The sequence below is a fragment of the Thamnophis sirtalis genome, unplaced genomic scaffold (assembly GCF_051295495.1).
Source record: "Thamnophis sirtalis isolate CommonGarterSnake01/CBP01778 unplaced genomic scaffold, rThaSir2_p1.2 scaffold_17, whole genome shotgun sequence".
NCBI classification, from domain to species: Eukaryota; Metazoa; Chordata; class Lepidosauria; order Squamata; family Natricidae; genus Thamnophis; species Thamnophis sirtalis.
In genome coordinates, this window is record NW_028261397.1 from 872,333 (window position 1) to 1,004,515 (window position 132,183).

Sequence of the window (132,183 nt, forward strand, 5' to 3'; positions counted from 1 at the left end):
ACCATTCCACTTATTTATTGACATAATTATAAAATTGATTGACAGGAGAATTGCTCCCCCCCCCTAAAGGGGCTGCTGTTTTTCTCAAAGCAAAGCTTTCCAGGTCTTTGAAAGGCAGGCTGGGTTGAAACGCCATGAAAATACATTTTTCCCTACTGGTTTCTACCCAACAGAAATAAAACCAGATAGGGCAGTATAATTCTTGCTTCATGCTTTGGGCTCTGGAGCAAAGTAATTTTAGAAACTGGCCTCATAAAGAGGCTCTAAATATTTACATACTTATTAAAGCAACGTGTTCGAGTTTTACATCTCTCTGAGACGGTCTGGAGGCTAAATCGTACGATGAACGGTTGGCGGAATTGGGTATGTCTAGTTTAATGAAAAGAAGGACCAGGGGTGATATGATAGCATCTTCCAATATTTGAGGGGTTGCCCCAAAGAAGAGGGAGTCAAACTATTCTCCAAAGCACCTAAGGGCAGAAGAAACAATGGGTGGAAACTAATCAAGGAGAGAAGCAACTTAGAACCGAGGAGAAATTTCCTGACAGTTAGAACAATTAACCAGTGGAACTGCCTGCCTCCAGAGGTTGTAGGTAGCTCCATCACTGGAGGTTTTGAAGAAGAGGTTGGAGCTTTGTCCGAAAGGCTTTAGGGTTTCCTCTTTACAGGGGATTGGACTAGAAGACCTCTGAGGTTATTTTGTTATAGAACTCAATTCTATAACAGATTTGGAAGGGACCTCCGAGGTCTTCTAGTCCAACCCCCTGCTCAAGCAGGAGACCCTTAGGGCCCGTTTCAGACAAAACGGTTCTCCAGTCTCTTCTTAAACTCCTCCAGGGTTGGGAGCACCCACAATGCCTGAGGCAAGATCTTGGGCAGCAACGGGTTGGACTAGAAGACCTCTTAGGTCCCTTCCAGCCCTAGGATTGAATAATTCAACGTCCAGAAGACGGAGCTGAAACGCCCCCTCCACTTCCAAGGTTGTCCTGATCGCCCAGGTGCTTCCTGGCAGCAGGTGCAGTGCAGGGGGCAGTGCCAGGGCACCCCCCCCTCCCTTGGGTCTGACTGCCCCCTACCCAGATCAGCACTTACCCTCTCTGGCCTCTGGTGCTTCCAAGGGCAGCAGCATCGAGTGGGGGCTCCAGAAGGAGGCCCTTTTATAGCCCCCGCGGCTGAGGCAGACTATCTCATCTGCCCTCCTGCTTGGCCCCCCTCCAGCCACCCCCCCCTCCAGGCAGCTGGGAATCTCAAGGGCTCCCAGGTGGGGCTGAGATAAGGCAGCTCCAGGCCAAGGGGGGCTCCCCCCACTTCTCCTTCAGGGTGGGGTGGGTTCAAATTGCCCTCCCCACCCCCAGCTCACCACCCACTCTGCTTGTCTTCCCCTTGGGGGATCCCTCCCCCCTCCCCATTTCTCTCCATGACCCCCACCCACCCCCCAACATCAAAATTTGGTCCAGGCTGGTACGCTTCCTACAAGATGTGATGAAAGATGGATTTTTTTCTTTTGTGTTTCTCTTTAATAAAAACAATAAATTAAAAAAAAAGTGTAGTCAAGGGGCTGAAGTGGAGCTGGGAATGTAAATGGAAGAGGCTTTTTAGGGCCTGAGTTCAAGTCCTCCTTTGGCCACGGGGTTAAGAGCAGAGGGGGCGCAATGGTTAAAATGCAGCATCTACTTCAGCTGACTGTTATCTGCAGTTCAGTGGTTCTAATCTCACCGGCTCAGGGTTGACTCAGCCTTCCATCCTTCCGAGGTGGGTGAAATGAGGACCCGGATTGTTGGGGGCGATATGCTGACTCTGTAAACCGCTTAGAGAGGGCTGAAAGCCCTATGAAGCGGTATATAAGTCTAACTGCTATTGCTATTGCTCTATCCATCCATCCATCCATCCATCCATCCATCCATCCATCCATCCATCCATCCCTCCCTCCCTCCCTCCCTCCCTCCCTCCATCCATCCATCCATCCATCCATCCATCCATCCATCCATCCATCCATCCATCCATCCATCTATCTATCTATCTATCTATCTATCTATCCAAGGTGGCACAGTGGTTAGGGTGCAGTACTGCAGGCTACTTCAGCTGACTGCTAGTTCTGCAGTTCGGCTGTTCAAATCTCACCGGCTCAGGGTTGACTCAGCCTCCCATCCTTCCGAGGTGGGTGAAATGAGGACCCGGATTGTTTTTGGGGGCGATATGCTGACTCTGTAAACCGCTTAGAGAGGGCTGAAAGCCCTATGAAGCGGTATATAAGTCTAACTGCTATTGCTATTGCTATTAAAGAAAAGCCATGACCATTAAGTGCAGCCGAGAGGAAACCAGCACTTTGGCCTCAGTGGACGTGAACAAGGCTGCCTCTGAGCTTAAGCAGAGTGTCTTCTGCAGCACAGCTCTCTCTCCACTTTCATTTCTTGAGCATTTAGGATACTTTTATTTGGCCCAGCCTGGTTAGACGTATAATAGTTTTCTCTCTTTATGCCTCCAGGTGATCCTCAACTTACAACCACTCAATTAGCCACCATTTGCAGATACAACGGCACTGAGAAAGGTGACTTACGACTGTTTCTTTTTCACGCTTACGACCGTTGTAGTAGCCTCGCCTTCCTGCGGGGTCAAAATTCAGACGCTTGGCAAACCGGTTCAGCTTTATGACCGCCGCTGTGTCCCAAGGTCACGTGATCCCCCTTTTCCGACCGTCCGATGAGCAAAGTCAAGGGGGAAACCGGATTCACTTAACAACCGGGTTACTAGCTTATCAACTGCAGTGTTTCATTTAATAACAGTGCCAAGAAAGGTCGTAAATCAGGGCAAAATTCACTCTGCCTTGCTTAGCAAAAGAGGTTTGGGGTTCAATTGCGGTCGTAAGTCGAGGACTGCTTGCAACTCAAGGCAGCCAACATCCCTCCTCCTCCTCCCCCCCCACAACAACCACCCTGTGAGGTGGGTTGGGATGAGAGGGAGGGGCCTGCTGAAAACCAACCAGTTCAGAGAATCAGAATCGAGCTGGACGGGACCTTGAAGGTCTTCTAGTCCAGCCCTCTGCTCAAGCAGGAGACCCTCTGCCATTTCAGAGGGCCGGGGGCCTTTTGATGCCCAGGCCTTGGAGGTGCCCAGGGGAGGAGGGCTGTGGGGTCCTTGGTGCTCTCTGAGCCTGGTTCTTTTCTTGCAGACATTTCATGACCCAACTAAGTAACATCTTCAGTGCTAGAAGGACTTGCACAGAAGAGGAGGAGGAAGGAGGGAGGGAGGAGGAAGGGGAGAAAGAGAAGGAAGGAGGAAGGGGAGGAGGAGGAGGAAGGGGAAAAAGAGGAGGAAGGAGGGAGGAGGAAGAGGAAAAAGAGAAGGGAGAGGGGTTTGCAGAGAGAAGGAGGAGAAAGAGAAGGGAGGAGGAAGGAGAGAAAGAGAAGAGAGTGGGGAGGAGGAGGACTGTGGCATCCTTGGTGATCTCTGAGCCTGGTGGTTTTCCTGCAGACATTTCATGACCCAACTAAGTAACATCTTCAGTGCTGGAAGGACTTACAGAGAAGAAGAGGAGGAAGGAGGGAGGGAGGAGGAAGGGGAGAAAGAGAAGGAAGGAGGAAGGAGGGAGGAGGAAGGGGAGAAAGAGAAGGGAGGGGTTTGCAGAGAGGAGGAGGAGGAAGGGGAGAAAGAGAAGGAAGGAGGGAGGAGGAAGGGGAGAAAGAGAAGGAAGGAGGAAGGAGGGAGGAGGAAGGGGAGAAAGAGAAGGAAGGAGGGAGGAGGGAGGAGGAAGGAGAGAAAGAGAAGGGAGGGGGGAGGAGGAAGGGGAGAAAGAGAAGGAAGGAGGAAGGAGGGAGGAGGAAGGGGAGAAAGAGAAGGAAGGAGGGAGGAGGAAGGGGAGAAAGAGAAGGAAGGAGGAAGGAGGGAGGAGGAAGGGGAGAAAGAGAAGGAAGGAGGAAGGAGGGAGGAGGAAGGAGAGAAAGAGAAGGGAGGGGGGAGGATGAGGAGGACTGTGGCATCCTTGGTGATCTCTGAGCCTGGTGGTTTTCTTCTAGACCTTTCGTGACCCAACTAGGCAACGTCATCAGTGCTAATCTTTTCATTCTGCATGTGTGGCCGGGATGAGCCACACACTGGAAACGGGGCCAGGAGCCGAGCCTCCCGGTGAAGGAAACGTCTTTGGTTTTGTCCATTTGCATTGGGGGGAGTGGGAGGACGGGGGGGGGGGGAACAGTAGGCGGGGCTTCTTAGAGAACTCTGATGGGGAAACAGAGGCAGGTTCCCTGCGATGACTCAGCCCAGGGAGGGCGTCGGTCTGCCTGTCCTGTCCGGTGCTGATAAAGGGAGCCTCCTCCCCTCTGCCCCTCCTGATCAGGGACCCCACCCAGGCAGGGTGGGCCTCGGACTACACAGCCAAGCCTCCACTGCCCCCGGATGCCCCCTGATGCCATTTGCCCCTTTGGGGATCCTAAGGGGAAACGGAGCGCAGGCCCAATCTGCTCACCCGCAGGCAGTCCTCCAGTTAAAACAGTTCCGCTTACTGACTGTTCCAAGTGACAGCGGCACAGAAAAAAAGTGACTTATGACCGTTCTTCACACTTACGGCCGTCGTAGCGCTCCATCACGTGACAAAATTCAGACTGACTCATATTTATGACCGCCGCTGTGTCCTGTGACCTTCTGACAAGCCAAGTCAGTGGGGGAAGCCAGATTCACTTAACGGCCATGGGACTAAGTGAGCCAATGCAGCGCTTCACTTAAGAACCGCGGCAGGAAAAGTCGTAAAATGGGGCAAAGCCCCACTTAGCAAACGTTTCCCTTGGCAACATAAATGTGGGGGGGGGCTCGATTGTGGTCGTATCTCGAGGACTACCTGTTCCTGAATTACGTCTCCCTCTCTGTCTTTGGTTTCACTTCGCACGATCGCCCCCCGCCCGATTCTCCTCAGCTTTGGGGTTCAGCAGGCGCCTGATCTGCCTTGCCCGGCCTTGCCGAGCCCTCCTGAGGCCATCTAGTCCACCCTTGCCTGCCAGGCTTACGTTGCTTGCCCCCCGTGTGTGCCTGTTCGAAGGTCAGTTTGCTGGTCAAGGTTTCCCAGGCGACCATCGTGCAATGCTCTGATTATGTGACTCCCAGTCAGGATTGACCAATTAGGGGCCACGTTAAGATTTGTGGACTTCAACTCCCATAGCAATAGCAATAGCAGTTAGACTTATATACCGCTTCATAGGGCTTTCAGCCCTCTCTAAGCGGTTTACAGAGTCAGCATTTTGCCCCCAACAACAATCCGGGTCCTCATTTCACCCACCTTGGAAGGATGGAAGGCTAAGTCAACCTTGAGCCGGTGAGATTTGAACCGCTGAACTGCTGAACTAGCAGTCAGCTGAAGTAGCCTGCAGTGCTGCGTTTAACCACTGCGCCACCTCGGCTCTATAATCCCCCACTTTCCTGGCTGGAGAATCCTGGGAGTTGAAGTCCACCAGTCTTAACGTTGCCATGGAGAAACACTTTTTGTGCCCTTTTTGGAAGGAGGCAGCCAGGATTGTAACAGTCCCCGTAGTCCTCGACTTACGACCATTCATTTAGTGACCATTCAAAGTTGCAGCACCGAAAAAAGCTTTCTGGTGACCGTTTTTCACACTTACGACGGTCTCAGTATCCCAGGGCCACGTGATTGCCATTGGCAGCCTTCTGACAACTATGGGGGGAAGGCAGATTCATTTTACAACCATATTACTCACTTAACAACCAAAAAGAAATTCACTTAACAATGGTGGCAGGAAAGGTTGTGAAAAATGGGACATAATTTACTTAACAACCGTCCCCCTTTGCAGCAGAAATTTTGGTAGTTGTGAGTCAAGGACCACCTGCACGCCAAATACAATTTGGCGGATGCAAAATTGTCCTGTATCCCAGATGCTACGGCTCGAATCGTATTTAATTTCATGCCGCTAGTCCTGATGGGTTTCAAAAGAACGAAGAACAGCTTTTTAGGTATTTAGACCTTGGTTTGAGGCCCACGTTGGTCTGGTGGTTAAGGCTTCAGGCTAGAAACCAAGAGATGGTGAGTTGGGGACAAAGCCAGCCACATCCCATCAGCCCTAGAAAGGAAACAATGGCAAACATCTTCTATCACCACCAAGGCTCCCCTTCTCAATCTTCGACTGCAGCTAGTCCTCAATGTAGAACCACAATCGAGCCCCAGTTTTTTTTTGTGACGTGCGAGACATTCGTTACCCCCATTTTACAGCCTTTCTTGCCACGGTTGTTAAGTGAATCGCTAGGGTTCTTAAGTTAGTCGTCCGGTCGTTAAGTGAATCTGGCTTTCCCCCTCGATTTTGCTCGTCAAGAAGGTCGCAAAAGGGGAATCGTGGACTCCGGGGACCCTGCAACCGTCCTTAATACGAGCCCTTTGCCAAACTCTGAATTTTGATCATGTGATCACGGGGGAATCCTGCAAAAATTGTAACCTTGTTCAGTGTCATTGTAGCTTCGAGTGGTCGCTAAGTGGACTGTTATAAGTCTAGGACTGCCTGTAATGTCAATCAAGGGTGAGAAATATTTGAATTATCCCTGTATGTGCCACGTAGCAGTTCTGTGCAGGGGTGACCAAAGTTGACAAGTTTAAGACTTGAGGACTTCAACTCCCAGAATTCTCCAGCCGGCAGAGCCGGCTGGAGAATTCTGGGAGTTGAAGTCCTCAAGTCTTAAACTTGTCAACTTTGGTCACCCCTGGTACAGATCAAAGCAGAATATTTTCTAAAATGCTTAAAAAAACACACACACATATATATGTACCCCCTCCCCCAGGTTCTTTCCCTAAATCTGACCAGTACAGGTAGTCCTCAACATGCAACCATTCGTGTTGAAGTTACAACAGCACCGAAACACCATTCCCACGCTCACCGTTCAGATGCTTGGCAACTGGCGTGTACTTCGGACGGTTTACCATCCCGGGGGTCACCTGATCACTTTCTAGCTGGCTTCCGACAAGGAAGGACATTAGGGAAGCCGGATTTGCTCAATGGCCGAATGATTCACTTAACAACGGCATCCAGCTAACACCCCTCTTTCTCTTCTAGGGAAAAAGACCCCAATGAGAAACATCTGGAATGCCAGCTCAGGTGCTGCTTATGTGTTTTGTCCCACCAGCTGCCCACCTCCAAGGCCTCTGGATCACGTTTCTTGGGCTTCTCCATCAGGGGAGGAAGGCAGACCCAGTCAAATGCAGAATAAGAGAGTTGGAAGGGACCTTGGAGGTCTTCTAGTTCAACCCTCTGCTCAGGCTGGAAACCCTACACCGCTTCAGACAAACGGTTGACCACTCTCTTCTTAAAAAGCTCCAGGGTTGGAGCATTCCCAGCTTCTGGAGGCCAGTTGTTCCACTGATTGCTTATAAATTACCTGCCAATCACCTCCACTAGACCGATCAAATCCCACCGATTAGGCCTCCTCCGAATTCCATCCGCCGGCCCGTGTCGGCTGGCGACTACCCGGAGGAGAGCCTTCTCGGTGGCTGCTCCGACCCTCTGGAACGAACTCCCCGTGGAGATTCGAACCTTCACCACCCTCCAGGCCTTCCGCAAAGCCCTTAAAACCTGGCTGTTCCGACAGGCCTGGGGCTAAAGAGCTGTTGCCCCCTTCCTCGAATGGTATGACTGTTGTGTGTTTTTAAATTGTGTATTGTTATGTTCATCTTTTTTATCCCGCTGTCTGTACCTCCTTCCCTGACTTGGATTGTGAGCCACCCTGAGTCCCCTTCGGGGAAAAGGGCGGCATATAAATGTAATCAATCAATCAATCAATCAATCAATCAATCAAGTGGTACTACTACTAATAGGGCTGTTCTTGAACATGGGAATAAAAGAGAATTTGACAACTTTGGGTATTAAAAAGTTTCTTTACCATGTGGAATGGGAAAAAGGAATGATTACCCTTAAGATTAGTTGTTCTGCTTGCTTCCCCTAACTAAAACAAATGAAATAGGATATTGGTACCAATAACCCCCTGTGGGGAGGTAAACGATGAATGTCATGTCTCTGTCTTGGGAGATTGTGTACGAGGCCTACATGACACAGGAAGGCCAGGTATTTGGGGATGATCGATAAGCTGGCTAAGAGTATAAAAGACTGTAAACAACTGCCCTTCGGGGTTCAGGTTTTGCTTGAGCTTTGCGCAAATAAACCTCTCCCTCTGGCAAAGAGCTGGCCTTGTCTCATTTTCTTCTACAGGACCAAGAATGGGAATTCCGTACAGGCAGTCCTCGCTTTACGATTATTCCTTTAGTGACGGTTCAAAGTTGCCACGGGGCTCCCAAAAGTGACTTCGGACCGTTTTATCACAGTTACGACCTGTTGCAGCTTTGCGGTTAGGTGATTAAAATTTGGACCCTTGGCAACTTTTGTTCCTATTGATGACGGTGGCAGCATCTCGGGGGGGGGGGATCATTTCCCCAGCATTCCCTTCGAAAGAGAGAGGATAAGGATAATAATGATTTTATGTATATTTAATAGAGGTCTAGGTGATATAATGTATAATGTTAAGAACGTATTATAATGATATTCTGCTGCTGATAAATAATTTTAATAAGGGAATAATTGAAAACTGGTATATATATATATATATATATATATATACTTAAAGTCACAACCCCTGGTATGCCCAAGTGTGGGAGGAAGGTCACACTTCCACTCTCTGTCATTAGGCTCGTCACAAGAGTCCATCCAGACAGAAACCCAATATTTTTACTGTTGCCTTTGTTATATTTGTGTTTATATTTGTGCTGATAAATAAATATTTATTTATCAGCACAAATATAAACACAAATATAACAAAGGCAACAGTAAAAATATTGGGTTTCTGTCTGGATGGACTCTTGTGACGAGCCTAATGACAGAGAGTGGAAGTGTGACCTTCCTCCCACACTTGGGCATACCAGGGGTTGTGACTTTAAGTATATACCTCCCACCCTGGCTGGCTGATAAAAGGAGTCGTTCTCTGTAGCTCAAATGGTTAACTCCCTGCCTGGGAGGCAATAGAGCACAGGTTCGAATCCCAGTAAGGATATGGCTAGCTGATGAGAGCTAAATAGCTTGAAATAGATCTATACTAGTCTTCCTTTATTTATTTATCAGCACAAATATAAACACAAATATAACAAAGGCAACAGTAAAAATATTGGGTTTCTGTCTGGATGGACTCTTGTGACGAGCCTAATGACAGAGAGTGGAAGTGTGACCTTCCTCCCACACTTGGGCATACCAGGGGTTGTGACTTTAAGTATATACCTCCCACCCTGGCTGGCTGATAAAAGGAGTCGTTCTCTGTAGCTCAAATGGTTAACTCCCTGCCTGGGAGGCAATAGAGCACAGGTTCGAATCCCAGTAAGGATATGGCTAGCTGATGAGAGCTAAATAGCTTGAAATAGATCTATACTAGTCTTCCTTTATTTATTTATCAGCACAAATATAAACATATATATATATATATATATATATATATATATATATATATATATATATATATATATATATATATATATATATATATATATATATATATATATATATATATATATATGTAGTGACGTTTTGTTGAAAAATGAAGGAATAAGACCTCTGTTTGAAAGTATGAAGTACAAGGATAATAATGAACATAAGTATATTTTCTGGGGAAAAATAATACTAATGGTAACTGAACATATACTATACAATGAAAGTGAGGTATTTAGTTATACTAGATGAAAAATCTGAGATGGTAAATATTATTCGAGAATATGGATGTTAAAACACCTGTAACCAAACGACAGGCTGTATGTGATGATTTGTGTGTGTGTGTGTGTGTTTTAATTATTGTTGTGTGTATTAAATATATATATAACAGAGATATACGGTGTGTGTGTGTGTGGGGAAATGTAGTTGGGATGGATTGCCACAGGTAGGGGAATAAGAAATGATACTAAATTATAACCTATTAAATGAAATAATAAATGTATAAGAATGATAAATGTTAAAACACCTGTAACCAAACGACATGCTGTATGTGACGATGGGGTTTTGTGTATGTGTGTGTGTTTTTTTCTTCTTTCTTTTTTGTTTTTGTTTCTCTATTGTTGTGTGTATATGTTGTCTATGTCAGTGTTTCTCAACCTTGGCAACTTGAAGACGTCCGGACTTCAACTCCCAGAATTCCCCAGCCAGCGAATGCTGGCTGGGGAACTCTGGGAGTTGAAGTCCGGACATCTTCAAGTTGACAAGGTTGAGAAACACTGTCCTAACCACTGCTGGGGAATTCTGGGAGTTGAAGTCCGGACATCTTCAAGTTGCCAAGGTTGGGAAACACTGGTCTATGTAACAAAAATAAAAAATCTTTATAAAAAAAAGAAAGAGAGATTGTCCTGATTGACTGCAGCATTCTGGGAGTTGAAGTCCACCAGTTGACAAGGTTGGAAATCCTGATCTAGAGACGGGCCAAAGGAAGGCGCCGGAGACACCAAATTGTTGGAAGTGTGATTACGAATCGGGCACGTACTGCCATATGCGGTGGTCGTGCCAAAAAAACAAAAGAATATTGTCGGAAAATCCAAAAGTGGCCGATAAGAGATAACCGAAGAGGAAATAAGAATTCACACCAGAACTATTTCTTTTGGGAATTATAAACAATAAATAGAACAAGGGGGTAGTTTACTTAATAGTACATATTATTACGGCAGCAAGAAGGGTCTTTGCCCAAAACAGGGAAATCCCACAGGAAGGGGAAATAATTAGGAAAATTCTGACTTGTGCTGAAATGGATAAATTGACGTGGGAATTGAAGAACAAAGACGAATCCGAATATTATTAAGATCTGGGATAAATTTTATCGATGGTTGTGTTGCAGAAAAGACTCAAAACAAGCGATGACTAAGATTTATAGAATGGAGATTAGAATTATGTATGAAAACTGTAATAGTGAAAGTTTATAAGATAAAAACAAAGCAGTATGGTTGAAAATGTGGTATTTTTATATTTTACTTAATAGTACATATTATTACGGCAGCAAGAATCGTCTTTGCCCAAAACAGGGAAATCCCACAGGAAGGGGAAATAATTAGGAAAATTCTGACTTGTGCTGAAATGGATAAATTGACGTGGGAATTGAAGAACAAAGACGAATCCGAATATTATTAAGATCTGGGATAAATTTTATCGATGGTTGTGTTGCAGAAAAGACTCAAAACAAGCGATGACTAAGATTTATAGAATGGAGATTAGAATTATGTATGAAAACTGTAATAGTGAAAGTTTATAAGATAAAAACAAAGCAGTATGGTTGAAAATGTGGTATTTTTATATTTTACTTAATAGTACATATTATTACGGCAGCAAGAATCGTCTTTGCCCAAAACAGGGAAATCCCACAGGAAGGGGAAATAATTAGGAAAATTCTGACTTGTGCTGAAATGGATAAATTGACGTGGGAATTGAAGAACAAAGACGAATCCGAATATTATTAAGATCTGGGACAAATTTTATTGACGGTTGTGTTGCAGAAAAGGAAAGACCCAAAACAAGCGAGGACTAAGATTTATAGAATGGAGATTAGAATTATGTATGAAAACTATAATAGTGAAAGTTTATAAGATAAAAACAAAGCAGTATGGTTGAAAATGTGGTATTTTTATATTTGTTAAATGCGGAACAGATCAAAAGTTAAAAAGCAGGGTGGTTATAATGTGTAACTTCATATCTTGGCATGTACGGCATAGATTTCGCCAGGACAATTACACTGTCCAATGTTTTAGTTTGCACTCAATAAATTTAAAAAGAAAAAAAAAGGCGCTGGGGATTACGACCCCCTGCCAGCTGGCTTGGCACCAAAGCCACAGGATTTGGGGGTGCTGCAGATGGAAGAGGAACAGGGGGGCAGCAGCCTTGAGCCCCACAAGACATGTGGGTCTGCACAGCTGCGCATGCCAGGGCTGGGTGTTCCTTGCCGATCACCCAAGAGAGAGTCAAGGAGCGGGTGGCATCTTTCTGGGCAGTGCCAGGAGGAGAATTACGCCTGTTATCAGTCTCCAGCTGCCACCGGACCTCCTGCCCTGCCCGGGAGGTCCACACCCGCTGCTTCTCCCCAGATAAGGAGCCCAAAACAGACCGGACCCTGCCTTATCAGGAGCTGCACCTGGGATGCCCCACCCCAGTGAGTTGCCCGCCCCCCATGAACAAGAACCGGGGTGTCGCTAGTCCCGGAGGTTATCAGAGGGAGCAGAGACAGACGTCCTTCCACCCCTGCTGGGCCTTCAGGGCCACCGTTGGTCCGAGCACACAACAGCCAGACGGGGGACTTCAACTCCCAGAATTCTGTTGGCAATCATAGAATCAGGAGATTGGAAGGGACCCTGGAGGTCTTCTAGTCCAGTGTTTTTCAACCTTGGGGACTTTAAGTCCTGTGGACTTCAACTCCCAGAATTCCCCAGCCAGCTATGCTGGCTGGGGGATTCTGGGAGTTGAAGTCCATAGGACTTAAAGTCCCCAAGGTTGAAAAACACTGTTCTAGTCCAACCCCCTGCTCAGGCAGGAGACTCTACACACTATTTTATACAAATGGCTGCCCAGTCTCCACAATTGTACCCGCAACTTCTGGTGGCAAGCTGTTCCACTGGTTTAACTATCCTCGCTATTAAGAAATTCCTCCCAGGCTGCTTCTCTTCTTGATTAGTTTACACCCATTGCTTCTTCTGCCATCAGGTGCCTTGGAGAATAGGTGGACCCCCCCCTTCCTCTCCTTTCTGGCAGCCCCTCAAATATTGAACAGAGTAGAATTCTAGAGGAGAGCAGAATAGAAAGAAGAGTTGGAAGGGACCTTGGAGGTCTTCTAGTCCAGCCCCCTACTCAAGCAGGAGATCCTATACCATTCTGGAGAAATCGCTGTCCAATCTCTTCTTAAAAACCTCCAGAGATGGAGCACCCACAACTTCTGGTGGCAAGTAGTTCCACTGGTTAATTGTCCTCACTATTAAGAAAAAATGCTTAATTCCAGGTTGAATCTCTCCTTGGTCAGTTTCCATCCATTCTTCCTTCTCTGGCCTTTGGGTGCCTTGGAGAATAGCTTGACCCCCTTCCTCCACTCTGGGGCAGCCCCTCAAATACTGGAAGATGCTCTCCTGTCTCCCCTGGTCCTTCTCTTCCCTAGACTAGCCAGGCCCAGTTCCTGCAACCGTCCATCGTATGTTTGAGCCTCCAATCATCCCCTCATCATCCTGGTTGCTCTTCTCTGCCCTCTTTCCAGGGTCTCCACATCTTTTAAATATTGTGGTAACCCAAAGTGGACACATTTGTCTCCCAAGTGTGACGTCCACCCATCCTGAAGTTGCCGAGGCAGCATCTCAGAGGGCCTCCAGCGACAGAGAAAGGGCTCTCCAAAATTGGGCATCCACCTGGGGTTCAAAGTCCCAGCAGCCCCAGAGCCGAGGAAGGGGGTCTTGGCCGGCCCTCAGCCCCCCCCCCCCCCCAATCGAGTGAAGACCCGGAGCAGCTTTAGCAAGATCACAACAACTTTATTCTCCATTATAAGTTCACATTTGGCTAAATGAGCATTCCTGGCCAGGCCAGCAGCCATGCGCCACGCTCAAGCGGGGAAGTGGGGTGGTGGTGGTGGGGAGCAGGCAGCTTCTGTGGGGCAGAGGGGCTGGCCAAGGGGGGGGCTGCGGAAGGAGCAGCGGGACTGGGAAAGGCTCGGCTGCCTCCAGAGGCTGAGCAGGCAGCCCTGCAAGGAGGAGAACCTTTAGAAATGGGCTCCAGCCTTCTGGCATCGCCCCCCCCTTGCCCCCCCCCCCAGCACAAGCCCCTGGCAAGGACCCCCATTCACAGCACAGGAGGGGCCACCCTGAGAATCCAGGGAGCCACAATTCCCTCTTGGACTTCACAGCAGACAGGGGGGGGGGGCACAGCTGCCCCCAAATTCCCTCCTCCACAGACAGAAAACCCCTTTCGGTGGGGAGGGGGTGTCAAGCCAGCCAGCCAGTTTGGGCCCTTGGAGGTAGGCAACACCAGGGACAGCTCCCCTCTGTTCTCGGCACGGAGCCCCAACCTTTCCCGGGGGGGGCACGAAGGAGAGAGCCCCCCCCCAAAACAGGGTGTGGGGAAGGGGCCTGCTGTTTGGGGGAGACCACGGGGATTCCTCGGCTCCTGGCACTCTGGGGGGGGGGGTCGACCCACGGGAGCTGCCCGGATGAAAACTCATGCTGGTGAGGGATGGGGCATGGCCTGCAGGGGGTCTTCAGCCCCCCCAGCCAGCCTGCCCTTCCAGGGCTTCCGAGGCACGCGGAGGACGGAGGGGGGTGGCAGCATGCAACGTCTGTGATCCAGACTGTCCGGTCAGGCACTTTCGCGGGGCAGGTGGGCCGAAGGGGAGGCAGTTCCACTGGACACAGGCGAAGCTGCGGACGGCTGGTGAGGGGTGGGCTCTGGGAGGTCAGACACCCCTACACACACACAATTAGGAGGAGGCTGCAGACCGGCTAAAGACCAGGCACAATCTGGGGAGGGGAAGGGGGGACGGGTGAATGCAGGAGCTCAGAGTCTACGCGGCCCACAGTCAAAGCTGTCTGTCGAATCCTGCCCCGGCCCACCACGGCCCCCCTCTCCCGGGCACCAAGGCAGCCCCCTTCCCCACTGGAGGGACAGAGAGGAGACCTCCTGCTGTATACGTGACGGGTGAGGAGGTTAGGCCCATATCTGACCCGCTCGGATTAGGGGAGGGGCTTCTTTCTGGGCCAGCAACAGTCCGTGGGGGGACGGGGGACGGGAGGAGTGTGTGGTGGGTGCAGGCAGTCAAGGCACAAAGTTGGAGGAGGAGGAGGAGGGGAGGGGTTGGCTAGCACGACACAGAGCAGAGAAGCGACCCGGAGACCCCCCCCCACTCTTAGAAATGCAAGGACGTTTGTGGGGAGTGGGGGGCAGCCGTGCTCCTCCCACGATTAAGGCACCCACCGAGAGGGGCTCCCCCCCTCTCCCCTGCCGGATGTCGAGACGACAGTGGGTGGGAAGTGCATCATGGGACGGGAGGTTCTTCTCAACCGGGGGGGAGGCTCAGGCGTGGACTCCGGTGGCCTTCTGGATCAGCGGGATCTGCAGGGGGAGGGGGGAAAGAGGCAGAGGATGCAAACCCCTCCCGGCATCCCCCCCCCAAGTCCCCACCACCACCTCTCGGGACTGAGAGGAGCCCCCCCCCCAATCCTGCATCACATCTGGCAGACCTCCCCGGCCAAAGGGGGTCGGAGTGCGAGGAGGCGCACGCAGCTCCCGGGTGGGGGGGGGGCTTACTTTGGCGAGGTCGACCCCGGTGAGGGCGTGCACAGAGGCCGGGATTTCCGCCAGGAGCCGGTTCACCTCCGAGGTGACCTTGTTGTTATCTCCGCTGAGGATGACGATCTCGCCCACCTTGGCGAGGGGAGCCGAGACCTTGGCCGCGATCTGCGGAGGGAGGGCAGGGGGGGGGAGAGAGAGAGAGTCGGAAAGGGGCCTCGGAGGCCATCTAGCCCAACCCCCTGGACGCCACTCCAGAGGAATGGTTATGCGATCTCTTCTTAGAAACTCCCGGTGTTGGAAGCATTCGCAACAGGGGTGTCCAAAATTTTGGGGGATTTTTAAGACTTATGGACTTCAACTCCCAGAATTCCCCAGCCAGCATTCGCTGGCTGGGGAATTCTGGGAGTTGAAGTCCACAAGTCTTAAAAATCCCCCAAAATTTGGACACCTTTAATTTACAACTTCTGAAGGCAAATTGTTCCACTGATGAATTCTTCTCCCTGTCCGGAAACTGTCCCAAATCCTGCAATTCCTATGATTTTCGTTGCTCTTCTCTGCACTTTTCCCCCAAAAGCTTCCATGTCTTTGTAAACAGAATGACAAGAGCTGGAAGGGACCTCGGAGGTCCTCTAGTCCAACCCCCTGCACAGGCAGGAGAGCGTATATACTGTTTCATACAAACGGCTGTCCGACCTCCACGTCTGAACCCCTTGACTTCTGGTGGCAAGCGGTTCCACTGGTTTAATTGTTTCTAACTGTCAGGAAGGTTGCTCCTCTCCTTGATCGGTTTCCCGCTGCTTCTCTGGGGCTCTGGGGAATAATTTGACCCCCTCTTCTCTGGGGCAGCCCCTCAAATACCGGGATTTGCCACCTCCTTTTTGCTAAGGATGGAGGTGCTCAGCGGCTCCACAGGACAGCTGGGCGGGAGGGGAAGGGAGCCCCCTGCCCTCCGCAGGCCAGGTACTCACGTGGGGCAGGGCGTCCAGGACCAGGGCCATCTTGGCTGCCTCCCCGTACTGCTGGTAGGCCTCCGCCTTGAGCTTCATCTTCTCGGCCTCCGCCTTGCCAATGGCCTCGATCACCAGGGCTTCGGCCTCGCCGATCTTCCGGATCTTCTCCCCTTCGGCCTGGGCGATCAGCACCTGCTTGACCCTTCGGAGAGGAAGAGGCGGGCGCTCGTGAAGGGGGTCCGGGAGTCCCTCAGCCTTCTCGGGCAGGGGGACCTCCAGAGCAGGGGTCTCCAACTTTGGCAAGTTTAAGAGCTGTGGACTTCGATTCCCAGAATTCCTCAGCCAGCAAAGCTTTAAGGCCTGTGGACTCCAATTCCCAGAATTCCTCAGTCAGCAAAGCGTTAAGACTGGTGGACTTCAACTCCCAGAATTCCTCAGCCAGCAAAGCTTTAAGACTGGTGGACTCTAATTCCCAGAATTCCTCAGCCAGCAAAGCTTTAAGGCCTGTGGACTCTAATTCCCAGAATTCCTCAGCCAGCAAAGCTTTAAGACTGGTGGACTCCAATTCCCAGAATTCCTCAGCCAGCAAAGCGTTAAGACTGATGGACTCCAATTCCCAGAATTCCTCAGCCAGCAAAGCTTTAAGACTGGTGGACTCCAATTCCCAGAATTCCTCAGCCAACAAAGCGTTAAGACTGGTGGACTTCAACTCCCAGAATTCCACAGGTCTTAAAGTGGCCACAGTTGGAGACCCCTGCTCTGGAGGGTTGAGCCTTCCAACCTGTGGGCAGGCCTTCCTCGACTTACGACTGCAATTCAGCCCAACGTTTCCGTCGTTACGCGAGATTTATTCAATGAGCTGTGCTTCATTTTACGGCCTTCCGGCCACCCTTAAGGGAATCACTGCAGACGTTCAGCGTCTCGTGCGGCCGTGAAGTGGGCCTGGCTTCCCCCATGGAACGTGCTGGTCGGAAGGGGAAATCAAGTGACCCCGGGGGACACTGCCACCGTTGTAAATACGAGTCAGTTGCTAAGGGCCTGAATTTGGATCGCATGACGCCACGACGGTCGTAAGTGTGAAACACACAGTCCTAAGTCAATTTTTTCAGTGCAGTTGTTTAACTTTGAATGGCCACTAAGCGAAATGTTGTAAGTCGAGGACTACCTGTGAGCGGCTGGGGGGGAGGGGCCTTTCAGAATATCAAAAGGGGTGGGGCTGATCTAATTTTTTCCGGGGTGTGTGTGATGTGGCAGAAGGTGGGCACTGCAGTAGAAGAGACCCCCCCCCCCCATGTAGGTCTCTAACCAAGGACCCCTGTCGTTTGTGCACATGGGGAGATTCAGGAAACCCCCCCAGCCCAGCGCAAGGCCTCCCGTCCTCTGCTCACTTCTCTCCCTCTGCGATCTCCTGCATGCGGTGGGCCTCGGCCTCGGCCGGCAGCCGGATGGTGGCGATGAGCTCCTTGTCCATCCTCAAGATCTCCTTCTCCTCCACGTCGATCTGCCGCCGGCGCTGAACCACCTCGATCTCGATCTCCTCTTGGCGGATCTTCTGCTGCTCCTTGGCGCCCTGCAGCTCGTAGGCCAGCTGAGCCTGGGCCGACTGTCCGGGGGGGGGGAAAGGAGGAGGCGGTCAGAGGAGGCGGGGAACGGCCAACTGTCAAGGCCGCCTCTTTGCCCGGAGCCCTGCAGGCGGAGGTGGGGGGGGGGAGTCCCCCCTCCAACCCAGAGCTTCTGCGGAGGTTTCTCCTTGCCAACCCAGCAGAAGAGGATCGCTTCCTGATTTTCCCACCTGGGGCCATTCTCTCTGCCCCCTTGGCTCCGTCCCCCATCCGAGGCTGGCATAGCTAAAGCACGTGGGGCCCTTGATGGGCTCTCTGTGGTTTTCTAGCAGGCGTTTCATGGCCCAAGTAGGTAACTTCATCAGTGCTAGAAGGGAGGGTTGTGGAGTGGAGGAGAAGAGGAAGGAGTTGGGGGGGGGGGATTAAGAGGAGCAAGGAGGATTATGGGGTCTTTATTGACGTCTTAGTTTGGCTGTCTTTTTGCAGACGTTTCGTGACCCAACTAGGCAACATCATCAGTGCTAGAAGGGAGCGGGGTTTCCTCTATGTTTATATGCAAGTCTCTTCCCCTGCCAAGGGTTGTTTTCCTTTTGGTGGCTCCTTAATTAAGGAAGTGCAGCTAGAGAATTCCTGGAATCCTGGCACTCAGATGAAGCAGCTATTATGAGGCCTATCGAGGCATTTAATTTCACTCAAAGGAAAGAAAAAAGAAAGAAAAAGGAAAAAGAAAGAAAAAGAAAAAGGAAAGAAAAAAGAAAAAAGAAAAAAGAAAGAAAAAGGAAAGAAAAAAGAAAGAAAAAGGAAAAAGAAAGAAAAAAGAAAAAAGAAAGAAAAGAAAAAAGAAAGGAAAAAGAAAGGAAAAGTAAAGAAAAAAGAAAAAGTAAAGAAAAAGTAAAGAAAAAAGAAAGAAAAAGAAAAAGTAAAGAAAAAAGAAAAAAGAAAGAAAAAGTAAAGAAAAAGGAAAGAAAAAAGAAAGAAAAAGGAAAGAAAAAAAGGAAAGAAAAAGGAAAGAAAAAAGGAAAGAAAAAGGAAAGAAAAAAGAAAGAAAAAGGAAAGAAAAAGGAAAGAAAAAAAGAAAGAAAAAAGAAAAAAAGGAAGGAAAAAGGAAAGAAAAAGGAAAGAAAAAAGAAAGAAAAAGGAAAGAAGGAAAGAAAAAGAAAAAGGAAAGAAAAAGGCCAAGATTATCTCCCTGCCAAAGATCAACATCTGGATAAGCAGAGGCTCAAGGAACACGGGAGAAACAAGAAAGCAGCAAATAATCTCCTTCGTCAGGAAATTGAGGGACAAAGAAGCCAAGGGACCTTCTTCCCACCAACCCTGGCAGGGCAAGGGGGGTGACACATCAACAGGCAGCAAACCCCGTGCCCTGCTGGCACTGATGATGTCACCTAGTTGGGTCATGAAACGTCCGAGAGAAAAGCACCCAAATTCTACTCCTTTCTAGCACTGATGATATTACCCAGCTGGGCCACGAAAGGTCTCAAATCAACAGCAGCACCAAGGGCACCACTGTCCTCCCCTCCCTCCTCTCCGCAAACCCCACTTCCTTCCGGCACTGATGGTGTCGCCTAGCTGGGTCATGAAACGCCTGTGAGCAAACCCCCAGAACCCCCCCAGAGGCCAATCCTGAGCTCCAGCTGTCCTCGTCTGCGGGTATCTACGGAGGGCCCCCAGGGCTTCCTGCCACGAGCGTCCCCCGCTTTCCCCTTCCGCAGCTTCTGACCTTAATGTTGATCTCCTGAGTGAAGGCGGCCTTCTGCATTTCAAAGGCCCTCTTGGAGTCGGCCACCTTGGTGTCCGCCATGAACTTCACGTCCAGCATCTCCTTCTTGCACTCGGCCTCCTGCGGCGACAAGAAGCGCACGGCCGCTCAGCGGGGTCCCCCGGGGCCCTCCAGGGAAGAGGAAGGGCCGGCCCAGGGGGCTTCGCTCACTCCACGTACCCGGATGCCGGCATCTCGCTCGGCCTCGGCCACCCCGATATCGGCATCTCGCTGGACCACGGCAATCTGGGTTTTCCCCAGGGAGCTCAGGTAGCTGACTTTATCGTAGACGTCCTGCAAGGGAAAGAAGGGGAGGGGGCGGTCAAGGGTGGCTCTGGGCTGGACCCCCCTCAGAAGGGTGGGAAATGCCTCCTCAGCACGTTCCAGAGTCCCCCTGAATTGGGACTTCAACTCCCAGAATGCCTCCCAGCCACTGTGTATGGAACAATTCCCAGAATCCCTCATCCACCACCGTCTGTGGACTTCAACTCCCAGAAGCCCAATCACCGTGTTTGGACTTCAACTGCCAGAATCCCTCATCCACCATCAGTGGACTTCAACTCCCAGAATCCCTCATCCACCATCAGTGGACTTCAACTCCCAGAAGACCAGTCACCATGTTTGGACTTCAACTCCCAGAATCCCTCATCCACTGTGTTTGGACTTCAACTCCCAGAAGCCCAGTCACCGTGTTTGGACTTCAATTCCCAGAATCCCTCATCCACCATCTGTGGACTTCAACTCCCAGAATCCCTCATCCACTGTGTTTGGACTTCAACTCCCAGAAGCCCAGTCACCGTGTTTGGACTTCAATTCCCAGAATCCCTCACCCACCGTCAGTGGACTTCAACTCCCAGAATCCCTCATCCACCATCAGTGGACTTCAACTCCCAGAATCCCTCATCCACCGTCTGTGGACTTCAACTCCCAGAATTCCTCATCCACCATCAGTGGACTTCAACTCCCAGAATCCCTCATCCACCGTGTTTGGACTTCAACTCCCAGAATCCCTCATCCACCGTCAGTGGACTTCAACTCCCAGAATCCCTCATCCACCATCAGTGGACTTCAACTCCCAGAATCCCTCATCCACCGTCTGTGGACTTCAACTCCCAGAATCCCTCATCCACCATGTTTGGACTTCAACTCCCAGAATCCCTCATCCACCATCAGTGGACTTCAACTCCCAGAATCCCTCATCCACCATGTTTGGACTTCAACTCCCAGAATCCCTCATCCACCGTCTGTGGACTTCAACTCCCAGAATCCCTCATCCACCATCAGTGGACTTCAACTCCCAGAATCCCTCATCCACCGTCTGTGGACTTCAACTCCCAGAATTCCTCATCTACCATCAGTGGACTTCAACTCCCAGAATCCCTCATCCACCGTGTTTGGACTTCAACTCCCAGAATCCCTCATCCACCGTCAGTGGACTTCAACTCCCAGAATCCCTCATCCACCATCAGTGGACTTCAACTCCCAGAATCCCTCATCCACCGTCTGTGGACTTCAACTCCCAGAATCCCTCATCCACCATGTTTGGACTTCAACTCCCAGAATCCCTCATCCACCGTCTGTGGACTTCAACTCCCAGAATCCCTCATCCACCATCAGTGGACTTCAACTCCCAGAATCCCTCATCCACCATGTTTGGACTTCAACTCCCAGAATCCCTCATCCACCGTCTGTGGACTTCAACTCCCAGAATTCCTCATCCACCGTCTGTGGACTTCAACTCCCAGAATCCCTCATCCACCGTCAGTGGACTTCAACTCCCAGAATCCCTCATCCACCGTCTGTGGACTTCAACTCCCAGAAGCCCAGTCACCGTGTTTGGACTTCAACTCCCAGAATCCCTCATCCACCGTATGTCAGGCCCCAAACCAAAAACGAGAGGTGGGGATTCTTCCAAGCTGAGCTCTTTAGCGTCTTCAGACCTCTAGAGAGGGCTGTCCAAAGTTGGGGACTTTAAGACTTGTGGACTTCAACTCCCAGAATTCCCCAGCCAGCCACGATCACGTGACCAATTCTCCATGCCGGCTGGGGAATTCTGGGAGTTGAAGCCCACAAGTCTTTTTTAAACAATTTTTGTTTTTAAACAATGACAAACATAAAAATAAAATAAAATAAAATAAAAAAACCCATCTTCCATTACAAGTTGTAGAAAGTCTGTCAGATGGTTACAGTATTTCAGTGTTTCTCAACCTTGGCAACTTGAAGATGTCCGGACTTCAACTCCCAGAATTCCCCAGCAGTGGTTAGGACAGTGTTTCTCAACCTTGGCAACTTGAAGATGTCCGGACTTCAACTCCCAGAATTCCCCAGCAGTGGTTAGGACAGTGTTTCTCAACCTTGTCAACTTGAAGATGCCCGGACTTCAACTCCTAGAATTCCCCAGCCAGCATTCGCTGGCTGGGGAATTCTGGGAGTTGAAATCCGGACATCTTCAAGTTGCCAAGGTTGAGAAACACTGCAGTATTTCCATGCATCTCTTCCATAGTCACCACCTGCTCTTCATATCAAATCGCATATTTTAAATTCACCTGTATTCATGTATGTCACGATTATTACAGCTCAACCTTAATTTGGCTATAATTGTTTTTACGTCCTTTTATATATAATATTCAAAATCTAGAATAGGATTATAGAACAACATTCCATTAAATCTTCCCGAAATCATCCAGTCACAATACATCTTTATAACATATTTTAGATAAAGCTTTTAAACCTCCTCTCATAATCTCCATGTATTGTTCATATAAAATTTCATATTATCAAACTCATATATCTATATGTATTGTTATCATTATTATTATTTACCTATAGCTATTGTCGCTTCATTTTATACATACTACTAGTAAACTAAATTTAACTTAGTTTTTATTATACATTTTCATTGCATCCAGCAATAGGACGGTCTTATATCTCTTGCCATTTGCAGCATTAATGTTCTAGTTACTTTCTTAATAAATCTTGTATAAAGTTCTCTTGGGAACATGCTGTTCCTTTCATATCTCACAAAAGCTTGAAACCCAACATCTGCTCTTTCCATCAGCTTATCTTTGGTTATCACTAGTGCTTCTCTCAAGATTTCTCTTCTTATCTCCGTCAATTTTTCTCTCTTTTCTTCTTCTGTGCTTTGGAGCCAAGTTTGGACAGCCCTGCTGGATTGAAGCCTCGACTCTCTGGGAGCTATTAGGGAGGAGCAGTCTTCCCCCCTCCTCTTTCTCTCCCCTAGGCTCTCTGGGGGGCTCCCCCTCCCTCCTGCCCAAAGGCTCCCCCCCATCCCCGCGCCTCGTCCCCTCCTACCTTGATAGTGAAGCTGAGGATCTCGATGCCCATCCTGCCCACATCCGGCGCTGCCACTTCCCGCACCAGCTTGGCAAACTGGTCTCGGTCCTGATAGATCTGTTCCACGGTCAGAGTGCCTGCAAGGCCGAGCATTTATTTTATTATTTATTTATTAATAAAATTTATAGGCCGCCCAATCCCGGAGGACTCCGGGCGGCTTACAAAAAAGAAGGAAAGAAGTAATAAAAATAAGAGAAACATGCAGCCACAAAACACACACAGGTGTACAAAAACACACACACTGACAGCCGAGAAGGAGGGAGGGGCGCAACTCCCAAAAGGGACTCCGTTGCCTGGGTTTGCAGGCGGTTACTGACAGTCCTCGACTTACAAGTGTTCACTTAGTGACTGTTCGAAATTACAACAGCACTGAAAAACGTCGGGTGAGAGGTTTTCACACAGGTGATCCCCCTGGAGCATCCCCAGTACGGGTGGTCCTCAACTTACAACAGACTCCTCAAAGTTACAACGGCACTGAAAAACATTGCTGTTTCACACTTGTGGCCGGTGGAGGATTCCCCGTGATCAAAATTTGCAGCTGGCTCCTATTTACAACGGTCGCATTGTCGTGTGTGTGTGTGTGTGTGTGTGTGTGTCAAAAATGGGACACTTGGGTCACGTGGTCAAAAATGGGACATTTGGCAACTTGGCACGTATTTATGACAGCTGCAACTGGCCCCCTTGGCAGCCTTCTGACAAGCAGAATGGGAGAGTGGGAAGGGACCTCGGAGGTCTTCTAGTCCAACCCCCTGCTCAAGCAGGAGACCCTAGATCCATGATGGCGAAGGTTTGGCATGTGTGCCACAGATGGCATGTGGAGCCCTCTCTGTGGGCATGCCAGCTCTCACCCCAGCTCAGCTCCACTGTGCATGTGATTGTGCCTCCCGCCGGCCAGCTGATTTTTCAGGTCTCTGCAGTGCACGCATGTATGGGAGGCGTGGGGAGTGACAGTGCGCCCCCCATGCTCTGTTTTTGCTCTTCAGGGAGGCCCACTAGGCCCAAAATGGGGCATGCGTGGGGGGGTTGTGGGTGAGGGTCGTGCACAGGGGGGAGGGTACACGTGTATGTGTTGTTGTGTGCCCTTTCAGCTCGCAACGACAAAAAGGTTAGCCATCCCTGCCCTCTGCCATTCCGGACAAATGGTTGTCCAGTCTCTTCTTGAGAAGCTTCTGGTGGCAAGTAGTTCCACTGGTTAATTGTCCTCGCTGCTATTTCTCCTTAATTCTACCTTGCTTCTCTCCTTATCTTTCATCCATTGCTTCTCATCTTTCCTCCTAGTGCTCTGGAGCAGTGTTTCTCAACCTTGGCAACTTGAAGATGTCCGGACTTCAACTCCCAGAATTCCCCAGCCAGCGAATGCTGGCTGGGGAATTCTGGGACTTGAAGTCCAGACATCTTCAAGTTGCCAAGGTTGAGAAACACTGCTCTGGAGAATAGGTGGACCCTCCCTCTGCTTTGGGGCAGCCTCTCAACTGTTGGGACGTTATCATGTCTCCCCCCAGGTCCTTCTTTTCAAACTAGACCTACCCAGTTCCTGCAACCGTTCTTCATATGTTTTGATTTCCATGCATTTAATCCTCTTTCTTGCTCTTCTCTGCACTCTTTCTAGAGTCTCCACATCGTTTCTACATCGTGGTGACCAAAACTGGATGCAAATATTCCAAGTATGGCTTTTACCAAGGCCTTGTAAAGTGGTACTAACTCTTCCACGGGATCTTGATTCTCTCCCTCTGTTGATGCAGCCTAGCTGTGTTGGCTTTTTTGGCAGCTGTTGCTGGCTCATATTTAAATATTTGTCAACTAGGACTCCAAGATCCCCGATTCACAGTTATTGCTATTGAGCCAGATATACCACCTATTCTTCTTGGATGAGAAGCTAAATGTTTTCAAGGGGGAAAAAAAACTCCAATCACCTTTTGGAAAAAGCATCTTTGGGGCAAGCATGACCTGGACGGCTGACACATCTTCCATCCTAGGTTCACCTGGCCTCACAAGGCAGAGCAGCCTCAAAGCCAGGAGGGGCGGTTTGGGGTTCAGGTGGAGGGCCCTGCAGGCCATTTGCTGTTTACTGTTTATTAAATTTATAGGCTGCCCAATCCCGAAGGACTCCGGGTGGCTTACAGAAACAAGAATTAAAAAAAAAATTAAAAAGGGATTAAAAAACAAATAAAACACAACAATTTTAAAAGAGACACAACATGCACTCAATCTAAGCGGGGCTGGACCTCAATCCAGAGGTCAACAGCCCCAGGCCTGCTAGAGTAGCCAGGTTTTGGTAGCTTTTCGGAAGGCCATGAGAGTGGGAAGGGTCCGGATCTCTGGGGGTAGCTCGTTCCACAGGGCCGGAGCGGCAACAGAGAAGGCCCTGCTCCGAGGCGTCGCCAGCCGGCATTGTCCAGCTGATGGCACCCGCAGAAGGCCCATCCTGTGTGATCTTATCAGTCTTAGGGAGGTGTGCTGCCAAATACCTCCGCTAGACCGATACGATCGCATAGATTAGGCCTCCTCCGAATTCCATCCGCCGGCCAGTGCCGTCTGGCGACTACCCGGAGGAGAGCCTTCTCTGTGGCTGCTCTGACCCTCTGGAACGAACTCCCCGTGGAGATTCGAACCCTCACCACCCTCCAGGCCTTCCGCAAAGCCCTTAAAACCTGGCTGTTCCGACAGGCCTGGGGCTAAAGAGCTGTTGCCCCCCTCCTCGAATGGTATGACTGTTGTGAGTTTTAAATTATGCATTGTTATGTTTCGTCTTTTTTATTTTTTGTCTGTACCCCCCTTCCCTGATTTGAATTGTGAGCCGCCCTGAGTCCCCTTCGGGGAAAAGGGCGGCATATAAATGTAATAAATCAATCAATCAAGATGGTCTCGTAGATTTATTCCTGACTGCTGTAAGCCATCCCCTGCTCTCCCCCCCCCCCCCGGCCGATACGCACCCAGGATGGACCGGAGGTGTCCCTCCAAGGTCTGCAGAACGACGTTCTTGATGTCCTGCACGTTCTTCCCCAAGAACTGCTCGCAAGCGACGGCCAAGAGCTCCTTGTCGGTCATTATCTTCACCTGCAGGCCGAAGGGAGGCAGCGTGAGAAGGGCCGGCGGCTCAGCCGGAGGTGGTGGACAATTGCTTGGCTTTTAGGAATCCTGGCTCGGCCGGACTGGCTTCCCAAAGGCCGGCCAGAGGAGAGGGGACCCCCTCAGCCAGCCCAGATACCAGGAGGAGGACCCAAGGAGAGGAACAGGCTGCCCTCCAACGTGGGCACAAAAACGGTGAATTCAGACGAAACCTCCTTAGGGACTTGTGTGCTGCTACGTTCAAGTGGGTTCTATTTTAAAGAGAGTCCCCGGGTCCCCCCCACACTCCCCGGCACAAAAGGGGGTGCTTCCAATTAACTAGACCAGTACGGGTGGTCCTCGACTTACAACAGACTGCTCAAAGTTACAACGGCACTGAAGAACACTGCCGTTTCACACTTGTGGCCGGTGGAGGATTCCCCGTGATCAAAATTTGCAGCTGGCTCCTATTTACAACGGTCGCATTGTCCCGTGTGTGTGTGTGTGTGTGTGTGTGTGTGTGTGTGACGTGATCCTCTTTTGCAACCTTCTGACGAGCGAAGTCAATGGGGAAGCCAGACTCACTTAACAAGAGTGGGACTAATCTAAGCACTGCCCTGATTTGCTTAACAACGGTGTCAAGGAAGGCCATGAAATGGGGCAAAATTGTCTTCAACAGCTGTCCCACTTAGCAGTGAAAATTTTGGGCTCAATTGTGGTCGTAAGTCGAGGTCTACCAGTGTTTTTGTCAACCTTATAAACTTTTTAAGATCGGAGGACTTCAACTCCCAGAATTCTCCAGTCAGCAGGCTGGGGAATTCTGGGAGTTGAAGTCCACTTATCTTAAAAAGTTTATAATTGTGAAAAATATTGCTCTATTTGAACCGAGGGATCATTTCTATACTGTCCCCCAAGACCTGTGGCTTCGTATAGATATTAAATCCCTATTTTCTTTTGGCCACTTGACGATGGTTGGACTTCAACTCCCACAATGCTCCAGCTTGCTAGCTTCTCAATTTCCTGCTGGCTGAGGAATTCTGGGAGTTGAAGTCCACTTATCTTGAAAGTTTATAAGTTGAAAAATATTGGTCTATTACTCTATTTGAACTGATGGGCCATTCTACACTGCCCCTCAGATCTGGGGTGCTTGGGCGCCCCCGACATGAGTGACATCAAACTGGCCACGCCCCCCCGGACACCCCCCACCCCATCCGAGGTCAAACACAGCCCTGATGCGGCCCTCAATGAAATTGAGTTTTACGTCCCTGATATAGTGTTAAATCCCTATTTCCTTGGCCACGCGAAGATGGGTGGACTTCATTACCCACAGTGCTCCAGCTGGCTGCTTTCCTGAGCTCCTGCTGGTGGGGAATTCTGGGAGTTGAAGTCCAACCACTTCCAAATGGGCAAAATTGATAGTCCAGGCAAAAATCAGTACCACATTCTATGGTTAAGCCTCTTTTTATGCTTCTCTTCCTCCCATAGTCCTTGCCGGCTGCCTTGGCTTCCTTAATTTAATTTAATTTAATTCAATTTAATTTAAGCAAGGCCTTTTCCCACCCTCTCAATCGTGCCCCCCCTTCCCTATCCCCCACTTTCGGGACCCCGTGATTATTCTGCAAACATAGCAAAGGGGAGATACAGGTAGTCCTTGACTTATAACGGTTTGCTTAGGGACCATTCGGCTCAGAGGTAGGTTGCTCCTGGTTCGGGCGAACCGGTAGTAGCGGGAGGCTCCACCCACGCGCCCAGACGCTTCTACGCATACACAGAAGAATTGTGCGTGCACCAGTAGGAAAAAAAAAATGGAAACCCACCACCCCTGGAAAAAAAGGGGCTTATAACCGTTTGCCCCCCCCCCACTTATGAGCACTGCAGAATCCCCGCTGCAAAATTCAGACCCTTGGCAACAGACTCATATTTATGACAGTCGCAGTTTCCTGAAGCCGCTTTTGCGACCGTCTGACAATCAAAGCCGATGGGGAAATTGGATTCGCTTAACAACCCTGTTACCCAACTTAAGAACCGCAGGCATGAAAGGGTCGTAAAACGGGAGGAAAACTCACTCCACGCCCGTTTTGCTTAGTAACAGAGGTTTTGGCCTCCGCTGTGGTCGTAAGTCGAGGACTACCTGTATTTTGGGATCCAGGCAAGGCAAGGAATCCAGAAGAGGAGGGGCTCGGCTAAAACTGTGCAGGGGTCAGTAAATGGGTCAATTTCCTGCCTTGGGAAGAGGGTTGGGCTAGGTGACCTCCAAGGCCCCTTCCAGCCTTAGTTCACCTTGGTTCAATTCTGAGAGCCAGTGACGAAGATGGGCAGCCTCAGAAACTCAACACATACATGAATTTTGAAGCCGGCCTCTTCAGTTTGACAAGGTTCCCTCCTAAACACAGGCTGCAGGCAGTATTCAACTTATGTCCGTTTTGTTTAGCGCCCGTCAGCAGTGCAAAAACACTGACTTGTGACTGGCCGACGCAGCATCCCCGTGATTCAAATTTGGGCATGGGGCAAACCAGCATTTAACATGATCGCAGCATGCCAGGGGGGTTAGGGGATAGTCAACAAGCAAAATCAATGGAGAATCCGGCCGGATTTAGGACATGGAATAGACAGGGCTAGAAGGGACCTTGGAGGACTTCTAGTCCAGCCCTCCTGCCCATGACAGGAGACTCTACATCAGGGGTCTCCAACCGTGGCCACTTTTAAGCCTTGGGGACTGGAGACTTTTAATGACCCCCATAATCCCTTGTGGAGTGGAGCCTGGGCAACTGGATGAAGCTAGCAGAGAGTTTCATGGCCAGATGCCTTTCCTGTTGCCACTGCGGAGTTTTGTTCAGCAGATATATTCTCTATATCACTCCCGGCACACACTTCCTGGCTGCATGAGGTGCTACACAACCGCAACTGATTGGCTTAACAACCATGTCAGGAAAAGATGGTAAAAACCAGCCATGACTTTCCCTAAACCGCTGTCTTGCCTAGCGAGCTTAATTCTCCTCCCAACCGCGGTCGTAAGTCAAGGACAATCTGTATACACTGAAACCCTAGGAGAGAACAATCAAAGGTGGTTAAATTGGCTAGAAAATCAGGCCCAGGTACATACCACCAGGTACATGTCCAGGGGATGGACCACGGAAGGGCATGGCCTTGGCACTCTTCCAGGATCAAGGATGGAGGCGTGGGGGGGGGAATTTGCAAAAGCCCCCCTCCGATTCCATCAGGCCCGGATAACCCAAAAGGAAACCACTCAAGTGAGAATGCTCTGTACATCTGTCCAGAATCCAGATGTTGTTGCCAGCAGCTGCTATCGAATTGAGGGGAAATTTCCTGACAGTGAGGACAATTAGCCAGTGGAACAGCTTGCCACCAGACATTGCGGGTGCTCCATCACTGGAGGTTTTTAAGAGGAGACTGGATAGAAGTGGTAGAGGTTCTTCTGCTTGAGCAGGGGGCTGGACTAGAAGACCTCCAAGATCCCTTCTAGATCCTGCCCTCCCAAACCTGGTCTGTAACATGAACAGAGGGCAGGTCGGTAGGAAAGACCAGGATTAGCCTAGCTGCCACTAATACAGGTAGTCCTCGATTTACGACCTCTTATTTAGAGACTGTTCGAAATGACAACGGGGAGGGAAAAAAAGTGACTTATGATGAGTTTTTCACACTTAACGGCCATTGCAACGTTCCATAGGTTGATTGTTCTCACTGTCAGAAAGTTCCTCCTTATTTCCAGGTTGAATCTCTCCTTGGTCAGTTTCCATCCATTCTTCCTTCTCTGGCCTTCAGGTGCCTTGGAGAATAGCTTGACCCCCTTCCTCCTCTCTGGGGCAGCCCCTCAAATATCGGAAGATGCTCTCCTGTCTCCCCTGGTCCTTCTCTTCCCTAGACTAGCCAGGCCCGGTTCCTGCAACCGTCCATCGTCTGTTTTAGCTTCCACTCCGCACATCATCCAGGTTGCTCTTCTCTGCCCTCTTTCCAGAGCCTCCACATCTGTTTTATGGTGTGATGACCAAAGCTGGACGCGGGACTCTAGGTGTGGCCTTAATAAGCCTTTATAGAGATTAGTATCTTCCTTGATCTTGATTGAATCCCTCTGTTAATGCAATTTAGGATTGCGGTGGCATTTTTGGCTGCTGCCGCCCACGGCTGGCTCACATTTAAGGGACCGTCCACTAAGACCCCCAGATCCTTCAGAGTTCCTGCTATTAAGCCTGGTTTCACCCAGTTTATATGAGTAGTTCCAGCAGGACTGGGGTGACAGCCGAGGGCTGCTCCCCAGGGCTCGAGATCCAGACTGGGGCCTGGATAGCAGCAGAGATGGTCTCTTTCTATCCCTTAAATCTGTGCCTTAAATCGGGGTTAGCAACTTTTGAGACTTGTGGACTTCAACTCCCAGAATTCCCCAGCCAGCAAGGGGAATTTGATGGATCTCGCATATTCCAGCTTTCAAATCATCTGTTTCCCTAAAAATAAGACCCATTCGGAAAAATAAGCCCTAACGTGATTTTTCAGGATGCTCATAAGCCCCACTGCAAAAATTAAGCCCCAGTTAACTGTCAGTCAGATAGGTGCATTTAGTACCATATTTCCCTGAAAAGAAGGGCTAACTTTTAAGGAAGCCCTAATGCGCCTTTTGGAACAAAAATTTGTAAGATCCGGTCTTATTTCCAGGGAAACACGGGGTGTCAGTCGTGTATGGCAGTGTTTTTCAACCTTGGCAACTTGAAGATGTCCGGACTTCAACTCCCAGAATTCCCCAGCCAGCATTCGCTGGCTGGGGAATTCTGGGAGTTGAAGTCCGGACATCTTCAAGTTGCCAAGGTTGAAAAACACTGGTGTATGGCATAAAGCTACTCATTACTGGTGATATGTTGGCCTTAATACAGGTAGTCCTCAACTTAACAGTTCATTTAGCGACTAGTCAAAGTTACAATGGTACTAAGTAACTTATAAGGGAAGGGGGGGCTCAGGGGCTAAGACTCTGAGCTTGTTGATCAGAAAGGCCGGCATTTCGGCGGTTCAAATCCCGAGGGCCGCGTAACGGAGTGAGCTCCCGTGACTTGTCCCAACTTCTGCCAACCGAGCAGTTCGAAAGCAGGTAAAAAATGCAAGTAGAAAAATAGGAGCCACCTTTGGTGGGAAGGGAACAGCGTTCCGTGCGCCGAGGTGGCACAGTGGTTAGGGTGCAGTACTGCAGGCCACTTCAGCTGACTGCTATCTGCAGTTCAGCGGTTCAAATCTCACCGGCTCAGGGTTGACTCAGCTTTCCATCCTTCCGAGGTGGGTGAAATAAGGACCCAGATTGTTGGGGGCGAGATGCTGACTCTGTAAACCGCTTGGAGAGGGCTGAAAGCCCTATGAAGAGGTATATAAGTCTAACTGCTATGGCTATTGCTTTGGCATTGAGTCATGCCGGCCACATGACCACGGAGACATCTTCGGACAGCGCTGGCTCTTCGCCTTTGAAAGGGAGATGAGCACCGCCCCCTAGAGTCGGGAACGACTAGCACAGATGTCCCAGGGGAACCTTTTACTTTTTTACCTAAGTAACTTATGACCATTTTTCACACTTAACAACCACTGCAGCATCTCCAATGATCACGTGATCAAAATCCAAATGCTTGGCAAATGGCTTGTACTTAGGACGGTTCAGGCAGCGTTCCGGGGTCACGTGATCCGCTTTTGCGACCTTGTGGCCAGCAGTCAATGGGGAAGCCGGATTCATTCAACAACCGTGTGACTCACTTAACAACTGCAATGATTCACTTAACAAGAAGTGGCAAGAAAGGCTGTAAAATAGGACAAAATTCTCTTGCCTCACTTAGCAACAAAAATTGGGCTCAATTGTGGTCGTAAGTTGAGGACTACCTGTATTCTAATTCACAGTTGACATGGTCTAAATATATTCCCATCCCAACCTGTAGTAAATTCTATAATCTCATAGGTGGGTTGTGGGGTTTTTTTGTCTTTATTTCCTACGTATGTTATTATTTGTGAAATGCTACAGAGGTTTTTTTTCCATTTGTGTTTGTTTTGCATATCTGGAGTTCCTTTTTTCTGTCCACTTAGGGCTTCTTTAGCAAAAACACTTTTTTTCCTATTTTTCCCCACGGGGTGCTCAGCATGGATGTAAGCAACCTTTCCAAAGGTACCGTATTTTTCGGAGTATAAGACGCACCAGGATTTTGAAGAGGTAAATTAAAAAAAAAAAGTTTTTGCACTCTGCAAGCCTCGTTTTTTGTGAAAACAGAGCATGCAGAGAGTTTTAGAGGCTTGCAAAGTGCCCCTGGGGGCTGGGGGGGGGATTTTTCGCTCATTTGTACCCTCCCCAGCCCCCAGGAGCACTTTGCAAGCCTCTTAAAACTCTCTGCATGCTCCGTTTTTGCAAAGGGGGCAGGGTTTCAGGAGGCCAAAAATGCTGTATTCAGTGTATAAGACGCACCCTTTGCAACACAAACAGATTCGTATCCTCTCCACCGTCCAGGCCTTCCGCACAGCCCTTAAGAACTGGCTAGCCCGTCAGGCCTGGGGACAAGGATAGGCGCCCCTCCTGAATGATTAATGTATGTTGCTTACTATTTTATTATATGTCTCTATGTCAATGTTTGTATTACCCCTCCCTGATTTTATGTGAGCCGCCCTGAGTCCCCTCAGGGAAAAGGGCGGCCTACAAATGTTAATAAAATCTTAAAAAATCTAAAAAGTTCCACTGATTAATTGTTCTGTCAGGAAATTCCTCCTCAGTTCTAAGTTGCTTCTCTCCTTGATTAGTTTCCACCCATTGCTTCTTGTCCTGCCCTCAGCTGCCTTGGAGAATAGCTTGACTCCCTCTTCTTTGGGGCAGCCCCTGAGATATTGGAAGGCTGCTATCATGTCTCCCTTAGTCCTTCTTTTCATTAATACAATTACAGTACAATACAATACAATAGCAGAGTTGGAAGGGACCTTGGAGGTCTTCTAGTCCAACCCCCTGCCTAGGCAGGAAACCCCTATACCATTTCAGACAAATGGCTATCCAGCATCTTCTTAAAGACTTCCAGTGTTGGGGCATTCACAACTTCTGGAGGCAACTTCTGTTCCACTGAGTAATTGTTCTCACTGTCAGGAAATTCCTCCTCAGTTCTAAGTTGCTTCTCTCCTTGATTAGTTTCCGCCCATTGCTTCTTGTTCTACCCTCAGGTACCTTGGAGAATAGCTTGACTCCCTCTTCTTTGGGGCAGCCCCTGAGATATTGGAAGGCTGCTATCCTGTCTCCCCTGGTCCTTCTTTTCATTAAACTAGACATCCCCAGTTCCTGCAACCGTTCTTCAGATACTTTAGCCTTAACAGAATAAGAGTTGGAAGGGAACTTGGAGGCCTTCTAGTCCAACCCGCTACTCAAGAGGAGACCCTATACCATTTCAGACAATTGACTGTCTAATCCCTTCATAAAAACCTCCATAATTTCTGGAGGGAACTTCTGTCCCAGTGGTTAATTGTTCTCACTGCCAGGAAATCCCTCCTCAGTTCTAAGTTGCTTCTCTCCTTGATTAGTTTCCACCCATTGCTTCTTGTCCTGCCCTCAGGTCCCCTGGAGAATAGCTTGACTCCCTCTTCTTTGGGGCAACCCCTGAGATATTGGAAGACTCCCATCATGTCTCCCCTGGTCCTTCTTTTCATTAAACTAGAGACATCCCCAGTTCCTGCAACCCTTCTTCATATGTTTTAGCCTCCAGTCCCCTAATCCTCTTTGTTGCTCTTCTCTGCACTCTTTCTTTTACAATACAATAGCAGAGTTGGAAGGGACCCTGGAGGTCTTCTAGTCCACCCCGCTGCAAAGGCAGGATACCCTATACCATTCCAGACAAATGGCTATCCAACATCTTCTTAAAGACTTCCAGTGTTGGGGCATTCACAACTTCTGGAGGCAACTTCTGTAACACCGATTAATTGTTCTGTCAGGAAATTCCTCCTCAGTTCTAAGTTGCTTCTCTCCTTGATTAGTTTCCACCCATTGCTTCTTGTTCTGCCCTCAGGTGCTTTGGAGAGTAGCTTGACTCCCTCTTCTTTGTGGCAACCCCTGAGATATTGGAAGACTCCCATCATGTCTCCCCTGGTCCTTCTTTTCATTAAACTAGACCTACCCAATTCCTGCAACCGTTCTTCCTATGTTTGAGCCTCCAGTCCCCTCATCCTCTTTCTTGCTCTTCTCTGCCCTCTTTCCAGAGTCTCCGCATCTTTTCTACATTGAATTGTTTTAAATTTTTGCCAGTTCACATTTTTATTTCTCCCTCTTTGGCATCCGTTCCTGAATGCTTCTATGCCACCCCCTTCTTCGGTATTAATGTAGCTCTTCTCCCTCCGTGAGCTGGCCGTGGGGAGTGGTCCTAGACCCAGGGGCCTTGGGTTAGAGTAGGACGAAAGAGGAGATCCCTTCTTTTAAATAATCCTACAGTAGTTTGGGTTCTATCGCTAGCCCTTCAATTACTGTGGATCTGGCTGAAGGTAGCTGGCTGGGGGATTCTGGGAGTTGAAGTCCACCCCTCTTAAAAGTTGCCAAAGGTGGGAACTGCTGGTCTAATCAAACCCCTGAAAATAAAAAAAAACAGGCATCAAGGAAGTTGCAGACAAAGAGAAATCCCAGCTCCCTGTGGGAAATAGGCCTCATCCCATCAGCCTCTTAGAAGGTCTTCCCAGAGAGGAATTTCCACCTCAGTCCTTCATTTTTAAACATCCCTAGGATTAGGAAGGGACCAACGGTGTGGGCCCAATGCGGTGCACCAGCTAGCACCCCAAAGAGGAAATAAACGGGGCCCATGGTGCCCTCTGAGCCACGCTGTTTTCTTGCAAACGTTTCATGACCCAACTAGGTAATGTCATCAGTGCTAGAAGGGAATGAGGTTTGCTCTCTGTATATATATATACTTGGAGAGAACATTCGCGGCTCCTGGTTGAAGTTGTGGGGTCCTTCATGCTCTCTGGGCTTGGTGGATTCCTTGCGGGCGTTTCATGATTCAACTAGGTGACATTGTCAGGGCTAGAAGGGAGGAAGAGGAGGAGGAAGGAGGAGACGAGAACCATGGAGGGACCTTAGTGCTCTCTGAGCTGGGTGGTTTTCTTACAGACATTCCACGACCCAACCGGGGAACGTCATCAGTGATCGAAGGCAGTGGGTGTGTGGAGTGGAAGAGGAGGAAGTAGAAGAGGAGCAGAAACGTGGAGTCCCTGATGCTTCTCTGAGCTGGGATGTTACCTTGTAGATGTTTCATGACCCAACTAGGTAACGTCATCAGTGCTGGGAGGGAGGGGGGTTTGGGGAGAGGAGGAGGAGGAGGAGGAGGAGGAGGAAGACAGTGGGGTCCTCCGTGCTCTTTGAGCTTCGTTTTCTTCTTGCCGAGGTGAGAGGTGGCGCAGTGGTTAGAGTGCAGTACTGCAGGCCACTTCAGCTGACTGTTATCTACAGTTCAGCAGTTCTAATCTCACCGGCTCAGGGTTGACTCAGCCTTCCATCCTTCTGAGGTGGGTAAAATGAGGACCCAGATTGTTGTTGGGGGCGATATGCTGACTCTGTAAACCGCTTAGAGAGGGCTGAAAGCCCTATGAAGCGGTATATAAGTCTAACTGTTATTGCTATCTATCTATCTATCTATCTATCTATCTATCTATCTATCTATCTATCTATCTATCTATCTATCTATCTATCTATCTATCTATCATCTATCTATCATCTATCTATCTATCATCTATCTATCTATCTAATCTTCTTATCCTATCTATCAGCCATCTGTCTTTCTCTGTCTCTCTACCTATCATCCATCATCTATCTATCTATCTATCTATCTATCTATCTATCTATCTATCTATCTATCTATCTATCTATCTATCTCTAATCTATCAATCATCTATCATCTATCTATCTATCTATTTATCTATCTATCTATCTATCTCTCTATCTCTCTCTCTCTCTCTCTCTCTCTAATCTATCAATCATCTATCATCTATCTATCTATCTATCTATCTATCTATCTATCTATCTATCTATCATCTATCTATCTATCTATCTATCTATCTATCTATCTATCTATCTATCTATCTATCTATCTATCTATCTATCTGGGTGAAATGAGGACCCAGACTGTGGGGGCAATATATGCTGACTCTGTAAACCGCTTAGAGAGGGCTGAAAGCCCTATGAAGCGGTAGATAAGTCTAACTGCTATTGCTATCTATCTATCTATCTATCTATCTATCTATCTATCTATCTATCTATCTATCATCTATCTATCTATCTATCTATCTATCTATCTATCTAATCTTCTTATCCTATCTATCTATCTATCTATCTATCTATCTATCTATCTATCTATCTATCTATCTATCTATCATCTATCTATCTATCTATCTATCTATCTATCTATCTATCTATCTATCTATCTATCTATCTATCTATCTATCTAGATGGAAATGAGGACCCAGACTGTGGGGGCAATATATGCTGACTCTGTAAACCGCTTAGAGAGGGCTGAAAGCCCTATGAAGCGGTAGATAAGTCGAACTGCTATTGCTATTGCAGACATTTCATGACCCAACTAGGCAACATAATCAGTGCTAGAAGGGAGGGTTGTGGAGATGGGGAAGAGGAAGGGAGGGGGGGAGATTAAGAGGAGAGAATTATGGGGTCCTTATTGATGTCTGAGCTTGGTTTTTTCCCCAGATGTTTAATTACCCAACCAGGGAACGTCATCAGTGCCAGAAGCCAGTGGGGTTGACTCTCTATAAAACGAGAGCCCTTTCTTGTAGCACTGATGACGTACCCTAGTTGGGGGATGAAACGTCTGCAAGGAAACCACCAAGCTCAGGGAGCAGCAAGCACCCCACGTTTCATGGGTACAAAATAGGCACCCCAAGTAGCGATGCTGACCAACAGCTCCCGCCTGGGTCCTGACCCAAACGCCACAAACCCCCAACTAAAAGCCAGAGCCGAGGAGAACGTCCGCCTGTGCGACCGGCTCCGGGACCCGTCTCGTAACCCCGCAACGTAGACTCCGCAGCAGGCCGACGCTCTGTGTGACGCGCGGAGGGAAGCGCCCGTTTAGTCACCGCGAATCAGAAGCAGCAGCCGGGCTTCCCAGCCGAAAGGTGTCCGTTGTGCAGCGTGGGCCGGTGGCGAGGGGAGTGAAGGAGCCCCCTCCCCAGCTTTGGCGAAAAGAGGGCCCCCTCCCCCTCCTCCCTCCTGGCCGGCAGGGAGGGGAGGGAGGTTAGAGCAGAGACATGCATTTCCTGAAAAGAGGCGCTGGAGGTACCGTACCTGGGCCACACCTGTGACAGTTAAAGCTACCCCCTCCGCCGTCTCTACGTCCTCGCACCTGGGCTGTAACGTCATTATCTCTAGGGAAATCCTGCCAAGAGATGTAAAAGGTTGGCGCGTTTCCAGGTGCCTGGCCAGCTCTCCCCCTTCTCGGCTGGGGAGGGGGGGGGGCACCTGCTGCGGGGCTCCAAGGTAACGCTGAGGCTTCCCTGACTTTTAGCGGGGTGACCAGGCTGCCCGTCTCCTTCAACCGACCCCCCGCAAAAGGGAGGCTTGTGGGGGAGCAGCTTTCCATTCACGATGGAGATTGGCTGCTGCTGGGGGTGGGAAGTTGGGAGGGGGGGGGTCAGGAAGGTCTGACTTGCAGGCCCCATGGCAGCTTCTCCCCTCTCTGGCAAGGGTTGCTGGGTGGTCCTGAGGTTGAAGGATGGATGGATGGCCTCAAAGGGACCAACAGTTCCTGGTCAGCTTCAACCTTATAGCCAAGACCCAGAGTGGGGTCCTGAAAATCAAGTGGGGGGGGGGGAGAGACCCCGCCGTTTAATAAAGAGAGTAAATGACCCTGTGTGAATCTGCTTGACCTGCTGCCTGATACTGGTTTCCATTCTTCTATCGACCTTGTACGCCTATCGTTGTTAAAAGAGTACGGACTTCAAACTCCCAGAATTCCCTGCGTAGGGTGGGCTTTCCTGGGGAATTCTGGGAATTGAAGGCCTCCCCCCAATCTTCACCTGACTCGGATTGGAGAAGCCCTGCCCTCCATCCAGCGAGGACATCAACGCCATCCTGGTTCTGCCATCTCGGCCAAGCTGGTCTCCAGAACGGACCGGCCAGAGAGATGGCTACGACCGCTGCTTTCGGGGGACGGGACACGACGGCTGTTGTCTTGAGACCAAAACAAACCCTGGTTGGTCTAGGGAAGGGGCTTGCCCTACATTTGCTGGCCCTCCAATCCTTCCCCCGAGCGCAAGCAGCTCGGGCTAAACCAGGGTTATCCGGTTAAATAGCCCAGAGGAGGGGGGGGGTCTTCAACCTTGGCCACTTTAAACCTAGTGGACTTTTAACTCCCAGAATTCCCCAGCCAGCAAAGCTTTAAACCTGGAGGATTCTGGGAGTTGAAGTCCTCCAGGCTTAACGTGGAGAAAGTCCAGAGGAAGCTAAGAATGGATTTGAAGTTTATTTCTTCTTTTGAGGAGGGTAGGGTCTTTTTTATTTTAAGCAGATGACCTTCTTGTGCACCAACCGAGACCAACAGATGTCCCCGGGGCATTTTACAGCCCACAGGCCACCACATCTGGCCCTTTGGCTGCCTTTATTTTGAAAGCAATTATCATTATTATTGTTGTTGTTGGTTATTGTTAATTTGCGCACAGGTAGTCCTCGACTAACGACAGTTCCTTTAGTGACCAAAGCCACGCTGGCATCGGAAAAAGGGTCCCACGGCCGTTTTTCCATCACCCCAGCCCCTCCGGTCGCATCCCCCAAATTCATACGTTTGGAAACTGACTGGTATTTATGACGGTTTGCCATGTCTCGGTGGTCTTGGGGGTCACGTTTGCGACCTTTGGATGAGCCACAGGGAAAACAGATTCCCTTCGCGCGTGGTTCGCTTAGCAACTGCAGGGATTCGCTTAACGACGCTGGCGAGGAAGGCCGTACGAGGGGGGCAAAGCTCACGTAACAGCTGTCCAGCCACAGGGACCCTGTGTGTGCAGTACCCGCATCTTTTATTCTTTGTGTTCGGCGTACACATGTGAGCGCATAACTCCACAACTCCACAGGCTTTCCGTTCTCTGCAACAATGATGTGGCTCCTTGGGGAAAACGGATGGCCCACCCCTGCCACAGGTTGACGGGGGGGTCTCCTGAGCCAAAGAGACTGGCAGGTCAGACGAAACCTGTCCATTTCGGACCTCGTGCAGGGTGGGGCAGTTTCCCCTGGAGGGTTCAGCTGCTGCCCCCAAGACTCCTGTGTCGGGTGGTGTCGTGCCAGGTTTGTGAAGCGAGTGCCAGCCGTGTCCCCCCTCCCCCCGAGACACGGAGCATTGCCCATGCGCCTCTCTGGATTACCATGGAGGGCAACAGCAGGTAGCCAGAGCCAGAAGGGGTGGGTGGGGTGCCAGGAGGGGCCCTTCGGAAGAAAAAGAGGCTGGGGAGCGGGGTGGAGGGGTGGGGGGTCTTCGGCTGCGGTGCTGCTGCTGCTGCTGTGCTGCGTGGGGCAGAGAGAGGCAAGAGGGAGGAAGGTTAGGCAGAGAACGTGGGGAGCGGGAGGATTATTACCTGAGCGACCCCCGTTACGTACAGTGGCACCCCCTCCGACGTCTCAATATTCTCGCAGCGACAGAGGATGGTCATGACTTCCAAAGACAGTCTGAGCAGCGATAAATAAGGGTGGGACACACCAAACACACAAAAGGCGGTTACCAGAGAGCGACAGAGGACCCCCTCGCCGAGAGAAAAGACGGGGCTTTGTGCGTTTTTAGGGGGTGGGGTGGGAGAGGAAAAAATGGGCCTTTCAGGGCAGGGTGTGTTTGTGTGTGTGTGTGGGGGATGCTTGGCTTTGCAGGGTGTGCTACGTTATGGGCCCCAAAGGGGGGGGACATCAGCCCTCTCCAACAGGGTCCAGGCAGAGGGAAGACTCCCCTTGGGGGGTCTTCTGCCCAAGAGGCGGGGTGGGGGGCATGGGGTGCAGAAAGCTCTGAAGGGACCAGGGTTCCTTAGAGCAGTGTTTCTCAACCTTGGCAACTTGAAGATGCCCGGACTTCAACTCCCAGAATTCCCCAGCAGTGGTTAGGACAGTGTTTCTCAACCTTGGCAACTTGAAGATGCCCGGACTTCAACTCCCAGAATTCCCCAGCAGTGGTTAGGACAGTGTTTCTCAACCTTGTCAACTTGAAGATGCCCGGACTTCAACTCCCAGAATTCCCCAGCCAGCATTCGCTGGCTGGGGAATTCTGGGAGTTGAAGTCCGGGCATCTTCAAGTTGACAAGGTTGAGAAACACTGCCTTAGTGGGAGCTCCCCTCCAGAGGCTGATCCAGCTTTGATTCCTCTTCCCGGGCACCCAAACTCTGATGCAACGAATGGACGGAAACTAAGCGAGGAGAGAAGCTACTGGGAAGGAAGGAGTCGTATCCAGACCGCCAGGACAATGACTCCTTAGAACCACAAGTTTGCGGGTGCCCCCAAAACTGGAGGCTTCTAAAAACAGATTGAGCCACCATTTGTCCGAAATGGCGTGAGGGTCACCTGCTCGAGCAGGGGTTGGACTAGAAGACCTTTAAGGTCCCTTAAAGCTGTCATTCGACCACCATATAGCGGCTGTGACCAGGGGGGCATTCGCCCAGGTACGCCTGGTGCGCCAGTTGCGACCCTACCTGAATCGGGAGGCCCTCACAACAGTCACTCGGGCCCTTGTGACCTCTAGGCTGGAATACTGCAACGTGCTCTACATGGGGCTGCCCTTGAGGAGCATCCGGCGACTTCAGCTAGTGCAGAACGCAGCCGCGCGAGTGATTGCGGGTGCACCTCGATTCACCCGCATTACACCTATCCTCCGCGAGCTGCGCTGGCTACCTGTCGATCTCCGGATGCGCTTCAAGGTGCTATTGATCACCCATAAAGCCCTACATGGCAGTGGATCTGGATACTTGAGAGACCGCCTTCTGCCAATTACCTCCCTACGACCTATAAGATCCCATAGATTAGGCCTCCTCCGCATTCCATCGGCCAGCCAGTGTCGGCTGGCAACCACAAGGAGGAGGGCCTTCTCAGCAGTGGCCCCGACCCTTTGGAACGAGCTCCCCGTAGAGATTCGTACCCTCTCCACCGTCCAAGCCTTCCGCATAGCCTTGAAGAACTGGCTCGCCCGTCAGGCCTGGGGATAAGGACTGTTACCCCGCCCGAATGTTGTATGCATGTTGTTTGCTATTTTATTATGTGTTGTAATCTCAATGTTGTATTCCCCCCTCCCTTGGTTTTCTGTGAGCCGCCCTGAGTCCCCTCAGGGAAAAGGGCGGCCTACAAATGCAAATAAAACCTAAACCTAAACCTAAACCTTCCAGCTCTGTTATTCTGTTAATTAATCCGTGGAATGACTTGCTTTCAGAAGTGGAGGTTTTTAAGACTTGGCGAGTTTTTAAGGCTGGTGGGACTTCATGTCCCAGAATTCCCCAGTCAGCTTAAGCTTAGGTGGCTGGGGAATTCTGGGAGTGGAAGTCCAGAAGTCTTTAACATTTACAAAGTTGGACCCTCGTGTTTGATTCCATTCCGGACAAATGGCAATCCAATCCAGCCGAGGTGGTGCAGTGGTTAAATGCAGCACTGCAGGCCACTTCAGCTGACTGCAGTTCAGCAGTTCGGCGGTTCAAATCTCACCGGCTCAAAGGTTGACTCAGCCTTCCATCCTTCCGAGGTGGGTGAAATGAGGACCCGGATTGTTGTTGGGGGCGATATGCTGACTCTGTAAACCGCTTAGAGAGGGCTGGAAGCCCTATGAAGCGGTATATAAGTCTAACTGCTATTGCTATTCTCGAAAACCTCCAGTGATGAAACACCTACCACTTCTGGAGGCAAGTAGTTCCACTGGTTAATTGTTCCAATGAATTTGTTTTGCGTGCAACGGCACAAGCACAATGCCAATGGCCTCTCTGCACAGAGGATGCCCGGGAAAGAAGGAAGGGCCATGGAGGTTCACGCTGGATGGAGTGGTGGCCTCTGGGTCTAATCCCCCCTGCCCATCTCTCCTAGTAGAGCAGAGGGCAGATGCCGCCACCACCACCCTGGGACCTCCAGTCGGGCTCGAAATGGCAGTCCTGGGCAGCGGAAGGGGAGAGAGAGTCCTGCCAAGCAGATGTTGGCAAGGATCTCTGTTCCTTCCTGGAAGGCCAGATGTTGTGTGTCCCCCCCCCCCCCCGGCCCATTCCCTTCCTGCTCTCCCCCCCCTTTTCCGGGCAAAAGAAAGGAGCAGATCCATGCACCCCTTCTTCGTCTGCCCAGGTTCCCCCAGAGCAGGAAGGGGAGGGGCTGCCGTCCCCCTGCTGCAAAAGGGGGCCTGGAAGGGGGGGGGGGCTGCTTGAGAGGAAGGGGCAGCAGGGGCTTGGAAAGGGAGCCCTCCCTGCTCTGCGGGTGTTTTCCAAAGTGCCAAAAGGGAAGCTTTCAGGGGTCCCCCCCCCCTTCCTCCTTGCCCCACCCGCAGTCTTTGGGTCCTCCCCGGGGAAACCCAGAGCCTCGTCTTTTTCTGTGTTAGTAGAAGCAGAAGGGGGAGGAGACCCCCCCCCCAAAAAAATCCCCACGCCATCCCCTGCTGCAAAGCCTGGCCCATCCCCCGGGGTGCTTCACACAGCAAGAAGGACGGCACCATCACAGAAAGGGCAGGTTCAGGGGTTGCACAGAAGACACTCGGGGAGGGAAGGAAGGAAGGAAAGGAGAGGAAGAGGAGGGAGGGAAAGGGAAAACAATGGGAAGGGAGGGAGGCAGAGGATGGGAGAGAGGAAGAAAGACAGGAAGGAAGGAAGGAAAGAAGGAAGGAAGGAGGGAAAGGGAAAACAATGGGAAGGGAGGGAGGCAGAGGATGGGAGAGAGGAAGAAAGACAGGAAGGAAGGAAGGAAGGAAAGAAGGAAGGAAGGAAGGAAGGAAGGAAGGAAGGAGGGAAAGGGAAAACAATGGGAAGGGAGGGAGAGGATGGGAGAGAGGAAGAAAGGAAGGAAGGAAGGAAGGAAGGAAGGAAGGAAGGAAGGAGGGAAAGGGAAAACAATGGGAAGGGAGGGAGGCAGAGGATGGGAGGGAGAAAGAATAGGAGGAGAAAGGAGGAAGGAGGGAGAAAGACAGGAAGGAAGGAGGGAAGGAAGGAGGGAAAGGGAAAACAATGGGAAGGGAGGGGAGGCAGAGGATGGGAGGGAGAAAGAATAGGAGGAGGAAGGAGGAAGGAGGGAGAAAGACAGGAAGGAAGGAAGGAGGGAAAGGGAAAACAATGGGAAGGGGGGGAGGCAGAGGATGGGAGAGAGGGATAGAGGAAGGAAGAAGAGGAGAGGATGGGACAGAGGGATAAAGGATAGAAAAGGAAGAGGAAAGAGGGAGAAAGAAAGGAAGGAAGGAGGGAAAGGGAAAACAATGGGAAGGGGGGGAGGCAGAGGATGGGAGAGAGGGATAGAGGAAGGAAGAAGAGGAGAGGATGGGACAGAGGGATAAAGGATAGAAAAGGAAGAGGAAAGAGGGAGAAAGAAAGGAAGGAAGGAGGGAAAGGGAAAACGATGGGAAGGGAGGGGGTAGAGGATGGGAGAGAGGGAGAAAGGATAGAAGAGGAAGAGGAGGGATGGAGGGAGGGAGGCAGAAGGAAGCAAGCAGCAAGCCTCCCATCTGGGCTGGCCCCAAGCCACTGGATGCCAGCCCATTAGCTGCAGAAGACAATCCTGCCCCATCAGAAGCGCCAAGCGCCCCCTACTGGCTCTGAAGGGCAACACCTTTACAACTCAGAGCAGCCTTGCTCGTGGGTTGCGTGTGGTGTGACAAGACAAAAGGAAAAAAAAAAAAAGGCCAAGGAAAGCTAACTCATCCCTCGGCCTGCACACCTGAGGCACATTTATTTCTGGGGTTAAAAACAAGGGGAAGGTTAGCATTAGTAAAGACAAAAGAAATGGAGAATGAGGAATTGGGAGTTTTTGGGGGGAAATGGTGTTTCCAAGTTCTGGGCGGGGAAAAAAATGCAAAATGCACTCCTTTTGCTCTGAGAATAAAGCAAATTCACCCCAAAACATGCTTTTGTGTTTTTGTGGGGTGTTTTGTAAAAAAAATTTCCAGCCTGGCTGCAACCTGGAGGGTCCTTAAAATTACACGGTTTGGTTTCTTGGGAATAAGTAGCAATTTTTAAAAAAGGTAAGTGGGAAATTGAATTAAGACTTCTAAAATGCGGAATTTCACATTTTAGGAAGAACTCGCCAGCTGCTCTGATCCTGGGACCCGTCAAAGATCATGGATGAAGTTTAAACTCCCGATTTTAAGGAATGGATTCAAGATGAGCGTCCTTGAAAATATTATTTTTTGAAACGCCTGGTCCCTTTTTGAAGGGGACGGGTGGCCTAGAAATGTGGAATATAAACAAATAAATACACAGATCAGAGGTGGCCAAGCTTGGGGGCTTTAAGACCTGTGGACTTCAACTCCCAGAATTCCCCAGCCAGCATGGAGAATTGGTCAACGTGATGATGGCCGGCTGGGGGATTCTGGGTATTGAAGTCCACAGCGTGGAGATATACCGTGTCTGATCTAGATTCCCCCAAGGGGATTATGAAGGCCATTGATTTTTAAATGATCTACATTTAATAATGTTCAGGGGCGAATTAATGCTATATCAATATATGGATTTTTTCTTCTTTTAAATCAGTGTTTCTCAACCTTGGCCACTTGAAGATGTCCGGACTTCAACTCCCAGAATTCCCCAGCAGTGGTTAGGACAGTGTTTCTCAACCTTGTCAACTTGAAGATGTCCGGACTTCAACTCCCAGAGTTCCCCAGCCAGCATTCGCTGGCTGGGGAATTCTGGGAGTTGAAGTCCAGACATCTTCAAGTGGCCAAGGTTGAGAAACACTGATTTAAATTCTTTCCTTCCCTCCAGTATTATTAATATATAATTAATATATATTAATTCCTGTATTATCCCTGATGGAGGATTTATTTTCTTACACTTCACTAAAATGAAATTATACGTAAAACCTCCCGTGTTAATAACGAAGGCCGAAGTCATCCCCATTTATGTTTTATTTTTTATTTATATTCATGTTCATTTATTTGTACATACAGGTAGTCCTTGACTTAGAAACGATTCGTTTAGTGACAGTTTGAAGCTACATGAGCAAAAGGGACCGAGGACCGTTTTTCACGCTTAATGACCGTCGCAGTATCCCCGTGGTCACACGATCAACAGACTCATATTTAGGGCGGTTTGCAGTGTCCCGGGGTCACGTGACCCCCCCTTTTGCCACCTGCTGCCAACAGAAGTCAACGGGAAGGCCAGATTCACTTAACGACCGTGTGACTAACTCAACGACGGCAATGATTCGCTTACCGGCTGCGGCAAGAAGGCCGTCAAACGGGGTGAAACTCGCTCCGTAACGGTCCCCCTTAGCAACGGGGGCTTGTGGCTCGATGCGGCCGTAAGTTGAGGACTACCTGTATTTCATATCTTCCTATCATAGTGACGTTATTGGTTGTTATATCCTGTTGTCATGATACTGGTGTCCAAAGAGCTTCGTTTTTGGGGTGGGCAGAGGAGAAAGGGGGGGAACTGGCTCCCTCTGGTTCGAGGTTCTCAGCGGTCAGCCCCAGGGGGTCACAGGGGGCAGGCATGATAGATTCGGTCCTCCGTGGAGATGCTCCTTCATCCAGCTGGCGGCTTGTCCCAAAAGTGCTTTTTCTGAAGAGGGAATCGGACTTTCTGATTTTCCTTTGGAGGCATTTCGCTTCTTCATCCCAGAAGCTTCTTCAGCTCTGACCGGATTTTTTGGGGGGGGAGGGGGGGGGGAAGGATTGATCTTCATTGCAGACGGCAATGAATTTGCATCCTTTTAGTGGGTCCTTTAAAGACACTTGGAGGTTTCCCTGTGCGTGACCCGTCAAAACCGCGGTCCACTAAAGCGCGCCCGATTAAAGCGCGTACCTGACGTCATCAGCAGCGCGACAAATACGACCGCGGAGAAAAAAGGGCGCGTTAAAAAGCGCTTTTAAGACAAGCCGATTCAAGTTAAGGTAAGGGTTAGGTTTAGGTTTAGGTTAAGGGTTACATTAAGCTTTAGAGTTAGGGTTAGGGTTAGGTTAAGGGTTAGCGTTAGGTTTAGCGTTAGGTTAAGGGTTAGGTATAGAGTTAGGTTTAGGTTTAGGTTAAGGGTTAGGCTTAGGGTTAGGTTTAGGGTTAGGTTTGGGGGGGTTAGGTTTAGATTTACGCGTTAATTTTAAGTTTACCGCTCACAGCGTGCTGTTTTCGTCGTGCTGTGATGACGTCACGTACGCGCTTTCGTCGAGCGCGCTTTAGTCTACCACGGTTTTGTGGTGGAACCTCCCTGTGTCCTGGGGGGGGGTCACCTGAGTGGTGCAGGTGGGGCCGCCTGGCTGCAGGGTGTTCACTGCCTCCAGTCTACAATGCAGCCCCAAGGCGGCTCCCTCCACCCCCATTTGCCCCACTCAGGCCACCCTGAGGACACGGACGAAGCCTCCAAGCGGCCTCAGAGGCTCCCTGGAAAGGAGGAGAAGGACCAGCTGTCTGCAAGGAGCCTCAAGCTTTCCATTACACCCCTCTCCCCAATCGGGTCAGAGCGAATCCGGCTCTCCCCACGGAGTTTGCTTGTCGGAAGCCAGCTGGGAAGGCTACCAATCGCATTCACAAGACCCCCAAGACAGTGCAACCGTCATAAACACAGGCCGGTTGTGAGTGCCCGAATTCTGTTCCTGCGACGATGTAACAGTTGTAAGTGTGAGGATCGGTTGTAGATTATCTTTCTCCGGGGTCTGACTGGGGTAGATTGCAGGGGCGATGAAGACGTATAATTTTATCTCATTTTATGTATTTATTGGTATTTTATCCTATAACCGTGATGGTGAACCTGTAGCATGGGGAGCCATATCTGTCGGCATGCGCGCACCGGGCCAGCTGATTTTCGGCCTTCGGGAGAGCCGGGGGAGGCCGTTTTCACCCTCCCCAGGCGTCAGGAAAGCCTCCAGAGTCTGGGAAGGACGAAAAACGGGCCTAATGGGCCAACTGGAAGTTCGTTTCCAAACACCTGCGGGTCGTGCGCGCATGCACAGGTGGGTGGGGCACATTGCATTGTGGGTATGGGCCACATGGGGGCGCACTATTGCGTGCACGCACACAATTTTCGCATGCGCTTACAAAAAAGGTTTGCCACCAGTGTCTTATACCGATTGTATTTTACCTTATTCTCATTTTAAATTGTTTAGAATTTTATTGGCATTGTGTGTCTGAACCTGTACATTGATATGGCCTATAGGCTAATATATATATCAATACATATATCAATATATATATCAATATATATCAATATATATCAATATATATATCAATATATATCAATATATATATGTGTGTGTGTGTGTGTGTGTTTTTTATTTGTGCTGATAAATAAATAAAGGGAGATCAGCACAAAATAAAAAATAAAATAAAAAAAACCAGAAATATAACAAAGGCAACAGTAAAAATATTGGGTTTCTGTCTGTCTGGACTCTTGTGACGAGCCGAAGGACAGATGATGGAAGCAGTTAGCTTCCTCCCATAATTGGGGCTTACCAGGGGTTGTAAAAAATCTAATATATATATATGTGTGTGTGTGTGTGTGTGTGTGTGTGTGTGTGTGTGTGTGTGTGTACACACACATACACATACACACAGACAAAGTTCTTTCTCCAGGTCTGTTTTAACTTCCAGTGGTCACTAAGTGAATGACGTTAAGTCGAGGACTTGCGTGTGTGTCTCAAACACGGCAATTTAAAAGTTCTGGTGTTTTTGAAGCAGGCAATCGTGACTTTGGGGGGGGATTTTTTTTCCTGTTCCGTCCCCCCCATCCCAGAAAGCAGGAAGTGGACGCTTCCCAGCCCCCAGACCGCCTGCCTTGTCTATGGACAGGGTGGACGTGTGACACCCCCTCCCTCAGACCACCGTGCTGGGCTTGGCCTGGGGATCTGGCCCCCCACTTGCAGACATGCGGAGTCCAGGGTCTGCACGAATGGCTGGGCGAAGCATCTCTGCACCCCCATTTCTGGAGGGTCTTTACAGCTGGGGGAACTCTGAAAGGGTCCTGCCTCTTTCTCTCTCACACACCCCGCGCCCCCCCGCCATCCCATTAAGGGCTCCATCCGTCTGTTCTCTTCCCAGGGTGAAGGCTGGAGGCTGGCCGCCAAGGGAGAAAGCCAAGGGGTGCAGAGGTTGAGGGCGGGTGGGTCCAGCAGGAGCCGAGAGGCACCAGCGTTCTGCCAAGGTGCTCCTCATACTTATAGGACTGCCCCCCCCGCCCTGCCCCCCACATCACAACAAAGGCATGCCACATCTAGGGACAGAGAGAGAGAGAGGGAGAGAGAGGGAGAGAGAGAGGGGAGGGGGTTCCTACCTCTGTGTGTCAGAAATGCACCACCAGGCCCAGGCCCAGCCGCCATAGATGTACTGCTTGTTATCAGAACCACAACAGCCGCCTGCAGGGAAGAGCAGAGAATGGGCAGATGAGGACTCAGAGGAAACATTGATGGGTCTTATTATGCTTACACATAACCCAAAGGCAGAAATAGCAATATAGCAATAGCAGTTAGACTTATATACCGCTTCCTAGGTCCTTCAGCCCTCTCTAAGCGGTTTACAGAGTCAGCATATTTGCCCCCAACAACAATCCGGGTGCTCATTTCACCCACCTCGGAAGGATGGAAGGCTGAGTCAACCTTGAGCCGGTGAGATTTGAACAGACAAACTGCAGATAGCAGTCAGCTGAAGTGGCCTGCAGTACAGCACCCTAACCACTGCGCCCACCTCGGCTCCTTCCTTCCTTCCTTCCTTCCTTCCTTCCTTCCTTCCTTCCTTCCTTCCTTCCTTCCTTCCTTCCTTCCTTCCTTCCTTTGCAATAGCAGTTAGACTTATATACCGCTTCATGGGGCTTTCAGCCCCCTCTAAGCGGTTTACAGAGTCAGCATATCGCCCCCAACAACAATCCGGGTCCTCATTTCACCCACCTCGGAAGGATGGAAGGCTGAGTCATCCTTGAAGCCAGTGAGATTTGAACCGCTGAACTGCAGATAACAGTCAGCTGAAGTAGCCTGCAGTGCTGCATTTAACCACTGCGCCACAAAGCATATACGGCACTCCTTCCTCCTTCTACTTCCCACACAACAACCCTGTGAGGTGGGCTTGTTTTGCTTTCACGGCCGAGGCGGCACTAGAACTCACCATCTCCCTGGCGACTGGCCCAGAGTCCCCTAGGCTTTCATGCTCAAGGCGGGACTAGAACTCCCTACTCGAGCAAACTCTTCGGTGCAAAACATTTCAAGCTTCCTCTCCCAAGGCAATAATTATCTCACGGCGGTATTGCCTTATTATTATTATAAGGATTACAGGAATCAGCACCCCAGCCCCCACCTCAGATCACTCTCTGAGCTTCCAAGGCCTTCCCTTCTGCTCCGCAACCGCTGGGGGCTACTCTGAGTTGGGGGCGCCTTTTGAATTTGGGGGGATGCAGGAAGTGATTTTGCATTCCTAAACTTCCGGTGTGCGTGTTGGACTGTTTTCCGCTGTCCTCCCCAGGTTCCTAGAGAGCCTTGGGAGGGGGGGGAGGTCAGAAAATGGGCTGCTTCCGCCCTCCCCAGGCTCCAAGGAAGCCATGCACGCATGTGCAGGGCTGCGGTGTGTGTGTGTGTGATGCATGCATGCATGCGCAGGGGGCATTAAATTATGGGGGCAGACTCGTAAGCGCATGCGTCAGTGCACACGGGCGTCCTTCTGGCACCCGAGGCACAAACGGTGCGCCATCACTGAACTAAGTCCAAGCGCAGGCTGCCCTTCTTAGCCTTGGCCAATAAGGGGGGTGGTGGACTTCAACTCCCAGAATTCCCAGTTCCCTATTGTGGCTCCCCAGCAGGCTGGCTGGGGAAATCTTGGCAGCTCAAATCTCCACGTTTCTCAAAGCTGACGGAGGAATTCCCAGCAGCCGGAGCAAAAAACCCCTTTCGTACAACACGCATGCGAAATGAAACCAGGCCCCCCACCCCGGCCCCAGGGGGTGGTGCCAGGGCTCAGCCTCTGAGCTCCTTTGCGGCGGAGATGAGAGCATCCGTCCCCACCTCATGCCAGCGTCAGTGGGCTATGCTGGCTGGGGAATGCTGGGGCTTGAAGCCCACCCATCTTCCAGCTCCCAAGATTGAGAACTCTGCCCGAAATCTCACACCTTGTATGTGTCGCCTTATATGGCAGACATGAAGCTGAGCCTTATCAATCAGTCGGTGGGACGGCTTCCCTCCAGGAGTTGTTTTTTAAGGAGAAATTGGATAACTATTTGTGGCATAGAGTCTCCTGATTCTGCAGCGGGTTGGACGCGCGAGCGATTGTGGGTGCACCTCGGTACACCCACGTTACACCTATCCTCCGCGAGCTGCAGTGGCTACCAATCGGTCTCCGGATACGCTTCAAAGTGCTAGTCGTAACTTATAAAGCCCTTCACGGTATTGGACCTGGGAACTTGAGAGACCGCCTGCTGCCAATTACCTTAGCAATAGCAATAGCAATAGCAGTGGACTTATATACCGCTTCATAGGCCTTTCAGGCCTCTCTAAGCGGTTTACAGAGAGTCAGCATATTGCCCCCAACAACAATCCGGGTCCTCATTTTACCCACCTCGGAAGGATGGAAGGCTGAGTCAACCCTGAGCCGGTGAGATTCGAACCGCTGACCTGCAGAACTGCAGTCAACCTGCAGTGCTACATTTCACCACTGCGCCACCTTGGCTCTTTCCCTACCATTCCATCTACCAGCCAATGCCATCTGGCTATTACCCGGGGGAGGGCCTTCTCTGTGGCAGCTCCGGCCCTTTGGAACGAACTCCCCCCAGAGATTCGGACCCTCACCTCTCTCCAGGCCTTCCGGAAAGCCGTCAAAACCTGGCTGTGCCGGCAGGCCTGGGGTCGATGAGTTCCCCTCCCCTCTCGACTGGTATGGCTGTGTGATTTTTGAGTATTTTAATTATGTGTACTGTTGTTTATGTTCCCTTTCCCCTTTGAGTTGTTCGCCGCCCTGAGTCCCTCCTGGAGAAGGGCGGCATACAAATAAACCGAAACTGAAACTGAAACTGAAACTAGAAGGCCTCTGAGGTCCCTTCCAAGCCTCTTTAGATTACAATAGCAATAGCAGTAGACTTATCTACCGCTTCATAGGGCTTTCAGGCCTCTCTAAGCGGTTTACAGAGAGTCAGCATATTGCCCCCAACAATCTGGGTCCTCAATACCATGGAGGTCTTCTAGTCCGGCCCCGTGCTCAAGCAGGAGACCCAACATACTGCACCATTTCAGATAACTTGCTGTCTATTTTCTTCTGAAAAGCCTCCAGTGATGGGAGCACCTACGATTTCTGGCGACGAGCTGTTCCCCTGGTTGATTGTTCTCACTGTTAGGAAGTTTCTCCTTAATTCCAGGTTGCTCCTCTTTTCCTAATTAGTTCCCATCCGTTGCTTCTTGCCTTCTTGTGCTTTGGAGAATAATAATAAGACCCCCCCCCCCTCTTCTTTGGGGCAGCCCCTCAAGTATTGGAATTCTGCTCTCCTGCCACCTCTAGTCCTTCCTTTCTCTAGACTGGCCAAAAACCCAAATCCTGCAATTCGGTTCTTCCTACGTGTGAGTCTCCAGGCCTTTGGTCATCTCGGTGGCTCTTCTCTGAACTTTTTTTCCCAAAGCCTCGACTTCTTTTTTGCAGTATGGTGACCACAACTGGTTGCGGGATTCCAGATGTGGCCTTATAACCTCCACCAGACCGATTAGATCCCACAGATTAGGCCTCCTCCGAATTCCATCCGCCGGCCAGTGTCGACTGGCGACTACTCGGAGGAGAGCCTTCTCTGTGGCTGCTCCGACCCTTTGGAACGAACTCCCTGTGGAGATTCGCACCCTCACCACCCTCCAGGCCTTCCGCAAAGCCCTTAAAACCTGGCTGTTCCGACAGGCCTGGGGCTAAAGAATTATTGCCCCTATCTCGAATGGTATGACTGTTGCGCTTTTTAAATTATGCATTGTTTTGTGTTGTTGTCAAATTGTCTGTATCCCCCTTCCCTTGTTTGAGTTGTGAGCCGCCCTGAGTCCCCCTCGGGGGGAAAAGGGCGGCATACAAATGAAATAAACATTCAACATATAAAACGGTACGGATACCTCAGGTGACTTGGATGGCATCTGTTTATACCAGTGTTTCTCAACCTTGGCAACTTGAAGATGTCCGGACTTCAACTCCCAGAATTCCCTAGCAGTGGTTAGGACAGTGTTTCTCAACCTTGTCAACTTGAAGATGTCCGGACTTCAACTCCCAGAATTCCCTAGCAGTGGTTAGGACAGTGTTTCTCAACCTTGTCAACTTGAAGATGTCCGGACTTCAACTCCCAGAGTTCCCCAGCCAGCATTTGCTGGCTGGGGAATTCTGGGAGTTGAAGTCCGGACATCTTCAAGTTGCCAAGGTTGAGAAACACTGGTTTATACAACCCAAGATCATGCTGGCTTTCTTGGCAGCCGCTGCACCCGGCTGGCTCCTATTCAAGAGGTCGCCCACTAGGACTGCCAGTCGGAGTGACTGTTTCGGAGCCTGATCTGTGGGCTGGGGCCTTTTCCTGCCCAATGTGAAACTTTGCTTTCCTCCACGTTAAAATTCGTTTTGTTGGCTGGGTTTGTTGTCCAAGCTTCTCCGGATGTTTTTGTGGGTCTGTTTCTGTTCTGAAACCCTGATACAGAAAAGCTGCTTTTTGGTGGTTCACTCCCAGCCGGATGGGAGCAAATTGGGGCCAAGTGGTTGCGTTTTGTGTGCTAAGCGGAAGATTGTGTGCTTCACACGCAGAGCCAGAACAGCCCAGGGGGTGGGAGGGGGCTGCTGCCAAGCAGAGTGTCCCTCTGAGGAGCTGGGAGGGGCAGGCGTGGCACGTAGGACGAGTCCGTGGGGGGGGGGCGCCACCCGGGAGGCCGCGCTGGGCGTAATCCGATCGCCACCGCAGTGCGATGGAGCAAGGCAACCAGCCAGTGGAGTTTACTTGATTGAATTAGGCGGCCGCAAAAGATTCAAAAACAAATACATTAAATTTAAAAAGATAAAGAAGGCTCGTCAGCTGGGTTGCTGGCCGGGCTGCTGGAGGGGTAGGGAAGCCCCTTTGAGAGCCCCCTCCTCCCCTGGCAGGATCTTCCCTATTCCAGGGGTAAAGAGGGACCCCCCCCCCCCAGTGCGGCTCCTTGGTTGCAGGAGGGGACACGGCTGATGTCCGTCCTTGTGAGCAAATATGGCCACGCCTGCCACTTTCCCCCACTTATGTCCTCAGCCCTTTATCTATCCGCACACGCTCGTGTTCCCCACCGCCAGGCCCACACGAAGTGGCCAAGGCTGGGAAACGCTGCCCTTCCACCAGGGAAGCTGAATGCAAAATACAGAACCACAAGAGTTGGAGGGGACCTTGGAGGTCTTCTAGTCCAACCCACCACCCAAGCGGGAGACCCTGCGCCATTTCAGACAAGGGACTGTCCCAGGGGTGGGTTCCGGATCCCGTCGCAGCTCGTACGTTGCGCACTGGGCCAGGCGTCCCTAGTCGGGCACACACGCCGTGCACGCATGCACACGCCACCACCCTGCGACACCCAGCTGCTCAGCGGTGGTTGTGCAGGCGCCGCACGCTGTGTGCACATGCGCAGTTGGCCGGTCACATTATAAACAGCCATGGAACGCGGGTGGCGGACCCAACGAGCCACCGTACCGGTACAGTGGCCACTGCTCCCGGCTACTAACGGTATGGCCAGACCGGTCCGTACCGCCCAGAACCCACCACTGGACTGTCCAGTCTCTTCTTAAAAGCCTCCAGTGACGAAGCCCCCACAACCTCTGGTGGCAAGCGGTTCCCCTGGTTAATGGAATGATCTCCCCCGTAGAGATCCGGACCCTCACTACTCTTCCGGCCTTCCGTAAAGCCACTAACACCTGGCTGTTCCGGCAGGCCTGGGGCTGTTGATCAGCATCCAGCCCCATTTTAAGTGTTTATATGTTGTGTATTTTTTAAATGATTATATTTCTATTTTTTTAATTTTGAATTCCCTTGTTTGTCTGTAAGCCGCCCAGAGTCCCCTGGGAGTGGGTGGCATACAAATACCAATAAACTGGAAACTTAATTGTCAGGAAATTTCTCCTCAATTCCAGCTTGCTTCTTGTCCAACCTGTTGCCAATAACCATGATACAGGCAGCCCTCCGGTTACAAGTATTCGCCACCGCACAGAAAACAGTGACTTACGACCGTATTTCATCCTTACGACCGTTGCAAACTCCCCATGGTCACCTGATCAGAATTCGGGTGATTGGCAAGGGGCTCATATTTATGACGGTCGCAGTGTCCCTGAGGAGGGGGGTCACGTGACCTCCTTTATTTAGTCTTAAAGCAAGTCTTAAAGGGCCCCCTGCTTAAGGCAGTGTTTCTCAACCTTGGTAACTTGAAGATGTCTGGACTTCAACTCCCAGAATTCCCCAGCCAGCGAATGCTGGCTGGGGAATTCTGGGAGTTGAAGTCCGGACATCTTCAAGTTGACAAGGTTGAGAAACACTGTCCTAACCACTGCTGGGGAATTCTGGGAGTTGAAGTCCGGACATCTTCAAGTTGCCAAGGTTGAGAAACACTGGCTTAAGGAGCCGAGGGGCTGAAGATCAGGAAGGCTCTGGCTTTGCACAGGCAGCTGGGGAATGCCTCCCCCCACATGGCCCCCCAAGAGAAAAGGGACCTGCCCTTCCCTTTCCAGGCCTTTTAAAGCCACATTAATGTGGCCACCACATTATAAAAAAAAGAGGCAGAGACTTTGAAAAAGTACAAGGAAGATCCACTCAGATAAATCAAAGGCCGGGAGACGAAACCGGTTGCAGGAGTTGAGTCCAGTCTAGACAAAAGGGGGACTGGGGGCAGGGGGGACAGGATAGCAGCCTTCCAGCATTCAAGGGGCTGCCCCAAAGAAGAAGGAGCCAAGCTATTCTCCAAAGCCCCAGAAGGCAGGACAAGAAACCATGGATGGAAGCCAATCAAGGAGAGAAGTCTTAAACCTAGAATTAAGGAGAAACTTCCTGGCCGTCAGAACATTTAACCAGTGGAACAGCTGGCCACCAGAAGTGGCAAGTGCTCCAACACTGGAGATTTTAAAGAAGAGGCTGGGCAGCCATTGGTCTGGAATGGTGAGCCGTGGTGGCGAACCTGTGGCACGCGGAGTGCTCTCTGCGGGAGCATGAGCCATCACCCCAGCTCGGCTCCACTGGGCGCCTCCCATCAGCCAGCTGATTTTCGGGTCTCTGCCACGCATGTGGGAGATGTGCGTGCATGCGTAGGGGGGTGCAGGGGGTTGCATGCGCAGGGGCAGTGCAGGGTATGTGCAATACATGTGCAGGGGATGTCGCATGCATTATGGGTGTGGGCACATGCATGCGCACTGTCGGGCACACAATTTTGGCACACAATGACAAAAAGGTTAGCAATCAATGGTATAGGGTCTTCTGCTTGAGCAGGGGGTTGGACTAGAAGACCTCCAAGGTCCCTTCCAACCCTAGGATTCTATGATTCTGGAAGGGAGGGAGGGAGGATGGAAGGGAGGAAGGAAGGAAAGAAAATGAGAAAGGGACAAAGGAGAGGAAGGGAGGGAGGAAGAAAGGAAGGAAAGAAAATGAGAAAGAGACAAAGGAGAGGAAGGGAGGGAGGAAGAAAGGAAGGAAAGAAAATGAGAAAGAGACAAAGGAGAGGAAGGGAGGGAGGAAGAAAGGAACGAAAGAAAATGAGAAAGAGATAAAGGAGAGGAAGGGAGGGAGGAAGAAAAGAAGGAAAGAAAATGAGAAAGGGACAAAGGAGAGGAAGGGAGGGAGGAAGAAAAGAAGGAAAGAAAAGGAGAAAGGGACAAAGGAGAGGAAGGGAGGGAGGAAGAAAGGAACGAAAGAAAATGAGAAAGAGATAAAGGAGAGGAAGGGAGGGAGGAAGAAAAGAAGGAAAGAAAAGGAGAGAGACAAAGGAGAGGGAGGGGGGAGAAAGGAAGGAAGGAAAGAAAGAAAATGAGAAAGGGACAAAGGAGAGGGAGGGGGGAGAAAGGAAGGAAGGAAGGGCAATGAATGGAAACTAATCAAGGAGAGAAGCAACGTGGAATTAAGGAGAAACTTCCTAACAGTGGTAACAATTAACCAGTGGAACAGCTTGCCACCAGAAGTTGTGGGTGCTCCATTCCTGGATGTCTTTAAGAAGAGACCGAAGAGTCACTTGTCTGGAGTGGTCTAGGGTCTCCTGCTCGAGCAGGGGCTGGACTAGAAGACCTCCAAGGTCCCTCCCAGCTCTCCTCTGATTCCGATGAGGGCCTCCACAATCGGATTGTAGCCAGAGGGCCCTTATAAAGGAAGCAGGTGTTTCAAATAACATTCTGGCCTAACCGGGAAGCCTCCCTGGCCGCAAGATGGGAAAAGAATTGAGGTTGGGAAACACGCAACAGGAAACACACCCAGCCAGCGCAGAGGCCGCCAGGCAGCCCCGCTCCCTTTGTGCACTCTTGGCAAAGCAGCCGCACATTCCACAAATCACAGGCGCCCGAGTTGCGCTTCCCAACGAGGGAGAGAAAGGGAGGGTTACACAACCACCGTTACGGGAAACGGGCCCCAGGCTTCCAAACCCAGTTCGCTCCCGCCAGGCACCTGGCCACATCCTGCTTGCAGGCTGGGTTCCCGCTGGGGGTTTCCAGGAGACAGGCAGTCTTCATTTAGCGACAACGGCACGGGGGGGGGGGAGGGGGGGAAGCAGTCAGAGTTATGACTGGTGCAGCTGCTCCAAGAGATCAAAATTGGGGCGCTCGGCAGTTGTGCAGGGGTAGCCCTCGAGTTACGGCTGCAATCGAGCCCGAAATGTCTGTTGCTAAGTGAGACATTGGTTAAGTGGATTTTCCTCTACTTTATGGCCTTTCTTGCCGCGGTTGTTAAGTTAGTAACACGGCTGTGAAGTGAACGTGGCTTCCGCATTGACTTCGCTTCTCAGAAGGTCGCGAAAGGGGATCGCGTGACACACACACACACCCCCGGGACGCTGCGGCCGTCATAAATGCGAGTCGGTTTCCAAGCATGAGAATTTTGACCAGGTGACCGCAGGGATGCTGCAACGGTTGTTAAGTGTGAAAAACGGTCACTTTTTTTCGATGCCATTGTAACTCTGAACGGTCACTAAACAGACTATTGTAAGTCGAGGACTACCTGTATTTTATGACAAGTATCAGTTCCAGGGCTCATGTGATCCCCTTCGGCAGCCTTCCAACAAGCAGTGTCACCTGACATTTTTTTTTTCACTTTTAAGTTTTTATTTCCATTCCATTCTATACAATCACATGTTTACTGTGCATAACCGGGGCATATAACATTGAGTAATAAACATAGATCTCGCTTATATAGAAAATGCCCTCTACAATACAAGCCCAATATACCTCCTTGGCCCATCATACACCCTCTTTCAACCCCCTCCAACTTTCATTCTTCCTTCTTACATACCCCTCTACTACCTACTCCCCCCCCCTCTATCACTCCCCAGTGTCACCTGGCATTAACAACCCTGTGTGTGTGTGTGTGTGTGTGACTTAACAACTGCAGTGATTTGCTTAATAATTGTGGCAAGAAAGGAGCAAAAAACCTGCTTAATGGACCTCTCGCTTAGCAAGGGAAACTGTGGGCTCGGTTGTGGTTCGTAAGTCGAGGACCCCTCCATAACGGGCGAATCGATGCACATCTTATCAGGATACCCATGAAATGGAAGTGGAAAGAGGAAGCTGCTGGAGTAAATCACTGGTAACTGTGGGCGTCACTCAATGTCACAGCCAGCCAGAGCAGGAAAACCCCGAAGGCTCATTTGGTAAACTTCCTTGAAGAGGTTACAACATTTACCGTAACCCTTGAAGAAGCTACGTTTGGGATGCTGGTTTAATAACTGAACACCCCAGGTGTAGAGGGATGGGCATGGAACAATCCAGAAAGGGCAGCCTCGGGGGGGGGGGGGGGGAACGGGACCACAGGAGAACTTCCAATTCTCATATCTCCTCCATTATCCATGTCGTTCTCGTCTTATTTTATTTATTTACAATTGAATTTACATTGCTGCCTATTTGCCCGTGGCGAATGACCTCAATGGGGGGGGAGGCAGGATTTCTGTTGATGAGCCAGGCAGTTGCTAAGCGAGTCCCGGCCTGATTATACAACCGTTTTTGGGCAACTGTTGCTAAGCCAATCACCAAAGTTGTTAGGTTTATCATGCAACTTTCCCAAATGAACTGAGCTTCTAGGAGGCTCTTGGGAACGCTGCCAAGGGTGAGCACAGAACCAGCACATGATGCTCCCACTGTCATGCGGAGACTCTGGAAAGGGAAGAGCCACCGAGATGATCAGTGGGGGCTGGAGGCTAAAAAAAAAGGGAAGAACCATTGCAGGAATTGGGGATGTCTAGTTTAGTGAAGAGAAGGACTAAGAGGGACACGAGAGCATCTTCCAATATTTAAGTGTTCATACCATTTCATAATTCCTGGGTAAGGCCAGGAATATTTGGAATATTTGCATCCAATTTTGGTCGCCGCGATAGAGGTGGAGACTCTGGAAAGAGTGCAGAGAAGAGCAACAAAGAGGATTAGGGGACCGGAGGCTAAAATATATGAAGGACGGTTGTGGATGGCCAGTCTGGGGAAGGACCAGGGGTGACATGATAGCAGTCTTCCAATATTTTAGGGGTTGCCCCAAAGAAGAGGGAGTCAAACTATTCTCCAAGGCACCTGAGGGTAGAACAAGAAGCAATGGGTGGAAACTAATCAAGGAGAGAAGCAACCTAGAACTGAGGAGGAATTTCCTGACAGGGAGGACAATTAACTACCAGAAGTTAAGTCTGGGTGCTCCATCACTGGGGGTTTTCAAGAAGAGATTGGACAGCCATTTGTCTGAAATGGTGTAGGGGGTCCCCTGCTTGAGCAGGGGGCTCGACTAGAAGACCTCAAAGGTCCCTTCCAACTACGTTATTCTGTTCTGTTCATAAATTTGACTGTGTGTAGTATTTCATGTATGCTTTTATCGCTGTTGGGTGGGACACGTTGGTTCAGTGGTTAAGACGCTGAGCTTGTCGATCAGAAAGGTCAGCCGTTCGGAGGTTCGAATCGCTAGCGCCGCGTAACGGAGTGAGCTCCCGTGACTTGCCCCAGCTTCAGGCCAACCTAGCAGTTCGAAAGCACGTAAAAACGCAAGTAGAAAAACAGGAACCACTTTGGTGGGAAGGGAACAGCGTTTCGTGTGCCTTCAGCATTTAGTTCATGCCAGCCACATGACCACAGAGAAGTCTTTGGTCAGCGCTGGCTCTTCGGTTTTCAAACGGAGATGAGAACCGCCCCCTAGAGTTGGGAACGACTAGCGCACATGTGCAAGGGAAACCTTTATTGTTATCGCTGTTCAGTTTTTGTTCCTTTGGATAGTAAACCGCCCAGAGTTACCCTGAGGTAGGATGGGCGGCCAATAAAACTTATAAATAAATGTCAGTCGCCAAGTGTCAGATTTTGATGATGTTGACGGTGAAGATGCTATAGCAATAACAATAGCAGTTAGACTTATATACCGCTTCATAGGGCTTCCAGCCCTCTCTAAGCGGTTTACAGAGTCAGTATATCGCCCCCACAGTCTGGGTCCTCATTTCACCCAGATAGATAGATAGATAGATAGATGATGGATGATAGGTAGAGACAAAGAAGATGGCTGATAGATAGGATAAGATTAGATAGATAGATAGATAGATAGATAGATAGATAGATAGCAATAGCAGTTAGACTTATATACCGCTTCATAGGGCTTTCAGCCCTCTCTAAGCGGTTTACAGAGTCAGCATATCGCCCCCACAGTCTGGGTCCTCATTTCACCCAGATAGATAGATAGATAGATAGATAGATAATAGATGATAGATAGATAGATAGATAGATAGATAGATGGATGATAGAGAGACAGAGAAAGAAGATGGCTGATAGATAGGATAAGAAGATTAGATAGATAGATAGATAGATAGATAGATAGATAGATAGATAGATAGATAGATAGATAGATAGATAGCAATAGCAGTTAGACTTATATACCGCTTCATAGGGCTTTCAGCCCTCTCTAAGCGGTTTACAGAGTCAGCATATCGCCCCCACAGTCTGGGTCCTCATTTCACCCAGATAGATAGATAGATAGATAGATAATAGATGATAGATAGATGATTGATAGATAGATAGATAGATAGATAGATAGATAGATAGATAAGATAGATAGATAGATGATGGATGATAGGTAGAGACAGAGAAAGAAGATGGCTGATAGATAGGATAAGAAGATTAGATAGATAGATAGATAGATAGATAGATAGATAGATAGATAGATAGATAGATAGATAGATAGCAATAGCAGTTAGACTTATATACCGCTTCATAGGGCTTTCAGCCCTCTCTAAGCGGTTTACAGAGTCAGCATATCGCCCCCACAGTCTGGGTCCTCATTTCACCCAGATAGATAGATAGATAGATAGATAGATAGATAATAGATGATAGATAGATAGATAGATAGATAGATAGATAGATAGATGGATGATAGAGAGACAGAGAAAGAAGATGGCTGATAGATAGGATAAGAAGATTAGATAGATAGATAGATAGATAGATAGATAGATAGATAGATAGCCATAGCAGTTAGACTTATATACCGCTTCATAGGGCTTTCAGCCCTCTCTAAGCGGTTTACAGAGTCAGCATATCGCCCCCACAGTCTGGGTCCTCATTTCACCCAGATAGATAGATAGATAGATAGATAATAGATGATAGATAGATGATTGATAGATAGATAGATAGATAGATAAGATAGATAGATAGATGATGGATGATAGGTAGAGACAGAGAAAGAAGATGGCTGATAGATAGGATAAGAAGATTAGATAGATAGATAGATAGATAGATAGATAGATAGATAGATAGATAGATAGCAATAGCAGTTAGACTTATATACCGCTTCATAGGGCTTTCAGCCCTCTCTAAGCGGTTTACAGAGTCAGCATATCGCCCCCACAGTCTGGGTCCTCATTTCACCCAGATAGATAGATAGATGATAGATGATAGATAGATGATGGATGATAGGTAGAGACAGAGAAAGAAGATGGCTGATAGATAGGATAAGAAGATTAGATAGATGATAGATAGATAGATAGATAGATGATAGATAGATAACAATAGCAGTTAGACTTATATACCGCTTCATAGGGCTTTCAGCCCTCTCTAAGCGGTTTACAGAGTCACCATATCGCCCCCAGTCTGGGTCCTCATTTTACCCACCTCGGAAGGATGGAAGACTGAGTCAACCTTGAGCCGGTGAGATTAGAACCGCCGAACTGCAGATAACAGTCAGCTGAAGTGGCCTTCAGTACTGCACCCTAAAAACTGCGCCACCTCGGCTCTCTCTCTCTATGACGGTCATAAGTGCGGGGACCAGTTGCAAAACACTATTTCAGTGGCAGGGTGACCGAAGGAACAGTAAAGGAACGGTTGTGAGTGTAATGACTACCAATATGGGAAGCCCAGCATCTCCTACGCTGCGGGATTACCGTTCCCAGCCAGCTGAAGCCTGAAGGAAGATCTTTTGGGATCGCCAAAGATCAGGGATCTCAGTCAAGAAGGAATCAGTCCGGTACGCATGACTTTTGCAAAAGCCTAAACCTCAAGAGTCTTCACAGAATAAATAGGGAATGGCAGAGTTGCAGGGACATTGGAGGTCGAAACGTCCAATCTGCTGCTTGGACAGAAGACCTGAGACCAGGGGTGTCCAATCGTGGCCACTTTTAAAACTTGTGGACTTCAACTCCCAGAATTCCCCAGCCTCTTACGGCCAAAAACCATTCCGGACAAATGGTTTTCCAAACAGTTTTTGGTCCCGTATTTATTTTGTATATAGTCAATCCATTTTTTCCAGTCTCGTTTATATCTCTCATTTGAGTGATCTTTAAGATATGCCGATATTTTAGCCATCTAAAATATCGGCATATTCTAAAGAGCCAAGGTGGCGCAGTGGTTAAATGCAGCACTGCAGGCTACTGCTAGATCAGCAGGTCAGCGGTTCAAATCTCACCGGCTCAGGGTTGACTCAGCCTTCCATCCTTCCGAGGTGGGTAAAATGAGGACCCAGATTGTTGGGGGCAATATGCTGACTCTCTGTAAACCGCTTAGAGAGGCCTGAAAGGCCTATGAAGCGGTATATAAGTCTACTGCTATTGCTATCTATCTATCTATATCTATCTATCTATCTATCTATCTATCTATCTATCTATCTATCTATCTATCTATCTATCTATCTATCTATCATCTATCTATCTATCATCTATCATCTATCTATCTATCTATCTATCTATCTATCTATCTATCTATCTATCTATCTATCGGATTGTTGGGGGCAATATGCTGACTCTGTAAACCGCTTAGAGAGGCCTGAAAGCCCTATGAAGCGGTATATAAGTCTACTGCTATTACTGCTATTAATTCAGTGTTTCTCAACCTTGGCGACTTTAAGTCCTGTGGACTTCAACTCCCAGAATCCCCCAGCCAGCATAGCTGGCTGGGGAATTCTGGGAGTTGAAGTCCACAGGACTTAAAGTCGCCAAGGTTGAGAAACACTGGGTTAAATGTTCTCACTGTCAAGGAAATTTCTCCTTTAGATTGGAGCTTCCATTCCTTCCTTCCTAACCTGCCCTCAGGTGTGTTAAACCAATTAAAACCCTACAGGTTCCAAAAGAAGCCGGATTTGCAATGCAAGAGGCCCCGGAGGTTGAATTCATCAGCTGGCACCGGGTGCATTTAATTGTTCCTTTTTAAAGGCGGGAGTCAATAATTAACATAAGGGCTCGTGCAGGGCATAGCTGCAGAAACCCAGGATCATGTAATTGTCATTTACGAGTTTCTCAGCCGGCTTGTGGGGGGGGGGGGATCTAGGTTCACTTAATGACCGTGTGATTCGCTTAACAGTGGCAAAGAGGCCGTACAATTAGGCACAATTCCCTTAACATCTGCTTTGCGAAGCCATGGAAATTTCGGTCCCAATGGTCGTGAGTTGAGGATTATCTGTATGTGCAAACTATTAAGGGATTTTTTTAAAAAAAATCTTATTTAAAATAAAATCTGTGCAAAAGACCCACAACCTCGTTGTCATGGTTTCAGGATAAACGGACCAGCGGCTTAATTCATAGATCTGGAAGGGACCTCAAAGGTCATCTGTCCAACCCTGCTAAGGAAAGGGAACCCACCCACCCCCACGGCTCAGAAAAAGGGTCTTTGTCCAAAACAGTCCCAGTGTAGGAGCCTCCCCTCCAGATAGGTCAGGCCTAACCTCTCTATACAGCTAGTCCTCCACTTACAACAGTTCATTTAGTGAACCGTTCAAACTTACAAGGGCACTGGGGAAAAAAAGTGACTTACGGACGATTTTCACACTTACGACCGGTCACAAAAGTAACTTTTTTTCGGTGCCGTTGTAACTTTAAATGGTCACTACACAAACTGTTGTAGGTAGGGGACTGCCTGTGTCCTCCTTTATAGGCAGTCCTTGCCTTACATCAATTCGCTTAGTGACTGTTCAAAGTTACACTGAAGGGCACTGGAAAAAGTGACTTATGGCCGATGGTCGTACTGCAGCATCAAAATTCAGCCGCTCGGCAATTGGCTCATACGTATGACAGTCGCAGAGTCCCAGGGTCCTCTTTGCGACCGTCTGAGAAAGCAGTCAATGGGGAGTCTGGATTCCCTTAACAACTGCAGCACGCACAGCTGCAGTGATTCGCATAACAACTGGAGCAGTGTTTCTCAACCTTGGCGACTTTAAGTCCAGTGGACTTCAACTCCCAGAATCCCCCAGCCAGCATAGCTGGCTGGGGGATTCTGGGAGTTGAAGTCCACAGGACTTAAAGTCACCAAGGTTGAGAAACACTGAACTGGGGTAAGAAAGGTTGCAAAATGGGGGCAAAACCCACTTAACTGCCTTGCTTAGCAACGTAATTTTTGGGCTCAACTGTGGTCATAAGTTGAGGATTACCTGTCATGCCAGGCAACACCTCTTCCCCAAGACCGTCTTCAGAAAGGGGACAAATCCAGAGGCCACACAGATCCCTTCTCGAGAGGGGGCAAAAATCCGGGGTCTTCCCTGGGAGCCCCCCTGCCCCCCCCTGAGCCTCCTTCTGGGAGCTCCTGCCTCCGAAGAGGAAAACCAAAGGCAAAATTAAACCAAACCAAAGACTAAATCCATAAAATAAACGACATTATTCCCAAGCAGATCTCTTACTGGAAGCCAGGGGGAAAAAAACCCAGGGCGTGGCACCAGCAGCTGGTTCTCACTTCCTTATCAGTTTATCAGGGGCACTTATCTCACACAACATGACATACACAACACCACACAGACACACACACACACACACAAAGGTGGTCTGCTTTTCTCCAGTGGGTGGGCCTCCTGGGTACCTGGTTTTCCTTTCTTTCTTTCTGCTCTGTTTTATTCAGAGAATTAAGATAAAACATCAACATATCGCAACGTTGAAGAAAACAAAAAGGCATCAAACAGGGAAGAAGACAATGGGCCACTCTGGGTATATAATGTCATCCTGGCACCCGTTTTATGATCCATCCTCAAAGCAACCAATTTCCAATTTTCCAATTTAATAAAATTTGCATGCCGCCCACTCCCTAGGGACTCTGGGCGGCTTACAGACAGATAAAAACATTTAAAAATAAAGGTACATTATTAAAATTGCACATCATCCATTCAGTCTAGGTGGGGCTGGACGTTGATCAACAGCCCCAGGCCTGCCAGAACAGCCAGGTCTTGGTGGCTTTACGGAAGGCTGGACCAGGTTGTCCATCTTATTCCCTTCCAGGGAGCACCCCCCCCCCGCCCGAGGGCAAGGGGAGAGCCCTCTGCGCATGCTCAGGAGCCCCCCTCTCTTCTTTCCTTCATTGCAATTGGCATGCCACCCATCTCGCCCTCAAGCGGCCCGATTGCTCTGATGGGGTCCGAGATTGCCTACAGGCAGGAGGGGAGATTTTACACCCTCTTGGGGGGGGGGGGGAAGGAAATCTTCCTGCCCCCCCCCCCGCTCGCAGACACCCCTCAGAAATGGGTGCAGCACCCCCCTCCCCATCAATCCGGCCAAGGGTCTTTCTTGGTTTCCAAGTAGTGATGGTGGGGGGGGGGGCTCTGCAGAGGCTGCGAGGTTGTGTGTGACCCCCTCCCCTAGGGCACCCCAGGAGGGAAGCACCCCCAAAGGAGCCCCCCCCCACTTCTGCAATATGATCAGCCAGTGACGGCAGAGGGGGGAGGACTTTGGAGGAGAACAGGAGTGCTTGAAAACCCCCTCCCCATGATCCCCAGCCCCAAAAGGGGGACAAAGGTCCCCCTCCCCTCCCTCTTCTGGAAAGGGGAGTTTGTAAGGCCCCTTCCCCTCCCCAAAAGGGGGGATATTCTCCTCTCCATCCCTCTCCCCATATTCAGGTCGTAAGCCCCCCCTCCTCTCCCCTCCTGCTCCCCCTCCCTCTCTGAAAGCGAGGCATACGGTCCCCCTCCCCCCCAAAAGGGGCAAGGCCCCCTCCCCAAAGAGGGGTAACACCTTTCTCCCCAAAAGGAGGGGGGATAAGATCCTCTCCCTGTATTGGGCTCATAAGGACCCCCTCCCCTCCCCCAAAGAGCCGTGAGCCCCCCCCTCCCCTAAAGACCCCATAACGGGGAGCTGCTGTGGGTGGGGGGCAGGGAGAAGCAGAGGGGATCCCAGAGGTTTCCAAACGGGCCTGCCCTGCTTGGAACCCCGAGGGGAACGGCGGCGCCCAGAAGCAGCTTCCTCAGAGAACACGCGAAGGCAGCCGCGCCGCGTTCACACGTGACGCGCGTGTTTCAACCCCTCGCCCCCCTTCCCCACGCCGCGACACGCGTCCCCCCCCCCGCACGTCCTCCCTCTCCTTCCCACCGGCGCCCTACCTGAGACGACGAGCGCCTCGTTGGGCCCCACCGTGTGGCAGTTCCCCATAGCGGGATCCAGGCGCCTCAACTCGGCTCGGCCGCCGCCACCGCCGCCTCAGGCAAGCGCTGGGGGCGGGGCTCCAGGCCACGCCCACGCGCCCGCCCACCGGAAGCCCCCGCGCGGGGCACTTCCGGGCGCGCCATCTTGGGCGCGGCTGACGCGGCGGGGCTCCGCTCGCTCGTCCGCCCGGCCCGCCCTGCCCGAGGGTCGCCCCCGAGGGGGATACCGGGGTAGGGGGCGCTTCTTCTCGCGGCTTTCCCCCGGAGCCGGTGGGCCCGTTCCCGAGAGGCATTGAATAAATAAAGATACCCTGATTTTCCTCGCTCTTCCCCGAACCTGCCTATATGGAGGGCTCCTTGACTTACAGGCGGTCCTCGACTTACAACGCTTCACTTGGGGACCATTCCAAGCCGCAGCAGCGCTGGGGAAAAAAAGTGGCTTGTGTACCGGTTGTCACACTTAGCGACCGTCGCAGCATCACCGCCGTGGTCACGTGATTGATATTGGTATTCTTGACTGTGACTCGCATTTATGACGGTCGCAGTGTCCCGGGGTCACGTGATTTCCCCCCTTTGCCGCCTCCTGACGTGCAAAGTCGATGGAGGGAAGCTGGATTCATTGAACGGCCTTGTTGCTAATTTAGCAACGGCAGGGATTCGCTTAACAACAGTGGCAAGGAGTCGTGAAATGGGGCAAAACGCAACACATTCCTCACATAAATTTTGGGCTCAGTTGTCGTCATAAGTTGGGGATTGCTTGCATTTCCTTGAGGGTGGCGGTTTCTATTTCCTTGCAGTTGTTTCATCACCCAACTAGGGAACATCATCAGTGTGAGGAGGAGGACTGGGGGGTTCTTGGTCCTCTTTCAGCTTTTTCTCTTCTTTTAGCAGACAAAAATTCTGCGCAAACTACGGAGCATCCTCAGTAACAAATGTTAAGTGTAGAAAACATGGGCTTTGTAGTCTTCCAAAGAGGGGCCTTTGTCTTTCAAAGATGGAAGTGCTGAGTTTGTTCTGTTACATTGTGCCATGAAGTGGTTTTGTTTCCCCAATGTACAGATCTGCACATAGCAATAGCAATAGCAATTAGACTTATATACCGCTTCATAGGGCTTCCAGCCCTCTCTAAGCGGTTTACAGAGTCAGCATAATTGCCCCCACAGTCTGGGTCCTCATTTTACCCACCTCGGAAGGATGGAAGGCTGAGTCAACCCTGAGCTGGTGAGATTTGAACTGCAGAACTGCAGATAGCAGTCAGCTGAAGTGGCCTGCAGTACTGCATTTAACCACTGCGCCACCTCGGCTCAATCATCAAAAACATGGCTCACTGCATTGTCCTACATGTAACCTATTGCTCAGAACACATTGGGATAACCATGACCTGGATAACATAATCTCCATAGACATTTTACACTGATGACATTACCTAGTTGGGTTGTGAAAGGAAACCACCCAGCTCAGAGAGAACCAAGGTTCCCACAGTCCTCCTCCTCTTCCTCTTGGAAGCCCCCCCCCACTTCTACCACTGAGGATATTATCTAGTTGGGTCGTGAAATGTCTGCAAGAAATGCGCTCTACATGGGGCTGCCCTTGAAGAGTGTTCGAAGACTCCAATTAGTCCAGAACGCAGCCGCGCGAGCGATTGTGGGTGCACCAAGGTACACCCACGTTACACCTATCCTCCGCGAGCTGCACTGGCTACCTATTAGTCTCCGGACCCGCTTCAAGGTGCTGGTTGCTACCTATAAAGCCCTACATGGCATCGGACCTGGGTACCTGAGAGACCGCCTCCTGCCGATTACCTCCCATAGACCGATCAGATCTCACAGGTTGGGTCTCCTCCGGATTCCATCCGCCAGCCAATGTCGGCGGGCGACTCCCCGGGGGAGAGCCTTCTCTGTTGCAGCTCCGGCCCTCTGGAGCGAGCTCCCTGTTGAGATCCGGATCCTTACTACCCTCTCGGCCTTCCGCAAAGCCACCAAGTCCTGGCTGTTCCAGCAGGCTGCGAGGGGGGGGGGGGGGCTGAGAAGCATCTACCTCCATAGAAATTGTGAATGTTGGTTTTGTTTTTAATATGTTGTCTTTGTCTTGTTCCCCCCCTTTCCCTTGTCTTTTGTGAGCCGCCCGGAGTCTTCCGGGAGTGGGCGGCATACAAGACAAATAAATAAACAAACAAACAAACAAACAAACAAACAAACAAATAAAAAAAACTTCCAAGCTTAGAAGATCAACAAAGACCACATAATCCTTCTCCCTGCAAACCCCTCCTCCTTCTAGCACTGAGGATGTTCCCTAGTTGGGTCGTGAAACGTCTGCAAGGAAACCACCAAACTTGGAGAGCACCAAGGACCCCACAGCCGTCCTCCTCCTGCTGGCAACCCCCCCCCTTTCTAGCACTGGTGGAGAAAAGAGAGACCGACGACTTGATGGGTTTTTTCCTTTATTTAACAGATTCTTATGCCCAGCGTTGGGCAACTCACCACAACAAACCTCACCATTCTTTTCCAGCTTTTAAAACTCTCAGAAATTCAACGCTTCTCTCAGCCGCAGCACACAATTGGATGCCCACTTTGTGTTACCCCGAACTCCGTTTAAGTGGTCAGTCCCAGGAGCCTCTCGCTGAATTCCCAGAGCTTCTTGGCCAGCTGGTCATCGCAAGCCGGTGCCGAGGGCACCTTCGGCTGGCAGTCCACGAAATACCACCCGCTCAGCCCCTCGATGCCCTCCTCGGTGGCGCAGTAGATGGAGGTCTGGGCACCAGCTTCGCTATTTCGGATGAACGGCTTGATGAACCAAAGGAACCAAAATACCCACGATGGAAAGGAGCGATTAATTTCGGTTCTAACAAATCCTGAAAGCAAGAGAGAGATGGTTGAGTGAATGGCCTGGGGTGGAAGGCGGCAGCTTCCAGAGTGACCCAGATGGAGGAGGAGGAGGAGGAGGAGGAGGAGGAGGAGGAGGAGGAGGAGGAGGAGGAGGAGGAGGAGGAGGAGGAGATCCCCAATAATCAGAGAGCACCAAGGATTTCCCCCCCCAACGTTCTTCCTCCTCTTCCTCCTCCTCCTTTACCCCCCTCCTCTCTAGCCCTGATTATGTTCCCTTGTTGGGTCATGAAATGTCTGCAAGATAACCACCAAGCTCAGAGAGACCCAAGGACCCCACAGTCCCCCTCCCCATTTTCTCCTACTCCACTTTGCAAACCCCCTCCCCTTGTAGCCCTGATTATATTACCTAGTTGAGTAACGAAACGTCTGCAAGAAAACCACCAAGCTCAGAGAGCACCAAGGACCCCACGACATCGCTCTGAGATACAACCATCCTCTTTGCCAGCAAAATAATATTAATAAATAAAAAAATTAAAATAATTGAAATGCCCAATGGCCAATTAATTAAATGCAATGAAAATGAAACCTACAAATACTTAGGCATTCTGCAGTTGGATAACATCAAGCATGGAGAAGTAAAAACTATTGTCAGGCGAGAGTACACCAACAGAGTTAGGAAAATTTTGAAATCTAAACTGAATAGTGGAAATACAATCAAGGCCATAAATACCTGGGCAATACCAGTTATAAGATACACAGCTGGTATAGTTAACTGGACACAAGCTGATTTGGACATTTTGGACCGAAAAACCAGGAAACTAATGACAATGCACTACAGTTTACATCCACGTGGTGATAGTGATAGACTATATCTGCCCCGAAAATCAGGTGGCAGAGGATTATTACAAGTGAAGCAAACAGTTGAAGAAGAAAAACATGCACTGGCTGATTATTTAAAAGAAAGTCAAGAACATCTATTAATCGAAGTAAAGAACAAAAATCTACTGAAGGCCCAACAGACGAAACAAGAATACAGAAAAGATGTGATAAAATCAAGAATGGAGAGTTGGCAGAACAAAGCACTGCATGGCTAATTTCTGGAAAAAATAAAAGATAAAGTGGACAGTGAACAAACTTGGTTATGGTTAACAGCAGGTACATTAAAGAAAGAAACAGAGTCACTAATCCTGGCTGCGCAAGAACAAGCTATCCGCACAAATGCCATTAAGGCCAAAATTGAATGATGATGCCAAATGCAGACTTTGCAAAGAAGCTGATGAAACTGTTGATCACATACTCAGCTGCTGTAAAAAAAATCACCCAGACTGATTATAAATTGCGGCACAATTCAGTAGCACAAATGATCCACTGGAATTTGTGCAAAAATTATAATATCAAAACAGCAAAAAACTGGTGGGAACATCAGCCTGAAAAAGTCACCGAAAATCAGATGGTCAAGATCTTGTGGGATTTCCGTATATAAACGGACAAAATACTGGCGCATAATACACCAGACATCACACTGGTTGAGAAAAACAAGGTCACAATCATAGACATTGCAATACCAGGTGATAGCAGGGTCGCCGAGAAGGAACATGAAAAAATCGCGAAATACCAGGATTTAAAAATCGAAATTCAACGACTATGGCACAAACCAGCAGTGGTAATTCCAGTGGTAATTGGCACACTGGTGCTATTCCAAAAGCACTGGAATTACATTTAAAACAGTTAAAAATTGACAAAATCACCATCAGTCAAATGCAAAAAGCCGCACTGCTTGGATCTGCACGCATATTACGAAAATACGTTACGACGTCCTAGGCCCCTGGGTGGGGCCCGACTACTAATCAATGCCAAATCCAGCGAAAAAACTGTCCACTGTGATACAATTGTGATAACAACAACAACAACAACAACAACAGAATCCAGACTGACTGGCACTTGGCCCACAACACACCTGACATAACAATAGTTGAAAAGAAAAAAATGTATGGTTCATTGACATTGCAATACCTGGAAATGCGCGAATTGAAGATAAACAGCAAGAAAAAAAACACAAAGTACCGGGACTTGCAAACTGAAATTGAGAGACCACGGAAAGAGAAATCGTGTGTTGTCCCAATTGTAATTGGTGCCCTTGGAGCAATACCCAAAGGGCTCCCTCGCTATTTGGAAATTTTAAATTTATTAGACTTGAACATTCTGATTCTACAAAAAACTGCCCTACTTGGAACAGCTTCTATCCTCCGACGTTACCTTAACGGTTCCTAGGTCCTTGGTTAGGACTCGAGCTGTTGAGCTACCAACCAGCCCCAAAGGCTGTGAATCTCACCAAAGATTAACCACACAATAATAATAATAATAATGATGATGATGATGATGATGATGATGATGATGATGATGATGATGAACTAACTCAAAAACAACCAACCAACTGATGAACTAACTCAAAAACAAAAAGAATTGAAGGACAAGATAAATGGGCATTTTCTGTCTAATGAGGAAAGGCAACGTTTACCATCACTAAAAACTGTGCCTAAGAAAATTTGGGCCCCTATCATGAAAATGGTTAATGCAGTGTTTTCAACAATTGAACCGGGATCCATCTTGGAAACGAATCAGTTAATGTACAGTGCAGCTGTAATAGTCACTAATGAACTAGGCATTAAAATTAAAGTACCTAGTCACACAACAGAAAAAGCATCAAAGCCAAAGTGGAAAATCCGTCTAGAACAAAAAGTCAAAAAATTAAGGGCAGATGCTAGTAACTTAAAGAACATGCATGAGCAACGGCTTAAAAACAACAAAATCATAGATCGGCTAATCAGAAGATATAGATTGGATACAAGAAACATCAATGAAGCTGTAGAGATTGTAAAACAGCAGATAACAGCAATAGCTAGAAAAATTGAAAGATATGAGGCACGAATCATCCAATATAAACAAAATCAGCAATTTCGATCAGACCAACGGCGTTTTTATCAAAGTCTTAATGTAAATGGTGACACCAAAAGTGAAAAACCAGAAAAACAGGCCACAGTTGAATTCTGGAAAGAATTGTGGGAAAATGCAAAGGATTACAACAAGGAAGCAAAGTGGATACATGACTTTGAGAAAAGCATTGGCAACAAACAAATGCAAGTATTAGAAATAACAACTAAGATGGTCAAAAATCGAGTTAAAAAGGTAAAGAATTGGACATCACCTGGAAAAGACCAATTACATGGTTTCTGGCTCAAATATCTGACCAGTTTACATGCAATATTGGCCAGGCAACTGAATGAAATTTTACAAAAGGGCCAAATTGATGAATGGTTGACAACTGGAAAAACATACTTGATTCAGAAAGATGCAACTAAAGGAACAACACCTGAAAACTACAGACCAATAACATGCTTGCCAACAACCTTCAAATTACTCACAGGCATTATTGCAGATAACATGATGGATTATTTGGAAACAAACAACATCTTGCCAGTAGAGCAAAAAGGCAACAAAAGAAGGAGCAGGGGCACAAAAGATCAGCTCCTAATCGATAAGATGATATTAGAAAATTGTAAGAACAGAAAAACGAACTTGAATATGGTCTGGATTGATTACAAAAAGGCATTTGACTCACTGCCACATAGTTGGATCATAAAATGCTTAGAAACAACTGGCATTAGCAAAAATATTACATCCTTTACTGAAAAGGCGATGAAACAATGGAGAACTGAGTTGGCAGTAGGGAATGAGATCTACGGGATGGTTAATATCAAGCGAGGAATTTTCCAGGGTGATTCACTTTCACCTCTTCTCTTCATCATCGCAATGATCCCACTATCAGTAATCTTTAAAAAAATGAAATTAGGCTACCAAACAGCCAAAGAAGCTGAAAAAAATTCTCATTTATTATATATGGATGATTTGAAACTCTACGGAAAGTCAGAAATAGAAATAGAACAATTCTGTTGTTGCGAATAATAATAATAATAATGCTATTTTTGAATTGTCTCTTTCCCTCCCTTATCCTCGTCCCAGCCCAGAATTGGGGAGGAAGAACCCTTTTCAAGAGCAGAAAGACCAGAGTGAAGAAAAGAGAGACCAACAACTTGAAGGAGGTGAGTAAGGGGGGACCAGCTGGAGAAGGACAGGAAGAGGAGGAGGTGAAGGAGGAGGAATGAAGGAGCAGAAAAGGCAGAAGATAAGTAAGAGACTGGGGGAAATCTCATCTCTGTCTTGGACTAGAAGACCTCCAAGGACCCTTACCACCCTAAGATTCTAGAATTCTGGACTTTGGATGGTGGGAGACCCCTCCCTCTCCAGCTGAGATCGATGGAGGAAACTCCCGAGGGGGCTCTGCAGATGGGGTCGAGGGGGGCTCCAGTGGGAGAGAAATGCCCGACAGAGCTTCAGCCGGACCTGTGGGGGCTCCATTTGGGGGGCCTTGGAGCCGGACTCTTACTCACCTGGATGAACCGCATAGCAGGAGACGTTGGTTCCTTCCAGCCGGTTGGCCAACTCTCTTGTGTGGAGAATGTTGGCTAGTTTGCTGCTGGCATATGTATGTAGGGCCTTCTGCATTCCCTCCACCGGTTTGTGGATGGTCCGAAAATCGATCTCCCCAAATTTGTGGGCGTTTGAGGTCAGAATTACGATCCTGCTCGGGGCGCAGCGCTTCAGCCGGTCGAGGAGCAGGTGGGTCAGCAGGAAGTGGGCCAAGTGGTTGACCTGGAAGGCCTGGTCAAAGCCATCAGCAGTTGGACCAGGCTTAAGGACTCCTGCCAGAAAAGTAAGTGGGTTACAGGTAGTCCTCAGCTTATCACCACAACCAAGGTCTCGAAATCCCAGGGGTCACAGGAGTGGCCTGTTTTAGAACTGTCATGCCCTGCTGCAACCATAATGGGCAGGCTCCATCATGGTCATAAGTCAAGGACTACCCATAAAGCTTTCAGGTTGGTCTAATGCAGTGATGGTGAATCTTTTCAGCATTGAGTTCTGAAACTGGAAATGCGCGCACGCGCCAGAGCCCAAAAACCCGTAGACCAGCCGGAATAGTAGCTGGCAATGGACCATGTGCCCACAGAGAAGGCTCTGTATGCCACCTCTGGCATGCGTGCCATAGGCTCCCCATCACAGGTCTAGTAGTTAAGCCTAGAAAATGGGAGACCATGAGTTCGAATCTTACCTTAGGCAGGAAAGCTGGCTAGATGTTTTTGGGCCAGTCTTTCTCCCTCCCTCTCTCCCTCCCTCCCTCTTTCTCAGACCAACCCACCTCACAGGGTTAGAGAAATCCCACACACACCACCACCCCCGCAATATTCTCCCCTTTCTCGCCCAGAGACCCTGGGGAGGGTCTGCTCTGCCCCCACCTGCGTTGTTGATGAGGATGTCCAGACGGGGCTCCGATTCTAAGAAGGTCTGCGCAAAAGCTCGCACGGAGTCCAGGCTGCCCAGATCCAGGATCATCAGGATCACCTCCGAGTTCCCACTTTCCTGGAAAAGGAGCGGAAGGAATCCTGAGCCTCAGGATCGAGTACGGCTTCAAAGGCGGATCCCGACTTACTCACCTTCTGTGTAGGTCTGCTCATCTCCCGTCAATCTCCCTGGGTGGTGCGTAATAAAACAATGCAGGCAATCCTTGACTTATAACCATTCATTTAGCGAACATTCAATGAACGATGCCAATGAAAAAAAAGGGATTTATGATCGATCCTCACACTTGTGGTCATGGCAACATCTCCAGGGATCATGTGATCAAAGTTCGGGCCCTTGGCAACCAGCGTCATTTGTGATGATGGCGGTGACATCCCCAGGGTTTGTGATCATCCCAAGAGCAAAATCAATCGGTGGAGCTGGATTTACTTAACAACCGATGAAGAATGGTGATTAAGATGGATAATGAAAATCCTACAAAATACTTCCAGGAATGCAGCTGCCCCGAAAAATATGGAGTCCCCTGAATAGAACTCGGACAGGCCAAGTGGGGAATCGCTGAGAGCCTGCAATGCGACTCAGGCTCATCGGAACTCTTACATTTAGTAGCTGGAACACAGAGTGTACAATGGGCCAGAACACACAATTGTAGTTGATTAATCACAGTAGAGAGTGCGGGCTCCTGCCTGAGGCAATCTGCACTATGATTGGTTGCTGTGGGTGTAAAGGGGGAGTTTCCCTTTTTTCCCGCCTTTTTCCTCAGTGGGCTCTGTTTACTGTTTAGTTTACCTCATGATATTCCTGTTTTTCTGATTATTTTGTCTGTTGTAAATATAAATGTTTAAATATATTTATTTATATATAACTATAAGTTTTGTGTCAGTGTCTCTGATTTCATTTGGACAGTTGCCTGATCCAGATCCAACAAGATCCACTTCCAGGAATGTGGTTGCCCCGAAAAATTTAGAAGACCCCTGAATAGAACGGTTCCACCACAAAATCGCGGAGGACAAAATCGTGCTCGACGAAAGCGCACATTTGACGTCATCACAGCGCGACGAAAACATCGCGCTGTGATTGAAAAATGTAAAAATACAGCCAAAACCTTACCCTAACCCCCCCAAACCTAACCCTAACCCTAACCCTAAACCTAACCGTTAACGTAACGCTAAACCTAACGCTAACCCTTAACCTAACGCTAAACCTAACGCTAACGCTCTAAACCTGACCCTAACCCTTAACCTAACCCTAACCCTAAACCTAACCCTTACCTTTATGTGAATCGGCTTGCTTTAATTTTATTTCAATTTTTAATTTTTTTCGTCGCGCTGTGATGACGTCACATGCATGCTTTCGTCGAGCGCGATTTTGTCCTCCGCGCTTTTGACGGGTCACGGAATAGAACCAGGACAGGCCAAGTAGGGAATGGCCGAGAGCCTGCAATGCGACTGAGGCTCATCGGAACTGTTGGGATTTTGAACGGAGAGAAGCACGGCAGCTGCTTACCCGTCGGATGTCATACACAGCCGATTCTCCTCTCGCTTTGTCGCGGCAGGCCAGAATGACGCGGGCGCCTCTCCGGGCCAGATCCACCGCTGTGACCTTCCCGATCCCTGTATTTCCCCCTACGAAAGGTCAGAGAGAGGATTCACTGAGCTCACACAGCCTTTGATGGGGATCCAGGGGTTGGACCTGCATTTGTGTCCCTGTAGTTTTTGTGGTGTTGCTGTTCAAGATTCCGACTGACGAACCCAAGCAAGCAAGCACTGTCGAGAGGATCCAATCTCTTAATGCAAAACTTTGTTGAGTGCATCATTTTGGCACAGATGAAAAGGAAACCAACTCTGATTAATTCCCGCACAAGCCAGAATAGAATAGAACAGAACAGAACATATTGGAATGAAGAATAGAATAGAATAGAATTCTTTATTGGCCAAGTGTGATTGGACACACAAGGAATTTGTCTTCGGTGCATAAGCTCTCAGTGTACATGAAAGCTATATAAGTGATAAATCATGATCATAATCATCATAAATAGATTCATCATGAATCCTAAGATACAGCACTTGGTGATAGTCATAGGATACTAAATAAGCAATAAACATAAATCGTACTAGGAAACTAAATAAAACAATATATCGTAAAGATACGAGCAGCAAAGTTATAGTCATAGGTAGAAAAGGAAATAGGTAATAGGAAGGATGAGAAGAATAATAGTAATAGAGTCGTAGTAAATAGTTTGACATTGTTGTGGGAATGAGTTGTTCTAGCAGAGGGATGGTATGGGGAGAAAACTGTTCCTAGTTGTTCTGGTGTGCAATGCCCGATAACGTCATTTTGAGAGTAGAAGTTGAAACAATTTATGACCAGGATGTGAGGGGTCTGTAGCAAGGGTGGATTGCTGCTAGCATTACAGCCGGTTTTAAGGTGGCAGGCTGAACCAAGGTAGGCCTCAAGCCTGAACCAAACTAGGGTTTCATGATATTAAGCTTTAACTGTTCATATAGAAATTGCAAGGTTTGCTTTTAGGACATAGTGCGGTTAGACACGGGTTAGAAGGAAATCTGTGCATGAAATATGCTGAGGCAAAACATGTATTTTAGCCCATCTGCTGGCTTGGCTGTTAATCTGTTTGGTAGACACATATTGTTAGTTCCTCAAAATACATGCTATGTCTGTCCGTTGGCTGATCTATGTATTATGACATCCTGTAAACATACTTTCTGTAACTCAAGGGCAAATCTTGAGGGGTGTTTCCAAAACTAACAGATGGCTTTAGCTGAAAGCGATAAACTATATAAGGAATTCCCTGACTTTCACTCATTGTTCAGGCCATTCATTCTGAACCTGCGGAATAAACATTTCCTTCCCTGAAGAGCTGGCTTGCGTGTCCTGTCTTTTCTACAACAGTTTGGTCCCTGAAGCCTCCGGAGGGCTTAAACCGACCCTACAAGCAAACCGGAAGTCCATTCCCAAACTTCCGGTTTGCCCATAGGGACGGTTTTCTGCACTCCGGAGGCTTCAAGGAAGTCCTCCTGAAGCCTCTGGAGGGCCTCTGAGGGGCGGGGGAGGTTCTTTTCGCCCTCCCCAAGCTCTTATAAAGCCTCCGGAGCCTGGGGAGGGCGAAAAATGGCTTTAAAAAAGGCTGAACTCAGCTGGCCAGCGGGCGCATACATACTGTCCAGCTGACAAGTTTGCAAGTTTAATAACATTTATATGCCACCCAACCCCGTAGGACTCCGGGGGGCTTACAGTACAGAAATAAAAAAATAAAAAAATAAAACAGAGAGAAAAAAAAGATAGATTTAAAGTACAACACACACCATGCACTCCGTTCTAAATGGGGGCTGGACCGAGTTTTTTTTTGACAGGCCTAAAAAAAATAGCATATTTAATTTTCAGCAGCTGGCTCTCCAAAATAAAATCCAACAGACAGCATAACGCCTCGCGTACCCTGACAAACGTTCGCCATCCCAGCTTTAGTTTGTAGTAGACTTTTACCAGAGAAGAAACTTCACAAAATGAGGTTAAGAACCCTTACTGCCCCTTTGTCAATGCTGTTACAGGGAGCTCTGGGGATTAGAACTTTGGAAATGAGTAATGAGCGTTTGTTCTCCGCTGATCCAACGTGCTCTGATTTTCCTCATCACCCCCCCCCCCATTTCCCACTTTGTCCTCCCTATAGCAAAGGAGTGGTGGTGGGGAGGGGAGAGAAGCATCTGCCAATCCCAGCTTTTTCCACCTCTTTCAACAAACCTGCATTTCTAGCCAGCTTTGACCTTCGGTCCCCTTCTTTCCATTTCCGTATCTTAAGAAAACAATCCGTCCAAGAATTGTGTCATCTGGACCGCATCCATTTCGGTATCTCTTGCAATGGTTATTTCCCTGGTCAATCACCTCGGACTTTGATGCATTCCATCAATAAACTCACTGCAGAATTTGTTCTGCATGCACAGGATGTTCTTTGCTTACAATTGCTCATTCACAGACCGGTTCAAGTTGTATTTGTATTTAGTTTATTTGTATGGCCCTTCTCCAGGAGGGATTCAGGGCGGCGAGCAACTCAGGGGGGGAAAGGGGACATAAACACAGTACACATGATTAAAATACACGAAAATCACACACAAGGTGCTACTTGTCACCCATAAAGCCCTACATGGTAGTGGATCCGGGTACTTGAGAGACCGCCTCCTGCCAATTACCTCCACGCGACCTATTAGATCTCATCGATTAGGCCTCCTCCGAGTTCCATCTGCCGGTCAATGCCGACTGGCAACTACGCGGAGGAGAGCCTTCTCGGTGGTAGCTCCGACCCTATGGAACGATCTCCCCGTGGAGATTCGAACCCTCACCACCCTCCAGACCTTCCGCACAGCCCTCAGAATCTGGCTATCCCGTCAGGCCTGGGGCTAAGACTGTAACCCGCCCGAATGGTATGAATGTTGCGTTTTTAATTATGTATTGTCTTATATGTTAAAAGTTTGTCTCCCCCTCCCCCTTGGGTTGTGAGCCGCCCTGAGTCCCCCCAGGGAAAAGGGCGGCATATAAATAAACTTCAAACTCAAACTCAAACACAGCCATACAAGTCGAGAGGGGAGGGGAACTCATCAACCCCAGGCCTGCCGGCACAGCCGGGTTTTGACGGCTTTCCGGAAGGCCTGGAGAGAGGTGAGTTGCAAGGGCATTGGAAAAAAGTGACTTACGACTGGTTCCTTGCACTTACGACCGTCATAGCATCTCCATAGTCACCTGCTCCAAATTCAACACCTGGGAACCAGTTTGTGTTTACTTGCTTCTGACAAGCAAAATCCAAGGGAGAAACCCGATTCGCTTAACGACTGCAATGATTTACTTAACAACCATGGGGGGGAAGATAATAAAATCAAGCATGATGCACTTAAGAACTGCCTTGTTGAGATTCGACAGGTAGTTCTCCAGCTGGACAGGTGTGGGAGATGTGGGCTCCTAAGAGTCTCGCATGAACCCTGCCTGACGAACCATCTCCGAAGATTCTTTTGAATCGGAACCCCCCACTGGAGGTGGGGCCGAAGAAGGGCAGCGTCTCATCTGACCCTGAGAGAAGCAACAGATCTCTCGTGGGTTAGAGATTTGCCTATGAATAGGAGTTGGGGTGGCAGCCTTCATGGCTGACAAGACACGGGCCTTTTTGTCAAAATAAGTTTGGAACAGGCGGAGACCGGGAGAGATAAAAGTCCTGGTAAGAGAATTTAACTAACCCACAATTGTAAATTAAATCTGGAAAAGGGGGAATAAATATTACTATATTACAGCAATAGCAGTTGCAATAGCAGTTAGACTTATATACCGCTTCATAGGGCTTTCAGCCCTCTCTAAGCGGTTTACAGAGTCAGCATATTGCCCACAACAACAATCCGGGTCCTCATTTTACCCACCTCGGAAGGATGGAAGGCTGAGTCAACCCTGAGCCGGTGAGATTTGAACCGCCGAACTGGAGAACTAGCAGTCAGCTGAAGTAGCCTGCAGTGCTGCATTTAACCACTGCGCCACCTCGGCTCTTTACCATATATGGCCGCTGCATGGCTGCTCCCCGGCTAGGGAATAAATAGAAGGAAAGGAGAGTGGCGGTCGTAGGAGACAACAGTTCGTATTTCTGAAGATTTTGCCCATTGTATTTCCGGCCGCAAAGACTGCTTGCCAGAAGGTAATTTGCAGCCTTTCGGCAGCCTTGCAATCATTTCAAGGAACCATTAAGGTCTGTTACTGCTGTGAACTCCTTGAAGGACTCTTGACTGGAGTTTTTGGTGAGTGTGAATGCACAAGAGGGAAATAAAGGGGTCTGTTTCTGGTATCTGCCAAGGCCGGGTCAAGGACAGAAGTTAAACATTAATTCCGTGCTGTGTTTCCTCCATTTGTCAGTTAATTAATCAGCAAAGAGTCCATCGGTTTCTTCTGCTTGTTTGGTTGCCCTGGAGTCTGAGTTTCCCTTCTTCCTCTTTCGCCCCCTTCCTCCTTCTGTGATTGGGGATCTACTGGTGCTTGGAATGAGGTTCTAGAGGATCCTAAGGATTGGCTCCCCTCCCCGCTCAATGTTAGGGTAAAGCCCTTGGGATAAGAGGAGCCGGTCATTCCCCGAATATCTTCTTCCCAGTCCTGGTGAGGTTCACCCCATCCCTTGCCAGGGGCCCTTCGTGGAGGTCATGCAGACCAGGGTCTCCCCAGGACGCCTCTCTTTAAGCCAGTGCTTCGTTTCTGGAATGCTTTGCTGAGGGTCTCCTGCTGGAGCAGAAGGGTTGGACTAGAGGACCTCCAAGGTCCCTTCCGACTCTCTTGTTCTGGTCGTCCTTCCGGGGCTCTCCCTGGCTGGTCCAAGCGGGGGTCTCCGGCAGCCCAGCCCTCCTTTCCCCCCTGCGCTTCCGCACCCCTTCCTTCCTTCCTTCCTTCCTTCCTTCCTTCCTTCCTTCCTTCCTTCCTTCCTCCCTCCCTCCCTCCCTCCCTCCTTCCTTCCTTCCTGGCTGGCCGAGGTCCGAGGAAGCCCCGGGGACGGCTGGCCTCTGCGGAGCCTCCTGGCTCAGTCCTGACCCGCTTTGTCCCCGAGGGGCTTTTTCCGGCCGGACTTTCTCGGTTGCGCCTGAAGCGCCTTCGGCTCAAGCTGGACCGGGATGGGGCAGAAACTCCGCGGGGAAACCTGGGTTGGGGGTCGCCTTTCCACCCGCGTCTCCCTGGGACCTTCGCGCTGCGCTTTTGCTCCGGGAGTTTGATCTGCGCGGAGCCCCTGAGGTGGGAGGGGGGCTTATGGAAGGGAGGATGAGACAGAGAGAGAGAGAGAAAGAGAGGGAGGGAGAGAAAGAGAGGGAGAGAAAGGAAGAAAGGAAGGAAGGAAGGAAGGAAGAAGAAAGAAAGAAAGAAAGAAAGAAAGAAAGAAAGAAAGAAAGAAAGAAAATGAGAGGCAATGCCCCCAACCCCTCTTCCTGTCCAGCTAACCTGTGATGAGCACCGTTTTGCCCCGCAGGCTGACCGTGTTCCGACACCGGGTGGCCGCCACGAACTTGTAGTAAAGCAGCGCGTAGAGACCCAGCAGCAGCGCCGCGGCCGCCCCCAGCGCCCCCGCCGCCTCCATGGCCCGATCCCCGGTGCGGCCTCGCCAGCGCTTGCGTCCTTTTCCCTGGGACGGCCCCTGCCCCGCCCCCGAGTGGGACAGCCTCGATCACACGCAGCGCTGCCACCCTCTCGCCCTCCCGTCGGCCCCTCCTCCTGGGCTCTCCTGGTGGTCTTCCATCCTGCGTCCGAAGGGGAGGGTCCCCTGGCCGCCAGCAATCTGCAACCCCCTCGCCCTCCTTGGCTAGGAAAGGAGGGAAGGAAGGAAAGAAAGAAGAAGGAAAGAAGAAGGAAAAAAGGAGGGTGATAGGAATGAGAAGGAAAGAGGAGAGGGAGGGAGGAAAGGTAATAGGAATGGGAAGGTAGGAAGAAGGGAAAGATGGAAAGAAGGAAAGGAAAGAAGGAAAGAAATGTGATAGGAATGGAAAGGCAGGAAAGAAGGAAAGAAAGATGATCAGAATGGGCTAGGGTTAGGGTTAGGAAGGAAGGAAAGGAGAGAGGGGCGGAAGGAAGGAAAGAAAGAAGGAAAGAAGGAGGGTGATAGGAAGGAAGGAAGAAGAGTGGGAGGGAGGGAGGAAGGGAGGAAAGAAAGAAAGCAAGGAAGGTGATAGGAATGGGAAGGAAGGAAGGAAAGAAAGACAGAAAGAAGGAAAGAAAGAAAGAAAGAAAGATGATCAGAATGGGTTAGGGTTAGGAAGGAAGGAAAGGAAAGAGGGAAGAAAGGAAAGAAATAAGGAAAGAAGGGGGGTGATAGGAAGGAAGAAGAGTGGGAGGGAGGGAGGAAGGGAGGGAGGAAAGAAAGAAAGAAAGAAAGATGATAGGAGTGGGAAGAAAAGAAGGAAAGGAAAGAAGGAAGGAAGGTGATAGGAATGGGAAGGAAGGAAGGTGTTCTTCACAGCCTTCGCAAGCAATGAGAAGCCACTTACTCACAAGTAAAACACCCCCCCTTTTAAATCAGGGAAACTGGGAAGGGGGACAGTGTGGAGCTTGGGAGATGGGTAGCCATAATAACATTCCTTCTCAGAAAGTCAAGGTCACCTCATCCCTGCAACTGATGCGGATGGGAGGAATCTTCATCCATGGCAGTAGCTGATTGGACCCTGGGATGGACTTGTGGGTGGGGTGGGGGGCAAGATCTTCAGCTTTCAACTGGGTGGGGAAACCTGCAAGCTTTCCGATTTGGGGTTTTCCCAGATGTGCCAACTTGTGGCTCTCTTCATCAATTGGCGTTTTGAGGAACTTCTCGCCTCGAGCTATTATTTCATGGAGGATGGCGCTACGTGGAACCCTGACAGCGGATTCACTGCCTCTTTTTCCCCAGCGGGGAGATTCCGTTGGCACCTCATTGAAATTTTGGGCTTGGACCCCCTAGAACTCCGCTACCCGGGGCCAGACTGAAGCATTGTACACAAAACTATCCACTACAACATCCTACCGGTCAATGACTAGTTTGGCTTCGACCGCAATAACACAAGAGCAACAACAGATACAAACTCAATGTAAACAGTCCCAAAGTTGATTGCAGAAAATACGACTTGGGCAACAGAGAGGTCAACGCCTGGAATGCCCTACCTGACCCTGGGGTGACATCCTCAACCCCCCCCCCCAACACTTTCACCTTAAACCGATGACTGTCAACCTCCCCCCTTTCTTAAGAGGTCTGCAAGGGCTGTGAATAAGGGTACCACCACAAATGCGCGCACAACAAAAGCGCGCCTGACTAAACCGCGGTGTCTAAAGCGCGGTGACAAAACCGCGCGACGAATGAGCGACGAATTAGCCCTAAAGCGCGCCGACAGAAGCGCGTTGTAACGTAACCCTAAACCTAACCCTAAACCCAACCCTAAACCTAACCGTAAAACTTACCTTAAATTAAATCGCGCTTCTGTCGGCGCGCTGTTGTCGGCGCGCTTTTGACATCGCGGTTTTAGCGCCGCGGTGTTGTCGCCGCGCTTATGACGTTCGCGCTTTTGTCGGGTCACGGTGAATAAGGGCACCCTCGTGCCTCCCTTCCCTGTCCTACCGTCCCCATTTATTCGTACCCATTTCATTGATACTCATGATTATTCTTATACCTGTTATCTTGTAAGTGATTTGCAAATCATAAATAAATAAATAAACAAACAAACAAACAAACAAACAAACAAACAAACAGTCCTTTTCCTCCTCCTCCACCTCCTCTCTCCCCTCCTCCTGGCAACCCCCCCCCCTCTTCTAACACTGGTGGAGAAAAGAGAGACCGACGACTTGATGGGGTTTTCTTCTTTATTTAACAGATTCTTATGCCCAGCGTTGGGCAACTCACCACAACAAACCTCACCATTCTTTTCCAGCTTTTAAAACTCTCAGAAATTCAACGCTTCTCTCAGCCGCACCACACAATTGGATGCCCACTTTGTGTTACCCCGAACTCCGTTTAAGTGGTCAGTCCCAGGAGCCTCTCGCTGAATTCCCAGAGCTTCTTGGCCAGCTGGTCATCGCAAGCCGGTGCCGAGGGCACCTTCGGCTGGCAGTCCACGAAATACCGCCCGCTCAGCCCCTCGATGCCCTCCTCGGTGGCGCAGTAGATGGAGGTCTGGGCACCAGCTTCGCTATTTCGGATGAACAGCTTGATGAACCAAAGGAACCAAAATACCCACGATGGAAAGGAGCGGTTAATTTCGGTTCTAACAAATCCTGAAAGCAAGAGAGAGATGGTTGAGTGAACGGCCTGGGGTGGAAGGCGGCAGCTTCCAGGGTGACCCAGATGGAGGAGGAGGAGGAGGAGGAGGAGGAGGAGGAAGAGGAGGAGGAGGAGGAGGAGGAGATCCCCAATAACCCTTTGCACAACATCCATTCCCCATTTGAAGCCTTAGAGCAACTTCAAAATATTTTTCTGAAGACCCAATGCTGAAGGGAGTGGGCCATTGTGCAAAGCGTGTGTGTGTGTGTGTGTGTGTGCGCGCATCTGAGCATTGCACAACTTGGTGGCTAGCACATTCCAAATGTATATTATAGGTAGTCTTCGACTTACGACCACAGTTAAGCCCAAAATTTCCATTGCTGAGTAAGACCGCTGTTAAGTGAGTTTTGCCCCATTTGACAATCTTTCTTGCCCCCGTTGTTAAGTGAATCACTGCAGTTGTTACTTAACACGGTTAAGTGAATTTGTTTCTCCCCTTGACTTAGTTTGTTAGAAGGTCGCAAAAGGGAATGTATGATTCTGGGATGTTGCGACCGTCATAAATATGAGGCAGTTGCCAAGCCTCTGAATTTTGACCCCGAGGATGCTGCAGAGCTCAAAACTGTAAAAAGTGGTCATAACTCACATTTTTCAGTAACTTCGAATGGTCACTAGAAGAAAAGCCGTAAGGCGAGGACTCCCTCAACCTTCACATGGGGAATATTAAATATTGACTTTTCTGTCCTTTCCCCGAGTTGGTTAGAAGATGTGGGTGTAAATTCTGGAGCAATTGTGGGGACGTTATTCCTTCTCTGTTATTCTAGGTTGCCCATGGATAGCATCTGCAGTCCTCAAGGGGGGCATAGCAGCAGACACCCCCCATCCCACCCCAGCCATTCCAGAGCCTCGGATGGCACAGGGACAATCCTGCCCCCGTTTCAGGCCACGATAACCGGCGTTCCGGCTGCCAGGATCCTCCGTGTCCAAGATGGGCTGGAGGGCCCCGGAGCGAGAGAGAAACTTAGCTCAGCCCTTCTGAACGAATCTTTCCTCCATCCTTTCATAACTTTTAATAATTCAGAGTGCTCGTTTTCTACTGAAGAGCAAAAGGAAGTAAATAAATAGGATTTAAAGGAATATCTGGATCTCGTGGCTCCCCCAGCATCGCTACGAATTAATCCCGTCCATGTCTCCTGGCATCTTACATAAACCATTGCAGTCTGTCCTGAAATCTGCCGATTCAGGGATGCCCAACCTTGGCAATCTTAAAATATGGACTTCGACTCCCAGAATTCCCCAGCCAGCCATGATCAGAGAGCACCAAGGATTCCCCCCCCGTCCTTCCTCCTCTTCCTCCTCCTCCTTTACCCCCCCCTCCTTTCTAGTCCTGATTATGTTCCCTTGTTGGGTCATGAAACGTCTGCAAGAAAACCACCAAGCTCAGAGAGACCCAAGGACCCCACAGTCCCCCTCCCCATTTTCTCCTTCTACTCCACTCTGCAAACCCCCTCCCCTTGTAGCCCTGATTATACTACCTAGTTGAGTAATGAAACGTCTGCAAGAAAACCACCAAGCTCAGAGAGCACCAAGGAGCCCACGACATCCAAATACTTGCAGAAATACGTCAAGCTGCTCTCAGATACAACCATCCTCTTTGCCAGCAAAACAACAACAACAACAACAGCAACAACAACAACAGAATCCAGACTGACTGGCACTTGGCCCACAACACACCTGACATAACAATAGTTGAAAAGAAGAAAGTATGGTTCATTGACATTGCAATACCTGGAGATGCACAAATTGAAGATAGCAGTAGACTTATATACCGCTTCATAGGCCTTTCAGGCCTCTCTAAGCGGTTTACAGAGAGTCAGCATATTGCCCCCAACAATCTGGGTCCTCATTTTACCCACCTCGGAAGGATGGAAGGCTGAGTCAACCCTGAGCCGGTGAGATTTGAACCGCTGACCTGCTGATCTAGCAGTAGCCTGCAGTGCTGCATTTAACCACTGCGCCACCTTGGATAAACAGCAAGAAAAAAATCACAAAGTACCGGGACTTGCAAATTGAAGTTGAGCGACTGTGGAAGAAGAAATCATGTGTTGTCCCGATTGTAACTGGAGCCCTTGGAGCAATACCCAAAGGGCCACCTCGCTATTTGGAAATTTTAAATTTATCAGATTTGAACATTCTGATTCCACAAAAAAACCTCCCTACTTGGAACAGCTTATATCCTCCGACGTTACCTTAACGGTTCCTAGGTCCTTGGTTAGGACTCGAGCTGTTGAGCTACCAACCAGCCCCAAAGGCTGTGAATCTCACCAAAGATTAACCACACAACAACAACAATAACTACTACTACTACTACTACTACTACTACTACTACTACTACTACTACTACTTTTGGTGTCACCGTTCACATTAAGACTTTGATAAAAACGCCGTTGGTCTGATTGAAATTGCTGATTTTTTTAATCCAATATAAACAAAATCAGCAATTTCGATCAGACCAACGGCGTTTTTATCAAAGTCTTAATGTAAATGGTGACACCAAAAGTGAAAAACCAGAAAAACAGGCCACAGTTGAATTCTGGAAAGAATTGTGGGAAAATGCAAAGGACTACAACAAGGAAGCAAAGTGGATGCATGACTTTGAGAAAAGCATTGGCAACAAACAAATGCAAGTATTAGAAATAACAACTAAGATGGTCAAAAATCGAGTTAAAAAGGTAAACAATTGGACATCACCTGGAAAGGACCAATTACATGGTTTCTGGCTCAAATATCTGACCAGTTTCATGCAATATTGGCCAGGCAACTGAATGAAATTTTACAAAAGGGCCAAATTGATGAATGGTTGACAACTGGAAAAACATACTTGATTCAGAAAGATGCAACTAAAGGAACAACACCTGAAAACTACAGACCAATAACATGCTTGCCAACAACCTTCAAATTACTCACAGGCATTATTGCAGATAACATGATGGATTATTTGGAAACAAACAACATCTTGCCAGTAGAGCAAAAAGGCAACAAAAGAAGGAGCAGGGGCACAAAAGATCAGCTCCTAATCGATAAGATGATATTAGAAAATTGTAAGAACAGAAAAACGAACTTGAATATGGTCTGGATTGATTACCAAAAGGCATTTGACTCACTGCCACATAGTTGGATCATAAAATGCTTAGAAACAACTGGCATTAGCAAAAATATTACATCCTTTACTGAAAAGTCGATGAAACAATGGAGAACTGAGTTGGCAGTAGGGAATGAGATCTACGGAATGGTTAATATCAAGCGAGGAATTTTCCAGGGTGATTCACTTTCACCTCTTCTCTTCATCATCGCAATGATCCCACTATCAGTAATCTTTAAAAAAATGAAATTAGGCTACCAAACAGCCAAAGAAACTGAAAAAGTTTTGCATTTATCATATATGGATGATTTGAAACTCTATGGAAAGTCAGAAATAGAAATCCAATCATTGACAAACACAGTCCGAGTATTCAGCAACAATATTTCAATGCAGTTTGGCATGGAAAAATGCGCCACTGTATCCATAAAAAGGGGCAAAATCACTGCATGTGAGGGAATTGAAATGCCCAATGGCCAATTAATTAAATGCAATGAAAATGAAACCTACAAATACTTAGGCATTCTGCAGTTGGATAACATCAAGCATGGAAAAATAAAAACTATTGTCAGGGGAGAATACACCGACAGAGTTAGGAAAATTTTGAAATATAAATTGAATGGTGGAAATACAATCAAGGCCATAAATACCTGGGCAATACCAGTTATAAGATACACAGCTGGTATAGTTAACTGGACACAAGCTGATTTGGACATTTTGGACCGAAAAACCAGGAAACTAATGACAATGCACTACAGTTTACATCCACGTGGTGATACTGATAGACTCTACCTGCCCTGAAAATCAAGTGGCAGAGGATTATTACAAGTGAAGCAAACAGTTGAAGAAGAAAAACATGCACTGGCTGATTATTTAAAAGACAGTCAAGAACATCTATTAATCAAAGTAAAGAACAAAAACCTATTGAAAGTCCAACAGATGAAACAAGAATACAGAAAAGATGTGATAAAATCAAGAATGGAGAGTTGGCAGAACAAAGCACTGCATGGCCAATTTCTGAGAAAAATAAAAGATAAAGTGGACAGTGAACAAACTTGGTTATGGTTAACAGCAGGTACATTAAAGAAAGAAACAGAGTCACTAATCCTGACTGCGCAAGAACAAGCTATCCGCACAAATGCCATTAAGGCCAAAATTGAATGATGATGCCAAATGCAGACTTTGCAAAGAAGCTGATGAAACTGTTGATCACATACTCAGCTGCTGTAAAAAAAATCACGCAGACTGATTATAAATTGCGGCACAATTCAGTAGCACAAATGATCCATTGGAATTTGTGCAAAAATTATAATATTAAAACAGCAACAAACTGGTGGGAACATCAGCCTGAAAAAGTCACCGAAAATCAGATGGTCAAGATCTTGTGGGATTTTCGCATACGAACGGACAAAATACTGGCGCATAATACACCAAACATCACACTGGTTGAGAAAAACAAGGTCACAATCATAGACATTGCAATACCAGGTGATAGTGGGGTCGACGAGAAGGAATATGAAAAAATTGCAAAATACCAGGACTTAAAAATTGAAATTCAACAATTATGGCACAAACAGCAGTGGTAATTCCAGTGGTAATCGGCACACTGGGTGCTATTCCAAAAGCACTGGAATTACATTTAAAACAGTTAAAAATTGACAAAATCACCATCAGTCAAATGCAAAAAGCCGCACTGCTTGGAACTGCACTCATATTACGAAAATACATTACAACGTCCTAGGCCTCTGGGTGGGGCCCAACTAGTAATCAATGCCAAATCCGGCGAAACAACTGGCCGATGTGATACAATTCTGTTGTTGCGAATAATAATAATAATAATAATAATAATAATAATAATAATAATAATAATAATAATAATAATAATAATAATAATAAAACTCCGCCGTTGCCGGTCCCAAGCCCGGATGAGAAAGGAGGAAGGTTGAGATCAGGTTGGCATCTGGTCCCGTAAAAAAACCCCTGCCAACCCATACAATATGGTGAAAAAAACGAATAAGAATTCCATACCGCATCGGTCGTCGCGCGGGTTAACAAGGGCCGCGGCGGATGTTGGGGTCCCTGGACATCCGTCGACAAGTGGGCTACAAGTGGACCAGCCAACAAAACGACAAAAATATAGTGCAGATGAAAACCGTGCCATAATGGCCTGTTACTACAACTCAGAGCCAGAAAAAAGAGGCTATTTAAAGCGAATGTATGAATTATGGAAACAACAATATCCAGATTCAAATGTTAGTGAACAACGACTAGCAGATCAAAGGCGATTTATTATACGGAATAAAGTGTTTAGTGAAGTTGAACATGAGGAAATTCAGGCAAATTGCAAAACCCAAAAAACAATATCACAAGCGGAAATAACTGATATTCAAGACACAACTAAAGACACTATAGTAGAACTCCCAGAAGAAGCTCTCAGGAAGGAAATAACATCACCACCACTAGAACCAGTTATCACTGAACCAACTGATGAACTAACTCAAAAACAAAAAGAATTGAAGGATAAGATCATGGAGCATTTTCTGCTTAATGAGGAAAGGCAACGTTTACCATCACTAAAAACTGTGCCTAAGAAAATTTTGGCCCCTATCATGAAAATGGTTAATGCAGTGTTTACAACAATTGAACCGGGATCCATCTTGGAAACAAACCAGTTAATGTACAGCGCAGCTGTAATAGTCACTAATGAACTAGGCATTAAAATTAAAGTACCTAGTCACACAACAGAAAAAGCATCAAAGCCAAAGTGGAAAATCCGTCTAGAACAAAAAATCAAAAAATTAAGGGCAGATGCTAGTAACTTAAAGAACATGCATGAGCAACGGCTTAAAAACAACAAAATCATAGATCGGCTAATCAGAAGATATAGATTGGATACAAGAAACATCAATGAAGCTGTAGAGATTGTAAAACAGCAGATAACAGCAACAGCTAGAAAAATTGAAAGATATGAGGTACGAATCATCCAATATAAACAAAATCAGCAATTTCGATCAGACCAACGGCGTTTTTATCAAAGTCTTAATGTGAATGGTGACACCAAAAGTGAAAAACCAGAAAAGCAGGCCACAGTTGAATTCTGGAAAGAATTGTGGGAAAATGCAAAGGACTACAACAAGGAAGCAAAGTGGATACATGACTTTGAGAAAAGCATTGGCAACAAACAAATGCAAGTATTAGAAATAACAACTGAGATGATCAAAAATCGAGTTAAAAAGGTAAAGAATTGGACATCACCTGGAAAGGACCAATTACATGGTTTCTGGCTCAAATATCTGACCAGTTTACATGCAATATTGGCCAGGCAACTGAATGAAATTTTACAAAAGGACCAAATTGATGAATGGTTGACAACTGGAAAAACATACTTGATTCAGAAAGATCCAACTAAAGGAACAACACCTGAAAACTATAGACCAATAACATGCTTACCAACAACCTTCAAATTACTCACAGGCATTATTGCAGATAACATGATGGATTATTTGGAAACAAACAACATCTTGCCAGTAGAGCAAAAAGGCAACAAAAGAAGGAGCAGGGGCACAAAAGATCAGCTTCTAATTGATAAAATGATATTAGAAAATTGTAAGAACAGAAAAACGAACTTGAATATGGTCTGGATTGATTACAAAAAGGCATTTGACTCACTGCCACATAGTTGGATCATAAAATGCTTAGAAACAACTGGCATTAGCAAAAATATTACATCCTTTACTGAAAAGGCAATGAAACAATGGAGAACTGAGTTGGCAGTAGGGAATGAGAGCTACGGAATGGTTAATATCAAGCGAGGAATTTTCCAGGGTGATTCACTTTCACCTCTTCTCTTCATCATCTCAATGATCCCACTATCAGTAATCTTAAAAAAAATGAAATTAGGCTACCAAACAGCCAAAAAAGCTGAAAAAATTTCGCATTTACTATATATGGATGATTTGAAACTCTATGGAAAGTCAGAAATAGAAATCCAATCATTGACAAATACAGTCCGAGTATTCAGCACCGATATTTCAATGCAGTTTGGCATGGAAAAATGTGCCACTGTATCCATAAAAAGGGGCAAAATCACTGCATCTGAGGGAATTGAAATGCCCAATGGCCAACTAATTAAATGCAAAGAAAATGAAGCCTACAAATACTTAGGCATTCTGCAGTTGGATAACATCAAGCATGGAGAAGTAAAAACTATTGTCAGGCGAGAGTACACCAACAGAGTTAGGAAAATTTTGAAATCTAAATTGAATGGTGGAAATACAATCAAGGCCATAAATACCTGGGCAATACCAGTTATAAGATACACAGCTGGCATAGTGAACTGGACACAAGCTGATTTGGACCTTTTGGACCGAAAAACCAGGAAACTAATGACAATGCACTACAGTTTACATCCACGTGGTGATACTGATAGACTATATCTACCCCGAAAATCAGGTGGCAGAGGATTATTACAAGTGAAGCAAACAGTTGAAGAAGAAAAACATGCACTGGCTGATTATTTAAAAGACACTCAAGAACATCTATTAATCGAAGTAAAGAACAAAAATCTACTGAAGGCCCAACAGACAAAACAAGAATACAGAAAAGATGTGATAAAATCAAGAATGGAGAGTTGGCAGAACAAAGCACTGCATGGTCAATTTCTGGAAAAAATAAAAGATAAAGTGGACAGTGAACAAACTTGGTTATGGTTAAAAACAGGTACATTAAAGAAAGAAACAGAGTCACTAATCCTGGCTGCGCAAGAACAAGCTATCCGCACAAATGCTATTAAGGCCAAAATCGAAAAATCCTCTGATGATGCCAAATGCAGACTTTGCAAAGAAGCTGATGAAACTGTTGATCACATACTCAGCTGCTGTAAAAAAATCGCGCAGACTGATTATAAATTGCGGCACAATTCAGTAGCACAAATGATCCATTGGAATTTGTGCAAAAATTATAATATTAAAACAGCAACAAACTGGTGGGAACATCAGCCTGAAAAAGTCACTGAAAATCAGATGGTCAAGATCTTGTGGGATTTCCGTATACAAACTGACAAAATACTGGCGCATAATACACCAGACATCACACTGGTTGAGAAAAATAAGGTCACAATCATAGACATCGCAATACCAGGTGATAGCAGGGTCGCCGAGAAGGAACATGAAAAAATCGCAAGATACCAGGACTTAAAAATCGAAATTCAACGACTATGGCACAAACCAGCAGTGGTAATTCCAGTGGTAATTGGCACACTGGGTGCTATTCCAAAAGCACTGGAATTACATTTAAAACAGTTAAAAATTGACAAAATCACCATCAGTCAAATGCAAAAAGCCGCACTGCTTGGATCTGCACGCATATTACGAAAATACGTTACGACGTCCTAGGCCCCTGGGTGGGGCCCGACTAGTAACCAATGCCAAATCCGGCGAAACAACTGGCCGCTGTGATACAATTGTATAATAATAATAATAACAATAATGCTATTTTTGAATTGTCTCTTTCCCTCCCTTATCCTTGTCCCAGCCCAGAATTGGGGAGGAAGAACCCTTTTCAAGAGCGGAAAGACCAGAGTGAAGAAAAGGGAGACCAACAACTTGAAGGAGGTGAGTGGGGGGGACCAGCTGGAGAAGGGGAGGAAGAGGAGGAGGTGAAGGAGGAGGAATGAAGGAGCAGAAAAGGCAGAAGATAAGTAAGAGACTGGGGGAAGTCTCATCCCTGTCTTTTACTAGAAGACCTCTAAGGCCCCATCCCACACTAAGATTCTAGAATTCTGGACTTTGGATGGTGAGAGACCCCTCCCTCTCCAGCTGAGATCGATGGAGGAAACTCCCGAGGGGGCTCTGCAGATGGGGTCGAGGGGGGCTCCAGTGGGAGAGAAATGTCTGGCAGAGCTTCAACCAGACCTCTGGGGGCTCCATCTGGGGCCCCTTGGAGCCGGACTCTTACTCACCTGGATGAACCACATAGCAGGAGACGTTGGTTCCTTCCAGCTGGTTGGCCAACTCTCTTGCGTGGAGAATGTTGGCTAGTTTGCTGTTGGCATATGAATATATGGCCTTCAGTATTCCCTCCACCGGCTTGTGGATGGTCCGAAAATCGATCTCCCCAAAGCTGTAGGCATTTGAGGTCAGAATTACGATCCTGCTCGGGGCGCAGCGCTTCAGCCGGTCCAGGAGCAGGTGGGTCAGCAGGAAGTGGGCCAAGTGGTTGACCTGGAAGGCCTGGTCAAAGCCATCAGCCGTTGGACCATCCTTAAGGATTCCTGCCAGAAAAGTAAGTGGATGACAGGTAGTCCTCAGCTTATCACCACAACCAAGGTCTCAAATCCCAGGGGTCACAGGGGTGACCTGTTTTATAACCGTCATGCCATGCAACCATAATGGGCAGGCTCCATCACGGTCACAAGTCAAGGACTACCCATAAACTTTCAGGTTGGTCTAATGTAGTGATGGTGAATCTTTTCAGCACTGAGTTCTGAAACTGGAAATGCGCGCACGCGCCAGAGCCCAGAATCCCGGAGAACAGCTGTCTGGTGTGCATATACAAGCCGGAAACCGGAATTGCAGCTGGCGATGGACCATGTGCCCACAGAGAGGTCTCTCGATGCCATGCATGCTATAGGTTCCCCATCACAGGTCTAGTGGTTAAGCCTAGAAAATGGGAGACCATGAGTTCGAATCTTACCTTAGGCAGGAAAGCTGGCTAGATGTTTTTGGGCCAGTCTTTCTCCCTCCCTCTTTCTCAGACCAACCCACCTCACAGGGTTAGAGAAATCCCAGGCAACCCCTCCCCCCAATATTCTCCCTTTCCTTGCCTGGAGACCCTGGGGAGGGTCTGCTCTGCCCCCACCTGCGTTGTTGATGAGGATGTCCAGACGGGGCTCCGATTCTAAGAAGGTCTGCGCAAAAGCTCGCACGGAGTCCAGGCTGCCCAGATCCAGGATCATCAGAATCACCTCTGAGTTCCCACTTTCCTGGAAAAGGAACGGAAGGAATCCTGAGCCTCGGGATCGAGTACGGCTTCAAAGGCGGATCCCGACTTACTCACCTTGTGCGTAGGTCTGCTCACCTCCCGTCAATCTCCCTGGGTAGTGCATAATAAAACAATACAGACAGTCCTGATAGCCATTTGTTTAGGGATCGCTCAAAATTATAATGCCAATTAAAAAAAGTGATTTATGACCGGTTCCCACACTTTTGATCATGGCAGCATCTGCAGGGATCATGTGATCAAAATTTGGGCCCTTGGCAACCAGCGTCATTTGTGATGATCCTGGTCCCCAGGGTTTGTGATCATCCCAAGAGCAAAATCAATGGGTGGAGCTGGATTTACTTAACAACCAATGAAGAATGGCGATTAAGATGGATAATGAAAATCCTACAAAATACTTCCAGGAATGCGGCTGCCCAGAAAAATATGGAGCCCCCTGAATAGAACCAATACAGGCCAAGGAGGGAATGGCCGAGAGCCTGCAATGCGACTGAGGCTCATCGGAACTCTTGGGATATTACATTTAGTAGCTGGAACAACAGAGTGTACAATGGGCCAGAACACACAATTGTAGTTGATTAATCACAGTAGAGAGTGCGGACTCCTGCCTGAGGCAATCTGCGCTATGATTGGTTGCTGTGTGGGTGTAAAGGGGGAGTTTCCCTTTTTTCCCGCCTTTTTCCTCTGTGGGCTCTGAATGTTGTTTCATTTACCTCATGATGCCCCTGTGTTGCTGACTCTCTTGTCTCCCATGGATATAGATGTTAAATATATTCATTTATATAAAACTTTGTGCCAGTCTCTCTGATTTCATTTAGACATTGCTGCGTAGTTGCCAGACCCAGATCCAACAAAACCACTTCCAGGAATGTGGCTGCCCCGAAAAATATGGAACCCCCTAAATAGAACCAGGACAGGCCAAGGAGGGAATGGCCGAGAGCCTGCAATGCGACTGAGGCTCATCGGAACTGTTGGGAGATTGTATTGAGTAACAGTAAAGTGTATAGTGGCAGTTGATTGGTTGGAGAGTGCTGGCTCCTGCCTGAGGCAATCTAAGCTATGATTGGTTGCCTAGGTATAAAGGGGGTGTTTCCCTTTTTCCCCCGCCTTCTTCCTCTGTGGGCTTTGAATGCTGTTTGATTTACCTTATGATGTTCCTGTGATCCTGACTATCTTGTCTGCTGTAGATCTAGAGGTTAAACGTATTCATTTATATAATAAAACCACTTCCAGGAATGCGGCTGCCCTGAAAAATATGGAGCCCCTTGAACAGACCCAGGACAGGCCGTGACAGAATTCAAGGCCAAGCTGTTTAAGTGGGGAATGGCGGAGAGTCCGCAATGCGACTGGGCTACATCGGAACTGTTGGGAGATTGAATTGAGTAGCTGGAACAGTAGAGTGTACTGTGGTAGTTGATTGGTTGGAGAGTGCTGGCTCCTGCACGAGGCAATCTAAGCTATGATTGGTTGCCTGGGTATAAAGGGGGAGTTTTCCTTTTTCCCCGCCTTTTTCCTCGGTGGGCTCTGTTTACTGTTTGATTTACCTCATGATGTTCCTGTTTTTCTGATTATTTTGTCTGTTGTAAATATAAATGTTAAATATATTTCTTTATATATAATTATAAATTTTGTGTCAGTGTCTCTGATTTCATTTGGATAGTTGCCTGATCCAGATCCAACAAGATCCATTTCCAGGAATGCGGTTACCCCAGAAATTTAGAAGACCCCTGAATAGAACCAGGACAGGCTAAGTAGGGAATGGCCGAGAGCCTGCAATGGGACTGAGGCTCATCGGAACTGTTGGGCTTTTGAACGGAGAGAAGCTGCTTACCCGTCGGATGTCATACACAGCCGATTCTCCTCTCGCTTTGTCGCGGCAGGCCAGAATGACACGGGCGCCTCTCCGGGCCAGATCCACCGCTGTGACCTTCCCGATCCCTGTATTTCCCCCTACGAAAGGTCAGAGAGAGGATTCACTGAGCTTACACAGCCTTTGATGGGGATCCAGGGGTTGGACCTGCATTTGTGTGCCTGTAGTTTTTGTGGTGTTGCTGTTCAAGGTTCCGACTGACGAACCCAAGCAAGCAAGCACTGTCGAGGGGGTCCAATCTCTTAATGCAAAATGTCATAAGTAGAAAAGGAAATAGGTAATAGGAAGGATGAGAATAATAATAGTAATAGAGTCGTAGTAAATAGTTTGACATTGTTGTGGGAATGAGTTGTTCTAGCAGAGGGATGGCATGGGGGGAAAACTGTCCTTGTGCCTAGTTGTGTCTCATTTTGAGAGTAGAAGTTGAAACAATTTATGTCCAGGATGTGAGGGGTCTGTAACAAGGGTGGATTGCTACTAGCATTACAGCCGGTTTGGTACGTGTGCAATCCCCCCCCCTCCATCAAAAGGCATTTCAAAAAATGGGATGCAGTGCTTCTGTCAGACCAGAAGATGGCACAGGTTTCCCACCACTAGCTCTGCATGATGACATGATATGATGCCAGTCTACAACAGGGATGTCAAACTCAAGTAGTTCTCCAGCTGGACAGGTGTGGGAGATGTGGGCTCTTAAGAGTCTCACATGAACCCTGCCTGACGAACCATCTCCGAAGATTCTTTTGAATCAGAACCCCCCACTGGAGGTGGGGCCGAAGAAGGGCAGCGTCTCATCTGACCCTGAGAGAAGCAACAGATCTCTCGTGGGTTAGAGATTTGCCTATGAATAGGAGTTGGGGTGGCAGCCTTCATGGCTGACAAGATGCGGGCCTTTTTGTCAAAATAAGTTTGAACAGGTAGAGACCGGGAGAGATGAAAGACCTGGTAAGAGAATTTAACTAACCCACAACTGTAAATTAAATCTGGAGAAGGGAAATAAATTTTGAGAACATAAATAATACTGATGGTCAGATCGGGACTTTTTTTTCCTAAAAGAAAAAGGTTAAGATGGCTCCGGCTTCACTTACGATCCCACAGTAGCTAAAACCAGACCAGAGCCTCAAAATAAGACTTTGTGTAACTAACTGCAATCTTGAAACTGGATATTAAGGAAGAACAAAAGACCAAGATGGCTCCCATCGTTCTCCCCTACAGCAACGGAAGTGGACAAACTTAAGGTGGACCAGAACTCTCCAATCTCAATTTCTTGTACATTGCAGCTCAATTCTGCTGAAGCCCATATCATATCTATTCTAGAAAATGATGAATGTCTATTTGAATAAAAGGTGTATTGTTCTTTTTTGACATTTCTTTCTCTCCATATATCTTTTAGATTTACTTCATCTATCATCCTAAAGAAGGATTTCTGCAGCAATTTTCTATTTAACTTTTTTGTTTTGTGTGTTTTATAGTCCATATTTTGGTTCACGATGCCATTAAAGTCCCCCATCATACAAATACAAGTCTAAGTCCAAAATTCTTTTATGTAATTTTTTATAGAATTCATCTTGTTTTTCATTGGGGGCATAAATTCCAATTAGGAGTGTTTTTTTAGTATCCATAATTTCCACCATCAGAATTCTTCCCTCTTCATCTGCATAAATTAGTTTTGCTGGAAAATTGCCTTTAATATAGAAAATCACTCCTCTTTTCTTGCAGTTCGCCAGTGTTGAAAACATTTTCCCAAGCTTTGGTTGAATTAGTAGATGTTCATCTCTCTTTTGGATATGTACTTCTTGTAGGCAAATTATATCAAGTTTTAACTTCTCTAATTTATGAAATGTTTTCTTTCTTTTAGTTACCGAATTAAGTCCATTAATGTTAATTGTAATCATTTTTCTTTCTTCAATGTTTATACTTTATATACAGGATTTGCAGCTTACATCCCTCACCGCACCTTCTTCTTTCTCAATTCCACCTACAGCTCCTTCTACTTTTTCAGTCGCAGTTATAGGTGACTTCAGTAGTTGTGCCACAGAGTCATCCTTCCCAGTTTTCTCAGCCATTTCTCCAAAATATTCTGCATAAAAAGCTTCTGCCTTCTCAGTTGTACCTATCCTGTGTCTTTGTCCTTGCCATGTACATAGTAGACCTTCCGGTATGAGCCATCAGTAATTAACACCTTTTTGGTCAGGAATTGGTATTCTCTTCTCCTCTCTCACCTCTCTCGGGATTTGTTTGAGAACTACAATCTCCTTGCCTTTGTATTCTAATTTTCTATCTCTCATTTTCTGTAAAATTCGTAATTTGGTTGTTTTCTTAGTAAATCTTACATGCACTTCCCTTGGAAGAGCATTTCTCATTGCATATCTTGTATGTACTCGAAAGACCTCGTCTATCATATCTATCATCTTCTCTGGGGATATCTCTATCTATCAGGATCTTAGACATTATCTGTACTAAGTTCTCTCCTTTTTCTTCTTCTATGTTTTGAAATCTTAAGAAAAATTCAGACCTATCCATCTCCCATCTTAGTATTCCACTACTCTCTCTTTCCACGTCGCTTAGTCTGCTCTCTAGCTTCTCGGTTTTCTTCTCTCCTTCTTGAATTTTATCTTCAATTTTTTAAATCCTGTCTTCATATTTCATCATCCAGTTGTGCATACTTTCAATTTTCCCTTCCATTTTATCAACTTTTTGTTCTATGCTTTGGTTTTGTTGTTCCATTATCTCCATTCTTTTTTCCATACTCTCGGACTTCTTTACAAGAGTGTCTAGCTTGTCATCCCTACTGTCAAGTCCTGCTTGCATTTTCTGTATCGCTTGCATGATTGTCTCAAAGTTTGCTCCTTTCTCTTTTTCTTGCTGAAGCATTGGCTGTATTGGCCTCTCGCCTCCCGCAGGTGAGGGGGCGGAAGTTGTTGTTGTAGAGCCAACAGGGGCTGCTTTTCTGCTCATGGTCAGCAAGTTTTGGAAGGTGTAAGGTTATAAGTACGATGAGAAAAAGGCATGAGACAGAAGAAAGGGGGGAGAGTAGAAATCTGACTTAGGAAAGAGGGTAAAAAAAAGAGAGAAAAGGGAGAGAGAGGGAAAGAATAAGGAAAGAAAGAAAGAAAAGACTTCAGACTAGTTTGCTCAAAATTTAAGGTGAACCATCGATTGATGTCCCAATGTCTTCAAAAAAAAGTGCAAAAAGAAGACATAAGGTAAGAAAAGAAAATAAAAAAAAGAAAAAACAAGGATGCTTCAAGCCACAAAAAAAGAAAAAGAGTGTAAGTAGTCAAAAAGTCAAAAAGGATAATAATAATAATAATAATAATAATAATAATAATAATAATAATAAAGAAAAAGGTCAATATCAATATCTCCCCAGCAGAATAATAGGAAAGTAATGTAAAAAAAAACTGCCACCAAGCTAAAACAAATAGTCTTTTCAGACTTTCCCCCCCCTAAGATAAAAGTCTTTCCAAGGTCATTCTCAGCTTCCTTTGCCGTTTTGTTATTTAGTCTGAGACAAAGTTCAAGATAAGGAAGAGCAGCAGCTGTGTAAATAAAGCCTTTTTTTAAAAGTCAGATAGATTACAGGGGAAATTTTGGTAACAATATTTCAAGTCCGTTAGATGACAGTATTAGCTTGTATTAACTTGTTAGCTTGCATTAACTCAGTATTAAGCTTCCGTAACTTTGTTTACAGAAAATTACTAATTATTAAAACACAACCAAAAAGCTAAAAAACAAACAAACAGATCTTCAGAGCACTTTAAGTTTAAATTCAATGTCCCCACAAGGTCCAAAGTTAAAGATATCAGCGGTAAAAAGAAAGACACAGAAAGCCGATTTGAATTGCAAGAAAGTCCAGCCCAGTTTCCAAAGATAAAAAGAGAAACAGAAAAAATAAAAAATAATCCTTCAATTGGCAAAGCTTATACCCGCCGCTTTTCTCACTAGTCAGCCTTATTTTAAACTAAGTTTCCAAATTTAGAGATTTTAGAGATTTTTTTAGAGATTTTATTAATATTTGTAGGCCGCCCTTTTCCCTGAGGGGACTCAGGGCGGCTCACATAAAATCAGGGAGGGGGAATACAAACATTGACATAGAGACATATAATAAAATAGCAAGCAACATACATTCATCATTCGGGAGGGGCGCCTATCCTTGTCCCCAGGCCTGATGGGCTAGCCAGTTCTTAAGGGCTGTGCGGAAGGCCTGGACGGTAGAGTGTTCTCTTTCCAATAAAAATAAAGATTTTAAAGCTCTCACCAAAACGACATGCTCTTATCCAGTCTATTTAGGGCTATCAGCAGTTTCAGTAGCCTTACAGCTAATCCGGAAATCACTGGCAAAGAGGGTTTTTCCTGGGTCCCCAGAGACTTTGTGGGTGTCTCTGGGACCACTGGGAGAATATAAAACTAATATAAGGGTTTTATTTCTAAATTTCACAATAAAATGGAGTTGCTAACTGGTTGAATATAACAATGGAAAGACAACTAAACAAAGGCCAAAATATATGGAATGTGGATAAATAAAGTGACATGGGGAGGTTGTAAAGCAGAGATTTGCCATTCACTTTTATACATGATAATTAAACTGAGTGGCAAATTGACTGGAAATGACAACAGAAGGACAACTAAGCATGGGTTAAAATATATGAAACATGGATATACATAGAACTTTTAAGATGATGAAATAAAGCGAGGCGTTTACCGTTTGTTATTCTATGCAACAGATTAAGGGAATTGAAATGAATATTAAACAGCGAGGTTTGCTACTCATAGACAACTAAAAGTAATCTAATCGAAGACATGGAAAAATTGGAGAGGGAACATGAAATACACTTATAATGGGAAACTATTGAGACTTAAAGGCAGAATCACAAATTGGAGGCGCATAAGGATGTATAATTATATAAAGATAATGATGAGAATAGCTGGGAATTGTAACCAGGTCTGCATCTTGACCAAAATTAGGTTTGTGGGTGGGGTGTTAAAAGTACAATGATTATATATGTATACTTTTTTGGTCTATTTTTCTGTTTTTTTAAAGGAGGAGAATATATATTTAACATCAAATATGTATATTGAAAAGGAACTATAAATACCATCAACATAAAATGGAGCTTGCTCTTAAAAAAAGGATAAAGTTTACCCCTCAGTTATTTTTGTTAGGTATAATTACTGATTGTACAGCTGTAGAGATTAATTTGATTTTGCACTTAATAACTGCAGCTAGATTGTTGGTGGCGCATTACTGGAAGAAGGAAGATTTGCCTACAATTCAAGAATGGACATTGAAAGTCACATATTTAGCCGAGATGGCTAAAATATCTGCATATCTTAGGGACCACTCAAACGAGAGATATAAACGAGACTGGAAAAAATGGATCAATTATATACAAACTAAATATGGGACTAAGAAATTCCAGATAGCCTATGATTAAGATCAGGAATGATATAAATTGTTTAAAGTTAGCCTAGCGAGGAGGAGCTAAGTTCAATGTAAAGATGTTATCAATTTTCTATTCTTTTTTCCAATATATTTTAGACTGTTTTTGTTAAAGATTTATACCGTGTATGGGTTCTGGGAGGGAAGGCTGGGGGGGGTTGGGGGGGAGGGGGGGAGGGAGGAATGTATATTAGGCTTGACGAGGGGTGTTAGATTTTAATGTAATATGATTGCACATGTATACTGTCTTCTCTTATTTTTTCTTTAAAACTAAGATAGATTAAGTATATTGATATGGAAGCATAAATACCATCAACATAGAATGGAGTTTGCTCAGAAGCTGAAATACACCAATGAGAGGAAGAGTGGGAAACAGAGGAGAGAAGAAAGATAGGAAGAGAGGGATAGGAGAGAGGGTGAGGGGGGAAGATGAGGAGGATAAGGAGGAGTGGAATGAAGAGAGAGGAGAAGGAGAAAAGGAAGGGGAAGTAGAGTAGAAAAGGATGATGGAGGGAAGAAAGGAGGTAGGAGAGAGGCAGAAGAAAGAGGTGTATGGAGAGCAGAAGAGCTAATAATGGGTTTTTATATTTTTGGGTGTTGATGACAAGAGGAACTGATGTAATTACTACTTAATACAATAGGATATTGGCTATGTAATAGTATACATGTGATTATATGTTATGAAAATGGAAAATAAAAAAGTATATTTCAATAATATAGAAAAAGGAACAAACAGTTAGATATGGTGAAATATTGGATGCAGAGGGTGAACTTAAATCTATGCAAGAACTGGAAAAGGAAGATATAAAGATGAACTGATTTTCACGTGTGCAAATACAATATAGACACGACAAGGACCGTAAAGAGGAAGGTTGTTATGATAAAATGACTGAGTTAGATAACATTTTGATGGGTACTGATGAAAAAGTAAGTAAAAAACTTTATGGACACTTACTAGAGGATAAGTTAGAAGAAGAACAAGTTAAAGGAACTATGATAGCTTGGGGGGGGGGAATTTGGGGCATGGGATTGAATTAGAGACGTGGCACAAATTGTGGTCTCAAAATTATAAAATGACAATGTCAACAGCATATAAAGAAAATTTGTATAAGATGTTTTAAAGATGACATCTACTCCTGATGAGAATAGCAAGAATGTTCAAGAACAAATTAGAAAAGTGTCAGAAATGTCATCAGACACGGGGCTCATACTGCCATATGTGGCATATGTGATATTGGACTAAGATCCACACGTGGTTGGAGAAAATGACACAAAAACATATAGACTTCAAACCAGAGACTTTTTTATTGGGAATTATACCAGAAACATATAATAGAGACTTGAATTATTTGATTGTAAATGTTCTAACAGCAGCTAGAATTGTATTTGCAAAAAATTGGAAAAATGAAAAAATACCAACGCAGGTGGAAATTATTCAAAAAAATATGGAATATGCGGAAATGAGTAAACTGACATTTGAAATTAGAGAACAAGAAGATGAACAATTTTACAAGGTTTGGAATTTCTTTTATCAATGGTTAGACAAAAAATCATGGTAATGGAAAAAGTGGGAGAACTTTTCATATTTTAAGAATAATAGAATGATATATGCAAAACTATAAGGGTTTAGCACTGTTAAACAGAGTAGAACGATGGAATGATGTATGCATGATTTGAATATATAGAATATTTTGTTTAAATGATAGGAATAATAACTGGAGTTGAACTATTGATGCAAAATGATGTTGTATGTATGGATTCAATATTTAGATTTTTTTTTTGTTTAAAATTAAGGAATAATAATTATAGCTTAAAAATTGACATATAACAATAATGTACTTATGTTTATCTAATGAACAATTTGTCATTTGATATATAATTGTAAGTGGTGACCATGGGAAGGATGCACAAAATCTTGTAACCAAACGACATGTTATATGAAATGGAAGAAGGTTGCATGCGTTTTATGTTTTTGTTTTTGTTTGTTTGTTTAAAAATTTAAAAAAATCTTTATAAAATAAAGAAGTGTTGGGTTTTTTTGTGTGAAGACAGATGCAAAGTATGAATTAAGCAGTTATGATTTCTTTCTACTGCGCGTTATTTCTTTGCTCTCCCAAGGAGGGAAGGAAGGAGGGAAGAAAGGAGAGAAGGAGAGAAGAAAGGAGGGAAGGAAGGAAGGAGGGAAGGAAGGAGAGAAGAAAGGAGGGAAGGAAGGAGGGAAGGAAGGAGGGAATGTAGGAGAGAAGGAAGGGGGGAAGGAAGGAGGAAAGGAAGGGGGAAAGGAAGGAGAGAAGGAGAAAAGAAAAGGAGGAAGGAAGGAGGGAAGGAAGGAGAGAAGGAGGAAGGGAAGGAGGGAGGAAGGAAGGGGAGTGGGAGAGAAGAAACGAGGGAAGGAAAGAGGAGGGAGGAAGAGAAGTAGGACCGTTGTAAGATAAGATGGATCTATGGGATGATAAAAAAGCATCTTCAAGTATACTGTCAACAGTAGGGAAAAATTGTTATAAATACATATTATTAATAACAGTTATGAGATCATATAATTGTGAATGTATATATGAAATTGATAAATAAAATAAAAAAATTATTTAAAAAAATTTCTTGCTCTCTTCTCCCATTAGTGGACTGATTGTTTCTTTGTCTTCTTTCTTGTTTTTTACCTGTTGAAAAGAAACTTTTTTCCCCATTGTTTTTGACATCTGTTGCAAGTCTTACTTCATTCAAAGCCTTCCTAATTTCAGCTTTGTAGGATTGGCTGTTTGTCGGTATTCTGCCTTAGTTATGTGCCCCTCTTTCCATTTTTTGTACCAAAAGCAGAGCTGACGGCAGACTCAGACTTCCTTCCTTCCTTCCTTCCTTCCTTCCTTCCTTCCTTCCCCTTCCTTCTTCCTTCCTTCCTTCCTTCCTTTCCTTCCTTTCCCTTCCTTCCTTCCTTCTTCCTCCTTCCTTCCCTCCCTCCCTCCCCTCCCTCCCTCCCTCCTTCCTGGCTGGCCGAGGTCCGAGGAAGCCCCGGGGACGGCTGGGCCTCTGTGGAGCCTCCCTGGCTCAGTCCTGACCCGCTTTGGTCCCCGAGGGGGCTTTTTCTGGCCCGGACTTTCCTCGGTTGCGCCTGAAGCGCCTTCCGGCTCAAGCTGGACCGGGATGGGGCAGAAACTCCGCGGGGAAACCTGGGTTGGGGTCTCGCCTTTCCACCCGCGTCTCCCCGTGGACCTTCGCGCTGCGCTTTTGCTCCGGGACTTTGATCTGCCGCGGAAGCCCCTGAGGTGGGGAGGGGGGCTTATGGGAGGGAGGATGAGAGAGAGAGAGAAAGAAAAAGAGAGGGAGGAGGAAGGAAGAGGGGGGCTTATGGAAGGAGAGAGAGAGAGAGACAGGGAGGGAGAGAGAGAAGGAAGGAAGGAAGGAAGGAGGAAGAAAGAAGAAAAAGAAAGAAAGGCAATGCCCCCAACCCTCCTCCCCCCCCCAGCTGACCTGTGATGAGCACCGTCTTGCCCCGCAGGCTGACCGTGTTCCGGCACCAGGTGGCCGTCCCGAACTTGTAGTAAAGCAGCGCGTAGAGCCCCAGCAGCAGCGCGCGCGACCGCCCCCAGCGCCCCGCCGCCTCCATGGCCCCGATCCTCGCTGGACCCGCAGCCCCCGCCGCTTCCCTTTTATCCGGACGAACCTTCCCTGCCGCCCCGCCTCCCCCCTGGGAGGGACACGGTAACCAGGAGCGCTGCCCTCCCTTTGCCCTCCCCTCATCCCCTCTTGGGCTCGGAAGAAGGGAGGGAGGGAAAGAAAGAAAAAGAAAGAAAAAGAGGAGGAGAGAGAGGAGAGTGTTTGTGCGTTTTCCTTTGACCTTCGCGCTGCGCTTTTGCTCCTGCGCGGAGCCACTGAGGTGGGAGGGGTTTTATGGAAGTAAGAGAGAAAGAGAGGCAATGCCCCCACCGAGACCCCCCTCCGCCGTCCAGTTGACCTGTGATGAGCACCGTCTTGCCCCGGCAGGCTGACCGCATTCCGACACCGGGTGGCCGCCCCGAAGTTGTAGTAAAGCAGCGCGTAGAGCCCCAGCGCCCCGCCGCTTCCTTTTACCCACACTTTTACCCACTGCCTGGAACAACCGCGGCCGCTCGTTGCTCTGCCAACCCTCTCGCCCACCCCTCGTCCTGGGCTCTCCTCATGGTCTCTCGTCCTGGGTCCGAAGGCGAGGGGTCCGTGGGCCACCCGCAGCCTGTCGCCCTTTCGCCCTCCACTCGTCCCCTCCTGAGAAAGGAAGGAAGGAAGGAGGAAGGACAAGGAGACCGAGAGAGGGATGGAGGTAGGAAAGGAGGCAGAAAGAAGGAAAGAAGGAAGGTGGTAGGAATAAGAAGGAAAGAGGGAAGGAAGGAACAAGATGAGAAGGAGGAAGAGACAGAGAGGAAGGAAGGAAGGAAGGAAGGAAGGTGGATGGAAGGAGGAAGGAACGAAGGTGGATGGAGGGAGGAAGGAAGGCAGGCTCCCCAGAGGCAGAGCTACAGAGCAATTTCATGCTAATGAAGCCAGTCAATCAGGCTTTCCCTCCTGAAATTTGGGTCTCCATCACTGGAGATTTTTAAGAAGAGACTGGACAGCCATTTGTCTAAAACAGTATAAGGTTTCTGCCAGTAGATATAGTTCATACCTTTTTTTAATGAAAATTATCAGTACTTTTGATCAGTGACATTCATCAAAGTAAACAAACCCACGTGCTGATTATGATTACGTCACCAGATCATTCCCCCTAAGCGGAAGTGCACAGCCCCCACCCTCCGGATGTGACTTGCATACCACTCCTCCCTGGGCTGGGGTGTGCATAATTGACCCCACATGGTGCAGGTTTCACAAGATCATAATCCTAGCTGGATAAGTGTAATGGCCTAAACCATTACACAAGCCCATTATGATGAGTAGCCCTAACAGATAAGTTGTTGTGCAATATCCTAACCCTATTTTTCAGATAAGATCTGTTGAAACTTACCCCATCAAGAAAGATGCCAAGACTCTGTGTACATGATTAGTTTAATAGCAATAGCAATAGCAATAGCAGTAGACTTATATACCGCTTCATAGGCCTTTCAGGCCTCTCTAAGCGGTTTACAGAGAGTCAGCATATTGCCCCCAACAATCTGGGTCCTCATTTTACCCACCTCGGAAGGATGGAAGGCTGAGTCAACCCTGAGCCGGTGAGATTTGAACCGCTGACCTGCTGATCTAGCAGTAGCCTGCAGTGCTGCATTTAACCACTGCGCCACCTTGGCTCTTAACCCTAGATTAATTCTATGGACATTCAAGGTGGCGGGAGTGGGGTTGTGAAATAAAAAAATGATTAGTTTAACCCTAGATTAATTCTATGGACATTCAAGGGTGGCGGGAGTGGGGTTGTGAAATAAAAAAATGTTTTTTATTTGTAATCAATCTCCCAAGGGCTGCATTTAAACCCACTTTTTTTCCCTAGAAGGAATTTATTTCTAGGCAATGTTGGTTTTAATTTTTGTTGAGACATGGGGTCTGCATTTAACCATTTTTTCCTCTAAAAGGTATTTACTTCTAGGTAGATTGAAGCCCGCCAACAGGAAAAGACAAGGAATATTAACAGGAATTAAAATGTTCACAATAGGCAACCCCGCCAGGTTGCATGCAGTGGATAAGCCTGTTCATTCATGCCTGGGATATGCCCTGACATGCCTTACTCGCCCACCCACCCCACTCCTCTGGCGCAAGAGACATGTGTGGGACATGCCCGCACATGTCTTACCCGCCCCACCCCACCCCACCCCTCCCCTGTGATTCTGCGCATGCGCAAGGCGCACTTGTCATTACAAGAGCTGGTTAGTTTGCCTTAATTTCAGCAGTCTCTTGAAGATGGCAACCTCTGATTCCAAAGATGTTTTTAAAACAACAGCAAAAGCCAGCATTGAATGCTCTGACACAAGACCCCTGCCACCAGAATGCAACAAACCCTATATGACAACCTCAGAAGGGGATTTGTTTGATATAAATTTGATCCCCAAACCTCCCAAGCATGGGCGTAGAATAAGAAAAAGACCTGGCTTCATTGAAGAGAATATAAAGCTTTGTTATTGTAGATTCTGCAAAATATCAAATGGTAAGTCAATATAAAAATTTAGAAAACTGTATTTTGATTAGTTGAAACACCCCAATCTAATTCTACCTTATTTCCTGTTTTAGAAACGGTGGAGCCTCAAAATGTCAGCATGTCGCAAGTTCTGAAAGCGTGTGTTATTAAAATAATACATCATTGTTTAATGGGGTGTTTAAAATCAGAAGATGATGTGGATGGAAACAGTGAAACAGAACTTATTAACAGCTTATGTATTCGGCTTTCTATGCTGCATGTTCTCTGGGTCATCATCAGTATTACTGACAAAGTGAATAAATTATATTTCACCCAGGATACATTTGACGATCTCAAGACATTCATACAGTGTATCGAGAAGAGCCATAAACCGCTGTCATTAATGTCAAAGATTGAAGCTAGAATTGCCATTGGCTCTGAAGAGGATCATATGCCAGAATGTAACAGAAATTAATTACAAGAAACTGTTTAAAGCTATGAAATTTATAATAAATAGCAATAGTTAGGCTTATATACCGCTTCATAGGACTTTCAGCCCTCTCTAAGCGGTTTACAGAGTCAGCATATTGCCCCCAACAACAATCTGGGTCCTCATTTTACCCACCTCGGAAGGATGGAAGGCTGAGTCAACCTTGAGCCTGGTGGGATTTGAACAGCCAAACTGCTGAACTGCAGTCAGCTGAAGTAGCCTGCAGTGCTGCATTTAACCACTGCGCCACCTCGGCTCTTATAAATAAAATGTGCTTTACAAAACATATGAAAGGTGTATTATGTTTTTTCTTTTGCTGACCCTTCTGTTTAAACTTGTCAGATGTTAAACACAGAGATACAGTTTAATTAAAGCTCATGTGATATTATTCATTCGGGATTTCCTATGCTGGTTGGGGGGCCTGGTCAGTGTTTGCAAAAGGTGTGAAGAACTCATCAACTCTGATGCGATTAATTTGCTACATTAGCTTCTATTCAAATGCATCTTCCGGCTAGGCTGGGCGGGCAGTTTTTGCAAAAGGTGTGAAGAACTCCCCTTTTCTGATGTGATTAATTTGTGACGTCACTAAGGTGTATAAAAGCAGGAGACTGTACATGTCTAGTCATGTTTACTGGTTTCTGGCATAACCATACCTCTGGAGCAATTTGAACTGCTAAGAAGACCCCTATTTAGAATGGAATCTACTATTGTAAGTAATTTTATGCCTAATTTTGAAACACTTAGATGTAAAATGGTTTTTATAGAGTGCTTGCTTATTTGTTTGATTGAATTTTTTCTTTCACTAGAATGAATTGACAGATTCAGAATGTTTGATGGGTATTACAATTGTAAGTAGATTTATGGCTAATTTGTTTTTTTGGGTGCACTGACCCCATGTCAGATGTAAAAAAGTGTTTATAACATTCTTGCTTTCTTGCTTGTTTGTTTGACTGTTTGGTTTTTTTCATTAGAATGAATTGACAGACTCAGAATGTTTGAGGGCATATGAAGGTATTTATCTTTCATACTTTCATATATTTAGATCCTTATAAACATTCTGCAACAATTCTGACTATTGGGGTTTTTTTTCTTTTCCTCCAGAATGGGTGGACGATCAGGCATTCGCGGATCTCACTATTCCTGCAGAACCCCAGGGGTCCCAGCATAACATGACCCCTCAGCCTTCCACAAGCCACACAGCACGAAGGCCGTTAGGAGGTATAATATCTAGCATTTTATCCAACTATAACTCTATTAGTATTATTTTTTAGAAACTAAATGTGTGTATGTGTTTGTTTGTGTGTGTGTGTGTGTGTGTGTGTGTGTTTATTTGGAATGTTGGTGATAACTTTTTTGTTTCTTTGCTTGGAGCCAAGGTGGCGCAGTGGTTAAATGCAGCACTGCAGGCTACTGCTAGATCAGCAGTTCAGCGGTTCAAATCTCACCGGCTCAGGGTTGACTCAGCCTTCCATCCTTCCGAGGTGGGTAAAATGAGGACCCAGATTGTTGGGGGCAATATGCTGACTCTCTGTAAACCGCTTAGAGAGGGCTGAAAGCCCTATGAAGCGGTATATAAGTCCACTGCTATATTGTTTGTTTAATCAGAGCCGTCCTGCAAAAAAGCAAAAATGCATGGCGCCGGACTTCCTGAATCCCCAGCAGACAGTGTTAGTTGTGATTCTATGATTGTCTCTCAACCAGAAAAAGATACACGCCATTCTATGTCCCAGCTACAAGCTCCTAGCTCTGTAAACTCTCAAAATGTGAACAATGTTTATCTGGATATGGTGCAGGCATGGGAAAATCCTATCCGGAATTTTAGAGCTGTGGAATATTATCAGCGATACAATTTATTAATCTTGACCAAATCCGGTCTTTTGTAGTTGCTATAGAGGCCATTCATAATGTGTTACAGATTCTTTTGAATAATGTAGCCATGAATATCAGCCCAAATGATTTTGTTCAACTACGGTTGGATGCAGAGGGGTTAAACCATCCTCTCTTTTCTCATAGGAGGTGTATGAATGATTTAAACGCTGATGATTTTCTGACCAGTGTTGAAAATCTGCTACAAAGTAAGGCTGAGATATTGTGGGGGGGGTAATTTGCAATTAGTGGTTACCATCGTGAAGAACAAGGAGGGAGGAGGGCTTAGGAAGTTAAATACTTTGCTGCTCACCAGAGTACTGGAGAGAAAAAGACAGCATCTAGTAGATTTCAATGTGGAAGGCGAATTTCTTTGTTTTGCCAGCTGTTTGCTCTGTCTGATTGGTTCTGATGGTAGAAAGCAAGAAATTATTACCAGGGCCAGGGAACTTCACAGCAGACTGGGTATTTCCACAGGAAACAGGATGGACTTTTCTCAGGTACACATCTTTGAAAAACATTTACAGGTCACTATAAAGACCTTGTTTTACATGCAGGACGGGTGGCGTTTTTTTGTTACAGGTCACTTGCAGCAAGAAAAAATAGTATTTATATTATTGCACGACAAGCATTACTATGGTATCAAAAATATCAAGGGCTTTCTGGGCGAACGCTATTTTTGTAAATTCTGCCACACGGCTTACCACCACAAATTTAGTCATGGGTGTCAATATATTTGCAGAGCGTGCCTAAAGCAAGAGTGTCAGCAGGTTGAGGTGGAGAAGGTGCTGTGCTGTAGGTGCAAAGCACCTTGTCAGTCTAAGGAATGTGCTGAAAGACACACACAACTCGCTAAGGAGGGAAAAGTTGAGTGTAAGACTAAAGAATATTGTGAAACGTGTGGTCTTTATGTCTTTATCCCCCACAAAAAGTGCAAGGAAGTCAAATGTGGGCAGTGCTCTGAGAAGGTTGAAAGCTTGGAAGGTCATTTATGCTTTCTAAAATCGTTGGACCGACCACGAATTGGCGAAAGATACATTCGGTTTATTGATAGCCTCTCATTTTTACCACTTAAATTATCCAAATTACCCAAAGCTATGGGGTTTCAAGGCTGCAAAGGATATTTCCCTCACTTGTTCAATACAATGGCCAATCAAGACTACGTGGGACCACTCCCTGAAACCAAGTATTACAGCCCAGAAACTATGATGCCCGGGGAGAGAGAAGAATTCCTGAAATGGCACACTGCTAATAGAGGTACTGTGTTTAAACTAAAGAAGGCTCTGGCTTACTATTGCAGACAGGATGTAGATATATTAAGAGAGGCCTGCATTCGATTTAGGGATCAGGTGGCATGATTTGAGTGAGGATGACAAGATTAAGCTCTACAATTCTGTACTGCAGAGGTATCTAAGACTGACGAGGCAAAATGAGTCTGAAAAGGACAAACTGAATCTCATTTATCCACCAGGGGAGCCTCAACCACTTCCAACATTACCAGAACAGCCGTCACAAACAACTCCACAGACCACCGCTATGGATGATATCCTAAGCGGTGTGAGCACTCGTTATAGGAAAAATGCAGAACTTTTGCTGAACAAAATGAAACAACACCAGGACGTCTCAACCTGGGATGATCGGGGTACCTTTTTATACAAAGGTGTACCTATACCCGGTACTAATATTTTAGACTTGGTGAAAGGCGCCTCGCAACACCGAGCCCCTACTGAGAAGCGGAAACCTAAAGGATGGGATGATTTTATGAATGCTATGGCTGAAGTGAATGTTCCAACTTCTGTGTTGGGGTCTACTGCTGTTAAAGAGCAAATAGAAAAGTTGAAAGATACTCTGGTTGTTAAGGATGAAACTGCTGCTAGTCCCGACTCTGTTATGACAGCACCTTTTGGGGCTCAGAAGACTATGTTTACAGGAACACCCTCTAGCCCTTGGACAATAAAACCTAGAAGCCAGCTCAGGTTTGGTGACTGGCTCAATTTTTAAAATGAATAAAAACACAGTGATCATTAAACATTTAAGTCTTTTTCTTTATTTTACAGTAAGGCATGCATGCCTGCATGCACTGGTGATGGTTACAGGTTCCAAGCCCCCTCCCCACCTTTATAGTTTTTACAAACAGCTTTACCATTTGATCATTTTTAATATCTACATTGGAGTACATCTTTAAAATATTTTCATAGGTTACTCCTTTAGTACGGTTCAGCAGAAAAAATGCACAGTGTTGTCCGCAGGTCACAGCACTGGGGTGTTGCAATTGGCGTTGGTGAAATGTGTACTTCTCAGCTTGCTGCTCCAAAAACATCACTATGGTGTCAGGAAAGTCATGGCTATCCGGAGGTCTTCCATAAGAATCAAAAAATTCACCATATCCTGGAGATGGAAAGTAGAGGGCCAGCCAGTGCTCCCCAGGAAGAGTGTGAGGATGGGTATTTATGATTAATCCAAAAGGTCTTTTGGTGATCTGTCTCTGGGGTAACAGGTCACAAGGGTAGACCCCTAGAAAGGCCTCATTTCCGGAGAACAAGTGGAGGAGCTGCTGTGTGTCCATACTCACATATAATCAAAAAGTACATTCCGTGTGTGACTTATTTCACTAAGGTTTTCAAAGATTGCATAGAGTATCATATTAACGGTGTTGGGGAGGGGCTGTGCAAATCTAATTTCGGCTCTGAGGTTGCCGTTCCTGATCAATGAATAGTGCTCAGAGCAGCCCTGATCAGGACTCAAGTCAAAACAATACAAAGTATACCCTCGGTTAAACTCTTCCCGGCTGATTAACAATGGTCTTTCTTTCATGCCTTTGCCTGTTGCTTGCACCATCTGCATGTACTCTCTCACAAAAAGTCCATGCTCATAATCAGGCTGAAGAGGCTTTGCGGGGATCTGTTCACCATCACAATGCAGGGCGCAGAAATTGACATTGCAGTGTTGAAAATTGAATGGATTTCTTTCATAATCCCCACTAAAAGCGGCATTGTCCACAAACCCAATCACTAATTGTTTAGGCAGTTGACCCAGAAATAGATTTTCCTGATTACACACAAGACTACCTGCGGGAATGCTGTAAACCTTCATCCCCACTCGATCAATGGGGTATTTGGCATTGGCGGTTAGCAAAGCTTCTGCATGGCCAAGGCGCACTCCTGGGGCTATTTTCACATGTTTTACAAAGAGAGAAGCTGCCAGGAGTTGCACTTTGTAATTCTCATTGCCATCCTTCATCACACAAAATTCATTTCTGCTTCTTGTGAGTTTGACTTTCACATCTATGCCATTAATTAGCAGTCTGTCTTGAAAAAACAGATCACTATGCAGAGGCCCAAGCAGGTCCCATTTTCGACTACCGCTCGTGTGTCTCGCTCTCGCTTTGAAACCAGAGTTCCCAGCCGCTGTCAGTAGAGTACTCTTCATGGTTACAAAAGGCAGCAAAGGCCGCACCTGTGTAAGTGGGGCCATTGTCTGTTTTTAATTCTTTTGGGTGTCCTAGCGATGCAAGGGTCCGAATACAATGATTAATAACATGTTTGGTGGCTTCACCCCTTTGGGGGGAATGCCATAATGTAGCCTGAATACGTATCAATGGAAACATATAAATATTTCCAAGGGGCAAATGGAGGATATTGAGTCACATCCATTTGCCAAATTTGGCAACACTCTGTCCCCCTGGGGTTAACTCCCATCGGGAGGGAATGCACTTGCCGGCTACAGGTGGGGCATTGTTGAATGATTGCTGATGCCTCCGCCGACGTAAGGCCAAATTGTTTTATGAGCGCTTTTTTATTCTGGTGAAAGTAAGAGTGGCTATCCCAAGGTGTGATAGCAGAACAAACATTGATATGGGGTGGGGGGGCTGATGCCGCAGCATCAGCAACATCATTGCCCTCCTGGAGAGGCCCAGGGAAAGGCTGATATGGGAGACATGGAAAAAATAACAGCGAGAGGAGACAAGACCTAGTAAAGTGAGAAACAGAGGCAAAAGTTGTGAATCAATAGAAGGAGAGAGATAAGACTCATACAAAGAGGTTATAATCTGAGTCACATAAAGACTATCAAGAATTAAGTTAAACGGTCATTTGTCAAATAACTGAAAGGCCAAGATGGAAGCGGCCAATTCATCTCTTTGAGCATATTTTTGTGGCTCTGTGAGCTGGGTGTACCATGTACCATCCTCCTGCCAGGCACATGCTCCCCGATGTTTGCTCCCATTGGCAAAGACAGTTATAGCGTCTTTGATAGGAAAAAGCTGTTGAAGGAGGCTTCCACTGGAGCGGAAGGGCTTTTGTAATTAGGGCTGCAAAAAGGGCGGGTTTCTGAGAAATAGTGGATTTTGGGGTGTGAGACAAGTGTCATGAGATCACATTCTTGGGGAATCAAATTTGGATTGGGGAGGCCACACTGCAGCACTCCCATGGGTTGGAGAATTTTATTAACAGCCCGCAAATCATGCAAAAAACGCCATTTACCAGATTTCTCTCTTCTCTCTCTTTCCCTCTCTTCACTTTCTCTTTACTCTCTACTGCCCAACCTGTCCCCATAATTTACCTATTTTCCTAAATAGGCGCGGTTCCCTTACTGGATCCCTCGCTCACTCAAACACACACACACAACTTACACATGCACAAAACCATTTTTCTCCACTCCAATTCGGATCCTATAAATCAATTGCTCTGTGAAACATCTGTGAAAAGAATTCCAAGGGCTTCCCGGGGGTCCGTGGCCTGCAGAGGCCCCGTATCAAACCCATCCCCTCCCTTTAGCTGAGGGGCGGTAACATTGTTGGACAGACCCTTGGCAATCGCCTTGTTAATCTCTCTAAGGTATTCGGAGGCCCAAATGGCATACTGAGAGGGGGTAAGAAGCATGCCGAGGAGAAGTTTCCAATCCTCCAGCACATAGGGATCCCCTGACAAAAGGTTTCGGAACAGTCCTTTGCAGTACGGGGATTGCACCCCATAGGTGGAAACGGCTTGCTTAAGATCCTTAAGAGCCCTATAGGGGATTGAGATATAATTAGGCACAACCACCCCAGCCGCGTTGGTTTGAAAGGAAACGGGGAAACAATCCTGTGTCAATTCCATGTCCCCTTGATCGTAAGCATCGCACAGAGCGTCTTGGAGAGCGCTATGCCACACTTGCGGGGCGGGGGAAGGGGCGGAAGGGAGAGGGGAAACCTTCTCTTCCGGAGGGGCCGGGGGAGTTGGAGGGGTCTCGGAGAGGGCCATCGCCTGGCTAGCAGGAGGGGCGATCTCGTAGTGCGGGGAGATGTTGCCGAGGGCTTAAAAGCAGCCCCCTGCATATCTTCCTCATGAATTTGAAGGCATCTTACAAGAAGTCTCCAAGTAGTGAGAACTTCTGGCGGGGCTCGAGGTTCCTCATGGAAGTAATTTGATCCATAAGGAGACTTTAAGAGAGCCCTTCACAGGGTAAATGGGACAATTCTTAGATGTAAGCCAATAGAGAGAGGAAATGTTTTTTCGGGGGAAAGGGAAGCGGGCGACCTGCCGCTTGAGAGATTGCAACAGACAATTTGACGATATCCCGAAGCTCCTGCAGGTGTGCAGTCTGAGCCTTCGAGAAGCCCGAGCCCATACTCACGATTTGGGAGGGTTCTCCGTTCGCTGACAGCCGGCCCTGGTTGCGAGACTTTGTCCAGTCGGGGGTGAGTGAAAGGCTGGCAACACAGGAAATCACATCACGTCTATCACGTCGGGGTCACCAAATGTGAAGTTTCCGTGGTTCGCCCATGAGGCCAATGTTGAGAAAAGACAGAGACAAGCTTTCTTGGGATGGAGCGACCCAGATTGGAGTCTGAGAGCCCCTTTTATTGAGATAGGACAAAGGCAGGAGGAGCAATAGCATGTGCTTAAAAACAGCCAAAAGTACAATTTCTAATCTACTGCTCAGTCTATATATGGTTAAATCCTGGACATCAATGGTAGGGCACATCTCAGAATGTTATGTTATGCACTATCAAGATGTTATGGCGTTCTAGGAGTTTGTTTTCTCCTGTGTGATTCAGCGTGACTCTGCAGGCCCTAGTATGAACTAGGCCATGGAGGACACACACCTACACAAGGAGTTATATTACAACAGACATTCTTGCTATTCTCGTTGGGGATAAGTGCCATCTGTAAAACATCTTATACAAATTCTCTTTATACGCAGTTGACATTGTCATTTTATAGTTTTAAGTCAATGATTGATATCCAGACTGGAATTTTTAATTAATGTAATTTCTTAATCTTCTCCCAGTTTAATAACAAAGCCTCCCTTATATAATGTCTTCTAAAGTAACCATGTGCTTTGGTTCCCTTATACCATAAGAACGCATGCCATCCCAACAGCAAGTCGTGACTCTCTAAGTTCAAAAGCCTAACATTTCTTAACATTGTCCAATCTTTAACCCACATCAGGCTTGTTGCCTGGTAATATAGCTCCCAGTCAGGTAAGCCCCACCCTCCTCTTGTTTTAGCATCTTGCAACACTTTAAGTTTTATTCTTGCTTTTTTCCTCTGCCATATAAATTTCAACAGCATTTTATTTAGATCTTCAAAATAATCTTTCCCCAAGCTAATTGGGATTGTCTGTAACAAGTATAAGATTCTAGGTAAAATGTTCAATTTAATTGTTGAGATTCTCCCAATCATTGATAATTGTAGATTTCCCCATTTCATCAAGTCCGTTGCAATTTGTTGCTTCAATCTAAAATAGTTATCCTCTTTGAGAGTACTACACCTAGCTGTTAAAGAAGATCCCCAAATATTTGACCTTGTTCGTAACTTGCATCTCCAAGATTTCTGCCAATTCTTCTTTTTGTTTTGATGATATGTTCTTTGTCAAGATTTTTGTTTTGTCTTTATTTATTTTCAAGCCTGCTACTTTTCCATACTCCTCAATTCTTTCTATCAATTTAGGTGTAGATTCAAGTGGCTCCTGGAGAATGAAGACTAAATCATCTGCAAAAGCTTGCAACTTATATTCTTCTTTTTAAATAGTCATTCTCTTTATTTCTTCCTCTTCTCTGACCCTTCTATTTAGGACTTCTAACGTTAAGACAAAAAATAACGGTGATAAGGGGCAGCCTTGTCTCGTACCTCTCTTTATTCCAATAGGGTCTGTCAATTCTCCATTTATCATTATCTTAGCTGTTTGCTTGTGATATGCCGTTTGTATAGCTTGAATAAAATTCTTACCAAAGTTCATCGGTTCCATTTGTTGTATCATGAATCGCCAGTTCACATTATCAAAAGCCTTCTGCGCGTCAAGGAACATCAAAGCCATTTGCTTTTCAGAATGAGCCTCATAGTATTCCAAGGTGTCCAAAATTATTCTTATATTTTAGTATTTAGTATTTTAGTATTTTATTGTCACTTATAGGCCGCCCTTTTCCCTGAGCGGACTCAGGGCGGCTTACAACTCATGGGAAGGGGGTGCAAGACAGAACGTAAAATAATATGTGAGTACAAATAATAATAGCAATAAAACACAACATTCATTCAACATTCGGGTGGGGTGTATGAAGATCTTATCCCCAGGCCTGACGGGATAGCCAGATCTTAAGGGCTGTGCGGAAACTCTGGACTGTGGTGAGGGTGCGAATCTCTACGGGGAGATCGTTCCAAAGGGTCGGAGCTGCTACTGAGAAGGCTCTCCTCCGCGTAGTCGCCAGTCGGCACTGACTGGCGGATGGAACTCGGAGGAGGCCCACTCTGTGCGATCTGATGGGACGAAGGGAGGTAATCGGCAGAAGGCGGTCTCTCAAGTACTCAGATCCACTACCATGAAAGGCTTTATGGGTGGTAAGTAGCACCTTGAAGCGCACCCGGAGATCAACAGGTAGCCAGCGCAGCTCGCGGAGGATGGGTGTTATGTGGGCGTACCGTGGTGCGCCCACTATCACTCGCGCGGCCGCATTTTGGACTAGCTGAAGTCGCCGGATGCTCTTCAAGGGCAGCCCCATGTAGAGCACATTGCAGTATTCCAGCCTGGAGATCACAAGGGCTCGAGTGACTGTTGTGAGAGCCTCCCGGTTCAGGTAGGGTCGCAACTGGCGTACCAGGCGAATCTGGGCAAATGCCCCCCTGGTCACAGCCGACAGATGGTGGTCAAAAGTCAGCTGTGGGTCCAGGAGGACTCCCAAGTTGCGAACCCTATCTGTGGGGTGTAGAATTTGACCCCCCAGCCTGAGTGATGGAACACTGGCCAAATTATTGGGAGGGAAACACAACAGCCATTCGGTCTTGTCTGGGTTGAGTACCAGTTTGTTAGCTCTCATCCAGTTCTTAATGGCCTCAAGACCCTGGCTCATCACGTCCACCGCTTCATTGAGTTGGCACGGGGCGGACAGATATATTATATTATATTATCCTTAATTTGTCTCTTTGGTAGAAAACCATTTTGATCTGAGTGGATAAACCCATTTAAATATTTTTTAAGTCTCTCTGCCAGTATAGATGCGGATAATTTATAGTCTTGAGTTTAGCAAGGAGATTGGTCTATAGTTCTTAATTTGCATATGGTCTGCCTCCTCTTTAGGTAGCAATGTAATATAGGCTTCTAACCATGAATTTGGTATTTTGCTTTCAACCATTACTTCATTCATAACTTCTAGGAGAGGAAGAGACAAGGATCCCGCTAGGGTTTCGCAAAATTCCACTGGTAGGCCATCCAATTCCCATTATTTTGTCTTTTAAGAGCTTCAGATAGCTCCATCATTGTTATTTTACCTTCTAGTATAATTCTAATGTCGTTTGGTATCTGGGGGAGATTGGTATCCTGTAAGTATTGCTTGACTCCTCCCTCTTCTATATTCTCTTGTTCATACAACTTAGCATAATAGTCCTGTGTTGTGGCCCGGCAGGAGCCGTTGGCCACCAGGTGGCGGCAGAGCACTGGATCAGATGCCTTGGTTCACTTGTGCCTCCGGATAGACGCCCAGCTGCAGAGGGGGAGGCCTTGCCGTGCATTCCAGGAGACCACTAGCATGCCAGTTCATCAAGAGACTGCGGTTGAATGGGTGGAGCCCATGGAGTTGTGTGCTGTCAGACCCCGAGTGTCACACACAGAGATGGACAGATGACATGCTGAGGGGTTGTGTTTTTACTGTGGGGATCCTGGACACCTGGCTGGGAGTTGCCCCAAGAAGAGTAGGAGGGTTGCGTGGCCTGCGGCCTTACCTCAGCAACGAACTATCATGTCGGGAAACCAGCACGTTTATGTGGCTCTGGTACCCTGCTCATACAAGGTAATGTGCATCCATGGTGTGAGGAACCAAAGGGCGGATGCCCTGTCTAGGAAACTGGAGAACTCTGACCCTGCGGACTCGCTTCCACTCCGGACTGTTCTACCCGTCGCATCCTGCGCTGCAGTTCATCATCCCGTGAGCATACGGTCTCTGATACGGGATGCGCAGCGGGGTGACGATGGGTGGAGCAATGAAAGGCGGAAGTAGGGCCAGCTTCCCCGTCGACTTTTGAGGGGGATCTTTTGAAGAATCGGGACCGGCTCTATGTTCCCGCAGGGCCCATCCGTGGACGGGTGCTTTCTCAGTTTCATGATGCTCCCATTGTGGGTTTTTCCGGACATTGCGCCTGGTCTCCTGTACGTTTTGGTGGCCCCGGTTACGAAATGACGTGCGGAAGTGCATGGTGTCAGATCCAACATTGAAGTGAGTGAGCGATGACGCAAAGGGAGTGTGCGTGTTTTGTGTATACATCTGCATGCTGCATTTTACGGTTCCACCACAAAACCGCGGTAGACGAAAGCACGCTCGACGGAAGTGCGTACGTGATGTCATCACAGCGCGACGAAAACAGCACGCTGTGAGCGGTAAACTTAAAATTAAAGGGTAAATCTAAACCTAACCCCCCCAAACCTAACCCTAAACCTAACCCTTAACCTAACCCTAAACCTAACTCTAAACCTAACCCTTAACCTAACGCTAAACCTAACGCTAACGCTAACCCTTAACCTAACCCTAACCCTAACCCTAATGCTTAACGTAACCCTAAACCTAACCCTAACCCTTAACCTAACCCTAACCTTTATGTGAATCGGCTTGCTTTAAAAGCGCTTTTTAAAGCGCCCTTTTTTCTCCGCGGTCGTATTTGTCGCGCTGCTGATGACGTCAGGTACGAGCTTTAATCGGGCGCGCTTTAGTGGACCGCGGTTTTGACGGGTGACGCATTTTACACCTGAATCCATTATCACTGGGTGGCTAAAAGATTCAAATAGGAAATATTACGTAATGATCTTCGGTCTGTTCCCTGAATTGGTTAAAATAGTGTGTGTGTGTGTGTGTGTTGTTGTTGTTGTGCACATGAGAACACACAACTGAGGGGCTAATACATTCCAATGAAGAATATTATGGGTCGTCTTCAACTTACAACAACAGTTAAGCCCCAAATTTCCATTGCTGAGCAAGGTAGTTGTTAAGTGAGTTTTGCCCCATTTTACAAGTGAATCACTGCAATTGTTAAGGTAGCCAAATGGCTGTTAAATGAACGTTTTTCTGGTTTTGTTAGAAGGTCACAAAAGGGGATCCCATCACGTGACCCTGGGACACTGCAACCGTCGCAAATATGAGGCAGTTGCCAAGCGTCACATGAATGTGTGGATGTTACGACGATTGTAAGTGTGAAAAACTGTCATGGGTCACTTTTTTCATGCCTTTGTAACTTCGAACAGTCACTAAACAAAATGTCATAAGGCGAGGACTCCCTCAACCTTCACATGAGGAATATTAAATATTGACTTTCCTGTCCTTTCCCCGAGTTGGTTAAAAGATGTGGGTGTAAATTCTGGAGCAATTGTGGGGACGTTATTCCTTCTCTGTTATTCTAGGTTGCCCATGGATAGCATCTGCAGTGCTCAAGGGGGGGGCATAGCAGCTGACACCCCCATCCCACCCCAGCCATTCCAGAGCCTCGGATGGCACAGGGACAATCCTGCCCCCGTTTCAGGCCACGATAACCGGCCAGGATCCTCCGTGTCCAAGATGGGCTGGAGGGCCCTGGAGCGAAAGAGAAATGTAGCTCAGCCCTTCTGAATGAATCCTTCCTTCGGCCTTTCGTAGTTTTTAATAATTCAGCATGAAAATAATGCAGGGGGAAAATAATTTTAATAGCACAGGATGAAAAGTGTTCTCTTGGACTGCTGGAGTGGCAGGAATGCCCCTTTCCTACTGAAGAGCAAAAGGAATATTTGGATCAGGTACCACCCCCACCCCCCCAGCATCGCTATGGATTAATCCAGTCGGCATCTCCTGGCCCCTTACATAAACCACTTTGGTCTGCCCTTAAATTTGGGGCTGCCCAATCTTGGGAACCTTAAGATGTGCATTTCCACTCCCAGAATTGCCCAACCAGCCATGGTCAGAGAGCACCAAGGACCCCAGAATCTCCTCCTGCTCCTTTCCTTCCCTTCAAATGCTTCCCCCCTTCTCTCTGATAGCCCCTCAAATATTGGAAGACTGCTATCATGTCATCCCTCGTCCTTCTCTTCATTAGACATTCCCAGTTCCTGCAACGGTTCTTCATATGACTTAGCCTTCTCCAGTCCCTTAATCTTCTCTGTTGCTCTTCTCTGCACTCTTTCCAGAGTCTCCACCTCTTTTTTTACATCATGGCGACTAAACGTGGATGCAATATTCCAAGTGTGGCCTTACCTTATAAAGCAGTATTAGCACTTCGCGTGACCTTGATTCTCTCCCTCTCTTGATGCAGCCTAGAACTGGGTTGGCTTTTCAGCCCTGGACTAATTGTAGAGGTATTTGATGTGATTTTGGGGTGATTTTGTGTCTGCTTTTCCATGTGATTTTTCCTCCCTTCAGCTCAGAAAAATTAAGGGACCAAATTTAAAGAGGAAATATTTAGCTGGTCAGTCCCAGCAGCCTCTCGCTGAATTCCCAGAGCTTCTTGGCCAGCTGGTCATCACAGGCCAGTGGACTGGGCACCTTCGGCTGGCAGTCCGCGAAATACCTCCCGCTCAGCCCCTCGATGCCCTCCTCGGTGGCGCAGTAGATGGAGGTCTGAGCCCCAGCTTCGCTATTTCGGACGAACAGTTTGGAGGACCAAACCAACCAAAGTGTCCACCAGGGATGGGAGCGAGTAATTTCGGTTTTAACAACTCCTGAAATCAAAAGCAGAGAGAACGTGTCTGGGATGGATGGTGGGGAGATCCCAAATGTACAATAACTGTTTCCCACCGGGAACTATGGCATAGTGGCGCAGTGGTTAAATGCAGCACTGCAGGCCACTTCAGCTGACTGCTAGTTCGGCAGTTCAGCGGTTCAAATCTCACCAGCTCAGGGTTGACTCAGCCTTCCGTCCTTCCGAGGCGGGTAAAATGAGGACCTGGATTGTTGTTGGGGGCAATATGCTGACTCTGTAAACCGCTTAGAGAGGGCTGAAAGCCCTATGAAGCGGTATATAAGTCTAACTGCTATTGCTATTGCTAATATGTTTCTTGCAGTCGTTCCATTACTCAACTAGGTAGCATCATCAGTGCTAAAAGGGAGAGGGTTTTCAGGGTGGGGGAGGAAGAAGGGGGAAAGGACAGTCTGAGGAGGAGGGGAGGAAGGAGGGAGAGGGGAGGAGGAGGAAGAGGGAGTGATGGGAGCAGAAGGAATGGAAGGGAAGGGGAGGTGATGGAGGAGGAGGAAGGAAGGAGCAGAAAAGGCAAAAGATAACAGACTGGGGGAAATCTCATCCCTGTCTTGGACTGGCGGGTTGGACTAGAAGACCTCTGGAAGAGAATCCCCACCTTAAGGTGACGAAGAGTCCTACCAAGGGGGAGGCCTCGGAGGAGGAAAATGCCGAAGAACAAACGTGTATACCAATCACCATGGCGGTAAAGAGAAGGCCCCAGATGCCACCACAGAAGAGTCATCTGGGCCAACAACCTCTGGAAGAGGATCCCCAACTTAAGGTGACGAAGACTCCTACCAAGGGGGAGGCCTCGGAGGAGGAAAATGCCGAAGATGACCCAATGGTGAATGCACCCATCCGCCCCTTCGCCTTCCAAGTCAACCTCCAAGTACCTGAGACGGGGGTGGAAGGGGAAGTTAAAGCAGTTGTGGACACTGGTTGCACTCGATGCTTAATCAGCATGTCGATTGTCAAGCAACTAGGCATGAACACAAGATCTCTAGCCTGCCCCATTCGGGTTGAGCAGGTAGATGGAACGCTAATTGGAGGGGCCCAAGCCATGCTAGTAACTGAACTGGTAAAGTTACAAGTGGGCCGCCACTGCGAGCTTCTCAGACTCATAGTGGCTCCAGAGCAGAGGTGGGTTCCTACCAGTTTGCACCTATTCGGTAGAACCGGTTCATCAAATCTACCGAACCGGTTAGAAGAGGTTCCACCAGTGGACCCGGAAAGCAGGCCACACCTACAGAAGAGGTTCCAAAATTTTTTGAAACCCACCACTGGCAAGGACCTTGTAACTTGACAGCTTTAAGACTTGCATGCTTCAATGCCAGAGTTTCTGAATAGCTACTTGGACCGACCTAAGTACTAATTCATAATTTCATATCTGGTCACATGGGTGGCAAGCCACTCCCACAAAGGAGGCCACACCCACAGAGTAGGTTCCAACAATTTTTGAAACCCACCACTGCTCCAGAGATGCCGGAAAAAATAATCTTGGGGCTTGCGTGGCTTGACAAGTGGAAGCCTACGATAAAGTGGGAATATGGTGGTAGGAAATTGATGATGGTGTTTGAGCCGCTACCACCGGTAGAGGAAAAGGGCCAGCCAGGGATGATTGAATCCATGAGCCCAGAACCTGCAGCAGAGACAAAAAAACCCAGGGGTCCAGCAAGTACCAAAAAACTTGTTGGGGGATGTTTTGCCGAGAAAACCGCAGTATGACAGTAATGGAAGCCAGGATAAACTGATGACAGCTATGAAATTGGCGCTCCCAACAGACCAGTGGCTCAACAACAACCAGGAAATCCTAACGATGGATTAGCCTGGAAGGGGTCCAAACTGTACGTCTCCGCGGGGTTGAGGCTGGAAGTTCTACAGCGAAGCCATGAGGCGGAACTAGGAGGTCACTTTGGATTCCTAAAAATGCTCCACCTCGTCAGGCATCAACTTTGTTGGCCAAAGACGGAATCAGAAGTGGACGATTATGTAAAAAGCTGTGCTACTTGCGTAACGATGAAACCACTGCCGGAGAAGTCCCCTGGACTACTACAATGAATGGCCAGCCCTAACCGACCATGGGAAGAGATCGCAATGGACTTCATCGTGGGACTCCCAGACAGCAGTGGGAACAGAGGAATCTGGACAGTTATTGACTTGGGTTCCACCACAAAACCGCGTTCGACTAAAGGACGCTCAACGAAACCGCGTAGCTGACGTCATCACAGCGCGACAACAGCACGGAGACAGAAGCACGCTGTAAACGCTAAACCTAAAATTAACCCCTAAACCTAAACCTAACCCCCCTAAACCTAATCCTAAACCTAACCCTAAACCTAACCCTTAACCTAACCCTAAACCTAACCCTAACCCTAACCCTAACCCTAAACCTAACCCTAAACCTAACCCTTACCTTAACTTGAATCGGCTTGCTTTCAAAGCGCTATTTAAAGCGCCCTTCTTTCTCCGCGCTCGCTGTTGTCGCCCTGTTGATGACGTCAGCGACGCGGTTTAATCGGGCGCGCTTTAGTCGAGCGTGGTTTTGTTGTGCCACAATTGACTTGGTCTCCAAGCAGGCGCACTTCATCGCTTGCTAAGGGTTGCCGTCCGCAAAGAAATTAGCGAAAATGTTTGTGAAACACATTTATCGCCTGCACAAATTGCCCAAGAGGGTCATATCAGACCGCGGAGTCCAGTTCACAGCCAAGTTCTGGAGGGAGGTCCTGAGATCCATTGGGTCCACACAAGAATTGAGCTCAGAGGTTCATCCCAGCACGAACTGCGCAGCAGAGAGAGCCAATGCGGTGGTGGAACAATACATCCGGTGCTTTGTGGACTATCACCAAGACAACTGGTCGGACTTGCTACCCTTCGCTGAAGTGGCGTACAATGATGTGGTCCACAGCAGCATAACGGTTTTCCAAATTACTAGTGGCATGGAATTTGTTGCCATACCATAGCTGCCTAGAGAACCTCCCTTCTCCATGTCTTGTAATGAATGGAGGAACACGCTAAAGAAAGGATGGGAGAATACGAAGAAGGCTCTAGCAGATGCAAGAATCAAGCTGATAAACACCGCTCGCTCCAAACCCCCTTCCGTGTGGGGGACAAAGTTTTTGTGCCTACCAAAGACATAAGATTAAGAATGCCTAGCAAGGAATTTGGTCCAAAATTTCTAGGTCCATTCCCAATAGTGAAGATAGTTAACCCAGTTACAGTTCAACTCAGTCTACCCAGAAGTCTAGGGGAAATTGGCCCAGAATTTCATTGTAGCTTGTTGAAACTAGTAATTGGGTCTAGCATAAGACCATCCACCCAAGCTTTCCCTCCTCCTGTAATGATAGGAGGGGAACCACAATCTGAGGTGGAAAAGATTGTAGACTCCAGGCTGAATAGGGGTCGCTTACAGTATTTAGTGCATTGGGAGGGCTACCCTTTGTCTGAAGCCACTTGGGTGAAAATCTGGAACTTAAACGTGGAGAAGTTAGTAGAACAATTCCACGAGACGTTTTCCGATAAGCCAAAGGGTCCCCGGGTTGGGGGGGAGAGGTGGTTAATTGTGTTACGTTAACTTTTTTAAATTCTCTTTTCAGGAAACGTTTTTCCTCTGAGGAGAGGCCGTCTGTCAGGCCTGCAGTTTTATCCCTTTTAGGATTTTTGGCCTGCCACACTCTCTCTTATTTTATTATGCTGTTTCATTAGTGTAGTAGTTGGGGGGGGAATAGAAAGGAGTAGAATTGTGGAAGGTGTTGTTGTCATTCTTTTCTAGAAGCCAAGGTCAGCTTTTGTCTCCGCACCTGACCGGAACCAGCTAGGTGGAGATGCCAGCGTGGAAGAAGATTGGACCATGTGATGGATTTGTGGGTGTGGGGACAAGATCATGAACTTTCAACTGGGTGGGAATCCTAGGTAACCTCCAGAATTGGGATTCCACAGATGTGCCAAGATGTCTGACTTATTAAATTGGAACTTTAAGGATCATTTTGCCTTGGACTCTGATTTAATTTTGCATGATACTTGGAACGCTGACACAAGGACCCTTACCACCCTAAGATTCTAGAATTCTGGACTTTGGATGGTGGGAGACGTCTCCCTCTCCAGCTGAGATCGATGGAGGAGACTCCCGAGGGGGCTCTGCAGAGGGGGTTGAGGGAGCCTGCAGTGGGAGAGAAATGCCTGGCAGAGCTTCAGCCGAACCTGTGGGGGCTCCATTTGGGGCACCTTGGAGCCGGACTCTTACTCACCTGGATGAACCGCATAGCAGGTGACATTGGTTCCTTCCAACCGGTTGGCCAACTCTCTTGCGTGGAGAATGTTGGCTAGTTTGCTGTTGTTGTAGGATTGTCCACCCTTCATCAGCCACGTGTTCGGTTTGTTGGTGGACTGAAAGTCGATCTTCCCAAAGGTGTGCACACATGAGGACAGAATTACTATCCGGCTCGGGGCACAGCATTTCAGCCGGTCGAGGAGCAGGTGGGTCAGCAGGAAATGGCCCAAGTGGTTGACCTGGAAGGCCTGGTCAAAGCCATCAGCAGTTGGACCACCCTTATAGACCCCTGCCAAAAAAGTAAGCGGATTAGAAGTAGTCCTCGGTTTGAAACAGGTCACTTCGTAATCATTTAAAGTTGCAACGGATTGTCGGGGTTCTGAACGTGGCTCTAATTAAATCATGAGCCTCAAGCCAAGCTTCAAAAGAAACCCAGTTATTTATTAGGCGCTTCATGTGGCACGGACCAAGTGAAGCCAACTCTGGCCTCACTTCATTCGCGCCTTGGCTCTGACCGTGTTGCCCCAAGGTGGGTCATCAGTCACATTCCCCAACAAAGCAATTTTCCAGGTTCTAGAAGTCCCTCCCTCCAGCCACTGTGGGTCTGCATGGAGATGACCTTGATGTTGCCGGCTGTTGCAAGGCTCAATTCCACATCCTAAATAGGAGGGATGCGGGGGACCCCCTACAGGGTAAGGCTGAGGAGTATGTCCAGTTCTTGGCGGACAAGGTTGCTCGGTTTCGGTCGGACTTGGACTCCACCTTTGCAGATCCAGCCGAGACACAGGGGGATAACTTGGCAGACCATCTCTGGGCTGAATTCCAGGATGTTGCCTCAGGGGATGTGGACAAGGCCATACGAGCTGTGAGTGCCTCCACCTGCATACTGGACCCGTGTCCCTCCTGGCTGGTTGCCAACAGCAGTGAGGTGACACGAGGCTGGATCCAGGCGGTCGTTACTGCCTCCCTCCGGGAGGGGCACTTCCCCGCCGCACTTAAAGCGGCGGTGGTGAGACCCCTCCTGAAGAAACCATCCTTGGATCCAGCCGTTCTTAACAACTACCGTCCAGTCTCCAACCTCCCCTTTGTTGGGAAGGTTGTTGAGAAGGTGGTGGCCTTCCAGCTTCAACGGTCCTTGGAGGAAGCTAGTTACCTTGACCCCTTCCAGTCCGGCTTCAGACCTGGTTACAGCACAGAAACTGCTTTGGTCGCATTGACCGATGATCTCTGGAGAGCCAGGGATGGAGGCCATGCGTCCATCCTGGTTCTCCTTGACCTCTCAGCGGCTTTCGATACCATCGACCATGGTATCCTTCTGCGACGACTGCAGGAGGTGGGAGTGGGAGGCACTGTTTTATGGTGGTTCTCCTCCTACCTCTCGGACAGGTCGCAGTCGGTGTTGGTTGGGGGGCAGAGATCGTCCCCGAGGCCCCTAACTTATGGGGTGCAGCAGGGCTCGGTCTTATCCCCCCTACTATTTAACATATACATGAAACCGCTGGGCGAGATCATTCGGAGGCACGGGATAAAATACCATCAATACATGGACGACACACAGTTGTATCTGTCCGCCCCGTGCCAACTCAATGAAGCGGTGGACGTGATGAACCGGGGTCTTGAGGCCGTTAAGAACTGGATGAGAGCTAACAAACTGGTGCTCAACCCAGACAAGACCGAGTGGCTGTTGTGTTTCCCTCCCAATAATTTGGCCAATGTTCCATCACTCAGGCTGGGGGGTCAAATTTTACACCCCTCAGACAGGGTTCGCAACTTGGGAGTCCTCCTGGACCCACAGCTGACTTTCGACCATCATTTGTCAGCTGTGACCAGGGGGGCATTTGCCCAGGTTCACCTGGTGCGCCAGTTGCGGCCCTACCTGAATCGGGAGGCCCTCACAACAGTCACTCGAGCCCTTGTGATCTCTAGGCTGGAATACTGTAATGTGCTCTACATGGGGCTGCCCTTGAAGAGCATCCGGCGACTTCAGCTAGTCCAGAATGCGGCCGCGCGAGTGATTGTGGGCGCACCGAGGTTCGCCCACATAACACCTATCCTCCGCGAGCTGCGTTGGCTACCTGTTGATCTCCGGGTGCGCTTCAAGGTGCTACTTACCACCTATAAAGCCCTTCATGGTAGTGGGTCTGAATACTTGAGAGACCGCCTTCTGCCGATTACCTCCCTCCGTCCCATCAGATCGCACAGATTGGGCCTCCTCCGAATTCCATCCGCCAGTCAGTGCCGACTGGCGACTACGCGGAGGAGAGCCTTCTCAGTAGCAGCTCCGACCTTTTGGAACGATCTCCCCGTGGAGATTCGTACCCTCACCACCGTCCAGACCTTCCGCACAGCCCTTAAGATCTGGCTATCCCGTCAGGCCTGGGGATAAGGTCCCAATCCGCCCCGCCCGAATGCTGAATGAATGTTGTGTTTTACTGTTTTATTTTATTTTATTCACAAATTTTATGTTTTGTCTTGCACTCCCTCCCACGAGTTGTAAGCCGCCCTGAGTCCCCTCAGGGAAAAGGGTGGCCTATAAATGCCAAATAAAACTCTAAAAAAAAAAAAAAAACTCTAAAAACATCCCCGTGCCTATGGCACCTCGAGAGCAGATCAGGAATGCTTCGCGAGTTGACACAGATACAGATAAGCCTAGAAAGCAGGAGGCTGTGAGATCAAATCTTGCCTTAAGCATGAATGTTGGTAATACACAATGTATGTACAATTACTGAAAGATATAAATGTTAATGGAACGTAATCTAAACATGTAGACATTAAATACTGTAACATGAGAGAAACTGTAAAGGGGAAACTGATCAGATTACAGCATTGTTCTAGCAATTGTAACATAGCTGATATGTTAACAAAACCTGTATCTGTGGAAAAGTATAAAGACCATGTCAAATCGTTTGGATTATCAGGTGTACAGCTTTAAATGGGAGGAGTGTCAGGTACTGAGCGTTTAATAGCTGCCAGCTGATGTAAGGTTGTAAGCTGTAAACTTTAAGCTGTTGCAATGATTTAGCGATACATGCATAACCTCTTTAAGACGCTGATGGGGTGCACACAAGTAATTTACCCTTTAAAGAGGTGTTTATATATAGGTGGCCATTAGAGGATGTTTCACTCTCTCGTCGTGTATCTCATTTCTCTCTTTGTGTCCATAGCTGAGTGGCAAGGGATGTTTCTTCCATGTGTACGTCTGTATATATGTACCGAATTTTTCGGAGTCTAAGACTCACTGGAGTCTAAGACGCACCAAGGTTTTGAAGAGGCAAATTTTTTAAAAAAGGTTTTGCACTCTGCGGACCTCCCAAAAATGGCCCATTTTTCACAAAAACGGGCCCGTTTTTTGTCAGAAAAAGGGCATACATAGCCTTTAGGAGGCTTATAGAGTGCTCCTGGAGGCTGGGGGTGGGGCAAAAGGCCCATTTTTCGCTCATTTCTGCCCTCCCCAGCCCCCAGGAGCACTCTGTAAGGCTCCTAAACGCTATGCACGGCCATTTTGGTGAAGGGGTGGGGTTTCAGGAGGCAGAAAAATGCTGTATTCAGTGCATAAGACGCACCCAGATTTTCAGCCTCTTTTTTGAGGGGAAAGGGTGCATCTTATACTCCAAAAAATACGGTATATATAAACCACTATTAATTGTATAAAGGCTGCGTGCTCTGTTTTGCTCCTGGGTATATCTCATAATAATCACGCTGCCAAAACTCTGACAGCCACCTGGGAGACTCCAAGGGATGGGGAGTTCTAGTCCTGTCTTAGGCACAAAAACCAGCTGTGTGACTTTGGGCCAGACGCTCTCTCCCTCTCTCCCAGCCCAACCTACTTTACAGGGTTGTTGTTTTGAGAAAAATAGGAGGAGGAAGGTGTGTTGGATGAACGGACACCATCTTCCCCCTTCCTCACCCAGAGACCCTGGGGGGGAGGGTCTGCTCTGTCCCCACCTGCGTTGTTGATGAGGATGTCCAGACGGGGCTCCGATTCTAAGAAGGTCTGCGCAAAAGCTCGCACGGAGTCCAGGCTGCCCAGATCCAGGATCATCAGGATCACCTCCGAGTTCCCACTTTCCTGGAAAAGGAGCGGAAGGAATCCTGAGCCTCGGGATCGAGTATGGCTTCAAAGGTGGATCCCGATTGACTCACCTTCTGCGTCGGCCTGCTCACCTCCTGGCAATCTCCCTGGGTGGTGCGTAACAAAACAATGCAGGCAATCCTTGACTTATAACCATTCATTTAGCGAACATTCAATGAACGATGCCAATGAAAAAAGAGTGATTTATGACCAGTCCTCACACTTTCAACCCTTATAGCTCCCCCAGGGTCATGTGATCAAAATTTGGGTGCTTGGCAACCGCAATATTTCCGATGATTTCAGTATCCCAGGGTCATATGATTACTATTTGTGATTGTTCCAAGAGGATTCAGACAAGCAAAGTCAATGGTGAGGGGAGCTGAATTCACTTAACAACCACGTGATTCACTTAAGAACTGTAGTGATTTGCCTAACAACTGTGGCATATAAATTGGGTCTGGTTGACTTAACAACTGTCATGGCTGCTTCTGTTCAATCCCTAGGAAAGAAAAACCCTCGACTCCATAGAATTAGAGAAAAAGTGCTTTTACTAGGAAAGAACTGAATACAGCTAACTCAGGCAAGATCTGAAGCAAAAATGTGCGAAGCACCAAATTGAAACAAACCCTCCGAGTTCCCACTTTCCTGGAAAAGGAGTGGAAGGAATCCTGAGCCTCGGGATCGAGTACGGCTTTAAAGGTGGATCCCGACTTACTCACCTTCTGCGTCGGCCTGCTCACCTCCCGTCAATCTCCCTGTGTGGTGCCTAATAAAACAATGCAGGCAATCCTTGACTTAACAAGCATTCATTTAGTGATCATTCAAAGTTACAATGCCACTGAAAAAAGGGATTTACAACTAGTCCTCACACTTATGACCCTCACAGCATCCCGAAATGTCACGTGATGAAAATTCAGACACTTGGGAACCAGCATATATTTACCATGGTGGTGTGTCATGAGGTCATGTGATCATCATCCCAAGAGGATTCCGACAAAGTCAATGGGGGGAGGCCGGATTCACACAACCACCACATGATTCACAAAACAGCTGGAGTGGTTTGCTTAATTAAGGGGCTGCCCCAAAGAAGAGGGACTCAACCTATCGTGCAAAGCCCTTGAAGGCAGGGGAAGAAGCAAGAGATGGAAACTGACCAAGGAGGGAAGTAAGCTGGAACTAAGGAGGAAATTCCTGACAGTGAGGACAGCCAGTGGAACGGCTTGCCACCAGAGGTTTCGAATGCTCCATCACTGGAGGTTTTAAAGCAGAGACTGGACAGCCATTTCTCTGGAATGTTTTAGGGCAGGGCTTGGACTAGGAGGCCTCCAAGGTCTGTAAAGATTCTCCGTCCTCCGGGTCCTGGTTGCCCCAAAGGACCCGAGGTGGCGCAGTGGTTAAATGCAGCATCTATTTCAACTGACTGCAGTTCTGCAGTTCGGCTGTTCAAATCTCACCGGCTCAGGGTTGACTCAGCCTTCCATCCTTCCGAGGTGGGTGAAATGAGGACCCAGACCGCTTAGAGGGGGCTGAGAGCCCTATGAAGCGGTATATAAGTCTAACTGCTATTTCTATCTATCTATCTATCTATCTATCTATCTATCTATCTATCTATCTATCTATCTATCTATCTACCTATTTACCTATCTATCTACCTATTTACCTATTTACCTATTTACCTATCTATCTGTCTGTCTGTCTGTCTGTCTGTCTGTCTGTCTCTATCTATCTATCTATCTATCTATCTATCTATCTATCTATCTACCTACCTATCTACCTATTTACCTGTCTGTCTGTCTGTCTGTCTGTCTGTCTGTCTATCTATCTATCTATCTA

The 132,183-nt window shown here is 47.6% G+C and overlaps 5 protein-coding genes across 7 annotated transcripts in view; all 5 read right to left on the minus strand.

Moving 5' to 3' along the window:
- Window positions 1-13,474: 13,474 nt before the first annotated feature.
- FLOT2 (flotillin 2) lies at window positions 13,475-66,091 on the minus strand. Of its 3 annotated transcripts, none has more exons than XM_087702916.1 (11): window positions 65,956-66,091; window positions 48,319-48,400; window positions 37,209-37,299; window positions 25,810-25,933; window positions 22,835-22,953; window positions 19,703-19,816; window positions 19,484-19,603; window positions 17,587-17,801; window positions 16,217-16,400; window positions 15,264-15,413; window positions 13,475-15,068 (listed from the first exon to the last, which is right to left on the minus strand). In XM_087702916.1, the coding sequence occupies exons 1-11, from the start codon at window positions 66,002-66,004 to the stop codon at window positions 15,030-15,032; spliced, it is 1,287 nt and encodes a 428-aa protein (XP_087559042.1). In that variant the 5' UTR covers window positions 66,005-66,091; the 3' UTR covers window positions 13,475-15,029. The 3 variants fall into 3 exon arrangements, with proteins under 3 accessions (XP_087559042.1, XP_087559043.1, XP_087559045.1); XM_087702917.1 differs by lacking the exon at window positions 37,209-37,299 and adding an exon at window positions 39,488-39,578; XM_087702919.1 differs by lacking the exon at window positions 37,209-37,299 and having other exon boundaries at window positions 65,956-65,990.
- Window positions 66,092-68,420: 2,329 nt separating this feature from the next.
- LOC148042360 (dehydrogenase/reductase SDR family member 13-like) lies at window positions 68,421-81,359 on the minus strand. The gene is made up of 5 exons (XM_087702816.1): window positions 81,201-81,359; window positions 75,744-75,862; window positions 74,174-74,297; window positions 73,271-73,582; window positions 68,421-68,848 (listed from the first exon to the last, which is right to left on the minus strand). Exons 1-5 carry the CDS (start codon window positions 81,334-81,336, stop codon window positions 68,589-68,591), a joined length of 951 nt encoding a protein of 316 aa, XP_087558942.1. The 5' UTR covers window positions 81,337-81,359; the 3' UTR covers window positions 68,421-68,588.
- Window positions 81,360-83,575: 2,216 nt separating this feature from the next.
- LOC148042361 (dehydrogenase/reductase SDR family member 13-like) lies at window positions 83,576-105,025 on the minus strand. Its single transcript, XM_087702829.1, has 5 exons — window positions 104,890-105,025; window positions 95,946-96,064; window positions 93,974-94,097; window positions 93,075-93,386; window positions 83,576-83,990 (listed from the first exon to the last, which is right to left on the minus strand). The coding sequence occupies exons 1-5, from the start codon at window positions 105,023-105,025 to the stop codon at window positions 83,731-83,733; spliced, it is 951 nt and encodes a 316-aa protein (XP_087558955.1). The 3' UTR covers window positions 83,576-83,730.
- Window positions 105,026-112,415: 7,390 nt separating this feature from the next.
- Window positions 112,416-113,276, minus strand: LOC148042362 (uncharacterized protein F54H12.2-like). Its single transcript, XM_087702896.1, has one exon. The coding sequence runs from the start codon at window positions 113,274-113,276 to the stop codon at window positions 112,416-112,418; it is 861 nt and encodes a 286-aa protein (XP_087559022.1).
- Window positions 113,277-121,609: 8,333 nt separating this feature from the next.
- LOC106551004 (dehydrogenase/reductase SDR family member 13) overlaps window positions 121,610-132,183 on the minus strand; it is an 18,153-nt gene continuing 7,579 nt past the window's right edge. The window contains exons 3-5 of the mRNA XM_087702811.1: window positions 130,224-130,347; window positions 126,256-126,567; window positions 121,610-121,994 (exon numbers count right to left, since the gene is read on the minus strand). Of these exons, the coding sequence (XP_087558937.1) occupies window positions 121,735-121,994; window positions 126,256-126,567; window positions 130,224-130,347 (696 nt within the window). The 3' untranslated portion in view covers window positions 121,610-121,734. The remainder of the gene's footprint in view (window positions 121,995-126,255; window positions 126,568-130,223; window positions 130,348-132,183) is intronic.

Bases quoted from the DNA above. Each gene is read 5' to 3' on its own strand.
- FLOT2 (XM_087702916.1), bottom strand. From the start codon at position 66,004: ATGGGGAACTGCCACACGGTGGGGCCCAACGAGGCGCTCGTCGTCTCA. The intron at 37,300-48,318 runs GTAGGAACCCCC...ATCTCTTGGCAG, and splicing joins TGCATTTCTGACACACAGAG to GATTTCCCTAGAGATAATGA. The intron at 19,604-19,702 runs GTACGTGGAGTG...TTGTCGCCGCAG, and splicing joins AGCGAGATGCCGGCATCCGG to GAGGCCGAGTGCAAGAAGGA.
- LOC148042360 (XM_087702816.1), bottom strand. From the start codon at position 81,336: ATGGAGGCGGCGGGGGCGCTGGGGGCGGCCGCGGCGCTGCTGCTGGGT. The intron at 74,298-75,743 runs GTAAGCAGCTGC...CTCCTTTTCCAG, and splicing joins CTGTGTATGACATCCGACGG to GAAAGTGGGAACTCGGAGGT. The intron at 73,583-74,173 runs GTGGGGGCAGAG...CTTTTCTGGCAG, and splicing joins CATCCTCATCAACAACGCAG to GAGTCCTTAAGCCTGGTCCA.
- LOC148042361 (XM_087702829.1), bottom strand. From the start codon at position 105,025: ATGGAGGCGGCGGGGCGCTGGGGGCGGTCGCGCGCGCTGCTGCTGGGG. The intron at 96,065-104,889 runs GTCAGCTGGGGG...GACCTTTCGTAG, and splicing joins CAAGACGGTGCTCATCACAG to GGGGAAATACAGGGATCGGG. The intron at 93,387-93,973 runs GTGGGGGCAGAG...CTTTTCTGGCAG, and splicing joins CATCCTCATCAACAACGCAG to GAATCCTTAAGGATGGTCCA.
- LOC148042362 (XM_087702896.1), bottom strand. From the start codon at position 113,276: ATGAAGAGTACTCTACTGACAGCGGCTGGGAACTCTGGTTTCAAAGCG.